Genomic DNA, 127,417 nt, shown 5'->3' with positions numbered 1-127,417 from the left:
TACTGTTTTTATTTTTAATACTTGAATAAATGTTCTTTTTGTTATTAGTACTATTCTCTAGTGACTTTTCATTTAAAAGTTCTCATGCTGTGGATGACCAAGGGGTCCTGTTACCATAGCGACTGACACTTTCCAATCCAAGCAAAGGAATGTTTGGCATCGGATCCTAAATGAAGGTCAAAGTGAAAGTGAAGAAATGCATAACAACAGCACAAGTAATGGCATTTAAGCAAAATCACTGAATTGTCTGGTGTTGTACAGCATACCAACATTGGGTCATAAGGTCAGGGGCCCACCGGATTAGCCCCCTAGAGGCTAGCTTTAAAACTTGCATTCGAAGCCAATTTTACTAGCTTAGTGGAAAATAGCACTGTCCCTTTAAAACTAAACAAACAAAAAAAAAACTTAATACACAACCATACAATAACTCCAGTGTTTTCCAAGCTCTATTGAGCCAAGGTAAATATTTACACTCACGTTCATGAGACATTCATTTGAATGAGAAAGTGTCCCAAAACTTTTGACCAGGTTTGTACATAAAAAAAAAAAAAAAAAGACAATTCACCCTCCCCCCCAAAAAACAACTTGCTGCCACAGTTAAATGAATTAAATTTTCCATGTGGTCTGACTGAAGTATTCAGATGTTTTTACAGCGTCTACTTTTCGTGCAATCATATTTCTGCATCAGAGCCTCATAGACAAAGGATGTGGTTGACCATGTGGCTTGTTACAACTTCGCCACTCGGCATTTTAGTTCCTCCATTCAATTTCCTGTGTTCTATGTTTGTATTTTCATACTTTGCCTCCAGTTTGTGAGCATAAGACTTTTGTTTTCTTACTTGTCCATTTTAAAGACATTGGAAATTTTACTCCAATTCTACTTCATTGCCACCTTGGAACCTAATCATAATGGGACAAACGAGATGGGCTGGTGTCACAGCTTAGAATGTTTGGAGAAGACTGAAAAGATGACAAAGTTTCAACTGCAGTTGACACATACAGTGTATCAAAAAAGTGAGTACACCCCTTGCAGTTCTGCAGATATTTAAGTACCGTATTGGTCCGAATATAAGACGGCCCTGATTATAAGACGACCCCCTCTTTTTCAAGACTCAAGTTTAAAAAAAGACGTTTTGAACACCAAATTAATTTTTATACAGAAAATAATTACAGTACATCTGAAACAAATGATTATAACAATATATTTGAGAGAAAAAGCATGTTATTTTGCCTCATTCAAATCTTAATATCTGAACATTTAAATATGTAAACTAAAGTGCAATCACATTCATAAATGAATGGCTTCTGATAAAACAACAAAATTGCAATAACTGCATTAACCATCAAAGTGAAGTCTAACTGTAACTGTAGTCTTGAAACAAATCTGAATAAGGAAAAACATTGCAAAAAAAAATAATGCAAACTGGTTAAACTTGAGAGTAGCTGAGATCTGTCATGACAGAACATCGCTAACATCGATATCTTGCGCCATCCAGCGTCGTGAATGGGTATAACGTCTAGCCCGCGAATATAAGACGACCCCCACTTTTTCAATCTTTTTTCAATGCAAAAAACACCGACTTGTATTTGGGCCAATACGGTATAGCTTTTCATGGGACAACAGTGACAAAATGGCACTTTGACACAATGAAAAGTTGTCTTTGTGCAGCTAATAAAATAGAGTTAATTTATTTTCCCCTCAAAATAACTCAAAATATAGCCATTAATATCCAAACCCCTGGCAACAAAAGTGAGTACACCCCATAGAAACTACGTACATCCCTAAATGTCCAAATTGAGTACTGCTTGTCATTTTCCCTCCAAAATGTCATGTGACTCGTTACAGGAGTGCTGTCAGCATTGCTGCAGAGATTGAAGAGGTGGGGAGTCAGCCTGTTAGTGCTCAGACCATACACCGCACTCAACATCAAATTGGTGTGCATGGCTGTCACCCCAGGAGGAAGCCTCTTCTGAAGACGGTACACAAGAAAGCCTGCCCGTCTCATCAAACCATAGGACATGGTTCCAGTAATCCATGTGCTTTGTTGACATGTCTTCAGCAAACTGTTTGCGGGCTTTTTTGTGTACCGTCTTCAGCAGAGGCTTCCTCCTGGGGTGACAGCCATGCACACCAATTTGATTCAGAGTGTGGCGTATGGTCTGAGCACTAACAGGCTGACCCCCCACCTCTTCAATCCCTGCAGCAATGCTGACAGCACTCTTGTAATGAGTCACATGACATTTTGGAGGGAAAATGACAAGCTGTACTCAATTTGGACATTTAGGGATGTACTGTACGTAGTTTCTAAGGGGTGTATTCACTTTTGTTGCCAGGAGTTTAGATATTAATGGCTATATTTTGAGTTATTTTGAGGGGAAAATAAATTAACTATTATATAAGCTTCACACAGACTACTTTTCATGGTGTCAAAGTGTCATTTTGTCAGTGCTGTCCCATGAAAAGATATACTTAAATATCTGCAGAAATGTGAGGGGTGTACTCACTTTTGTGATAGACTGTAGTTGTTGATGCTGCAACTACTCAAGTAACGACAGTCTTAAATTTGGCCATTTTCAACCAGAAACAAATCCATACACGTTTTGCTTTGGCAGATCAACAACAACAAAAATCATGTGGTGGGAAGTGTAAATATGCCAAGCACTGAATATGCTATTTCTATCCCCTTTGCAGTAGAGTAAAATTTCCTCCTTTGTGTCCCAGATTAGCCTGACATGATAAGATTGTAATCCATTGTGGTTGAGGATGTGCACCATCAGCTGTCTGCTGCCCACTGTCACTTCCTGTTCAACGATAACACCACGGCGCAGCAGTTAGGTACCTCACGTCAACAAATGACCTCAGTCGGGAGGAGTAAAAACACTCTTGTTCATAAGTCAGATTTGTGAAACATTGAAATTAACATGCTTAATTTCAATAATTTTCTACCATTAATGTGATGTATAACCTTTACAAATAAATTGAAAAATGGATTTTATGCAAGCAGTGGACATAAATACTTGCCCACTGTGCTCTTCTAACAAGCTCTTATTGTTACGCCCTATATGGTTTGGTTTGTATATAATGTAAATGTAATCCTTGTGTCAATAATGTAAACAAATGCCACACATGGTTCCCTTTAAGTATTTTGTTTCACCTAAAGGCAGAGTGCATGAGTGCTTGACTGTAGAGTGCGTCTGTGGCATTGAGTTAAGTTCTAGAAAAGCCCATGTTTGGTGAACTCTTTTTAAAATCATTAAAGGGAAAAAAAACACGTGTTTCCTCAACATTAAGTAGTATCAGAGGTGGGTAGTAACACGTTACATTTACTCCATTAGATCTACTTGAGTAACTTTTTGAGACAAATGTACTTCTAAGATTAATTTTACTAAGCCATCCTTTTTTACTTGAGTAAATTTGTGAAGAAGGATTGCCACTCTTACACCGCTTCTTTCGGCTACAGAAGTCGTTACATTTTTCCTCTTTATTCTACATATTAGGGTTGACTTTATTTTGGCAGAGACACCAACAGTGGCCATCAGTTCCACCAATGAGATGTCCCAACAATAATCACATGACTCCGTTATACAGTGCCTTGCAAAAGTATTCGGCCCCCTTGAATCTTGCAACCTTTCGCCACATTTCAGGCTTCAAACATAAAGATATGAAATGTAATTTTTTTGTCAAGAATCAACAACAAGTGGGACACAACCGTGAAGTGGAACAACATATATTGGATAATTTAAACTTTTTTAACAAATAAAAAACTGAAAAGTGGGGCGTGCAATATTATTCGGCCCCTTTACTTTCAGTGCAGCAAACTCACTCCAGAAGTTCAGTGAGGATCTCTGAATGATCCAATGTTGTCCTAAATGACCGATGATGATAAATAGAATCACCTGTGTGTAATCAAGTCTCCGTATAAATGCACCTGCTCTGTGATAGTCTCAGGGTTCTGTTTAAAGTGCAGAGAGCATTATGAAAACCAAGGAACACACCAGGCAGGTCCGAGATACTGTTGTGGAGAAGTTTAAAGCCGGGTTTGGATACAAAAACATTTCTCAAGCTTTAAACATCTCAAGGAGCACTGTGCAAGCCATCATATTGAAATGGAAGGAGCATCAGACCACTGCAAATCTACCAAGACCCGGCCGTCCTTCCAAACTTTCTTCTCAAACAAGGAGAAAACTGATCAGAGATGCAGCCAAGAGGCCCATGATCACTCTGGATGAACTGCAGTGATCTACAGCTGAGGTGGGAGAGTCTGTCCATAGGACAACAATCAGTCGTACACTGCACAAATCTGGCCTTTATGGAAGAGTGGCAAGAAGAAAGCCATTTCTCAAAGATATCCATAAAAAGTCTCGTTTAAAGTTTGCCACAAGCCACCTGGGAGACACACCAAACATGTGGAAGAAGGTGGTCTGGTCAGATGAAACCAAAATTGAACTTTTTGGCCACAATGCAAAACGATATGTTTGGCGTAAAAGCAACACAGCTCATCACCCTGAACACACCATCCCCACTGTCAAACATGGTGGTGGCAGCATCATGGTTTGGGCCTGCTTTTCTTCAGCAGGGACAGGGAAGATGGTTAAAATTGACGGGAAGATGGATGCAGCCAAACACAGGAACATTCTGGAAGAAAACCTGTTGGTATCTGCACAAGACCTGAGACTGGGACGGAGATTTATCTTCCAACAGGACAATGATCCAAAACATAAAGCCAAATCTACAATGGAATGGTTCAAAAATAAACGTATCCAGGTGTTAGAATGGCCAAGTCAAAGTCCAGACCTGAATCCAATCGAGAATCTGTGGAAAGAGCTGAAGACTGCTGTTCACAAACACTCTCCATCCAACCTCACTGAGCTCGAGCTGTTTTGCAAGGAAGAATGGGCAAGAATGTCAGTCTCTCCATGTGCAAAACTGATAGAAACATACCCCAAGCGACTTGCAGCTGTAATTGGAGCAAAAGGTGGCGCTACAAAGTATTAACGCAAGGGGGCCGAATAATATTGCACGCCCCACTTTTCAGTTTTTTATTTGTTAAAAAAGTTTAAGTGATCCAAAAAATTTTGTTCCACTTCACGATTGTGTCCCACTTGTTGTTGATTCTTGACAAAAAATTAAAATTTTATATCTTTGTTTGAAGCCTGAAATGTGGCGAAAGGTTGCAAGGTTCAAGGGGGCCGAATACTTTTGCAAGGCACTGTATCAATCTTGTTTGCAAACAAGCTTGCCGTTCTATGATCATGGCAGCCCGTTCAATCATCTGGCGTCTTTAAAGCACCGTAAAAAATTTTAAGTATTTGACCTCAACATGACTCGAAAGCGCGAATTTTAATCTTTTTTTATTTGGCATCGATTGACCACAGAAAACGGGAGATATGATCCTTTTAGTTTCATAGATGTTTTCTCCAATAGAGGGCACTCATGCTCCTTTCTCTTGCCGGAATTTAATGTTGTTTTGTATTTCTTTGGTTTAATGTGGTTATGTAATGTGTTATATTACAGTATAATAATAACAGTTCAAATAGATAACTTTGTGCTGAGAATTTAAAAAAAAATTTTTTTTTTAAATCAAACATCTTAAGCAGTTACTCACAGTGTTACTCATAACTTGAGTATTCTTTTCACCGAATATTTTTTTTTTTTTTACTTAAGTACATTTTTTTGGATGACTACTTTTACTTTTAATAGTGTCATGAACTATTGCTAATCTTACATGAGTAACATTTTTGGCTACTCTGCCCACCTCTGAGTAGTATACTGAAACATGCTCATTCACTTCCAACCCTCCCATTTCAAAAGGATCGGACATCTATTGCTGCCAATGGCTGAAAGCAGTAGATAAAGAAAAATTCTTAAATAGGGGGCATCAATTTCTTGGGGAAAAAAATTTGTATTCTGAGTTATTTTAATAATTAATTACACCAAGGAACAATTTAAAGACAAAAATCTGTTGAGTGATGCTTAAAATTAAAATTGGCATGCTGATTCCAAAATTGCAGTCTGTTTTTCTTGCACGTCTAGTATTTTCTCCATAGCTTAAGTACTTACTAGACGTGTGCCAGTATGATATTCTCACGATATGATAACCTTTAGCCAAAATATCACTTTTTATTTTATTTTTTTTATTTTTTATGGTATTGCAATTACAGCGCTAAAATGTGTTACTTTGAAATGTGTTTAAAAAAAAAAAATCAATTCAACAGGATTTATGCTTCAAAACATATTAGCAAATTAGGGTGGGACGGTGGCCGCTTCTCAATTCTGAGATAAACGGTTCAATCCTGAGCTCCAGCCTTCCTGTGTGGAGTTTGCATGTTCTCGCCATGCCTGCGTGGGTTTTCTCCGGGTAATCCGGTTCCCCCTCACATCCCAAAACATGCATGGCAGGCATTCAGCGAAGCCGACACAGGGGTTTCTGTATTTTCAACACTCAGTTTGAAGCGTTTCCATACCCCACTCCTACCACTTTCCGAATAGCACGGCATACAGTGTTCTTACTCAGATATTCAGCATCATCGATGGAATACATACAGTATATTGTCTGCTGGCGAAAGAGCGCAAGGACAGGCTCACATTCCGCTCGATTGTGAGGGCCTGACTTCGGCGGGTTAAGTTAGAGACATCCGCCTCGATCAGCTGGCACAGGTAACAAATTCCCTCAGCTGAAAATCTATATTTTTCATGGAGAACATCGTCCGGGTACGCCAGCGGATTCTGGCGGTCTCTAAAAACCCGTGCCCTCCGAAGAGAGCCCCTCATAATCCGCACGCTAATGTCGTACGGGTCGACCAGGTACGCTGTCATTGTCAAGAGGACATGTCTGCGGAGGACTGCTGTTTAAATAGAGCGTGGTTAATCTGAATCCTGGGGTTAAGCAATATCTAACTCTGAGACGACCAGGTTTGACGTGAGGCTTGTGTTGCCATGGCAACACTCCCCAGTTCCAACATATCCACCTTTTGTAGTCCTGGATAGCCGGTAAAATATGCTGTATGTGATGAAGTAACTCTCGAAGTTACCCTGTTAAGCCTGAAAAACGGCTTTGTAGTATAAGCCACAGGAGTTTCACCTCCTCCAGCCATCGTGTAGCACAGCTGACTCACTGACACTGAGCAACAACCGGTAGGGGAGGGTTGAGCCTTGCAGCTGTGAGCGGGGGATTTCTCTATGCATTTTTGGGACATGAAAAATAGCTAATACTTTAGGGACGGTATGACGGAATTTTTTTTTTTTTTTTTGCGATTTTGACACCTTGATGTTTTCATACCATGGTATACCTTGAAACTGGTAATCAACACGTCTAGTACTTACTATGTTGTTATCCTTTGTGAAAACATAATGGCCTTGAATAAACATTGTAGTCATGCCTGGCTTTTTCTGTATGTCAATATTTGAAAAACTGAGAAGGCTTTGTCTGACCAAGCAATGATAGCACTTTACAATCCAGTGAGTATGCAGTAATTTAGAATTAAAAGGGGGAAAAAAACGTATCGATACAGTATCGCCAACAGCCGATATCACACTGCGGAGTGTCGGTATCACGATCCAAAAAATGTATCGTTACTTCACGATTTATTAGTATGGCCGAGTCTCTGTCAAGGATATAGGGCCAATTTCCCTGCTTGGCAAACAGGACTTCCTAAGAAAGCAAACAGCCACTAAGCTAAATCACCTTTGCACCCTCCCTCTTTGAACACATTTCAAATCCGGAAAAGAACAGCAAGTCACCATCCCAGTTTATTCAAACCAGACTTCTGTGTGCATGTATTAAAAGAACATCTGGATGTTTATTTAGTTGCTCCTGCTGCTCTCAACCAATCAGAGCGTCGTATTCTCACTGACAACCTCCTCCACTTTTCACTCTTCACAACATACACGCGACTGAATCCCGATCACTCCCACATCTGCAGCCTCAGACAACACTTCATCCTCTAAGTAAGTCTACGCCTCCAAATATTCACTTATTACTCTCCACATAAACATTAAGATGCTTTCCCCCCTCCTCTGCGTGAAGCTTTCACTTGTTAAGACTTTTTCATTCGTTCTTTATTTCCGCACAAGTCATTGAGCAGAGTTAAAAATGTGCATGACAGGAAGCGAAAATCCAAAGAGCGACGTTACGTAACATGCAAAGGAGCAGTCCGTCTGTAATAGTGTAATATCACGCTGATTGGTACTGATTGGTCACCGGAAATCAAAGCAGTATAGATGATGTCACTGTTTAGTCGGTGTGCAATTTTGCGAGCTTGACTAATGTGCAGCGAGAAGGAAATCGTTTTCTATTCCTCAAAATGTTGTCATATTTTACTCAAAAAGTGCTAATTCAATGGCTGATTGAATGTCATGGCTGGAGAGTCGCGTTAACAAATGAAACGCACCTTTTCGGTCGCACCTACGAACTACATTTGCTTTAAAAATATGCCGTTTTTACATTGAGCCCGCATAACTTTGTCAAATTACCATTTATGACACTGAAACTCAGAAAATAGCTCAACAACACTTTTACTGTTAAAACGGCTGTACTTTAAAAAAAAAATTTTTTTTTTTTTAAATAAATTAACTGATTTATTGTCAGTCATGGCGATAGATGTCCCACTCATTTTGAATGAGAATGCCGGTAGCAATCACCAGCGATTTTACCTTAAAAGTGAGCATTTGAATTTCATTACTGGAGTGCCGGGTAAACAAATTAAGCGCACCTTTTGTTTCGTGTCTTTCGCTGCATTGGCGGACCGGAGTTGCTTGAAAAAAATGTACTTTTTTATATTGACCATGACCACACAGTAACTGTCAAATAACCATTTACAACACAAACTCCGTAGATAGATCAACAACCTTTTTACTGTTACAACGGCTTTAATGCTTTTTTCATATACAATATTAATTCATTGCAAGGGTGTAGGCTTGGTCTCAACATTGGTAGGGACGAAATTGCATAACCTGCATGAACACTTTTTGCTAGGGACGGGACATTCATAATGATCAATGAAAAATAAATCTGTATTGAATTATACTAACTTTTATGTGTATTGGTGTAGCCTACACCGCTCAATTCAAACCTTTCTTTTAAAAAAACTACTAAAGAAACATTTTTTACAATTCCATAAAAATGTCTGGATTTTATAAACAAATTTAAATTGCATTATTTGTACATAAATTATATTAACATGCACAATAAATACACGCTTGTTAATCATCTCTTAACTATTCAGGAATTCAAGAAAATAAACATTTGTCTTAAGACCACTCAACATTGTCTAAATAAAGAAATTAAATAGAACTGAACGAACTTCTTTGTCAGGGAATAACAAAAATAGATAAAAATTGAGCTGTACTTCAGGTGAAAAACTACTGCTTTTGTCTACATGCACAGCCAAACTCAACAAAAAAAAATGAACGCTTCTGTCGGCTACTTTAACACCACATAAATAAAACAAAAAGTAAAATTGGGGAGAAAGGGGTAAAACTCTGTTTGCTACATTTATCACAGTTTAATGAACCTAAACAGTAGAAAACACATAAGGAGGTCACTTCTCTCTAAGCAGCTACTAATTCAAGTTTTGCCGGTTATTGTTATTCTCTGATGCAGGTCGGACTTGAAGTTGCAAAATTAGTGGTGTGCTCCCCACTTCCACAACACTGACGTCTTTTTACATTTCTCACAGTGGCTGCTGCTGGCTGGAAAAAAAAGTCTAATATCCCTAATATATAATGTGTATGTGTGCGGGGGGGGGGGGGGGGGGGGGTAAGAAATCAGCCAATCAAATGTGTGTTTAGTAGGGTGAAAAATGGACCTGCACTTTCAGCAAATGAAAAGAACATGTAAGTCTGAGCATAATGAAAATAATTCACCTAATATATAATATATACACCTACAGTGGGGCAAATAAGTATTTAGTCAACCACTAATTGTGCAAGTTCTCCCACTTGAAAATATTTGAGAGGCCTGTAATTGTCAATATGGGTAAACCTCAACCATGAGAGACAGAATCTGAAAAAGAAAAAGAAAAAAAAAGAAAATCACATTGTTTGATTTTTAAAGAATTTATTTGCAAATCAAGGTGGAAAATAAGTATTTGGTCAATACCTAAAGTTCATCTCAATACTTTGTTATGTACCCTTATGTACCCCAAAACATCACTGCTTTAGAGGAGATCTGCATGGAGGAATGGTCCAAAATACCAGCAACAGTGTGTGAAAAGCTTGTGAAGAGCTACAGAAAACGTTGGGCCTCCGTTATTGCCAACAAAGGGCATAACACTGTATATAAGTGAAGTCATTGTATAACGCAAATACTGTAAGGATGCTTAAAGTTGGTGGGGACAATTTGAGCATCCTGAAAAGTTGGTGGTGGTTTGTCGCTACTGTCCCAATGCAAACATACGCCCTTGCAAGTAACCATTTATAACACAAACTCCGTAGTTAGAGCAACCTTTTTACTGTTACAACGGCTTTAATGCTTTTTCCTGTACAGTATTAATTCAGTGGTTGCCCTTAATGTCAATCGACGTCCAATCTATTTTGAATGGGAGGGGCTGATCGTTCGATTGCCCTCCCATTTATAATGGATTGAACGTCTATTGACGTCAATGGCACTGAAGCACCAAGAACACATTAATAATTGAGTTTTAATGCAGTTCTTTGTAAACCAAGATGAGTGCTTACATTGATGAAATCTCTTCCGAGCCTTTTCCGGCATCTGTAACCTGAGCTGTTCAATAAAAACAACACAGATGCATTAGCAGTGCTCAATAAAAATAATATTAAACTATTTGCAACTCTATGAGCGTGAGAGTTTTAGCTCGCACAAAAAGTGGACATGGAGAGTTTTAGGTGTCTATGTTGTTTAAAAAAAAAAAAACAGTTTTATGATAATCCAGCGGCCTTCAAAAATTTGTAATCTGTCTCGTGTAATCGGGGGAAGCAATAATCTGCCATAATCCTGCATCTTTGGCAGTGTGACAGATAACAGTGTTTTTACAGCATGTGTGTGGGGAAAATTGGACATGCCAAAATAAATGCTTGTTAAAATTGTGCGATCGCATGTCCAATTGAATTGAATATCATACACATCGATGTTTTTGTCTTAAATTTTCGTCAGGAATTCCTTGTAAAAAATTTTTTTTTTAAAAACGAGTCCATTAAACAAGAAGTCATAACTGAGAGCTGACGAGTTCCATGCTTTAAGACTAGTTTTTCAGGTTTCAAGCAAACAGTAGTCCTACAAACATGGGAAAAATCTGCAGTTGGCAACTTAACATGGGAATTTATTGGAATTCATGGGAATGAGTTAGGAATTTTGAATGATTTCATGCATTTAAGGCATGAATTTCTTTAAAAATCTGAGCAATTGCTTAGGAGGTTGTTTTATTTTTATAAAAAAACAAAATGGAGATACATTTAATCTATTGCAATATATTTGTACAATTCAGATATGTGAAACAATATTCATTCATACAATCAGGGTTTCTGCCAGAAAATTTGCTTGGATATAAAAAAGCCAATCATGGTTTTTTTGAAAACTAAAAAAATATATATATTGACAGGAATTTGAAAAAGATGACTATTGTGTTATTATAAGTCATTTATTTACAATACTTATACTCAGGCAAAAAGACACAATTTTAACAAAAAAACAATGCAATTGATCCCAATGGTAGAGAGCTGGGATAGGTTTGTTCACATATTGACCATAACATGTCGGGAATAGCGCTTTCAAACATAATGCTTTTATAGACAAGAAAATATGTATAAAATATATTCCAACGTTAATGTTTAACTTATACAATGTACAATATATTTCTTAAGTACAGTGTAGTTGTAGTCAACCATTGAAGAAAAATACATCTACAGTGTACAGTGGGGCAAATAAGTATTTAGTCAACCACCAATTGTGCAAGTTCTCCTACTTGAAATGATTAGAGAGGCCTGTAATTGTCAACATGGGTAAACCTCAACCATGAAAGACAGAATGTGGAAGAAAAACAGAAAATCACATTGATTGATTTTTAAAGAATGTATTTCCAAATTAGAATGGAAAATAAGTATTTGGTCACCTACAAACGAGCAAGATTTCTGGCTGTCAGAGGGGTCTAACTTCTTCTAACGAGGTTTAACGAGGCTCAACTCGTTGCCTGTATTATTGGCAACTGTTTTATCGGTATAAAAGCCACCTGTCCACAATCTCAGTCAGTCACACTCCAAACTCCACTATGGCCAAGACCAAAGAGCTGTCGAAGGACACCAGAGACAAAATTGTAGACCTGCACCAGAACGGTGAGCAAAAATCCCAGAACCACACGGGGGCGACCTAGTGAATGACCTACAGAGAGCTGGGACCACAGTAACGAAGGCTACTATCAGTAACACAATGCGCCGCCAGGGACTCAAATCCTGCACTGCCAAACGTGTCCCCCTGCTGAAGCCAGTACACGTCCAGGCCTGTCTGCGGTTCGCTAGAGAGCATTTGAATGATCCAGAAGAGGACTGGGAGAATGTGTTATGGTCAGATGAAACCAAAATAGAACTTTTTGGTAGAAACACAGGTTCTCGTGTTTGGAGGAAAAAGAATACTGAACTGTGCCATACCCACTGGGAAGCATGGGGGTGGAAACATCATGCTTTGGGGCTGTTTTTCTGCACAGGGACCAGGACGACTGATCTGTATAAAGGAAAGAATGAATGGGCCATGTGTCGAGAGATTTTGAGTGAAAATCTCCTTCTATCAGCAAGGGCATTGAAGAAGATGAGACGTGGCTGGGTCTTTCAGCATGACAATGATCCCAAACACACAGCCAGGGCAGCAAAAGAGTGGCTTCGTAAGAAGCATTTCAAGGTCCTGGAGTGGCCTAGCCAGTCTCCAGATCTCACCCCCATAGAAAATCTGTGGGGGGAGTTGAAAGTCCGTGTTGCCCAACGACAGTCCCAAAACATCACTGCTCTAGAGGAGATCTGCAAGGAAGAATGGGCCAAAATACCAGCAACAGTGTGTGAAAAGCTTGTGAAGAGTTACAGAAAACGCTTGGCCTCCGTTATTGCCAACAAAGCGTACATAACAAAGTATTGAGATGAACTTTTGGTATTGACCAAATATTTATTTTCCACCATGATTTGCAAATAAATGTTTTAAAAATCAAACGATGTGATTTTCTGGGTTTTTTCTCCTCATTCTGTCTCTCATGGTTGAGGTTTACCCATGTTAACAATTACAGGCCTCTATAATATTTTCAAGTGGGATAACTTTTTGTGGTTGACTAAATACTCATTTGCCCCACTGTATATTGATTTTTTACACAATCTTTTTCTAAAAGCTGGCAGTGAATTATCCTATTTGCATTACCGCTGATGTCGATAGATGACCAAATAGTACTAGGCGATATGGTCTAAAAGGAATATTTTGATATTTTTTTCCCTGTATGTATTTATCAAATTTAGTATCTCATTAAAATTAATACTCAAAGAATATAACCTTAGTCTTGTTTTTAAAAGTATTCACAGAGTAGATGTTATGGTAGTTTGTAAAAGAAGAAGAAAATATATTTTATAATTTTAAAACACACATCGACGGCAATAGACGTCCGATCCAATTGAAGGAGTTACTGAACAGTTAGGCTTACTAACTGTTGTGTATTCTGTCCATTGTTGGCTCCATTCATCCCTTTTTGCTTTAATTTGGTTAGCAAGTATGTTTCTGCAGCTCATGTTTGCAATGCAAAATCTATCCTGCTTTGTCTGCCTGCTGCGTTAGAGCCATCATGGTGTCCCATAAGGAGTTCGCAACTGCAGGAAAACAGCCGGGCCTGCAGGTGTGGCGCATCGAGAATTTGGACCTGAAGCCCGTTCCCAAGGCGCTGCATGGAAACTTCTACACCGGAGATGCCTATTTGCTGCTCTTTACCACCTCTGCGCCCTCGTATAACATACACATGTGGTTGGGTAAGACAAGGACGCAATGTAACACACAAAATGTTTAAACTTTGGTGTTGTGTTTGTTTGTTTTTAAGCTACAGAGGGCAAGCGCCTTCCCGGAAAATATTTGGTATTTTCTTAAAGTGCCTATGACATGATAAAAAAAAGTCTTAAATAGCATTATTATGTAAATTAGAATCATATTTTGAGACGATTTGACTATATACAACAATTTGGTTGCGCAGATGACGAGAAATTTGTCTTTTAATCTGCCGTTTAGCCCCTGCCTGTCATTATGGCGCTCTAGCGTCCCCAACAGGAGGATGACGGCGGCAGGGTCATGGTTTCATCTGATTTAGAATTCAGCCAATTGAGGGGGAATTATTCTGAACGAGGAAAATGTGACGAAGAGAGCCGCAAAATGTGATTGTTTCAATCTCTCCCTACCCAATATTTTTACAGGATATTCTTTTTATGGAAGTGTTTTTCCCCAATTGCTAAATAAATGCTATGTTCATGACAAATAAGTCTTGTGCTAAATGGAAAATGAAATATTAAAAATGCATTTATTCAGTACAACATATCAAAATGACTCCATAATGGTCAAAACTGTCCAATTCTTGCAACCTTAGGACATCGGAGTTTAGTCAGGCTTTTGTCATTTCCCTGCCCTGGCTTCGGAGAGCGTAAACATACCAGGAGGTTTGACAGCTAGCCGACATGCTAACCCGAACCGAGTAATGTTTCAAAGTCTTATTCTCGCCTTTCGAAGCGAAAAATCACACAAAACTACCTTGGATCATGTCACACGGCGGCGGGGTTGTTGATTTTCTTTGCCGAACGGCACCCGCCCGGCAGCAAGCAAGGTACAGCTCATCGTTCCCCTGCTGCGGGCAGGAGAGCTCGTTTGCCGGGAAAGCAGTTGGAGAATGACCGGCGGACAAACCGGCCGACGACAGAGGAGCGCATAGCTGCCACATGTTCAACAAGAATATGGCGTAAATTAAAGCTTAACTACACGGCGAAGACATAAACAGTGAGAGAGCGGCGTGCAGTTGTTGTGCAGCTAACATGGCAGGATGTGTCTGAGAAGAACTTTTGTACATGTCCGTACATGATCAAACGTAAGTAAATAGTCCTTTATTTAAAGAAAGTTTGTAGTGTTTACTTTGTAATTGTGGCCATTTTTAACACAAAGTTGCAATTTCAGATGGAGTGGAAAATTTGACAGAACACCGGGCACACAAAGAGGGCAATAAGCCGAGTGTAGTGCTTTCCCGGCGGGCACGCGAAGGACCGTGGGGGGGGGTGCGACAAGCCGCTGGTCGTCAGCCGAGAGTCACACATTTTCATGCCGCGGGATTCAAAAATTAAATAAATAAAACGATCGCTTCCACACACATCCAAGCGGAATTATGAAATTAACATGCATTTTGGTGTCATCGGCACTTTAAGGCATCTTTAGTATGTTCTGCCTGTATGCATCTAAACAAAACAAGTTGAAAGCGCACCGTAGTACTTTGGGTGTCAAATTCGCCTCTTGTAGATGTTTCGCCAGTGTAGCACAAATTTTGGCAGAACACCGGTTTTGTCCTACTCTACTCTCGTCTCGTCTCATCTCATCCAGTCTTTCATGTTCATTTTGCTTTTGCTGCTCCTTTTGTAAAATATCGCCAGTGCTGTCATGCTCATTAACGCTCTTCTCGGGTTCAAATTGAAAGGGCTGAACAGATGACATGTTTATGTCGCTAAAATCGTGCTCTCGAAGCCTGGCAGCATAGTCCAATGATGTCACCGCCCTGTGACATCGACAACAGTGGCGACCTACTACTTGAACTAATTTTTACAAATTGTAAAAAAACGAAAACATCAAGAGGGGTTTTAATATGAAATTATTTTAACTCATACTACAATTTATCTTTTAAGTCTTTCTATCCATGATTCCCGTTAACAGATTAAACACTTATTTAATACTATAAAATTAAAAGTGTACAATGTTTTCAATATACAATGTCAAGTTACAATAATTAAACTGGCACATTTCTTAATACACTAACCATTTTTTAATAAAATAAATACAAACTAACATTTTAATTTTACTATGTTAATTTACAATAAATGAACTCGTGCATTATTTAAAGGATTAACTCATTATTTAATAAAAATGAATTAAAAGTTATTTTATTTTACCAATTTCATTTACAGTACATTAACCAATTGTTTTCTTTTAAAAAAATAAAATAACATCTTGTTTAACTGATTTTCGTGAGAAAATAGCATGTTGCTTGTGCTGCTGCAATATACAGAAACCTCAGGTTTTCATCACGCAGCTGCTGCACTTTGAAAAAACTTTTTTTTTTTTTCAAAACAGGATGACTGTTAAGAAATTCTTGACAGCAACTTTTGCAAGTACAAAGGAGAGCTAATTTATTTATTTTTATTTCATTATTTATCTATTGCTTGTTTGCATGTAGTTTTTGCTTATCTGATATTCACAAATACTAAACTCAATTTTTCAGACAATACTGTAAATCGCGTTTTATGTTTCATAGTTTGGCAGGAGGTGGGATTTATCCTCCAAAACGACTTTTGTGTAATATTATTAAAAGGACGACCCAAGCAAAATGACATTGTGTTTCTTTATTGTGGTACTCATAAGGCAGTGAGGGAAGATTTATACTTTTCATTTTGTAAACAGAAGCGCAGGCTAACATATAGTAGTACATCTTAACCAACGAAAAATAGCTGGTCATTAACTCAAATGTCATGCACAATCACAAGGTCATAACAAAACTAAATTATTACATAACAAACAAAAAAGCATAACTAGAAAGTCATGAAACAAGTGGAAGAATAATCAAATAATTTGCACAGAACATTAAGCATTGAACGTTATTTACTTCCCACAATGCATGCAATACTGTTACACTAGCAAAGGTTAATGGGTAATTTTTGGAGCACCGTCACTGAGAGATGTGTATTTCGCAATGAAGTTCTTGAGTGCAGTCTTCATTCAAGTGAGCTGTTTTTGGACTCTTGTGATTTATGATACTCAAGACTATTGTGTGAATGTAAACAGTGTTGTTATTGTCAACGAACACGATGACGATATAACAAGCTAAAACATGTTCAGGGGGGCTTTAAACACAAGGAGACGGACGCCAGTTTTTGTCTGACGAGACAAGAATGAGACAAAAATGTGCAATCGTTTCTGTCAAATGTTCACAATTTACACATTTTCTGTGTAGTTAGCCTGCATCTTAGCAGTCACTGGTTATGTCACTCGTAACTCGTCTCTATGCAGGCTTGCACACACGGTAAGATTTGTTTTCCTGGCCAGAGAGAATATGCTATGTTACTTTAGTCTTTAAAGGTCTGTGCTGAGTGATCATCACACACTAAATGTAACTTGTAACGTTAGCATAGCGTTCACGTTACCATTAGGCTAATGCTAACTACGAGCATCCTCTTAAACTCGGAATTTTTTTTTCCACATACAGTTCTTTGCATCCAGGTTGGTATAATCAATTGAAAATAATGTACCGGTACTATTTTCCTGCAAAGTGTGTATAATTTTCTAATGTTCCTGATATCATATTTTAGGAAAAGAGAACAATTGTGGCTTATTAGAGCCTACAAGTCTTTAAGTCCGAGGTTCCCTTTAACACTCATATCGCAGCCTTTTCTGCAAATCACCAGTAGCAATTGACTTCTGCTGAGACTTGAGCGTTACATAACACAAGTGGCTCTGCGTGCAGACAGCATCAATGCCGAAACATTCCTCCAGCATTACAGCTGCGAAGATGGAAAAGTTGCAGGGCTTTGTGAAAATCCACACTTCCTTCTTTACGTTCTCGCTTTTGTTTCTCTGTACACGCAAACAAACCATGACATACGAGTGACATCTGGTCATGACAGGATTTTTTTCTAGTCACAGTGGGAATAGCCCTATAGGCCACAAGAGACAGGAACCAGCTTGGACATGTTTGCAAGTGCTGTTCCCACCAGTAGAATTGGGAACGTTCTGACTTAGGAATTTGGAATGCTGTGGGTTTATGGAAAAGTTTGATTTCGTGATTTATCCAGCAGCTGTGGTTGGACTGAGTCAGTGTCTCCATATGCGACTCAGAAATGTCGTGAGGACATATTATGTTGGCCAACTATTCAACTATTAAGTATTCAACTAATTTCGCTGCCACTGACAGTGTTGTCTTTTTGCAGCCATTTTAATTTTCATCTTAGTCTTTGTCTTTTAGACGATATTACTTATTAGTCATGCTTTAGTCATCTGAAAAGGTGTTCGTCTTCATCTAGTTTTTGTTGATGAAACTCAAGACTAATTTGGTCTTGTTTTAGTTGACGTTTACTAAAAATGTTTTTCGTCTGTAAAATAAAAAGCAATACTCCAAAAATAAATAAATGGAAAAAATAAAGGTTTCCAACTACTTTGAATGAAAAGTGACAGACAAGCACATATTGTAGCGTCTACAAGGACAATGCCAACTTGGTGATTATACACACTCAGCAGGAAAACAATACATTATTTTCATTTAATTATACTCAACTGGACGGCACGAACTGTATAGCCCAGACATGTCCAAAGTCCGGCCCGGAGGCCAAATGCGGCCCGTGGTCAAATTTTATCCGGCCCCCAGCCTCTGTCATAAAATCGATAACGTCTGGCCAGCACACAGACTTAATAAATTGGTCAGCAATACTGCTAGCAGCATATGAAGTAGCTTACACACTAAATGCTGCTCCTCATTTACCCACTAAAAGGCAGCAGCACTGTAAGCAACATTACCCCTTGTGACCCTCTACTTCCAATTTTCTAAAATGGCGACAATCAACAAAAAAAGTTGACTGCGACGGCCGGCGCTTCAAGGATAGATGGAAATTGGACTATTTCTTCACTAAAGAAGACACGCAACACCTGTGTCTGCCTCATTTGCAGAGACAGTCGCTGTTTTTAAAGACTTCAATGTGAGGCGATATTACCAAACAAGACATGCGGACATGTACAACAAGATACGCAGCGAGAAATTGAAGCTACCGGTAGTTTAATTTCACAGCAGCAGTATTTCGCAAGAGCCTGAGAGTCAAAAGAGAACGGCACAAAGGCTAGATGTGAGATTGTTGAAATTATTAATTAAAAAGAATATTAAAGCAAATGTGACACACAGAATGGTTTGCTAAAATTTGCTTAAATATATTGTTCTATGTAAAGGACGTCAGCAAAGGTCGGCCCCCCAGATTTTTACCACACCAAATCTGGCCCCTTTGCAAAAAGTTTGGACGCCCCTGGTATAGCCCCTTTCAAATACAGCAAAACACTGTTTATATCCCAGGATTTAAACAGGCTGGCCTTGTATGTGAAAGCAATTTCACAGGTCGACTGACATGGAGATTTACGCGGACATTTAATGGTTGGGATGAAGTTCAGCACCTCCAAATCCAAGACCATGGTCTTCAGTCGGAAAAGGGTGGAGTGCCCTCTCCGGGTCGGGGATGAGATCCTGCCCCAAGTGGAGGAGTTCAAGTATCTTGGGGTCTTGTTCACGAGTGAGGGTAGAAGGGAGCGGGAGATCAACAGGCAGATCGATGAAGTGTCTGCAGTAATGCGGACTCTGCACCGTAGTGGTGAAGAAGGAGCTGAGCTGAAAGGCGAAGCTCTCGATTTACCAGTTGATCTACGTTCCTACCCTCACCTATGGTCATGAGCTGTGGGTCGTGACCGAAAGAACAAGATCCTGGATACAAGCGGCCGAAATGAGTTTCCTCAGCAGAGTGTCCGGACTCTCCCTTAGAGATAGGGTGTGAAGCTCGGTTATTTGGGAGGGACTCTGCATCGAGCTGCTACTCCTCCGCGTTGAGAGGAGCCAGCTGAGGTGGCCCGGGCATCTGGTTCAGATGCCACCTGGACGCCTCCCTGGAGAGGTGTCCCACCGGCGGGAGGCCCCGGGGACGACCCAGGACACACTGGAGAGACCATGTCTCTCGGCTGGCCTGGGAACGCCTTGGGATCGCGGCGGAGGAGCTGGTTGAAGTGACTGGGGAGAGGGAAATCTGGGCTTCCCTGTTAAAGCTGCTTCCGCTGCGACCCAACCCGGGAGCAAGTGGAAGATGATCGATGGATGGATGGCATTTAACAGGTCGCATCTTAGTATAATGTCCGGGACTTTCTCGGGACGAGGCATATGTGAAAGCAAGCGTTAAATTCCTGGGTCACAGCACGATGGCATAAATATCATAGCCGATCGACTTCCTCTTTCTTTGCAGTAAGACAAAAAGCGGCAAACAAACATTGCAATTATCAACATAGCAAGCTGGAAATAGCTAAATTAAACTGAAAACATAAGGAAATTAAATTGCTACTGGATAGAAGAGCCAAGGAAGAGAGTCCATCGTCCCTTTTTGGAAATGTATGGTTTATTTTGTTGCCGATGTTAGGGTCCGCAACTGCGGAAACAAGGTTGTACCTCAAAGTAGAAAACAACACAGGGATGCGTTCAAGGGTTTATTGAATACAAACAAAAATACACGCGATCGCGGAAAAGGGGGAATAACACAATGGGTCCTTGAAAGTAGGTTGACGGGGATCAATAATACTAACATAAGCCGTAGGCAGAAAGACGATAAGATAACAAAACAAATACACTCAAATACCAGGGGATTTCAAAACAAGGGCTGCAGACGAACAAGTTAGCAAATGCGCGAAATTCCTGAGTACAAGGTATCGAATGGCACCCAGCAAGTTGAAATCTCGGCACCCTTCTCTTGGATCGCTGGGCTTAAATACAGTCTTGATGAGCTTGAATTGGGTCCGGTTACGATGTCAGGAACGCTCCCACAACTGCCTCTGTAACAAAACACGATTTGACCAACATTGTGACAGCCGATGCCAAATAAAAATGACATAATGGCCGGGTTATAAAATTGCGCCAGCAGCCCTCCCTGAATCGAGAGCGCCAGTGGGCAACACGGGACATGTCTGTGAAAGTGTCCAACCCACGTCATTCCCGGGATTTCTCTACATGTGTGAAAGCAATGATGCGAGTATGTAAATCCCGCATCACCTTACACGGGAATTTACTAGGATATGTTTATGAAAGGGGCTTTATAAAAAAGCCTAATGCTAACGCGAATGCTATGCTAATGCTACAAGTACCATTTACTGTGTGATGATCACTCAGCACAGACCTTTAATGGCAAAAACAACATTGCATATTCTCTCTGGTCAAGATAAGAAAAAAAATCTTATTTTGTGTGCAAGCCTTGAGAGCAGGGGTTAGTTTGTGCCGGATCCTGCCGGAACAAGATCCGGCACCTCTTGATTTTGGCCTCCTTGTGTTCCGGGACTCTCTTTTTATTTCATAAAAATTTAACGTTATTTGAAAGAGTCGGATATTTGTTTATGCACCGAAAAGCGGGACCAACAAATCACAACCCTGACATAAAAAAAAAAGGACATTAAAAAAAAAACTGGGAAATTTGCGGCATCTGGGGAGCAAGCAGCCAGAATCAAACGGGATTTCAACATACCAAAAAGACAGTGGCATTTACTGTCTTTTTTCAAAAAGAAGGAAGATGGTTCAAAACGAGTCAGAAAAGCAACAACCGGCGATGAGGGCAGCGATCATGCTAACTGGGTGCAGCAGCTACCCAGGTTCACAGACAGCCAGCTAAGCCGGGACAGGAGGCTGCTACAATGGCAGCAGCTGGTCAGGTTCAGCGCCACCCGGAGTGGGGGCTAGCTACAGCGCCAGAAGTCAGCCAGGTGGAGCACCAACAGCCGGAGCAACAAGCCAGTACCCTTATGAGAAATTCGGGTTTGGGCTGCACAATTTGTAAGGCGATGGGAACTATGGGGCCAGAGAAGATGGGGGAGGGATGAAACTCGCAAAAGAATGGATTTGTGTTTTTTATTGCAATCTCTGATTTTTTTTGTATGTTTTACAAGTTAGACCTGTTGACTAGAAACTAATTGCTCACTGTGTACTGTGTACTCTGCAGAGTATAGCCTGAATAATTGTAAATTGTTGTCATAACATTTATACCATGGATATTATCTGAAATTGAGGCTTGTAAGTCCCACAGCATGGCAAGTGGGTATTTGCGTGTTGTTTTCAGCACCATATTCTGCGTATGTTCCGGGACCTGTGCCCATCTTGTCCTCGTCATCCCTGCGCTGTGTTATGTACTTTACATTCCAGTACTTTATGATTTACAAATTAATCACTGCTTAAGAGTAAGAGGGCATTGGCGAGTTGGGGCTGGGGGGGTTTAGGGGCGCAGCACGTCACATGAGTGACACAACCAGACACTGCTATAATGCAGGTTAACTACACATAAAATGTCACACATTGTGAACATGTGACGGAAACTTATGCGCATTGTCATCTCATTCTCATCTCGTCAGACGAAATCTAGCATTAGACATGTTATGTTTTAGTCACGTTTTTAGCTCGCTATCGTCTCGTCATTGTCACGAAAAAAAAATTGTTCGTTGATGAAATGTTTTTGTTATAATCATCGTTGATGAAATCAACACTGGGTACAAGATGTCCAATCCATTTCAACTTGGAGGGGCGGACAAACGCTGGTTCATTAAAAAATAATCAATATATTCCATTGCGGCAGCCCACCATGTTCAAATAGTTTGAACGTCTATCACCGTCAGTGGGTGCCAATGAGTTAAGTCACAAAGGACGGCTGTGTTTTGCTCCCAGGTGATGAGTGCTCTCAGGATGAAAGCGGCGCGGCCGCCATCTTCGCCATGCAGTTGGATGACTTCTTGGGTGGAGGGCCGGTGCAGTTCCGAGAGCTGCAGAGGAGCGAATCCAACACCTTCCTAGGTTACTTCAAGTCGGGCGTCACGTACAAGGTGAGCTCCACAGTTATCTGCTGTTTTCCACTGAGTCGTATGTCTTCTGCCGGAATCTTTGTCTTTGAGTACCTCATCAGTTTCAGCGATGCAGAGGCGAACCATTAAAAAAATCATTTTTATTGCACAATTTCAATAGTTATAGATCTCTGAGAGTCTTGATCATTGATTTTTGAATACTCTTCGACAAGATTCAATCATTTAACAAGTGAACAACTTTAATTACAATTTGTGAGTGTGAAACTATCCGCAGTCGGGCATGGGCATTAAATTAGTTTAAAGCATTAAATGAGATTTGCAGATACCTTTAGAAAGGGTGTTGCATCTTCAACACTCAAATTTGCCTCTATGGTTTAATGATTGTCAGTTCCAAGCGCTGATGAGTCTGAAGTTCACACGCAAATTCCCCTCTTTCAATATTTCCATGCCAGGGTGTGTCTGCGTCCAAGCCGCGGTTGCTAACATTTTCTTGCTGCCCCATCTGTTTCTTGTTGCCTCAGCTTCCTCCTCTAGCATTTTGGCTATAATTATTCAGCGGGGTATTTGTTTTCTCTCTGCAGAAACGTTGGTCAAAACCGCAGTCAGCTATGATGTTATGTAATGACATTTATATATTGCTATTAACTCAGTCACTGCCATTGACAGCGACAGAATGCACGTCTGTCGCGTCAAAAACAGCATATGAGTTAAAATGTGAAATCTTGAGATGAAATGTCTAAAAAAAAAATCAATCTGCTTGGTTTTTGTGAAAAATCTTAAAAAGTTAGTACAGTAAGTTCTTATTGACATTTTATTAGTAGTAACTTGAAGATGCACTTTCTGGAGAAAATGCAAGGGGATGCTTTGCTCTCACTTCCTGCAGATATTTGGTCACTTCCTATTAATTTAGGGGTATTTTCGTGTCACTCCCTTTTTAACTTATTGGCTGCCATTGACGGTGCTAGATATACAAACCATTTATAATAGACTAAATTTAGATTTAAACCCAGTCAAAATGGATTGGATGTCTCTCGCCGTCAATGACAGCCAATGAGTGCCCTATAAAGACTAAAAATGTTCTAAAGTGTTTTATTTGTGTGATTTTTTTGTGGGTGGCGTTTCTTTTTTGACTGTTTTGCAATCCCCCCGGATCACAATTTTTTATGTTTTCCTCAGTTTTCCCTTTTTTGCGTTTACCATAATTTTGCTATTTATTTGCTGTTATAGATTTTCAAGATTTTTCTTGAGTTTTTTTGCATTGATAAATTTTATGGCATTTAATTTGTCACTTCCTGTAGATTCTGAGGCTTTTTCTATTTTGAAAAGGGGAAGGCCTTGATAAGCCTCAGCTTCTGCCCTCTGCTTTTGCACATACAGTGGTATGAAAAAGTATCCGAAACTTTTGGAATTTGTCAAAATCACACAGATGAAAATACAGTGTCCGCTTTAACTAAAACCACCCAAACATTTATTGGTTTTCATATTCATATTCATTTCATATTCATATTCATATTTCATATTTTAATGGGATAGCATGCAAACAATAACAGAAAGGGGAAAAATAAGTAGTAAGTCTGCCTAAGGAGACTTAAAGAGCAATTGAAACCAATTTTTACCAAAAATTTTTAGGTCAGTTGTGTGCCCCATCTCTCATGAGTGGTTTAAAGAGCATATGACACCAGAAAAAAAGTCTTAAATGGCATTATTATGTGAATTAGAATCATATTTTGAGACGATTCGACTATATACAACAATTTAGCAAAGCGCAGATGACGAGAAATTAGTCTTTTAATCTGCCGGTTAGCCACGCCTACCATTATAGGGCTTTAGCGTCCCCAACAGGTGGATGACGTCAGCGGTAGACTAGGCTCATCGGTTTTACTATTCAGCCCATTGAGGGGGAATTGTTCAGAACGAGGAAAACGCGACGAAGAGAGCCGCAAAATGTCATTGTTTCAGTCTCTCTACTCCCAATATTTTTACAGGATATTCTTTTTATCCAAGTATTTTTCCCCAATAGCTATATAAATGGCTTGAGAAGGACCAGTCAGCCCGTCGAGGGGGAACTATTCACAATGAGGAAAACGCGACGAAGAGAGCGGCAAAATGTCATTGTTTCTGTCTCTTTACTTCAATATTTTTACAGGATATTCTTTTTACCCAAGTACTTTCCCCAATTGCTAAATAAATGGCATGGTCATGACAAATAACAATCTTGTGCTAAATGGAATATAAAATAATAAAAATCCATTTATTCAAGACGAAATGGCAAAATTACTCCATAATGGTCAAAACAGTCGACTTCACCTTTACTGTCACACCTCCCGAACGATATTTTATGACACCTAAATCGGACATATGTAATTTCCCTTCCCCGGCTTCGGAGAATGTAAACAGACCAGAAGGAGTGACAGCTAGCCGACATGCTAACCCGAACCGAGGGATGTTTCAAAGTCTTCGAAGTGGAAAATCACACATAACTAGCCTGGATTATTTGACATGACGACCCGGTTGTCGAGTTGCTTTGCGGATCGGCAAACCGCCCGGCGGAGAGCAATTTACAGTTCGTTCCCTGGAGGAGGGTGGCTGGAGTTGTTGTGTAGCTAACGTGCTAACAGCTAACTGCTAATGAGCAAGAGGATAGCTTTTTACATGCCTATCAATGATCAAACGTAAGTAGTCCTTTATTTAAAGGAATTTTATAGTGTTTACTTTGTAATCACTGTATTCGTATTTGACATAATACAAAACAAGATGTTTACTCACTTCCTTGTAAGTCCAATGGTCCCACAGTAAATATCCATGGTGAATGGGAACCTTTTGAAACTCCAAAAAGGCGCATACGCCTCTCCCGCATACAGAATGATTTTTCTGCAGCCGTTTGGCTGGCGTGATGCAAAAAATAAAAGTATTAATCCGCAAAATCAGCTGAATCCTTCGTCCTCATACACAACAGTACACTGTATAGTGAAGAGAACGTCTTCTACCGTGCACGTCACAGCGCCCTCCTCCTCAATGCAAGACCGAAGCCGGAAGTCACTCATTTTCATGGCGCGGGATTCAAAAAACTAAATAAATATAGCGATCGCTTCCACACACATCCAAGCGGTCCATATCATTCAGGGGCATAAAATACCGCGTGTATTATGAAATAAACATGCTTTTTCGTGTCACAGGCACTTTAAAGCTGCGCTGTCCACTGTAAAACACACGCCTGGTAAAAGTTGTTTTGATGGGAAGCATTGTCTGATGTGCATAATGGCTCAGTCAAAAGAGCTGTCTGAAGACCTGCGATCAAGGATTTTTCATTTGTATAATGCTGGGAAAGGATACAAAACCATCTCTAAAAGTCTGGATGTTCATCAATCGACAGTCAGAGAAGTTGTCTACAAATGGAGAGAGTTTGGCACTGTTGCTTCTCTCCCAAGGAGTGGCCGTCCACCAAAGATGACGCCAAGAGTTCAATGCAGAGTACTCAGAGGGGTAAAAAAGAATCCAAGAGTGTCTGCTTAAGACCAACAGAAATGACTGGCACAATCCAAGATCTCTGTGCAAACATCAACTATGTGTAAAAATATGGCCAAGAATGGTGTTCATGGGAGGACTCCACGGAGGAAGCCACTGCTGTCTAAAAAAAACATTGTTGCTTGTTTGATGTCGCAAAAAGGCACATGGACACTCCACAGAAGTTTTGACAAAATATTTTGTGGACTGATGAAACCAAAGTTGAATTGTTTGAGAGTAACACACAACGTCATGTGTGAAGGAAAAATGGAACAGCTCACCAACATCAATACCTCATCCCCACCGTGAAGCATGGTGGAGGGAGCACCATGATTTGGGGCTGTTTTCTGCCTCAGGGCCTGGACAAATTGCAATCATTAATGGAAGAATTAATTCAAAAGTTTATCAGGATGTTTTGCAGGAAAACCTGAGGCTGTCTGTCAGAAAGATGAAGCTAAAAAGAGGATGGATGCTGCAACAAGACAATGATCCAAAACACAGACGTAAATCAACTTCAAATTGTTTCAGAAGAACAAAATACACGTTCTGGAGTGGCCAAGTCAAAGTCCAGACGTGAAACCCATTGAAATGCTGTGGCATGACCTAAAGACAGCGATTCATACCAAACCTCCCAGGAATCTGACTGAACAACAGCAGTTTTGTAGGCCAAGATTAGTCCTGATTGATGTGCCAGACTGATCTGCAGCTAAAGGAAGTGTCTGGTTGAAGTTATTGCTGCCAAAGGGGGGGGGGGGGGGGGGGCACACAATATTAAATGTGATGGTTCTCTTATTTATTTTTCTCCCTTCTGTCATTGTTTGCATACTAGCCGCATTAAAATATGAAAACCTATACATTTTTGGGGTTAAAGCAGACATCTGTTCATCTGTGTGATTTTGACAAAGATCAGATCACATTTGATGGTGATTTTATGCAGAAATGTGAGAAATTCCAAAAGGTTCAGATACTTTTCATACCACTGTATCTGTTCATAATATTGTGTGGAAATGCCTGTATACTTTTTCATGTCTAAAGATGTACAACTAAGCCTGTCGTAATTTGCAAGAAGTCAATTTATCGCACCGTAAATAAAAAGGAGGGCTGTAATTTTTCCGGTTGCGTGCATGCGTGCATACATTTATGCGTGCATATGTTTGAGTATGCTTCATGCACTCGGCAAACGTCCGTGTTGATTTCATATAAAACTTCAGTTCCTTTCACAGATGTTTATTGGTCATCAACACGCCGTAGAATTAAAGTTAAGACATAGAAAATAAGGAAACACATCTGTATTAAACTTTGTAAAACATTAGCAATGCTACATTTAGGCTATTGGAAGAAAGACAATGTGCTAACCACTTTAGAATAGAATAGAATAGAATAGAATAGAATAGAATAGAATAGAATAGAATAGAATAGAATAGCCCTTTCTTATCATTATACAATTATACAAATTGCAGTTAAAAGGTTACAATTCAAACATGAAAACTCGCTGGTTTACAGCATTTGCAAATGATGTGGAAAAAAATGAAAACTGAAAAAAATATCTATTTCTGACACCACATGCATGACGAAAAGAGAAGTGCACTTTAATTTTTTTTTTTTTTTTTTTTTTTTACCGAGTGTAAAGCTTACGGTTAGTGGCTTAGCGAACATACTTCCGGTGAACATTTAAAAATAAAAGCACGCCGTGTTCAACAAATAGATAAGTAATATGTAAATAACAATTTCTGGAGTTAATCTCACATACTTCAGATTATACACAAAGAATAGCTTTAAAATGACACCCATTATGAAAAAACTGATTGGCAATGAATAATTTGGCTTCAAATTTTTTAAAGATGACAGTCATTTTGGATCAAATAAACAATTGATGGGCTCTAATTGGGAGAGAAAAAAAATGGCATTGGGTTTCTCACTTATATTCTTTTCTGGACTTATAGCTAGCTTTCAAATGACTCATTATGCATTGTGTGTGTGTTATATATATGTATATTTTTTTGTAATATTATTTATAAATAGTTTGTGTTTTATTTAAGTAAAGCAATTTTTTGCATTTGAATGACTAATTTATTAGGATTTATTGTCACTACATGAGTTGAATTGGTTAAAAAAATTGACAACAATATCGTAAATCGGCAATCATTCATGAGACAATATTTCGCCAGTGGTGGAATGTAACGAAGTAAAAGTACTTCGTTACGGTACATAGGTAAATTTTTGTGTATCTGTATTTTACTTGAGTACAAATATGAAGTGGTACTTTTTTTCCTTTTACTTCACTACATTTTATCGCACGTACCTCTACTTTTTACTCCACTAAGATAAGCTTCTATTTACAGTGCAGTCAATTTTATGACTTTTTTTCCATTCTGCCCGGGTATACATTCATATTTAAAATATAAAATATATATACAGTGGGTCAAATAAGTATTTAGTCAACCACGAATTGTGCAATTTCTCCCACTTGAAAATATTAGCGAGGCCTGTAATTGTCAACATGGTAAACCTTAACCATGAGAGACAGAATGTGGAAAAAAAAAAACAACTGAAAATCACATTGTTTGATTTTTAAAGAATTTATTTGCAAATCATGGTGGAAAATAAGTATTTGGTCAATACCAAAAGTTAATCTCAATACTTTGTTATGTACCCTTTGTTGGCAATAACGGAGGCCAAACGTTTTCTGTAACTCTTCACAAGCTTTTCACACACTGTTGCTGGTATTTATACTCCATGCAGATCTCCTCTAGAGCAGTGATGTTATGGGGCTGTCGTTGGGCAACACGGACTTTCAACTCCCTCCACAGATTTTCTATGGGGTTGAGATCTGGAGACTGGCTAGGCCACTCCAGGACCTTGAAATGCTTCTTACGAAGCCACTCCTTTGTTGCCCTGGCTGTGTGTTTGGGATCATTGTCATGCTGAAAGACCCAGCCACGTCTCATCTTCAATGCCTCTGCTGATGGAAGGAGATTTTCACTCAAAATCTCTCGAAACATGGCCCCATTCATTGTTTCCTTTACACAGATCAGTCGTCATGGTCCCTTTGCAGAAAAACAGCCCCGAAGCATGATGTTTCCACCCCCATGCTTCACAGTGGGTATGGTGTTCTTCGGATGCAATTCAGTATTCTTCCTCCTCCAAACACGAGAACCTGTGTTTCTACCAAAAAGTTCTATTTCGGTCTCATCTGACTATAACATACTCTCCCAGTCCTCTTCTGGATCATCCAAATGCTCTCTAGCGAACCACAGACTCTAGCGAATCACAGACGGGCCTGGACATGTACTGGCTTCAGCTGGAGGACACGTCTGGCAGTGCAGGATTTGAGTCCCTGGCGGCGCATTGTGTTACCGATAGTAGCCTTTGTTACTGTGGTCCCAGCTCTCTGTAGGTCATTCACTAGGTCCCCCTGTGTGGTTCTGGGATTTTTGCTCACCGTTCTTGTCAGAGGTTGCGCTAGACTTTTTCGTTGTCTGTCATTTTGACTGACAGTGTCATAAAAATCCGGTCATAATCTATTTTTACCCGACACTTACGTTTTTAAAATGATAATAATGACATATTCAATAGTATTTAGTTTTCATTCATTTTTAATTAATATTCTGTCCGAACAAGCTTAACAAGAGGCAAACAGACAGCGGAGTGCACCAATCAGCGACGGGCAGGCGTGCCGTGAGCAAAGCGACGAGGGCAGGACGAGGGACTTGCGCGCGGAAGTAAACATACAAGGAGAACGGAGTTTATTCAACATGGCTAGCGCGAGACAGACTGTTGTCAATGTCTCATGTCGATGTGTTTTAGCTCATTTAAAACTGAATTTACCGCGGATTGGAGCATATTCTCGGCTCTCCCGTTCGCCATTCGTGTTGTAGAGACGACTTTCGGCGCGCAAGAGTGACGTTGCTCGTGAAGAACACGTCACGCAAATAAACAAATCTGATTTGTCGATTGATTTTGTACCTACTCGAGAGGCTGTGTCCCAGACTTTTCTCTCATTGTTTGAAAAATACAGGGAGAACAGTCTGGCCGTGCCAGGCAAACACTCAGTTGCCTTGACATTTTTCCGAGTAAGGCCAACGACGTCATGCATCAAGAGAGACAATAGCTAATTAATATGCTCACTCGCCACCCTGTGGTCTGGGGTGTGAATTGCAACCTGTCAAAATGACGGATGGACTTCAGTTTTTTCCATCACCGTTTTAAAAAACCGGTCAACGATGGAAAATATTCGGTTAACGCGCCCCCTGGTTCTTGTTATCATTTTGGCGCCACGGGGTGAAATCTTGCATGGAGCCCCAAATCGAGGGAGATTATCAGTGGTCTTGTATGTCTTCCATTTTCTAATAATTGCTCCCACATAGACATGTGCCGGTTACCGGTTTCACGGTTTACCGTGGTGTGAAAACGTCACGGTTTCAAAACCACTAAAATTTTCCGTCATACCTTAGTACGGTATTCGCTATTTTTCATGTGCCAAAATGCAGCCAAAGTGGCTTGGTGCGGCACCGCTCACCCCTTCCCGTTTGTTGCCGTGAGTGTCACTAAACAGCCAGCAAACCCAAAAACAAATCCTCCAAACACAAGGCGTACTTTTCTTCAATTTATTGAGCTCTCAAATCGTGGTGAAATATACAAATAAATACATTTAAAACGTTGTACAACTGTATTTTTCCACGTGTGATTAGGTTCAACAGGATAGCAGTAGCACCATTAAAAAGTTCGCCAAAAACAAAACACACATTTTCCTTTCAAATTCAATATACAAACTAACTAAAACTTACAAAGACGAATGTTAGCCTAGGCTAAACTGGGAGAGCAGCTTCTTTTATGTCTCACAGCCGCTGAGTGAGAGAAAAGCTTGAATGAAGCGGGGAAAGAAAAAGAATCGCGTCAAAGATCGCTAATTGAGAGAGGAGGTCTCACTCCTCACTTTTTTTTTTTTTTTTTTTAGATGAAACCTTGAAACCTCAACAATATTTACATTTTAACTAATTTGTAAAACTAACTTATACATTTTTAACGAACTTATTAACTTATGAATTCTTTGTTCTTTTTAACACAAAGGCATGGCATCATGTAGACTAGAGTTGACACAGTGGCTGAAAATGGCGAAACTTCACTTGAGCTTCCCCCCTCAAAAAAAGTCATACAGTATATATTTTTAATTTTATTTAGAAGTGTTTTTACTTTTTATAGCAATTATTTTGTTCTTACTCTAATATTGAGCAACTAGAGCTGTGGCTGTGGGTATAGTCTAGGTTCTATTTATTTTAATTTTATATAATATTTGTTATTTTTTGTTAATTTATTTATTTTCACATTATATTCATGTTCCAATTTGCAAATATGTTTTGAAAAAATCCTGTTCAATGGATTTTTTTTTTTTTTTTAAACCCATATATCTCAAAATTTTGGAGCTGTAATTGCAATACCGTGATACCGTGAAACCGCGGTATTTTTGCTCACGGTTATCGTACCGTGAAAATCTCATACCGGCACATGCCTACTCCCACAGTTGATTTCTTTACACACTATTGCAGATTCAGTCTTCCCAGCCTGGTGCAGGTCTACAATTTTGTCTCTGGTGTCCTTCGACAGCTCTTTGGTCTTGGGCATAGTGGAATTTGGAGTGTGACTGACTGATGTTGTGGACAGGTGTCTTTTATACCGATAATTAGTTAAAACAGGTGGCATTAATACAGGTAACGAGTGGAGCCTCGTTAGACCTCGTAGAAGAAGTTAGACCTCTTTGACAGCCAAAAATCTTGCTTATTTGTAGGTAACCAAATACTTATTTCCCACTCTAATTTGGAAATAAATTCTTTAAAAATCAAACAATGTGATTTTCTGTTTTTTTTTCCACATTCTGTCTCTCATGGTTGAGGTTTACCCATGTTGACAATTACATGCCTCTCTAATCTTTTCAAGTAGGAGAACTTGCACAGTTGGTGGTTGACTAAATACTTATTTGCCCCACTGTATATCGAATTTTTGCATTGGGAGAAAATACTTTTACTTTTTACTTGTAAATTTTAAAGCAAGTACTTTTGTACTTTTATTTGAGTAATTTTTTTCTTTGATACTTGTACTTCGGTATTTTTTTGCCCCACTTCATATATTGCATATATTGTATATCGCCTACTAAAATGTCTTGTTATCAAGGCAGGCTTATGTACAACATGCACGAATAAAAAAATTAGGAGTTGTAAGTAATTGAGTAGGTTTTGCTTCAATTTTCATACTGATGCTTGTTTTTAAAAATCTATCCAGATTTCCTGTTCTAATATATGGTGTATAATGGAACAGTATGTTCCTTTCACTTAAGTAATATACAATATGCCAATTTTCCGCTTCTTAAAAAGTTATGTCCAATTTTTTTCAAGCGTGATCTATTTTCATTGGTAGTACACTGTGTTCTTTCAATTTGGTGGTAGCAATCTTTCCAGCAGAACAAACACAGGCCACGTTGTTGCCATGGAAAGTCTGGTTGAATGTGGTTTCCATTTCGAAGCCACTCCTCCAGATTGCGGCGAGACCCTGTAGGCAAAGAAATGTTTGTCCTCTCGTGAACTGAAATGGCCGTTTAATTGTCTTTGCTCTACCCCTAATGAGCACGTTTGTGTTTCATTTGCATGCCTTGTAAATATTTTTTACGTTTTGCTTCACCGACTGCTCAAAGGACGGCACTTTACGAGACAGCTCAACCTCGAAGGTACAACACATGTCCTGCTTCCTGATCATTGACAATTATTCAAGGCACGCCTTTTTTGCCCTCGGACAGCTCATTGGTTCTTGATTCCCAGTGCGGTGCAAAGTTCGATTCCTTCTCAGTGTGCTTCAAGTCGCTGATTCTTTGTTTTGTGAAATCATCCGACTGAATGAACCTCCAACCCTGTCATGTGCAGTTAATCCCAAAATTATCCATTAAATTCATTTTTGTGACGACAAAGCACTATTTTTGGTCGAATTGAAGCTTCTCAACTCATTTCAGAGTAGTTAATTTTGGTCTTTATATCATGAAATGCCATGATATAGTCATAATTTAACACCTTGATGTATTAAGTTATATTTAACTCATTTACAGCCATTGATGGCGCGAGATGTCCAATCCGTTTTGACAGGGAGGACATGGGATTGGACATCAAGTGCCAATGGCAGGGAAACGATGATCACCCAATGCCAGCCATCACAGTTGAAATGGATTTGTGTATGAGTTGAACATTATTTTCTCCATTATCAGAGGTGTAAGAAATTTGTGACTTGCATACTTACATGCTTTAACCCCTTAATGCCTGAATTTACATTAGAAAAATATTAATAAAGTATTGGAGGAATAGAAAAGTACAAAAATGTAGTGATAATGAAAATATTAAAATGGAAAATTACACCTAAAATTAGACAATGCTAAAATAAAATTTAAAAAAATCATGAAAATGAATAATAATAACAAATATTAAGAAATAAATATAGAAAATTAATTAAAAACAAAATAATTATTTTAAAAATTTGTTTTAAAAAATAATTTAATAAATGACGGACTTTATTAAAGTAATCCTTTTTAATTCATATTTATACTTTATATTTTTTTAATTTTATCATTAATTAAATATAGCATTTATTCTAATGTCCTTTTATTAAAAATAATCTTTTGCAAATTTTTTAAACGTAGGATTTTTGTTGTATTTTTTTGTACTCAATATTTGTTATTGTTACTTTCATGTACTTATGCACCCCCGATGCTTTTTGATGTATATTTGTTCAATGGCATTAAGGGGTTACAGCAGGGGTCCCCAAACTTTTTCCTGTGAGGGCCACATAACTTTTCCCTTCTCTGATGAGGGGCCGGGTCAGTTTGTAACAGAAAAAGTGTGACGATTACAGGAGTGCCTAAATTTAAAAATGTATTGTTTTTCAGAAAGCCACAATCAAATAACCCTTTCTGGATTATTCATGGAACAAAACTAAATAAAATAATGATAATAATATAATATAATATAATGTAATATAATATAATTCAGGCTGTCAAATGATTAAAATTTTTAATCGAGTTAATTACAGCTTAAAAATTAATCGTAATTAATCGCAATTCAAACCATCTATAAAATATGCCTTATTTTTCTGTAAATTATTGTTGGAATGGAAAGATAAGACGGATATATACATTCAACATACGGTACATAAGTACTGTATTTGTTTATTATAACAATACATCAACAATATGGCATTAACATTATTAACATTCTGTTAAAGCGATCCATGGATAGAAAGACATGTTGTTCTTAAAAGATAAATGTTAGAACAAGTTACAGAAATTTTATACTAAAACCCCTCCTAATGTTATCGTTTTAATAAAATTTGTCAAATTTTCAATCAAAAAATTAACTAGTAGCTCGCCATTGTTGATGTCAATAATTACACAATGCTCATTCATGGTTCTGAAACCCATAAAATCAGTCGCACCCAAGCGCCAGCAGAGGGCGTAAAAACACCAAAAAACACAAGTAACAAGTGGACATTACACTGTGCTGTCATTTCAATCTGTTTGAGCGGGGCATGTGCGTTAAATGCGTCAAGTATTTTAACGTGATTAATTTAAAAAATTAATTACCGCCCGTTAACGCGATAATTTTGACAGCCCTAAATATAATATAATATAATATAATATAATATAATAACACTATTAATGAAATAGATAATAACCAAATAACCCTCTCTGGGTTCTTCACAGAAAAAAAGCCAGGAAATAAATAACACTATTGGAAAAAAACAAAAAAAAAATAAAGTTCTGGGAGCCGGGCCAAATGTGGAGGCGGGCCATATCCGGCTCACGGGCCGTAGTTTGGGGACCCCTGGGGTTACACCTTTTACGTGAAGGTCATTTTAATGTTCCCTTTCCTTCGTTTGTTGATTTAGAGACCTCTAGAGGCCGTTTCGTAGTACTACTGAGAGAATTGACCCTACTGAATCATGATCATTCATTGTTGCAGTGTTTGACCATGACACTTTTTGCGTGTTGTGACAGAAAGGGGGCGTGGCATCCGGTTTCCAGCATGTGGTGACCAACGAAGCCAACGTGAAACGGCTGCTTCACGTCAAAGGTCGCAGGGCCATCCGAGCCACTGAGGTGGAACTGTCCTGGGCCAGCTTCAACAAGGGGGACTGCTTCATTGTTGACCTGGGAAAGGTAATTTTTTACATTTCACCTATTGGCTGCCACTGATGGAGATAGACGTCCAATCCATTTGAAGTAGGAGGGTGGTTCGCTGCCACCCCCCCCCCCCCCCCCCCCCCCCCCACTTTAAATGGATTTGCACATCTACCAGGGATAAAGTAATTGCAAGAGTGAATGATTGCTGTCAGGCCTCCCAGTCAAAATCGCCTGGACGTCTATCGCTGCTGCTAATGTTCAAAGCGAACAAACAAAAACTTTATTACCAAAGCACTGGAAGAGTTGGATTTATTAAAAAAATATTGTATTATTATTTAAATGATACACTATTTGTGTAACTTATTAAGTTAATCAGAATTAATTAACCAATTAAATGATTTTAAAAGGGGCCCTTTTGGTGCCATGGAACTATGAAGATTTGAATGGAGGAGCTTCATTTAGTTAATTTTCTGCCATCTTGTGGCATATACCGTAATTTCCACGCAATAAGGTGCACCTGACTATAAGCCGCCACCCACCAAATGTGACACGGAAACAGCATTTGTTCATAGATAAGCCCCACCGGACAATAAGCCACAGATGTCCTCACTGTATTATGGGATGTTTACACCAGAAGATATGAACTGATAACACTTTATTTGACAGCGGCATCATACGACTGTCATAAAACCAAATGAACCATATGAAGTTTTGAACCAGTTGGCTTGAAGGCTTCATTGCTTCAAGAAGCTTCATTTGGCCATCACTGCTCCCTTGAGGGAGACAGTGTACCTCTTCTGCCACCTGCTGTCAACACTGTTGTTGTCCAACATGCCTCCTAGCATGCATTTTAGCGCTACAGATGTAAATAACAAAATTCATATTCTGTGCTAATGATTTATTCAGTTACTTTTCTAGTTTTTTCATTAATTGCTAGTTATGGTGCAGTGTACCACAAAAGTCAGTACACCCCTTATATTTCTGCAGATATTTAAGTATATCTTTTTATGGGACAACACTGACAAAATGACACTTTGACACAATGAAAATTAGTCTGTGTGCAGCTTATACAATAGAGTTAAATTATTTTCCCCTCAAGATAACTCAAAATATAGCCATTAATAGTTCATGTTTCCCTCAATGGAATGTAACTCTCCAACACCTGCAGCACTCATGCAACTCCAGACATTAACATTCCCACATGACACACTTATCTTTGTATTCCTCTCCTGGTCGCCACCACACCTGCTTGAGACCATCGGAACCAAACAAATTAATCTTCGTCTCATCAGACCATAGGACATGGTTCCAGTAAGCCATGTGCTTTGTTGACATGTCTTCACCAAACTATTTGCACGCTGTCTTGTGTACCGTCTTCAGTAGAGGCTTCCTCCTGGGGTGACAGCCATGCACACCAATTTGATGTAGAGTGCGGCGTATGGTCTGAGCACTAACAGGCTGACCCCCCCACCTCTTCAATCAGTTTCAGGGTGTTGGCAATCTTCTTGTAGCCTTGGCCATCTTCATGTAGCGCAACACTACGTCTTTTAAGATCCTCAGAGAGTTCTTTGCCATGTGCTGCCGTGTTGGAACTTTCAATGATCAGTATTGTAGAGTGTGAGAGCTGCACTACAAATCTGAACACACCTGCTCCCTATGTACACCTGGACCTAGTAACACTATCGAGTCATATGACATTTTGGAGGGAAAATGACAAGCAGTACTCAATTCAGACATTTAGGGGTGTACATTCTAAGTGTACTCACTTTTGTTGCCAGGGGTTGAGATATTAATGGCTATATTTTGAGTTATTTTGAGGGGAAAATAAATTAACTTTATTATATAAGCAGCACACAGACTACTTTTCATTGTGTCAAAGTGTCATTTTGTCAGTGTTGTCCCATGAAAAGATATACTTAAATATCTGCAGAAATGCGGGGGTGTACTCATTTTTGTGATACACTGTATGTGGTCGTACACTTAACATATTGTGGCTAATTGTATTGTGATGCCCCACTGGATACTTTAATAATGATGAATGTAACAACTTCAACATTTTCTAATAAACATTCTTTAAAAAATAAGGGAACAACTTCAACTGAAGGTATGGAAAAAGTGCCTATATTGCACCGCTATATTTTTCTTAAAATCAAAATAATGCAAACATTGTTGTTGTTTTTTTTTTTTTTGATCAAGTGCAAAGTGTGATTAAGGTACTGCCATATCACATATGGCTCATCCAGACATCTAATGGCCAATAAGCATAGCTGCTGCACAAGGCTGTGACCAGCATTTGAACAAAGGCAAAAGCTTCTACATTCACTTTGAAGGCAACATGCATATTGGCTCAAAACCAATGTTGATCCAATATCATTTTAAAATGATTTGATTTTGGATGATATTATCGGCTACGGACAACTTTATTAATTATGTTAGAAACATTTCTTTAACTGTCACGTGTACACAATTTTTAATGCCTCGAATATTTAGTTTAATGCTTTTTAAGGCCTGAATTTTTACAAAATCCATTTAATGTCTCTTAATGCTTTTTAACTACCCTCATAAACCCTGAAAACCAAAACTGTGCTTCAACACTTTTGGATACTTTTGACAACCCTAATTTGCAGCAGGACTCTTGCAAGTTGCTCTCACCGTCAAACAGTTGCCTTCGTTGCCCGTACCGTGACTGATCTTACATTTATTTTCTATTTTTTGTCTCTAGGACATCTACCAGTGGTGCGGCAGTGAGTGCAACCGCTTCGAGAGGCTGAAGGCCTCAAACGTGGCCATCCACATCCGAGACAATGAGAGGAACGGCCGCGCCAAGCTGCACATGGAGGAGGAGGGCCAGGAGACGGCAGAATTCATTGCGGTGACGGCGACACACTTCCTGTTTTCAGCCATGATGCGCTTGGCGTTGGAGTAACGATGCACGTCACGTCCAGTCGAGTCAAAGGGACAATACCGTCAATTGTAATGAGCTGCTTGGAGGCCAAATTGAGGCCAGCTTCTAAAGAGAGGATGGGAGAAGGATACATTGCTTTCTCCCCCATGATTATAATTACTGTATCATATAATTCACAGATGACAAAGTGCAAATATGTGTTGATAATTGCTACACCCTCTCGTTATGTTTTTTTGGTCTACTAAATGTATTTGTTCTTGTAGGCGTTGGGACCTAAAACTGCTATTGCACCAAGCACTCCTGATGATGAGAAAGTGGAGAGCGCCAACAGGAAGAAAGGTGCCCTTTACATGGTGAGAAAGAATTTTTTCAAGTCATGTTTTCAGAAAATTGTGATTAAAACTAGAGGTCGAACGATATGGGATTTTCACAGGACGATACCGCTTAAAAAAAGTTGTGAAAACGGAGCCTGAGCGTGTTATTTATTAATGCCTGTTGTATTTTTTGCTGCTATTGACTCATTTGAGTAGCGTTTTGTGTACGTCGCCCTCAAGTTGTTAGCCGCCATTACTGGGGTGTTTACACACATGTAGCAGCCCAATATAATCAGTACTTTAATCACTCTCTTTATGTGTATCACTCTGTCTCTTTACACATACACATACACGTACATACACGCACGGACGCACAAGAAAAATGGCCTCGCCTCGACTTTTGTGACAGCGCCTGCCAGCGTACCCGCTTCTAGTGTACTGGGTTTTATGTGAATAAGCATGTCAGTTATTCTTCCAAATTTTGCCGCATCAACCTGCAGGCTTTTCAGCTGAGTCTCTACACTTTAAAAACAGTTATTATAACTGTGACTCAATTATGTGTTCAAAAATATACTGGGCAATGCATGATGTCCACTTCATTGGACACATGGTTAATCATAAATTTCTACATATTATACACAAATATTTTATATTCCAAACAGATATTATCTATCCTTATATGTCACTGTATATCATTTTTTTTAAACCACTGTAGCTTTTCGAGCATAGAAGTATTGACAGGATATCAAGGGCGTAGGTTTGTGTAGGGACGGTGGGGACATCACACTATCAACTTTTCAGGATGCTCAAATTGTCCCCTCCAACTTTTAAGAAACCTTATTTGCATTGTATATATGAGTTCAGTTATATAGGTAATTTACATTGTCTTCCCATATGTTGTAAGGATAGAATAGACCTTAGCATTATTAAGTGAATTATTTTCATTATGTTCAAACTTACATTTATCCCTTTTCACTTGCTGAATGTGCCGGTCCATTTTTTTCCCCCTCAAAGACACGTTTGATTGGCTGATAAATTAACCCCCCCCCCCCCCACACACACACACACACACACACCACAACCACAACACAGACACACACTTACACAGCTCCGACAGATTCATGTTGACTCCGACACCTTCGAAGTGGAGGGATATTAGCAGTTGTTTCCAGCCAGCAGTGGCCAATGTAATTAATGTAAAAAGCTTTCAATGTTGTAGCGGTGGGAGAAACACCACTACTTTTGCTAAAGGGAGTCCGACCTTTATCAGAGTAAGAATAAAATTAAACTGTGCGAACCTGCCAAGCTGCAAAATTAAGCCGTCAGGCCAGCCTCCACAAGGAACAATGAAATCAAGCTAGTTGTCCCTCATTTGGTTCTTGTTTGCATTATGTGCATTACGGTAATGCAGCACGGTGGATTCTGATTGCAAGTCCATTTATTTAAAAAAAAAAAAACAAAAAACTGGGAGCTATCCGAGAATTGATCCGCTTCGGGGGAACGGTGACATGAACATAAACTGACATGAAAAAAAATCTGTGAAATGAAATAACACATCACAATTTCATGAGACTAATTTGGTTCGAGTCTTGGGGTATTGGATATCTCAGATTTGTTTTCATTATTTTTTTCCCAAATCACTTTTATATTACAATAGTTTGAGTCTAGGGGTGCTCCAGTGCCCCCCAGAAGTGGACCCATTCTTGAATAGTTCCCCGTTTTTTTGTTTTTTTGTTTTTTTTAATAAAGGGACTTGCACTTCAAAATGTTTCTTTAGTAGATTTGGAAAACAAAGGTTTAAATCGAACTTTGTATCACCTGAACCAATACACATGAAAGTGAGTACGTATACAGTGTATCATAAAAGTGAGTACACCGCTCACATTTCTGCAGATATTTAAGTATATCTTTTCATGGGACAACACTGACAAAATGACACTTTGACACAATGAAAAGTAGTCTGTGTGCAGCTTATATAATAGAGTTCATTTAATTTCCCCCCTCAAAATAACTCAAAATATAGCCATTAAAATCTAAACCCCTGGCAACAAAAGTGAGTACACCCCTTAGAAACTACGTACATCCCTAAAGGTCCAAATTGAGTACTGCTTGTCATTTTCCCTCCGAAATTTCATGTGACTAGTTACATGAGTGCTGTCAGCATTGCTGCAGAGATTGAAAAGGTGGGGGGGGGGGTGTCAGGCTGTTAGTGCTCAGACCATACGCCGCACTCAACATCAAATTGGTGTGCATGGCTGTCACCCCAGGAGGAAGCCTCTTCTGACGACGGACGAGGTTGGGACGGGCGCGGGGTTGGTGGTGCGTCCCATCTTCCCATCCCCGATGGGCGCGCTGGTGGATGATCACAAAGGGAGTATGTCAGACTCTCAATGTGAAACATTAAAACTGTTCAGACTATGCGGGCACTTAGACTTCCATTCTCCGTGTCAAACAGCTGAACAGGACAGGATAAAATTTTTTTTTTAAAAAGAGTATTGTCTTGTTATTGATATATAAAGTATTTGTCCTAAAATATTCATTGTAAATGTCCAATTAATAAAAATAGGTTAATTTACCTTAACTAAATTATGCACCTCGAATACACCCTCGGCAATATTATTCCCACGTTATATCTGTCATTTTCTTTTGCATTGCAGATCTCTGACGCCTCGGGCTCCATGAAGTTGTCTGTGGTGGCCCCCTCCAGCCCCTTCAAGCAGGCCATGTTGTCTCCTGAGGAGTGTTACATTCTGGATAACGGTGGAGACAAGAACATTTTTGTTTGGAAAGGTCCAAGAGCCAACATGTCCGAGCGGAAAGCCGCCATGTCCGCTGGCCAGAAGTTTATTAAAGAAAAGAATTACAGCAGCAAGTGTCGGGTAGGGCTACATTCCTCGCCGACACATCGCGGGACCGCAACTGTACGACGTGTGTCGTTTGTCCTCGCAGCTCCAAGTGCTCCCAGCCGGGGCCGAGACCATCCTGTTCAAGCAATTCTTCATTGACTGGAAGGATAAAGATGAGACCACCGGGCCTAGTCAGGCCCACGTTATTGGCCGCATTGCCAAAGTGGAGCAGGTGCCTTTCGACGCGTCCAGCCTGCACACTAATAAAGCTATGGCGGCTCAGCATGGCATGGTAGACGACGGCAAGGGCAAGTTTGAGGTAAAACAACCCAGACAATCTAAAAACGATGACTGAATGTCATCATGTGGCTCTGCAACAAAGTGAATCTGTAAAAGAACATGATTCCTGTAAATTTAAACCAATCGATCACTAGTTTATCACTAGCAGACGTACAATCCGTTCGGAGTGGATTGGACGTCTAGCGCCGTCAATGGCAGCCAATGAGTTCATTAATCTGTTTGTGGAAGAGGGAGACAACAGTAACCGATTTTGCACAATTTTTACATTAATTATGTTTCTAAACGATTCATTGACTATCAAAATAAATGTCTATGAATTTCACCATCACAGTCCTACAGTGATCTCCCTGTTTTTATTGTTTAATTGTTGATTTAATGTGATATTTATGTATAATTTTATTTGTTCTTGGATTTTAATGTTATATACAGTACAGTGGTACCTCTACCTACTAAATTAATTAGTGCTTTTAGATGTTTTGTGAACTGTAAATTCCATAAGTAGAGACATGTTTTCCATGTAAATGCCCTAATCCGTTCCAAGCCCCCCAAAATTCAGACATAAATCTATTATAAAGCATAAAAATGCATCAAAATATGTAACAAATATTCAGATTCAGAGATTTATTTGTCATTGACACCAGCTCTCACAAGATGACAACAGATGCAACGAAATTCAGTTCGATGAGTGAGCATCGGGCCACTGCAGACTTTGTTCTGCGCCGTCACTTCTCTCTCTTCTTCAGAAATTACAGAGCAGGTTACAAGTAGACACACATATATCACACAACATAGCATAGGTATGACACGACGCATAGGTCACATGCAGGGATTTTTTTGTACGAAAAAAAGGGAAAACTACCAGTCATGGCTGGAGGAAGGGGGGGGGGGGGTCAGTGATAGTGAGAAAAACGCAGTGGCGGAATGAAGGGGGGGAGGTTGTGTATGCGCTAGTGTATCAGTATTTGTACGAGTTTGTAGACAAAATAAGAGTCGCAGAGCCCTGCGACCGGCCTTGGGAAGAGATCAAGGGCAAAAGATAGGGCCATCTGGGTGGCTCTCCCCCGGAGAATGGAGGTGTGGGGGAAGATAAGGGTGTTCGGTAAGGAAAGGAAAATTATAATCAAATTAAGCTGAATAAGTAATTTAATATGTCCAAATACTGTTGGTTTTCAGTCAAATTCGCGCTCCTCAGGGCGTGGGCGAGATCTCAGGTCCCTTAAGTCTTTGCCAATAGTCGCGGTCTGCCTCGACAGTTCAGTCACCTGCCCTGACAGTTCCGTCACCTGGCGCAAGATAGCATCCACTTATCTCCATCCTTCCTCAGACCGAACCGTGAGTCCACGGAACCAGTTATCGATCTGAGCCTCCACGCTATCTTCCAACACCTTGAATCACACCGTTTGATCCGTGGTCAATTTGTTGATTTCCTTGAAAGCTGCTGTCTTGGAAACCTTCTGGTAGAGCAGGGCACCTCCTAAGCCAAGCAGAAGGAACCCCACAACCGTCACGCGAAACAGCCAAATATCCTCGATATCTTCCACGGACAGGAAAGTAAGACAAGCTGGTTTTCAGTGATCCCATGAATCTCGCGCAACCAGCGGCGAAGGTGCCGTCCGGATAAGATGGCTCTCCTGGTGCACCGTGTCTTGTTGAAAAAAAAAATCTTGTCAATTGTGCTGATAGACCAGCTAATCAGATCCATTTTTGTATTAGAGACCAGCGCGATTGATCCACAGAGGAAATACATGTCACTATTAGATTATTGCACAATAACAATAAAATAAGAGTTGTGCATGATGTGAAAACAAAGAATAAAGAATAAAAGTTAATACACTCACATAAAGCTGTCGGAAAAAAAGGGGGCAAACGAAGAGGACGCCCCGATGCACACATACAGTACATTCGAGGTCCCTCTTAGCCAATTGGACGCCGGAAGGTGCCAATAGCCATTTGCAGAGCAGCTACAGTGGTATGAAAAAGTATCTGACCCTTTTGGAATTTCTCACATTTCTGCATAAAATCACCATCAAATGTGATCTGATTTATGTCAAAACCACACAGATGTAAAAACTGTCTGCTTGAACTAAAACCACCCAAAAATTTATAGGTTTTCATATTTTAATGAGGATAGCATGCAAACAATGTCAGATAGGGGAAAAATAAGTAAGTGGAGACTAATGGAGACTTAAAGAACAAGTGAAACCAATTTTTACCAAACAATTTAAGTCAGGTGTGTGCCCAATCACTGATGAGTGGTTTAAAGCTGCCCTGCCCACTATAAAACACACACCTAGTAAGAATTGTCTTGATGAGAAGCACTGTCTGATGTGCATCATGGTTCGATCAAAAGAGCTGTCTGAAGACCTACGATCAAGGATTGTTGATTTGTATAAAGCTGCGAAAGGATACAAAACCATCTCTAAAAGTCTGGATGTTCATCAATCGACAGTCAGATAAGTTGTCTACTAATGGAGAGAGTTTGGCACTTTTGCTTCTCTCCCAAGGAATGGCCGTCCACCAAAGATGATGCCAAGAGTTCAGCGCAGAATACTCAGATAGGTAAAAAAAAAAAAAAAAGAACACTAGAGTATCTGGTAAAGACTTACAGAAATCACTGCCACAGTCCAATATCTCTGTGCAAACATCAACTATATGTAAAACTTTGGCCAAGAATGGTGTTCATGGGAGGACTCCACGGAGGAAGCCACTGCATTGTTGCTCATTTAATGTTCGCAAAAAGGCACTTGGACACTCCACAGAAGTTTTGGAAAATATTTTGTGGATTGATGAAACCAAAGTTGATTTTTTTGGGGAGTAACACATAATGTCTTGTGTGGAGGAAAAATGGAACTGCTTACCAACATCCTCACCTCATTCCCACCGTGAAGCATGGTAGAGGGATCATCATGACATGGTGCTGTTTTGATACCGCGGGTTCTGGACAACTTGCAATCATTAATGGAAGAACGAATTCAAAAGTTCATCAGGATGTTTTGCAGGAAAACCTGTGGCCGTCTGTCAGACAGTTAAAGCTTAAAGGCGGATGGATGCTGCAAGAAGACAATGATCCAAATCACAGAAGTTAATCAAGTACAGAATGGTACAGAAGAACAAAATACACATTCTGGAGTGGCCAAGTCAAAATCCAGACTTGAACCCCATTGACATGCTGTGGCATGACCTAAAGACAGCGATTCATGCCAGACATCCCAGGAATCTGACTGAACTACAGCAGTTTTGTACAGAAGAATGGACCAAGATTAGTCCTGATCGATGTGCCTGACTGAACTGCAGCTACAGGAAGCATCTGGTTGAAGTTATTGCTGCCAAGGGGTGGGGGGGGGGGGGGGGGGGGGGGACAAAATATTAAATGTGATGGTTCACTTACTTATTTTCCCACCTTGTGTCATTGTTTGCATACTATCCTCATTAAAATATGAAAACCTATAAATGTTTGGGTGGTTTTAGTTGAAGCAGACACTGTTTTTTTCATCTGTGGGATTTTGACAAAGATCAGATCACATTTGATGGTGATTTTATGCAGAAATGTGAGGAATTCCAAAAGGTTCAAATACTTTTTCATACCACTGTATATGTTACGTTCAGTAAACTCTGGGAGCTGCGAGTAGCAGCCCATACTGTATTTTTGTCTTTCGTATCCTGACATTTCTTTTTAACAACAGGCAATATTTTCCCTTTGAGGCGTGTCTTAACCTTAAAAATTCCTTATGTAGAGACGTTCGTAAGTAGAGGTACCACTGTACTTTGAATTACCTTGTGTTGAGTGGTGCTACAAAAATACATTTGCCTTGCCTACATCCATTTTAAAATCCTTCTCCTTACTTTCCTTTAGAATAAGATAGAAAGCCTTTATTGTCAATGTACGTAGTGCTATGACGTTTAAAGTTTCCCCATAATGTGCACAACATAGAAGAAAAGTACAATAGGGTTAATTTAAAAAAAAAACAACAACAAAAAAAAACACGCACACACACAAGCTACAGTGTACAGTTGCATTTTGCGCTTGAATGAATCTGGTGTGATTTAAAAAAAAATTTTTTTTTTTTTTTTTAGATTTGGCGTGTGGAGAATGGCGAACTGGTTCCTGTGGATTCTGCATCTTATGGTCACTTCTATGGAGGTGACTGTTACCTCATCCTCTACAAGTACAAGACAGGACAGATCATTTACACTTGGTATGTAGATAGTAGGGTAGTGACAATATATCGAAAAAATTATGTCGCAATACTTTGTCGCCCAAAAGGTTATCGATACGTTCCCCCCAAGAAACGATATATTGTTTTAAAAAAGGTGTCACTGTTTAAAAGGAACAAACAGGTTGCTACCAAAATCTTCCATTAAAATAATAGTGTCTATGTTATCTCACTGGCTGCCATTGACAGTGCGAGACAAGCAATGCATTTTGACGGATTTGGACATCTAGTGCCGCCAACGGCACTGAAATCAGAGCTCGGTTTTGTGGGCATTTACAGGCCACTTCCTGTTCCTTTTAGGGCATGTACAGGTTACTTCCTGTTGAATTTGGGTCACTTCCTATTCATTTGGGGACATTAAAAGAGTCACTTTTTGTTCAGTAACCCAAAACAACAGGAAGTGACCTGTAAATGCCTCAAAATCAACAGGAAGTGACCCGTAAATGCCTCAAAATTAACTCATTGACTGGCATTGGCTACTACTGACAGCCATAGATGTCCAATCCATTTGAAGTGGGAAGGATGGCAGCGAATTTGTTCATCCCTCGTAAATGCATTGGATGCCTACTTGTGATAAACTTATTCCAGTTCACAACAAAAGGATCAAAAGAGCTTGTTTTTCTGTTTATTAGTTGTGAATATCCAAGAATGATTCCCTGACCCATGTATAGGTAATTGTTTTATCACCATATCGTGATGTAATCGTTATCGTGACCTTTATATCGCAAATCGTAGCGTGATTTACCAAGAGGTTCCCACCTTTAGTTTGTTTTTTGTAGTTCCTGAATAGTCAGCTAGTAAAAGTGTTGTTTTTTTTTATTAGGCAGGGCCTGAAGGCTACACAGGACGAACTGGCAGCATCGGCGTTCCTCACCGTCAAACTGGATGACTCAATGGGAGGTTCACCCGTTCAGGTCAGAGCTTGTCCACATACACTCACGCTTCATCATCACTTTGAACTCACTCAGTGGCATCAGCCGCTATCGCACTGTCGGAACTATGCGCTGTTTCTAGAACCTTTTGGGGGACGATGACGACATTTTGCGTGGTCGCACATGTAGGAGCTAGGGACCAGGAACTTGAGTTCTGAGAACCATTTTAGTTCCTACTCTGAGGTAGGGACCTTCAGTGGGGGTGAAAGAACTCGAGTACGTAGAGTGGTATGAAAAAGTGTCTGAACCTTTTGGAATTTCTCACATTTCTGCATAAAATCACTATTAGATGTGATCACACAGATGACATCACATTTAATAATGGTAAAAATTGGTTTCAATTGCTCTTTAAGTCTCCTTAGGCAGAGAGTTCACTAACTTATTTCCCCCCTTCTGTCATTGTTTGCATGCTATCCTCATTAAAATATGAAAACATATAAATGTTTGGGTAGTTTTAGTTAAAGCAGACACTGTCTTTACATCTGTGTGATTTTGACAAAGATCAGATAACATTTGATGGTGATTTTATGCAGAAATGAAAGAAATTCCAAAAGGTTCAGATACTTTTTCATACCACTCTACGTGTCTGGTGTTTCACTGAAATCAGCAGCTACATCCCTTCCATACTCGCACATCTCGAGGAGCCGCCATATTTTATGAAACTACCCTGTACTAAATCTGTGTGCTCTTCCAGTCTTGTCATTTGACGCTGGATTTGCTCGCCGATGGCAACTAGTCCCTTCAAACATTCAAGAAATGCTGTTGTGTACTCGACGGTCTCTATTTCGTTCTTTTAAGTTCAGCTTAGTTTTTGCGGTTTTATTTTGGCAGAAGTGGGTGTGGCAAGCAAATTGTGTGTCACTGGTACAGACTACAACGTCACAGCAGTTCGTTTCAGACACAGCACACATGTGTGAACACGACTGCCTGGCAAAGGATAGTTCATATAACTACTGGAGAGGCCTGTAGTTCTAGAAACTACCGTAAGTAGGTATGTGCCGGTATGATATTTTGACGGTATGATAACCTTAAGCAAAAATACTGCGGTTTCACTGTATCAAGGTATTGCAATTATAGCTCTTAAAGGGCATGACAACACCTGGGGAAATGCTAATATTCCATCATTTATCCATCAACGCATGCCTTTTGAATTCATATCATGCCACTTCGTGTAATTTCACACATCGCAACACCAAGAAAATGATAGAAATTAGGTCGATTGTCAAGCTACAAGGACCCGCCCCCGAGATGCCGGAAATCTAGCATATTGTGTGCATGACGTCACTATAGGGAAACAACCGACTCAGTGCTTAGTACTGAATGGCGGCGATGATGGCGGACAATTTTGTTTCTATTTGCAGCGACGAATCCGACGTAACGAACATTCTTCTAATGGTGACGAGGAGAGTTATGAACCTTTCTTTGGTGTTTTGGGTTATCATTTTGAGCCCAAACGAAAGCCAATGCAGCCTAATGAAAGGATTATTGAGGGGAGCAATCACACTGATAAAACACCGGCGGCAACAGAATCACCGAATGGTTTGTTTTGCATTTCTTTTTGTGAAGCTGATACACCGTGACCGCAAAATAAAGTAATGTATAGAATAATTATCATTTAATATGCTATCATCGGTTTCGCTCTGCCAGCCGACACAAATATGAATGGGATTAGAGGATTTGTTCTATATATTTTACGAGCGATGATTTATACATGTGTCCAGTCCTATATCCAATGCGTGATGTTTTTTATTATAAAATAGTACTCACTCTGGCCATTTCCCTCCTTTGCTTTGCCTGGGGTGGTGAGGTGGTCTCATCAGAGCCAGTCATCGTCCTCTTTCACCGGGCACCGCATCTGCTTTCAGCAGCAATTTCTTAGCAAAACCTGATTTCATTTGCCCATAGTTCGTATAGCTTTCAGGTGTAAAATGCGTACCACACAAAACCGTGCCGGAGGCTGGGTCTGCAAAATTAGCCCTCTTAGCACTGACGAACTTTACTCATTGTCTGCGTAGTCCAGCTCTTTTTCTCGCGTTCGGGAACTCATGGGTACTACATTGCGACAAATGGGTATTTGTAAACCACATAGCATGACAGGTTTGAACCATTTTAGCGATTTTTTGATAAAACACGCACGCAACTCTCTCGTCGATAATCAACGATGGCACCTGCCTCAGTGCCTCGACCTTTTGTTTCCTTGTTATGACGTCTCCGCCCCATTCGGCTGTTTCCGGAACACTTTCGGAAATGTTCGTCATTTTCGATCTATTTTCGATAATTGCTCATTAATGAGATTGATTTTTTTGTTAACTTTATCAATATTTGTTATCTTGGCACATAACGGTTCTATTGATGTCTCACACCCCCTTTGCGTTTTCATACCCTTTTAATGTGTTATTTTGAGATGTATGGGTTAAAAAAAACATTTTTCCATTGAACGGGAATTTTTTTATTTTTCATAAAATATTTGCAAATTGGAACATCAACATAAATATATGTTAAAAAAATAAAATAAATCTAAATAACCTAATTTTTTTTTTTTTAATTGAAATAAATAGTCCTTATAGACTAAACCCAAAGCCACAGCTTAAGTTGCTCAACATTAAAACAAGAACCCTTGGTAATACTGAAAGGGACTAAAACATTCATTCATTCATTTTCCATGCCGCTTATTCCTCACGAGGGTCGCGGAGGTGCTGGAGCCTATCCCAGCTAACTTCGGGCAGTAGGCAGGGGACACCCTGAATTGGTTGCCAGCCAATCGCAGGGCACAAGGAGACACACAACCATTCACGCACACACTCACACCTATGGACAATTTAGAGTGTTCAATCAGCCTACCATGCATGTTTTTGGGATGTGGGAGGAAACCGGAGTTCCCGGAGGAAACCCACGCAGGCACGGGGAGAACATGCAAACTCCACACAGGAAGGCCGAAGCCCGGGATTGAACCCTTGATCTCAGAACTGTGAGGCAGACGTGCTAACCACTCAGCCACCGTGCCGCCTCGGGACTAAAACAATATATGATAATATATGATCAAATTTATTTTATGTAAAACACATACCACTACTACTAATAATACTAATTAATTGAATATAAATGGAGAGCAAGATACAGACCGCGTGTATATAACTCATCATTATTTACACATTATACACACGAGTGTTGTTTTTGGCAGCCATTTTAATTTTCATCTTAGTTTTCGTCTTTTGTATGATAGTACTTAATAAGTCTTAGTCATATTTTAGTCATTTCGAAATGTGTTTGTCTTCGTCTAGTTTTTGTTGACGAAAACTCGAGACTAGTTCTGTCTAGTTTTAATTGACGTTAACTCAACATTTTCGTCTGTAAAATTGGAAAGTTTCACTCCAAAAATAAGTAAGAAAATGTTTCCAATGAACATTGGCAGACGAGCAAATATTGTAGCATCTACAAATCTTTCACTTGATCACACACACTTAGCAGGAAAACACAGTAGGCTACATTATTTTTAATTAGTTATACCCGGTTGGACGCCACGAACTGTATGTAAAAAAAATTTGTCCGAGAGGTTAGGAGGACGCACACCGTTAACAATAACCTAATGGTAACGTGAACGTGAATGCTATTCTAACGCCACGAGTTACATTTAGCTCTCAGCACAGACCTTTAAAGGCTAAAACAAAATTGAATATTCTCTCTTGCAGAGATCAGAAGACAAATAATACCGTGTGTGTCTCAAAACAAGCAATCGGGAGACCGGAGAGGACACTAGACGAGTGGTAATCTGGGGGGGTTGCAGCACGTCACATGAGTGACACAACCAGGCAGGCTAACAACACATAAAACGTTGTTAACATGCGATGAAAGCTATGGCTCATTTTTGTCTTGTCCTCGTCTTGTCAGACGAAAACTGGCATTTGTGTTGTTAAGTTTTAGTCTCCCAAGATACGTTTTTAGCTTGTTATCGTCTCGTCATCGCCATGAAAAAATTGTCAACAAAATACTTTCGTTATAGTCATCGTTGACGAAAACAACACTGATACACACTTACCCTCCCTCTCTCAACACAGAAAGTCACCAGAGATGAGAAAAACACCACATTTATATTTCATATTATGAAAATGTTATTTTGAACAGATGTTTAAGATGGCGGAAGACTTTACAAAAGTAGCCTAATGGTAGAGAGGAAACGAGTTAGCCGTCTTGGCATGCTAACTAGCCACGTTAACAAACTTACGTTATAGTGTTTGTTTTACCATCGTTAGACACACTAAACACGCTGGAGTTAACTCTCGTAGGTGGTGGGAAACCTTCATGACAGTGTTTACTTACCTTAAATTTTGAGTAAAGTGACGGACAATGGTCACATAAATGTGAAATCATGTTGGAGATGTTGCCTTCCCATGGCAACCACCCTCCGCAAGCAAGTCTGCTGTCCTTCCTCCTCCTCTGTTTCTTTTCGGTAGTATTCCCATGCTAGCGACTTTGTCTTTTTTTAAGGGGAAAAAGCTCAGGTGGAGTGTCACTGACATGCACAGGACAGAGCAACAACTGGAGGGGGACAGGTGACCGCTGTTGCTCCAAGCCACGGGTTTCTCACTGCATTTTTGGGACATAAAAAAATAGCTAATACTGTACTACAGTTTGTTGGAAAATTTTAGTGGTTTTGAAACTGATGTTTTTATACCACGGTAAACCTGGAAACCGGTAACCGGCATATGCTTAACCGTAAGTATGGACTCAGATTCCTACAGTCCGAAAGCAGCTATTGACGGCGATAGACGTCCAATCCATTTGAACTTCAACGTGATCATTGGACGTCCATCACCATCACAGGCGCTGAAATATGGGCAATCTTGCTCAATTCCAAGATTCTCCCAAAATGAAAATATAACAATTATAAATGGCCAACAGAGGGCGATGTTATATCAATGATAACTGTGGCTCTGCTCATGAGTGAAGATACCTCACATGATCACTTATGAATTATTATGCTGCAAAATTAATCATTCAGTCAATCAATAAAAATAGGTAAAATATTTAGATTTCAATCATTTTATAGTAATTTTGTAGATGTCATTTTTTTCATGAAGTTATTTCTTTAGATTTTTTTTTGTAATTCCAGCTTTTAAAATGGAATCGAGTTAATAAAATGTATGTTTGATTTTTATTTATTTACATTAAAAAAAAAAAAAAAAAAAAAGATAATAATACATTATTCTACTAGAATTTCTACATTTTCACTCAAAAAATAACTTTTCTCTCTGTTGGTATAGAGAGGCACAATAGCAGCCACTCAGTTAAAGCCTTGTGCTCACTGCGTTCTAATGATTTCCAGGTGAGAGTGACTCAAGGCCAGGAGCCCCCCCACCTGATGAGCCTGTTCCAGGGCAGACCCATGATCATCCACCTCGGAGGAACATCCCGTAAAGGTGGCCAAACTCAAAGCGGCAACACTCGCCTTTTCCACATCCGCCAGAGCACCTCCCACATGACCCGAGCCGTGGAGGTCAGCGGCGCCTTTATCGAGCCGACCTTCCAAAAAGATTCCCGCCTCTCACTCCTGGTGTCCCCTCAGGTGGAGGTCTGCGCTTCCAAGCTCAATACCAACGACGCGTTTGTGCTGAAGTCACCGAGCGGTGTGTTCGTGTGGCGCGGCGTGGGCGCCAGCGATGACGAGATGGAGGCCGCCAAGCACGTGGTGGGCTTCCTGGGTGGAAGCGCCACCCATGTTGCAGAGGGAAAGGAGCCAGGTGGGTGGAGCGAATCCATGATTAAATTCTGTGACTGCTAGTTTGATAGTCGATGAATCGATTAGATGCAGGGGTATGAAAAAGTATCTGTACCTTTTGGAATTTCTCACATTTCTGCATAAAATCACAATCAAATGTAATGTGATCTTTGTCAAAATCACACAGATGAAAATACAGTGTCTGCTTTCCCTAAAACCACCCAAACATATGTTCATATATTAATGAGGATAGTATGCAGAAAATGACAGAAGTGAACTGTCACATTTAATATTTTGAGGCCCCCCCTTTGGCAGCAATAACTTCAACCAGACGCTTCCTGTAGCTGCAGATCAGTCTGGCACATCGATCAGGATTAATCTTGGCCCATTTTTCTCTACAAAACTGCTGTAGTTCAGTCAGATTCCTGGGATGTCTAACATGGATCACTGTCTTTATGTCACAGCATCTCAATGGGGTTCAAGTCTGGACATTGACTTGGCCCTCCAGAATGTGTATTTTGTTCTTCTGAAACCGTTCTGAAGTTGATTTACTTCTCTGTTTTGGATCATTGTCTTGTTGCAGCATCCATCCTCTTTTTAGCTTCAACTGTCTGACAGACGGTCTCAGGTTTTCCTGCAAAACATTCTGATAAACTTTTGAATTCATTCTTCAATTAATGATTGCGAGTTGTCCAGGCCCTGAGGCAGCAAAACCTCCCCAAATCGTGATGCTCCCTCCACCATGCTTCACGGTGAGGATGAGGTGTTGGTGAGCTGTTCCATTTTTCTTCCACACATGACATTGTGTGTTACTCCCAAACAATTCAACTTTCATTTCATCAGTCCACAAAATATTTTGCCAAAACGTCTGTGGACTGTCCAAGTGCCTTTTTGTGAACATTAAACGAGCAACAATGTTTTTTTTTGTTTTTTTTTTATAAAACAGTGGCTTCCTCTGTGTAGTCCTCCCATGAACACCATTCTTGGCCATAGTTTTACATATACAAGTAGTTGATGGGAGAGAAGCAACAGTGCCAAACTCTCTCCATTTGTAGACAACTTCTCTGACTGCCGATTGATGAACATCCAGACTTTTAGAGATTGTTTTGTATCCTTTCCCAGCACTATACAAATCAACAATCCTTGATCGCAGGTCTTCAGACAGCTCTTTTGACCGAGCCATGATGCACATCAGACTGTGCTTCTCATCAAGACAATTCTTACCAGGTGTATGTTTTATAGTGGGAAGGGCAGCTTATTTTTCCCCTTCTGTCATTGTTTGCATGCTATCCTCATTAAAATATGAATACCTATAAATGTTTGGGTGTTTTTAGTTAAAGCAGACACTATATTTTCATCTGTGTGATTTTGACAAAGATTAGATCACATTTGATGGTGATTTTATGCAGAAATGTGAGGAATTCCAAAAGGTTCAGATACTTTTTCATACCACTGTGCATTGACCTAAAAATTCTACAAATCCTATTTTTGAGCCTCCTTATAGTAATTTTATTTTTTCTACTTATTTTTACAATTTGATTTGATCAACAATTGTGGCTTATTAGAGCCTACAAGTCTTTGAGTCTGAGGTTCCCTTTAATCTATTAATCTATTTAATAATAATTTAATCTATTTCATCTATTTTTTTTAATTTACATATTCTTTTAAGAATTTTAAAAAAAAGGAGCCAAACGGTACATTATCTCTTCCGTATTACTTTTTTATTCTTATTTGTCCATATTTACACTTCTCAATAAAAGGAGATTGACTGACTCTTTCGGTTCCATTGACAATGATAGACGTCCCATCACAAGCTTTTAAAAACAAAATAAAAACTTTTTACGTGATTTCATCTCGAGATGTCCGACTGTTGAACAGTTCAAATGGATTGGACGTCTACCGCTGTTAGTGGCGGCCAATGAGTTAATTCCTCATCAAAATTTGCAAACATTGTCGAGCCAATTAGTTGACTTGTTGCAAATTTAATGCCTGATTAGTCAGTTACCAAAATCCCTGTTTGTGGAAGCCCGCGTCAGAATATTTTTTTTCCTTCTCAGCTGCTTTCTGGTCCAGCCTGAACGGCAAGAAGGCATACCAGGACTGCAAGACTCTGCAGAACGTGATCAGGGCACCGCGTCTGTTTGGCTGCTCCAACAAAAGTGGAAGACTTATTGTACGTCACATCAAAATGAACTACCCACAATAGAATTGTAACTTGTGCTCTTCTCCACCCTGCTCTCAGATTGAAGAAGTACCAGGTGATTTTACTCAGTCTGACCTGGCCACTGATGATGTCATGATTCTGGATACCTGGGGCCAAGTAAGATCTTATTCTTATATTTAGAGACTAGAAAAGTGTCTTGTCTTTTTAGGTTTGTCCAAAATAATTATTAAATGAGTTTACAACTTTTTTGATTGTCTATTTATCGTTTTGAGACATTGTTGACATACTGTAAATATGGTCCAAATATTTTTTCTTCTTATTATCTCATTCGCTGCCATTGACAGTAATAGACATCAAGTCCATTTCAATTGGGATGATTGGCGTTGAGTGATCATGTTTCACTGCTGCTGCTGGTGGCCATAGCGTCCAATCCAAATTGACTGATCACTCTATAGCTGCCAGGCCACCCAGTCAAAATGGAATGGGCATTTATCGCTGTCAGTGGCAGCCAATGAGTTAAGAAATAAGTTAGCTAGCCTTTACTGTCCCATAGGGAAATTAATTTTCACAGTCTGTCACCGCCAACATTACGACAAAGGCGCACGACTTCATAATTACCAACATTTAAGAGAGACATGTTACTATTTTTACGTGTTTTCATTACCAATCAAAATCTCGGCAAGCCGCCTAGGATCGGTTTAAAGACACTGCTGATGAGCTGGAATTGGATGCAGGTACGGCATTGGGAATTCATCCCACAGCTCTGTAACAAAACAATCTGACCAGCAGCAGAATGTGACAAAATCATACCAGTCGTCTTACTAGCTTCGCTTGCTAGCTAGCACAGCTATTCTCCCAGTCCAGCCCAACCGCGTCATCACCCCCAGTGTGCATTGTGCGCGTAAAACATGGTGCCCCCTATAGGTCAAAACATTTACTAAATACTACAGATTTTTAAATCAATGGCAATAATATATGTGTTTCTCATAACAATATTTTAGCAACAGAGAACAATTGTGGCTTATTAGAGCCTACAAGTGTTTAAGTCCAAGGTTATAAAAAAAAAGTTTCATTGTTACATGGTATACTTGACAAATTGCAAATATAATTGCTGCAACCGTAGTGTCTTTATGCTGTTAAATTTGATAAATTCTGACAAACTATTTCTCTGTCCCACATGCAGCTCTTCCTTTGGATTGGAAAGGAGGCCAATGCACAGGAAAGGACCGGAGCTCCCAAATTAGGTTGGTTGGACAAAAAGTGGAAAACCATCATGCATACAATAGCTATGAGTGAGGTTTTTGAGTTGATGGGCAGGCCAAGAATAATATCAAGCTGTCACATGAACTCTTTCAGTCTCATTGACAATGATAGATGTCCAATCATGTGGCTCTTTTCATCCTTCTGTTGTGAATTTAAATGAGTTTGTCACTAGTGGACGTCCAAACCATTTGAATTGGGAGGTGTGGTATAGAATGGACGGCTGGACCAAAAATTGGCAGTTTTGACTCTTAATTAACCATTGTGGACCAATAATTAATAGTTTATGACTAAAAATAAACAACTCTTGACCAAAACATAACCATTTTAGACCAAAAACTGGTAATTTTTTACCAAAACATAACCATTTTGGACCAAAAATGGCCAATTCTTGACCATAATTTCCCCATTGTGGACCAAAACCTAATCACTGTACAGCAAATTAACAGTTAATGACTAAAACATAACCATTTTGGACAAAAAATAATCAACTCTTGACCAAAACATAACCATTTTGGACCCAAAATAAACAACTCTTGACCAAAACAGAACCGTTTTGGACCAAAAATGGGCAATTCTTGACCAAAATATAATCATTTTGGAACAAAAATGGGCAATTATTGTCAAAACATAACCATTTTAGAACAAAAATGGGCAATTCTTCATCATAATTTTACCATTGTCAAATGAAAACCATTTTTGACCAAAAATGGGCAATTTTTCACTCTTGAACAAAACATAACCACTGTGGACCAAAAATAAACAACTTTTGACCAAAACACAATCAATCTGGAACACAAAATGGGCAATTCTTGACCAAAACATAACCATTTTGGAAGAAAAATGGGCAATTCTTCACCATAATTTCAGCCTTGAAAGGTGGAAAAGTGCTATACAAGTATAACACCATTTACCATTGTCAAAACAAAACCATTTTTGACCAGAAAATGGGCAATTCTTCACCATAATTTCTGCATTGTGGACCAAAACCTAATCACTGTACACGGAATTAACAATTCTCGACTAAAACATAACCACTGTGGACCAAAAATAAAAAAGTTTTGACCAAAACATAATCATTTTGGACCAAAAATGGGGAATTCTTAACCATAACAATCATTTTGGTCCAAAAATGGGCAATTCTTGACCATAACATCACCATTGTGGACCAAAACCACCATTGTGGACCAAAACCTAGTCACTGTACACCAATTAACAATTCATGACTAAAACATAACCATTTTGGACCAATAATTGGCAATTACTGAACATAAATTAAGCATTTTGGACCAAAAATGAACAATGTTTAACTAAAAGCTAACTATTTTTGACTAAATATTACTCATTTTTACCCCAAAAAATTTTACCAAACTTGGACCAAATATTACATTTAAAAAAATATATATATTTTAAAACCCAAAATCTAAACAATTTGGACACAATATTGACAATTTTTGACCTTTTAGATAAAAAATGTATCAATTTTGACCAAAAAAGAACAATTATTAACTAAAACCTACCAATTTTAGACCAGAAAATTGTCAATTCTTGACCACAAATTCACCATTTTGGAACAGAAACGAGATATTCTTGTTCAAAACCTAACCATTTTAGACCAGATATTAACCATTTTTGCCAAAAGATTTCCCAAAGATGGTGACTGACAGCTATGGTTCTGATCTATTTCAGTGGCATTGCTGTGAATTTAAATGAGGTTTTTTTTTTTTGTTTTTTTGAGTCTTTTCATAGGTTTTTAGTGTGTTAGTGAGAGAGCTTCTTGTGGGAGACTTTTTTTTTTTTTTTTTTAGGTAAGTGCTCTTCCCTCCCTTTACATGATAGCCTTTTTACTAACAACAATGTAGATGGCCTTTTTCGTTTTTCTGGAGGGCAACCATGTATATGAGTGCGCTTTTCCCGAGAGTCAGTAATGTGTCTCTGGATACCCTCCCAGTCAAAATGGACAGGACGTCTATCCCTGTTAAAGGAGCAATTGTATTCCTTACATTCCCTTTTTCTCCTCCAGCAAGGGAATATCTGGATTCAGACCCGACCGGTCGCAAGGGGCTGCCCATTACAACCATCAAACAGGGAGCCGAACCGCCAATTTTCACCGGCTGGTTCCACGCTTGGGACACCAAGATGTGGGAGACTGATCCGTACGACAGAATCCGCGCTCGCTTCTGAACATCCCCGAAGTGTCTTGCCATGTTTGCACCTTTTTTGCGCTAGTAGCCATTTTGGTTGTTTTACCCAATCCCCAAGTGCCAAAAGCAGATCTATGCACCTGCTAATAGTATCATCATGCTTTTTAACCTCTTATATAGACCATTTTAATCCGTTATTTCTATGTTGTGTCAGTGTTTTTAGTATAGGGTTCTTTGGCTTGCATGCATTTTTATCCCGCTGTGAAAAGTATATGCATGCAAACATACCGCAATTTAGCAGCGAGTCCATGAAATGCTCTCATGGATGGCTTTGAAATAAAACTCTGAGTTGAAACACATGTCGTCTACGTGAGATGGAAAATGAAAAAGTGCAATAATTCAGAAGAAGTTCAGCTCATTTATTTTCCATTTAAAGACTGCCCGGAGGGAGGGCTCAAGATCTCATTGGCTTTGTTCTTGGTGAGGATACTAGGAACTAAAATGGCTACTCCTCCGTTATTCATTGATGGATCAGCATGAAATAAATTTGGTAGCTATATTATAAGGGTGTAAACACATATATCCTTAGAACTAAATTTTAAATGTTTATTCATTTAATTAAACGGGTACTTTTTTTTGGCTGTAGGTTCCGAGTTTGCCAGTAGAGGGCATGTGCGCTCTTCAGGTGTGTTTATAATGTCGTTGGGCATTATATACAGTGAGGAGCAGAAGTATTTGCACCCCTTGTGATTTTGCAAGTTCACCCACTTAGAAAATAGGTAGAGGTCTGAAACTTCAATCAGTGATTAATTTCCACTGACTGAGACATAATCTAAAAAAAATCTGGAACTCAACGTTGTATGATTTTAAAAAATAATTTATTTGTAATTTACTGAGGTTCATAAGTATTTGTATCCCTGAGAATCAGCAATAATTATGACACTCAAAGAGTTGTCAGTTTACCTTAAAAAAGTGAACCTTTTAACCCATGAGTAACCACCCACCCACCACCCGTTTGAGCTCATAATTGTCACATTTGCACCCCACAGTCAGTCATAATCCAACTGCCTCCATGGGCAAGACCAGAGAGCTTTCAAATTTCGACATTGTTGAGCTCCAAAAAGCTGGAAAAGGCAATGGTACAATTGGAAAACAGCTTGGTGAGATTGAATCAACAGTTGCAGCAATTGTTAGAAAATGGAAAAGGCTAAACAAGACTGATAATCTACCTCTGACTGGGCCTTCGTGTAAAATGGTCATGCAATGCTTTAAAATCATGCATTGCACAGAAGGTTCCCCTGTTGAAGCCAGTACATGTGAAGGCCCGTCTGAAGTTTGCCAGGGACCATCTGAATGATGCAGAGCGGTCATGAGAGAAAGTCATGTGGTGAGATGAGACCAAAGTAAAACTTTTAGGTGCAAACTTTACTCGGAGGAAAAAGAAGGATGAGTACAATCCCAAGAACACCATCCCCACTGTGAAGTCTGGGGGTGGAAACCTCATGCTTTGGGGCTGCTTTTTGGCAAATGGGACAGGACGACTGTTCTGTAAAAAGTAGAGGATGAATGGTGAAATGTATCATCAGATTTTGAGCCACAACCTCCTTCCCTCAGTCAGATACGAAGATGAGTCATGGCTGGATCTTCCAACAAGACATTGATCTGAAGCACACAGCCAAGCTGACCAAGGAGTGCCTGCGTAAATAGCATATCAAGGTTGAGGAGTGGCCTAGTCAGTCTACAGACCTCAATCCGGTAGAAAATCTTTGGATGGAGCTTAACTTTGTGTTTCTCAACGACAGCCCCGAAACCTGACAGATCGAGGGAAGATTTGAGTGGAGGAATGGGCCAAGATCCCTTTTTCCATATGTGAAAACCTGGTGAAGAACTACAAAAAGCGTCTGACATTTGTAATTGCAAACAAAAGCTTCTGCACTAATTATTAGCACTGATTTTCTCAGGGGTACAAATACGTATGAACCCAAGTAAATTACAAATAAATTACTGAAAAATCATACAATGTGAGGTCTGGATTTTTTTAAAGATTATGTCTCTATAAGTGGAAATGCATCTGTGATTGAAATTTCAGACCTCTACCTATTTTCTAAGTGGGTGAACTTGCAAAATCACAAGGGGTGCAAATACTTCTGCTCATCATTGTACGTAGTCCCCAGGTTACGAATGAATTTGGTTCCTACGTTGGCGACGTAACCCGAATTTCCACGTAACACTGAATTAACATTTTAGGCCCCCCTATACCCCTTAAATGTCCAAATAATTATCCAAAAACATGTATTATACGGTACATAATATTAATAAAATAAAGTAAAAAATAAGATACTGTACTTACTAGGGATGTTCTGATCCGATCGCGCGATCGGAAATCTGGTTGATCGCGACATTTTTCAGAGGATCAGAATCTGGTGAAAAGAATCAGGATTTTATAAAATATAGTTGTTTTTCTGCTTTATGCTCGTACAGCATCCCATCTCCCTCCTGTTAGCTAAGCAGCAGCCAAACTTTTTTTTCTTGGTCACTAGCTGGTGTTTGTTGCTTAAAGTTAATGATGATTGACAGGTTTGTAGCTTTGATCTACCGAGAGAAGGCTCGGTAGCTCTACGATCAAAGGCGCAAATGTGTCAATCATTGTTTAGTTTGTTACATACCAGTCTGTGGCAACTCATTCAAGTGAGAGGCTTTTCTAGGCAGCGTGTCAAAGCGTGACTGAATTTGAGTAAACTCACTCAATGAAGCATTTAATAAAAACAAACATTTTTCTACGTTATTGTGGTTTAAAAATAATTTTTGTTATAAAGGTGGGACAGTGGTTAGCACGTCCGCCTCACAGTCCTGTGCGCCTACATTTTGTGTTGGTGTACCTGAAGAAAAAAGTGCAACGCAATGCAAAAAGTAACTGTGGAGCTCTGGCAATATACTAGTATGTGGCAATGTTAATTTTTTCCAATATCTTTCAGGCCTAATTTATATATGTATATTTTTTACTTTTTAAGGGCTAAAAAGTAACAAAATAATGCAGATATACAATGGCACTGCCAAAAGATACAAATATACTCGATACAAATATGCTATTATATATATATGTAATATATATATATATATATATATATATATATATATTTATATACATATACATACATACAGTACGTATCGTTTTTAAAAAAGGTGTCGCTGTTTGGGGGAGAAAAAAAAGGAACCAACAGGTTGCTACCAAAAATCTTCCACTAATAGTGGGTATGTTACCTAATTGGCTGACTTTGACGGTGCTAGACGTCTAATAAAAGTCAATAATAATAACAACGATAAATAAAAACAATCATTTTTCTAGCTTTTAACTTGCAATATATTTTTAGATAAATAAAAATAACAGTATTTTTAAATACAAATTTTCAAAACTCTTAAAGTGCCATTGAAGATGGTAGACGTCCAACAATGTGGCCCTTCGTCCCTCTGTGAATTTAAATTAGCACTATTATAGACGTCCAATCCATTTGAACTAGGAGGACAAAAAAATGGCAATTCTGACCATTAATTGGGGACCAAAAATTAACAGTTCATATCTTAAACAACCGTTATCCATTTTTTTCACCAAAATTTCTGCCTATAAATGCACCATTGTGAACCAAAAATCAATCACTTTGATTCCTCCCCAAAATTAACCATTGTGAGGCAGACAACCACTTTGGACCAAAAATTAACTATTCTTGACTATATTGACCATTTGAACCACAAACTGTCAATTCTTGACCATAAATTAACCATTTTGGTCCAAAAATTAAGAATTATCAATCACACCTAACCATGTTGGACCAGAGCATTGGTAATTCTTGAACATGAATTAATTATTTTGGAGTAAAAATGAACTATTCTTGTCCAGAATCTAACCATTTTGGACCAAAGATTAACTTTCTTTGACCAAAGATTTACCATTTTGGGCAAACCTTCACAGTTCAAATTGATATAGCCACCAAGGCAGCCAATGCGTTAAACAATTTATCAATGATCTTTGCCAGCTCTACCAGTCAAATTGGATTGGATATCTATCGCCGACAATGGCAACCAAACCAAATAGGTAATCAGAGTCGTATTCCTTGATGGTGACTGACAGAAACCTGCGCACACACAATGGGAGTACACCAAGTTTAAATTATTGATAATCATAATAATAATTAGATTGGGCTTTGCAAGGCAAAGGCCCATATCGTAGAATTCCTTTTTTTTTTTTTTTTTTTTTTTAAATGGCAGTTCTTCAGCGCGCCACACAGCCCAAACTGTTTGACTGACCGTCACAGTTCGAATGTCAAAATGGACGGAATTTTCACGCGACGCAGGAAATTTTTCGAACGACACCCCCCAAAATTTTCCGTTCACCCGTAAATGTTTATTTATTTATTTATTTGAAACTATTTTTCAAAACGCTACAATTTTTGACCAAATCGGATAATTTACACATCAAAAATTCCGAGACCGTAAGGGCTATAAGAGTTGGATACAGAATTTGGCAAAAATGTACGGTTTCCCCAAAATTTGCCAAAAACTGTCCCATTCATTTCTAATGGGATATAATTGACATCCATGTACGTCCAAAATTCCCATTCATTTTCAATGGTGGGAAAACATAGGTTCTTATGAGTTTTTTACCATTTACCATTACAGCCCATTGACGTTTTGTGACCTGATATCAAGTGGACGTGTCCCTGAAATGTCCCCAAATCAACAGGAAGTGACCTGATATCAACTGGACGTGTCCCCCAAATGGATGTCAACAGGACATGTCCCCTAAATGTCCCTAAATTAACAGGAAGTAATCTGATGTCAACAGGACCTGTCCCCGAAATATCCACAAATTAACAGGAAGTGACCTGATATCAACAGGACCTGTCCCGCCCAAATGGATATCAACAGGACATGTCCCTAAATTAACAGGTCGTACCCCAAATCAACAGGAACTTACCTGATATCAACAGGAAGTGACCCCAAAATGTCCCCAAATTAACAGGATGTGACCTGATATCAACAGGACATGTCCCCTAAATGTCCCTAAATTAACAGGAAGTAACCTGATATCAACGGAATGTCTCCCCCAAATATCCCAAAATCAACAGGAAATGACCCCTATATGTCCCCAAATTAACAGGAAATTTCCTGATATCAACAGGACGTGTCCCCCAAATTTGTGTCAACAGAGCGTGTCCCCCAAATCAACAGGAAATGACCCCTAAATGTCCCCAAATTAACAGGAAATTTCCTGATATCAACAGGACGTGTCCCCCAAATTTGTGTCAACAGAACGTGTCCCCCAAATCAACAAGAAATGACCCCTAAATGTCCCTAAATTAACAGGAAGTAACCTGATATCAACAGGACGTGTCTCCAAATCAACAGGAAGTTACCTGATATCAACAGGAAGTGACCCCGAAATGTCCCCAAATTCACAGGAAGTTAACTGAATTCAACAGGACGGGTCCCCCAGATTTGTATCAACAGAACGTGTCCCCCAAAATGACCCCAAATAAACAGCACATGTCCCCTAAATGTCTCTAAATTCGCAGGAAGTAACCTCATATCTACACAACGTCTCCCCCGAATGCCCCAAATCAACAGGAAGTGACCTGATATCAACAGGACGTGTCCCCCAAATTTGTATCAACAGGACATGTCCCCCAAATGTCCCTAATTTAAAAGGAAGTGACCTGATATCATGAGGATGTGTCCCTGAAATCTCCCCAAATCAACAGGGAGTGACCTGACATCAACGGGACGTGTCCCCAAATCAACAGGAACCTGATAGTTCTGTATCTGCCACAGCGAACCCCCATTGTAATTTCTCCAGGAATTGCAGTTTCTAGTAAATAGTTGCTATTGACAATGATAGACGTCCAGGCATGTTCATCCTTTGACTGTGAATTTAAATGAGTTCATCACTTGTAGACGTCCAATCCATTTGAAGTGGGAGGTTGACAGTGAATGAACAAATGTCCCAGTTCAAATGGATTGGACGTCTGTGGCCGTCAATGGGAGCTAGTGTTGCAATGTAGGTCATGAAGTCCAAAACAAAATGATCTGGGACTTGATACAAGGTTCTTTAAATAGGAACGACACAACAGAAACGCTATGATAGGCATCCATTGGCATGCTAACCTGCGGCGGAGCTCCACACTACCTCTCCCCGCCACTCTGGTGCTCATTGGGGGATAAAACCGAGCGTCGCACGGTCATGTGATCCCTTTTTTCCTCCTCCTTCTCTTTTTCTTCCGTCGAAGTTGAAAGGCAGGAGCGAAGCCACCACTTTGCTGCCTTTTCCTTCGCACACTGATCGTGGATGCAACGAGTTCGTATCTTTTGAGGAGCCACTCCGTCTATTTTTCCTCCCATCACAATGGCGGGAGCAATTATCGAGAACATGAGCACCAAAAAGTTGGTGATAGTAGGAGTTATACTGCTTTTGTTCCAGGCGTTCGCTTTCATGGTCGGTGGGTTAATTGGTAAGTTTTTTTTTACGGTCCTTACTTCGAGCGCGTTTCACACTTTTATCATTTTGGGTAAGCTAACATGTACCTTTTTGTTTGTTTGTTTTGTATTAACGCCACATGCTAACGCCCAAAGTGAAAAGTTAGGAGGTTGCTCACATGCCTTCGTAGTAGTAGTAGTAGTGTTAATAATGTTTTTGGACAAAGAAGAGTTTGTACGCATTGTATGTTCACCTTTTTCTTTAACTTCGCTAAATCACTGCTTGTGTATCACGGTGATAACTATCTTTCTTGTCAAGCCACTACTGATTTTACTGCATTTTTTGCTGACAAAAGTATTGAGTAAATCTGAGTACAAATACTTGGGTATAAAAAGACTCTAAACTTAGAAGAACTTTGCTGACCGCACAAATTATTAAAACTTTAATCCACAAATTATGATCCCCCCCCCCCCCCCCCCCATTCATATTGGACAGGGGTCTCAAACTTGCGACCCACAGGCCAATTATTGCCACGGGATAATATATTGCGGCCCCCATTTGACATCCATTTGTAGTATCGGGGTCCATTTACATGATGACGCTCCAAGAGTACGATAAATGTTTGCATTTACATGGTTCTGTCTTTATTCGAACAATTGCAATTCCGAGTGAAAACGATGTCGTTTTCATGCCAGGCCCTAGGGGGCAGTGCAGTTTTACAAGGCAACAGCCAATGATGCACTTTGACATAGGGCTGGGCGATATGGCCTTAAGTACGTATCACGGTAAATTGATCAGTTTTACCTCGATTACAATAAATGACGATAAATTCGCCTAAGCGGACTGTTAGATGATTTGAAAATCTGAGTCAATGCATAAAATGCAAATTAACCGTTTGATTTATTCACCAGCTTTTAATTTGACATATTTACTCGTGAGGAAAAGCGGCATGGAAAATGAATGAACAATTGTGCACGCAGTCTAAACATTAAGTATATAAACATTTTTTGTAAACAACAAGAATTCAAGTATGAACATTTATAACAGCTTGGATGACTTGAACAATGTACAACATTATAAAAAATCAAAACGACGACTGTGCAAACATGCCATTGTAACACAAATGACTTACAGCTTGAACAGTATACTTCAAACAGACAATTTATTGTTAATGGCTGCAAGTGTTTACTTCAAGGTTTTAGGTCTTTTTTTTTTTTTTTTTTTTCTCCCCAGAGCATTTTTAATACATGCATGCACACATGCACCACCCACACAGACACACAACTTAAAGCTATATTGCTCTTATGCCAATGAAACATTTAAGGTTTTATGATGGCAGTAATGACACAGAATAAAGCAAGCACATACAGAAAAATAGCTGTCGCATTAAACGGTCATATTATAGGCTTCACTGTTGGATTGTACTTTATGCTGAATGCTTTACCCTCATAAAAGCTATCAGAGAAATCACACACACACACAGAGAGATACAAAATAACGTGACATACTGATTGCTAGATGCAATCCGTGCCCAATCCACTCATTAAATTCAGCCGTTTCGACAAGGTTGCAGCCGCTATCTGACTCCATCACATTCATTTGTAGCGTTAACCGCTAGTGTTAGTCTGTGGCCTGGCTACCAGTAGAAGGCACTGAAAGCGCTCTGTCCTGAAATCGTGAGAACCAGGGAGGACAGCGGGTAAAAGCCCGTCTGGATGCCGCCAAGACTCTACTTCATGTTGGGTGAAAGTTTGGTGAAACTCCCTTAAGCCAAGCTACATCACGTTTGCTTGTAGCGTTAGCCGCTAGTGTTAGCCTACCGGGCTTCTGTTTCTCTGACTTTTTGATAACCACGTGACTTCATACGTAAGCACAGTGACTGCTTTCTTAAAGGGGAATGAACACAACAACACGGAGTCAAAGCGGGATGATAAGACTATTTTCTTGATTTATTGAATTACCGAATGACATGATCAAAATTACGTCGGTCATTGTGAAGAATTTCGGTAACTGTAAATTTTCAGTATACCGCCCGGCTCTACATTGACAACCTCCTCAGTCCAGAAGACAACATACCCGCTAGGTAAAATAAAATTTACATTGATAGAATGAATTCCACATTTTCTGAAAACAAACAAAGTGTCTTTAGAAATACGACCATAACTGATATATTTTGTTTTCACAGATTTCTGTACTATTTCGCATGTTTGTAGTATTACCGCTGTACTTAATCCTGGTTTGAAACGTTTTGCATCTGGAGTAAGTTATGCACACCACCAAACGCACAGCTTGGTTGGGAAATATATGTTAGCTAAGTTACTAATTAGCATAGACTTGGCGCTAACTAGTAACATCTCAAAAACAACAACAATAAAGGCTAAACAATACAAGAGGGTTCGTGTACTCACCTCTGATGGACGGACACGGGAGTCGGCTAAACAATAGGGAGTTTTTCCAATTAACACGACTTGAACCTACTGTGGGACAACTGAAAGACAAGGAGCAATGAACTATCTCTCTTCCCCTCTCGCTCTAAAAAATAACTTGCGCACAGAAGCGCCACCGCCGGGTCCCTACCTATCTCATACCCAAATGTATTTTTCAGTCTTTTGATAAGGAGTAAATCTCTCGCTCGGTAACCAGCGGCATCCATCATAACGTTGTGCGTGCGTCCGTTAAAGGTGTCCGGGCGACAGACGTGTCTTAAATTTCGTTCCGCTACTAACGGCTGTCATAAAGTTATTAGGGAAAATCATCGTTTCGAAACCTCTATGAATTGTAATCGAATTGTCACGTCTCGAATCGCAATGCATCTAATCATCAATTTTTTTGGAACTCTCTTAATACCCACACACTCGAAGTGATGGTGTCCACGTGGTTTTTTTCTGTTGCCTCAAAAGGCTCAAAAAATGTAAACATAAAATATACAGTGGTACCTCAACATACGATCGCTTCGACACCTGATCTTTTTGAAATGCGACGTAAAATTTGACTCTCCGTTTGTTTCTACATCCGACGATATGCTCGAAATACGACGACATGACAACACCGCAGATGATCGCACGGCAGATTTTCTTGTGAGAGAAATCGACACACGTTCCAAGAAGGTTAGTGCAGGTGGTGAAAAAAGGATAAAGGTGACGCTTCCTATTGAAATGAAGATGGAAATGATAGAAAAATATGAGCGTGGGGTGCGCATCCGTGAACTGGCTCAATAATATGGCCGTAGAATGTCTACGATATTGACGGTCCTCCTCCGACTTTATAAGTTCAGGTGACAATTATTATTGTGGTAACATCGCCAAAGAAATCGGCAGCTTCGTCAGGGTTTCATGATTTATTTCAGAACTTGTGCAACACAACACGCCTACTGTCTGCCGCAGTTGACGGTAACAACAAAACAAAAGAAACTAAAATCTACCATTGTACTTGAATTGAAAATATTATAAAAAAACAGAAAAGGCTTACGTTCCACCATGTTTGCTGTTTTGAATGTTCACTACCTGCGACTGCGCATGCACAAAGTGACGTGTGCGAGTGCTGACGTTATCGAACCGAGAGCGTTCCATTCATGTTTGCAGAGCAATCCCCGCGATCGAATCGTTTCACTTCGGAGGCCGGAAAAAAAAAATTGTGTCTTCGCCTTCCGTTTTCGCCATCACCATGTAAAGGTGAGGCCATTCCACAACACAATTGATGCATCTTGGTGTCGCAGCGTCACCATGCAAACTGCCCATTAGTGTTGCCCGCATGTATTTTGCGATGGGCAATTAAAAAATCATTATAAAATAATTGAACTAATTGAAGGATCCATTTATAAAAATGTTCAATAACTGTATTTTCTGGACTATAAGTTGCACATTTTTTCATAGGGTTGCTGAGCCTGTGACTCATACTCTGGTGCAACTTGTTGTATTATTATTATTTAAATTTTTTTTTTTTTTTTGCTCTAACCACCAACAGCCTGTTATGTTGTGTATTTTCAGGCTACAGTTAGGCGAAAAAGCTGTTGATATGTAATGTTAACAAATGCCTATTTAGCATTTTGTTCTCCATTTTACTATTATTACTTTACGGTATATTGTTTGTTCTTGGCTTCTGATTGATTAATAAAATTGCCCCCAAAAATGGTTAATTTCCAGTGCAACTTAATTGTTTTTGTGCATTCTTTGTCTGGTGTGACTTAGTCTGAAAAATGCGGTATTTAAATGGTAAAAAGTAGGGCTGCCGCTATCGATTAGTTTTCAAGTTGATTAGTCGATGAACTAGTTAGTTCGAATAATCGAGTAATCGGATAAGGAACATAAAAAAAAATTAAAATACCAGAGCTGAGCCTGAAATGGTTTTAAAAAAAAAAAAAAAAAGATCTAAATACAACAAAAGAACAATTGGCTGACTTGCATAGCAAAAGTCCGCTAGCTTAAATTCTATGAAATGCTAACTTTTTTTTTTTTTTTTTTTTTTTTTTTTGTACAATGCTCCTAACAAATGGTTCAACACATTTTCCCACAAAAAATGTTAAATATACCCTCAAATTATGAATGCATTAAAAACATTAGCTCAAATAAAAACTTGGGTAATGTTGGTCTTAACAGGGAGCAGCTGGATTCAACCATTTGAAATGAGTTATGTCATATTCATTGTTGCCACTAGAGGGCAGTGTATCCACCCAAATTAATAAAACTAAATGCAAACACTTTAAAACTAACTATTACAACGGCACTTTAAACGAATACCCGAAGAAGCAAAATTTAATTTGAATATTTTTTCTCATCGAATTACACAAGTTAATCGATTAATTGTGCAGCACTAGTAAAAAAGTGAAAATTTGTATTATTATTATTTTTTTTAATATTTCAAAGCTTTGAGTAATAAAAAAATATAAATGATTCGAAATGAAATAAATTAAATTATGGGAGAGCAAGGGGTGTGACAATAATTTGAAATGGTTATCTATGACAATACTTTTTATCCCAATAGGTTATTGCTGTTTCCACCAAGAGTCGAAATATCGTTTTAAAGTTGTCACTGTTTAAGACAGAGGAAGATAAAAAAAAAAAAAGAACCAACAGGTTGCTAGCAAAATTGTTCCATTAGAATAGTGTCTATGTTAACTCATTGGATACCATAGACTGTGCTAGATGCCCAGTTCATTTCGACATGGAATTCATTTCAAACTTCAGGTTTAAAACTTAAACTTAAAGGTCACTTTATATTCATACTGGGTAATTCCCAGATCACGTCCTGTTCAGTCACCCAAAATCACGGGAAGTGAACCAGAAATACCCCAAAATCATCAGGAAGTGAGCAAAAATCAACAGAAAATGACCTGATTTAAACATTTAAGCAAACAGACCTTTGCAATGCAAGTTAGCCAATTTTTCTTTTGATGTACTTAGAGCCTCAATTATTTATTTTTTTATACCGTTTGAGGCTAAGGTATTTTAATTTATTTTTAAATGAAAGTGCTATTCTGCATCGTTTGAAGAAATACATTGGCATTTCATCAATTTAATCAAGAACTCATAGCTGCCATTGTCAACACGGATTATTTGATCACCTTCATTTACTAAAGTACAGCCATGTTTCTTACTTGTCACTTTTTGAACTAAATTTTGCCAACGCTCCTCCCTCGTGTCACGTTTATCTGCCGCACGATCCCTAAGGCAGCATCTCTACCTTCCTTTAACTCCCCCTTATGTGGATCCCGCTCTCCCCAAATCCCAGTGGCCTCCCAGGCAGTGCATTTGTGTTTTTCACCCCCTACTTTTAGCTTCACCGAGGCACAGGGACACTCACGGAGCTGTCAAAGTTAAATCCTGTCTTCGGGGGGTTGCGTCGGGTTCACTGTCAAATTCCTTCAAATCCACCCACACGCATGTAAAACACACAAAAACGCACACAACCACAGAAGTAAAGACCCTGTGAAAGGCTTTCCTATTAATGTTGCAATGATACTAAAATTTTCCAACTCTGACTATTGATGTTCTAAAAAAATAAAACTTTTATGCTGTTTTCGATACTACATGAATAAAAAAACTGAAAATGAAATTATTGAACGTCTACCGCTGACAATAGAAGCCAATGAGTTAACAAGGAAAATGCTAAATTATCCTCCATTACTACCAAGAGTAGCGCAAAATTAAATTTACCCATGACAACAAATTACTCGGGTAAAAACAAATAACTGAATATCGACACTTTTGCAATCAAATATCTCTGAAAACAGTATTTCAGTAGAGATACTTCAATACTTTTGACGACCCTATTTCTCTATACAGTGATACCTCTACTTACGACATTAATTGGTTCGGGAAGTAGTCTCGTAACTCGAAAATTCCGTAAGTAGAGACACGTTTTTCATGTAAATGCCCTAATCGGTTCCAAGCCCTACTGAAATGCCACATTAATTTTTTATAATTTGGGTAAAACCGGAATATAGCAACAGCCAAATACATTTGAATCACTCCATATACTGATTTAACCTTTAATACCTGTAATGAAGTCGATTATAAAACATAATGCCAAGGGGAAAAAATGTATGCATATCTTGCCTTTCAAGTGAGGCCGATGGTGCCTATCGACTTGTACTCTTTTGGCGAAGATGTCGACACGCTGTAAAAACAACACCGTTGCGCCTGTGCACGTCATTATACTGCGACATCCATGTTGAAACATCAACAATAGGCCCATAGGAGAGCAGAATTGCATTACTTAAACATGATGGTAAAGATTATGACCAATAGGGCAGCAGGATCTTATGGCGCAGCATTTTAGAAGTAGGAAGTACATGCGTATCTTTTATAGTACTGTATAATCATTTTGTCTCTCGTAAGCTGATTTTTTTTCTTAACAAGAGGCGATATTTTCCCGTTGAGGCGTGTTGTAATCTGAAATTAACGTTTGTAGAGATGTTTGTAAGTAGATGTACCACAGTATAGGTTTAATCTGGCAATGCCTCTATCACTGACAAATTAGCCTGTTTGGTTCATGTCTGGCTAAGATGGTTTTAATGAAGCTGGATCCTTTTGTGTTTGTTTGGTGGCCCGGGGGCAGTGGGGACAATTATCTAGAAAAGCCACCCCCGTACCCTCGTTTTCAAACAAACGCCGAGAACACGGCATGGGGTCGGCGTGCTGCGGGGACGACCATTATTCTGGACATACTGTTGTGGATGCCGAAGCAGCAGCTAGGCGAAGGGTCACTAGGTAATTGAACTCCAATGGGATTCAAATAACTGGATTTGGTTCACTTTGGTGTCCTTGTTGTTAGGGTTACAATTAGGGTTACTTTTCTGTGCTGTTTGCATTCATTGAACTCCATCTGAAGCTTGCCGGTGATCATTTTTCTATTCTATTTCTCTGTAGTAATAAGTCGGCACGATAACTGCAAGCCTTTAGGAACGTATGCTTAGAGGTAGGCATGTGCCGGTATGAGATTCCGACGGTATGCAAACCTTATGCCAAAGTATCACGCTTTCACGGTATTGCAATTACAGCTCTAAAATGTGTTACTTTAAGATATCTGGGTTAAAATAAATTTTTAAAAAAACTTTCAATTGAACAGGATTTTTATCTTTCAAAACCAAATCAGCTAATTAGAACATAAGTACAGTAATTTTTTAACTATAAGCTGCTACTTTTTTCCTTCATTTTGAATCCTGCATATTATAGTCCAGTGCGGCTTATTTGTTGATTTATTTGGGTTAATAAGTAACACTTTATTTGACAGTGGCGTCATAAGACAGTCAAAACTATGACATGACACTATCATGGGCATTACTAACCCTAACCCTGTCATTAAGTGTCATCTGGCAAATTATGTCACTAACCCCATTTATGTCCAGCTTGGATCTTTTGCATCCATTCAAAAGTGGGATAATTTGCAGGATAACACTAAATGACATCTGTTAAAAGCGTTCATTAATGCATACATGAAAGTGTCATGTGCTAATTATGATTGTCTAATTTAAGCATGTGCCAGTTACTAGTTTCAAGGTTTACCGTGGTATGAAAACGTCACGGTTTCAAAACCACTAAAGTTTTCCGTCATACCGTAGTTCGGTATTCGCTATTATACACTTCCCAAAAATGCAGCCAGAAATGGCTTGGAGCGGCAGCGCTCACCCTTCCCTCTCCGGTTGTTGCTGTGTGTGTGTCAGTGACGCTATTCTGCTATGCAGCCAGCGAACCAAAAAAAGACACTCCAAACACAAACGTGTACTTTTCTTGAATTTGTGGATGTCTCAAATCATGGTAACTGAAATAAAACGAATACATTTAAAACGTTGTACAATAGTATTATTACACGTGTGAGTAGCTTCATTAGCACAAACACAGCAGAATGTGAAGAAGTCATATCCATGGACACCATGAAAAAGTTCGCCAAAAACAAAACACACATTTCCCTTTCAAATTCAAAATACAAACTGACTAAAAACTTACAAAGACGAACGTTAGCCTAGTCTTTGCTGCGAGAGCAACTTCGTCGAGGTTATAAATCTCACGGCCACTGAGAAACCAGCTTGACTGAAGGAAAAGGGATAACATCAAAGATTGCTAATTGAGACAGATGATCTTGCGCTAAGCACAAATGCACATTTGCTGGACAACGAGAGGTCTCACTCCCAATGTTTTTTTAGATGAAACCTTTACACCACAATATTTACATTTTAACTAATACATTTTCAACTTAATAACTTCTGAATTCTTTGTTCTTTTTAACACAAAAGCATGACATGTAGACTGGAGTTGACACAGTGGCTGAAAATGGTGAAACTTCACTTGAGCTTTTTGCCCCCTCAAAAAAAAAAGTCGTACAGTAGATATATTTTGATTTTATATAGAAGTGTTTTTACTTTTTTATAGAAATTATTTTTGTTCTTGCTCTAATCTTGAGCAACCTGAGTTGTGGCTGTGGGTAGTTTTAATGATTTTAATTTTATTTAAAATATTTGTAATTGTTTTTGTTTATTTATTTTAACGTTATATTCATATTCCAATTTGCAAATATGGTCTGAAAAATAAAAAAAAAAAATCTTGGAAAAAGTTGTTTTTTAACCCATACATCTCAAAAGAACACATTTTGGAGCTATAATTGCAATACCGTGAAACCTCGGTATATTTCCTCAAGGTTATGGTACCGTCAAAATCTCATACCGGCACATGCCTAGTCTAATTAGTCTTATGGTGCCTCTGTCAAATAAGTGTTACCAAATACCATAATTAGCAATGAATGAAAAAACTGGAACAGTAACTGAAGAAATAATTAGCACAGAACATGAATGTTGATTCTTATTTACATTTGTAGCGCTGCAGTGAATGTGAGGAGGCATGTTGGACTACAACAGTGTTGACAGCAGGTGACAGCAGAGGTTGAATGCCCCCCCCCCCCAAGGGAGCAGTGATGGCCAAACGACAATTTTTGAAGCAATGAAGCTTTGCAGCCAATTGGGTCAAAGCTTCATGGTGGTTCATTTGATGATGCCGCTGTCAGATAAAGTGTTACCGGTTAATATCTTTTGGTGTAAATATCCCATAATACAGTGAGGACAGCTGCGGCCTATAGTCCAGTGCGGCTTATTTGTGAACAAATGCCGTATCCATGCCAAATTTGGTTGGTGGTTGCTTAGTCGGGTGCGCCTTATAGTGCGAAAATTACGGCATGTTAAGTTAAAAAAAAAACAAAAAAAAAACTGAAATATTCTAAATAAAATTACAATAAATGCAGTCCTTTGGATGAGCCTAAACCCACAACCACAGCTCAACATTATTACCATCAGAACAAAAATAATTGAATTATTTTCCAGAAAAAGCATGTGTGTATGACTCTTATGATGTTTACAGTATACACACACGCTTTCTCAACACAGTTGCCAGAAAGAAAAAAAACACATTTTACCACCGCTAGACACACTAAACACGCTAGCGATAACTTGTACCTGGTGGGAAACGTTCATGACAGTGTTTACTAACCTTTAATTTTGTATAAATGCTAAATCACATTGGAGGTATTGCCTCCTCGGCAGCCATCTTCCGCAAACATGTTTTATATGTCAGTTGGCCCTTCTCTTCTAAGCAGCTGCTGTCTGTAACTTTTCTGTAGCCAAAGAATTCCGATACCACCGATTTCGTTTTCTTTGAAGGGAGGGAAAAATCTCAGGAGTTTCACCTTCTCCAGCCATCATGTAGCACAACTGACTCACTGACACTGAGCAACAACTGGTAGGGAGGGTTTGAGCCCTGCAGCTGCAAGCGAGGGATTTCTTCCTGCATTTTGGGACAAAAAATAGCTAATACCTTAGGGATGGTATGACGGAAATTTTTTGTGGTTTTGAAACCCTGACGTTTATACCATACCATACCACGGTATACCTTAAAACCAGTAATTGGAACATGTCTACTGAGAAGGTAATTAATTCCCTCACATGTTGTCATGGATAGACGGTGCCACAGGTGCACTTTAAATCTCTTAACAGCGTGAAAATAAACATGTTATTCGCGTATTTATAGATGTGTTCAAAGTGGTTAACACAAATACTGGCTAATGGTTAACCAGTTAGCAGCAAATCTGAATTTACAATAGCCGATTCAATCCTCTCATTCGCCGATTCCCATATCATTCACTCAGGGTCAGATGCCGCCTTTTAAAGCCAAACACACTCAAAGTCTTAGATAGTACAATGTAGAATGAGGACTACAACCTCACATAGACAATAAATGAATCAAAATGAATCTTTTCCAATTAATTGACAGACCCGATTATAAAACTGAGATGAAACTGAGGCTTTATTTCCCTTTCATGGCACAAAATAATCAAAACACTAAGTGGTGTGCATTCAGTCTCCAAAAACAGTTTCAAACTACCTTTAAAAAAAAAAAAAGATTTTATGTAAGCAGCATATAAACTTAGTTCCTGATTCTGATGATGACAACAAACCATGTGATATCACTCAGTATTAGCAAAGTGCAAAAAATGTATTTGGGGAGAATATTTGGTGCATGAACTATTGAATAAAACCGTGCAAAACAACATAACTTGAAGTAAAATTGAACTTTATCACAACCCAAGGAAAAATACTATAAACGTCTATGACCTTGTTGATATTGCCATTTTCCTTGTTGTTCCAGAAACACCTTCCACACGTCTACTCTTCTTTGACTAGTTGCTTGCTTGGAAGCCTGTTTGCCACTGATTAATAGAGGTGGTAGTCTTTGGGCACCTAACGATTTGATTACAATTACGATTCAGAGGCAACTATTCGATTATAAATCGATTATTGATGACACCCATGAACCCCCCAAGTTATTAGCTGCTTTCAATGTTTCGTACATTAGTTACTAAAATTGTACAAAAAGCCTCTCAGGCTTAAAGTGCATGTGACACGAAAAAGCACGTTTATTTCATAATACACGCGGTATTTTATGCTCCTGAATGATATGGACCGCTTGGATGTGTGTGGAAGCGATCGCTATATTTATTTAGGTTTTTTGAATCCCGCGCCATGAAAATGAGTGACTTCTGGCTTCGGTCTTGCATTGAGGAGGAGGGCGCTGTGACGTGTACGGTAGAAGACGTCCTCTTCACTATTCAACGTACTGTTGTGTATGAGGACGAAGGATTCAGCTGATTTTGCGGATTAATACGTTTATTTTCCGCATCACGCAGAAAAATTATTCTGTATGAGGGAGAGGCATATGCGCCTTTTTGGAGTTTCAAAAGGTTCCCATTCACAGTGGATATTTACTGTGGGACCATTGGACTTACGAGGAAGTGAGTAAACATCTTGTTTTGTATTATGTCAAATACGAATACAGCGATTACAAAGTAAACACTACAAACTTTCTTTAAATAAAGGACTACTTACGTTTGATCATTGATAGGCATGTAAAAAGCTCTCCTCCTGCACATTAGCAGCACGTTAGCTGCACAACAACTGCAGCCACCCTCCTCCGGGGAACGAACTGTAAATTGCTCTCCGCCGGGCGGTTTGCCGATCCGCGAAGACAATCGACAACCCAGTCGTCATGTCAAATAATTGAGGCTAGTTATGTGTGATTTTCCGCTTCGAAGACTTTGAAACATCACTCGGTTCGGGTTAGCATGTCGGCTAGCTGTCACGCCTTTTGGTTTGTTTACATTCTCCGAAGCCGGGGAAGGGAAATGGCATATGTCCGATTTAGGTGTCATAAAATATCGTTCGGGAGGTGTGACAGTAAAGGTGAAGTCGACAGTTTTGACCATTATGGAGGAATTTTTGCAGTGTCGTCCTGAATAAATGCATTTTTATTATTTCATATTCCATTTAGCACAAGACTGTTATTTGGCATGACCATGCCATTTTTTTAGCAATTGGGGAAAATACTTGGATAAAAAGAATATCCTGTAAAAATAGTGAAGTAAAGAGACAGAAATTATGACATTTTGCAGCTCTCTTCGTCGCGTTTTCCTTGTTGTGAATAGTTCCCCCTCGACGGGCTGACTGGTCCTTCTCAAGCCATTTATATAGCTATTGGGGAAAAATACTTGGATAAAAAGAATATCCTGTAAAAATATTGGAGTAGAGAGACTGAAACAATGACATTTTGCGGCTCTCTTCATCGCGTTTTCCTCGTTCTGAATAATTCCCCCTCAATGGGCTGAATAGTAAAACCGATGAGCCCAGTCTACCGCTGACGTCATCCACCTGTTGGGGACGCTAAAGCCGTATAATGGTAGGCGTGGCTAACCAGCAGATTTAAAGACTAATTTCTCGTCATCTGCGCTTTGCTAAATTGTTGTATATAGTCGAATCGTCTCAAAATATGATTCTAATTCACATAATGATGCCATTTAAGAGTTTTTTTCTCCTGTCGTATGCTCTTTAAATAAACGACTATTTCAGTATCAAGGTAACAGTTCTAAACGGTTAATAAAATATTCAAGTCCCCATTCTGTATCAGCAGCTTTAAACTACATTTAATTAATTTAATGTTGTGAATCAACCGTTATAGTTGTTAAAATTTATTTATAAAATTATTATTTATAAATTGTTTTGAAAAACGCTCTAGAAATAAAATGTATTATTATTATTATTAAAATTGCTCCCAATATTCCATAATTTCCGTTCTGTCTACTTTAGACATGTGAAAGTTTTAAAACTGTTTTGAAGATGGTGTCAAGTTAAGATTTTGCGGATTTAGTATTTTAGATAAAAAGTTAATTAAATTTGCTACAACAGAGCCTTCTAGAGAAGTCTCCTGCTTGAAGATGTCTGTCGTTTCGCATCTAGTTTTCAATACATGCACTGCTAACGTCATTGAGTCTGTCATTTTGTATCTAGTTCTGTATACATATGATATCCATTGCCTACCGTAACATGATATGGATGTAGTTTGTAGCGGTTGTCGGCAGCAGTCAGGTATTATTGTTTTTTTATCTAGCGGCATGAGTTGAGCCAGAGCCGTGAGTTGAGCATTGTCATTAGCCGGGTAATGACAAGTAGGAGTGGGAACCTCAGGGCACCTCACGATACGATACGATTCGCGATACAAGGCTCACGATAACGATTATATCACGATACAGCGATTATCGATGTATTGGTCAGAAATTGGATACATGAAATTCTACGATACAACTGTTGAAACGGAAAAAAAAAAAAAAAGATATTTGAAAATAGAAAAAAATACTGTTTAAGTCATTTATTAAACAGTGACACCTTTTCTGTGCAACATTGCTGTAAAATATAAATCTACTGCAAATTGTGCCCCTGCACATATAGAGGAAACCAACCACGACCACTGATATCGCATGGAGAGATAAAAAAATAAATAAAAAGTGCCGTAGGTGTCAGCAGTTGAGCTTGGAGTGGGGCAATGATAAAATTGGTGGGTCTTTTCTTCGTATATGAACTTTGTTGCTTGATTTGACCACTTCCGCTATCTGCTTCAGCAATTAAGATGTCAGACTTGCTCAGTCACAGTCTTCCTCACCTTAAAAACAACAAAATAAAACAAAAAATATTAGCTACTTCATAGCGTTTGAGTTGAAATCCTGATTTTTTTTTTTTTGTGTTGGAAGTATTGAATTAAAAAAAATATGAATTGAATGTATAGAAATTAAAAATTCAATAATTACCTATTTTTAATATGTAGGCTACATCAATAATTACCTATTTTTAATATGTAGGCTACATTAATTATCATGCACATCACTTTATATATCTTGGAACCTATTCAAACCATTTTTATAGCTTATTGTATCAAAATGACAGTAATAACAGTTTGTGTAGTAAACTAGATGGAAATTGGTTCTCAAATAATTCGGTAAATTCATGTGGGCTTGTTCGATATTCATTTTCATCCAGTTTAGGGTCCTGGTTTATTTTATATCATTCAACACCAAATGTCATCAAAATAATACATGTAAATTAAAAAGTCAATTACATTGCAAAACTTTCTTACCTCAAGTGATGAAAGCAAAGCTCACAAACTCCAGTGTCCACTACGTCACCAGCTCCCAGTGAAACTTATTTTTCTTAGACAATTCTTGCATACAGCAGAGTCCTTGTTCACCTTGCTTCCTTTCTTGTTGGTGTAAAATCTAAAGTGTGTCCCCATGTGTGATTTGTAGCAATATTTTTCTCATTTTTTCCCTCCACCGTTCTCACGGAGCTTTTTTATTTTTTCAACCCACTTGGAGCTTCTCTTCTTCTCTAGACAACTTGTGCGCACTTTACCCTCACCGCCACTCCCGAGCGCCCCTAGTGGACCGCCAAGGAATTGCTCAACAAACATTGAGCAGTTTACAGCATCCATACTCCATTGTATGGCCAATATGTTAAATAAAAGTATCGATTCTTGGCGGGAGCATATCGATAACCCATCGGGTTGCAAAATATCGCGATATATCGCTGTATCGAGATATTGTCACACTCTTAATGACAAGCATGATGTTTACTCTCGGGATGCAATGCGGTCCGTTCCTCATTGTGTCCCGAAGATCGCGCTGACTGTGTTTTAGTTCCACTTTACTTGACATATTTCAATAATCGGAATTTGGATGTTTGTGAATCGTTCTCGAATCTTGCACGGCCGAATCGCGAATAATCTAAGAATCGGAAATTTCGCACACCTCTACTGATTAGCACTTTAAGTCATCTTAAATGCACCACTAATTTTTCTCATGAGCTGTATCTAAAATCTCCACTCTTTGTGTTCACCTTCACAAGTCAGTGCTTTCCTGAATCACTCATTTTTGCAGAATAGGGAGTCCGTTTGTTAGGGAACAGTCAGTTGTATTTGTTTTCATGCAGAACTGCAATCATCTGGTGCCAGCACTTCTTAGTTAAAATTGATTGAATGTCCGTTGCTGTCAATGGCAGCCAATGAGTCAAGAGGCTCAAATAAAGTTTTTTTTTTTCTCAAAACAATTTCAATTAAAAAGAAGAATTAACAAGAGTAAATGCAAATTTATTGACCTTAAAAGTTAAATACAACTGAACTGTACTAATGCTTTCTTTATTGCGGATTCCACTAGAGGGAGCCTTCTTATCACACTCTTTGCTGTTGGTGAAATCGTGACACGCGACGAGGTCACTGTATCAGTGTACACCTGAACAACTAACATATCGAACAAATGTTGCTCTCCCGCATGCCAGTCATTATGGGACTTATACACTGCAGCGATGCAATGTTTTGCTTCTTGCCTCTAGGTGACAGCTCTGCTTTCACACCTCATTCTTTTTCAATGTTAGTGTCTCATAACCAAGAACGGACATTTCCCAAGTGCCACTAACACTCTTGGGAGGAGTTTCACAATGTGTTGTACTTTAATTGGTGCAACCTGGATTGTTTAGTGGCAAAAATCGAAGTTTTTATTTTTTATTTTTATTTTTATTTTTTTTTTGGACTGCCCATTGGCCCAAAAATGATCAAGATATTTTGTCTTCATTCCATACCACCGTATTATAATTCGTTTTACGCATTTTTTTAAACCTGATTTTTTTGGGTGTTTTTTAACTGGTAGTTTCAAAGAACCTGCAGTGACAGTAACATGCAGTGGTAGACGGAGTCCTAATCAAGCTTTGCTGCTGTATCTTGTTTTCGGCAGTGTACAGAGAGCATAAGCCTGCGAATGTTAATAATGGTCATTTTTAGAAGTGGGAATCTTGGGGCACCTAACGATTCGATTACCATTACGATTCAGAGGCTACGGTTCGATTATAAATCGATTATTGATGTGCCCCCCACCCCCCGCTTTTAATGTTACGTACATTAGTCGGGCTAAACCAAACTACTATTTCAGTATCAGGTTAACAGTTCAAAACGGTAAATAAAATACTCAAGTCCCCATTCTGTATCAGCAGCTTTAAACGACATTCAATTAATTTAATTTTGTGAATCCACTGTTAAAGTTATTAAAATTGCTCCGTTATTCCATAATTTCCATTCTGTGTACTTTCTACATGTGAAAGTTTTAAAATGGTTTCATCATTTAAAGATAGATTTAATTCAAGATTTTGAAGTATATTTGGAGTATGGAGCATATTTTTAGGAGTATATTAGGTTCGCTACAAAAGAGCCTTCCAGAGAAGTCTACTGCTTTAAGATGTCGGCTGTTTAGTAACGTCGCCTTCGTCTGTCATACGCATCTAGTTCTCTATACATATTCTAACTAGAGGTGTGCAAAATTTCCGATTCTTAGATTATTCGCGATTCGGCCGTGGAAGATTCGAGAACGATTCACAAACATCCAAATTCCGATTATTGAAATATGCCAAGTAAAGCGGAAGTACAACACACTCAGCGCGCCGCGCGGTCAATGAGGAACGGAGCGAGAGTAGCTAAACATCATGCTTCTCACTACCCGGCCCCTCGGGCAATGCCAATGCTCAACTCACGGCTCTAGCTCAACTCATGCCGCGAGATAAAAAAAGACAACAACATACCTGACTGCTGCCGAAAAGCTGCTACAAAGTACATCCACATAATGTTACGGTAGATATCATTTATATAGGACTAGATGCAATATATATTCGGTAGCGTTAGCAGCACACCTACAAAAAGCTAGATGCGGGCGTTAGTAAACGGCCGCCATCTTAAAGCAGTACACTTCCCTGCAAGGCTGTTGTAGCGAACCTTCCAAGTAGAGCAGGGCGGTAAACCGAAAATTTACCGTCACCGAAATTCTTAACGATGACCGACGTAATTTTGACCATGTCGGTAAATTCGGTAAATTAATAAAACAAGAAAATATAGTCTTTTCATCCCGCTTTGATTCTGTGTTGTTCGTCTATGTTCATTCCCCTTTAAGAAAGCAGTGAATGTGCTTACGTAGGGAGTCACGTGATCATCAGGAAGCCAATCAAACAAAAGCCCGGTAAGCTAACGCTAGCAGCTAACGCTACAAGCAAAACGTGATGGAGTGTGGCTTAAGGGAGGTTCACCAAACTTTCAACCGACATTTAGTAGACTCTTGGTGGCATCCAGACGGGCTTTCACCCGCTGTCCTCCTTTGTTCTCACGATTTCCGGAGATGGTGCTTTCAGTGCTTTCTACTGGTAGCGAGGCTAACGCTAGCTAGCGGCTAACGCTACATATGAACGTTATGGAGTCGGATAGCGGCTCTAACATTGTCGAAACGGCTGAACTTAATGAGTGGATTGGGCACGGACTGCATCTAGCAATTACTATGTGGCGTTATTTTGTATCTGTCTGTGTGTGATTCCTCTGATAGCTTTTGTGATGGTAAAGCATTCAGCATAAAGTAGAATCCAACGGCAAAACTTATAATGACCGAGAAATGGCCCCAGCTATTTTTATTGTGCGTGCATTTATTAAAAAATGCACTGGGGGGGGGTGGACCCTTAAACCATAAAGTAAACACTTGTATTTAATAATTATGTCACAGCAGCCATTAACAATAAGTTGTCTTTTTGAAGTGTACTGTTCAAGCTGCAAGTCATTTGTGTTACAATTACATGTTTGCACAGGCATATTGATTTTGACAATGTACATTGTTCAAGTCATACACGCTGTTATAAATGTTCATACTTGAATTCTTATTGCTTACAATACATTTTTATAAACTTAATGTTTAGACTGCATGTACAATTGTTAAATACAGTATATCAAATTGAATGCTGGTAAATAAATCAACAAGAAATAGTTAATCTGTATTTCATGCATTGATTCAGATTTTCAAATTATATAACAGTCCGCTTGGGCGAATTTATCGGCATTTATCGTTATCGAGATAAATCTGCTCAATTTATCGTGATACATGTTTAAGGCCATATCGCCCAGCCCTACTTCCAAGCAAACCTAATTAACTTTTTATCGAAAAATACTCCTATATCGGTAAAACATTGACTTCTTCTATCTTTAAAATAGTTTTAAAACTTTCACATGTTGAAAGTAGACAAAAGGGAAATTATGGAATAACGGGAGCAATTTTAACAACTTTAACGGTTGATTCACAACATTAAATTAATTGAATGTAGTTTAAAGCTGCTGATACAGAATGGGGACTGGAGTTTTTTATTTACTGTTATTTTTGTATATTTGTTTACTGCTATATGTTAACTTGATACTGAAATAGTAGTTTGGTTTAGCCTGAGAGTATTTTTGAACAATTTTGGAACAAATGTACAAAACATTAAAAAAAAAAAAAAAAAAAAGGAGGGGGGTGCATCAATAATCGTTTTATAATCGAATCGGAGCCTCTGAATCGTAATCGTAATCGAATCGTTAGGTGCCCAAAGATTCCCAGCTCTAATTCTAACGCCGCCGTCTTCTGTCATTTCGCATCTAGTTCTATATTAGAGCTGGGCGGTAAACCGAAAATTTACCGTCAACGAAATTCTTCACGATGACCGACGTAATTTTGACCATGTCGGTAAATTCGGTAAATTAATAAAATAAGAAAATAGTCTTTTCATCCCGCTTTGACTCTGTGTTGTTCGTCTATGCTCATTCCCCTTTAAGAAAGCAGTGAATGTACTTACGTAGGGAGTCACGTGATCATCAGGAAGCCAATCAAACAGAAGCCCGGTAAGCTAACGCTAGCAGCTAATGCTACAAGCAAAACGTGATGGAGTGTGGCTTAAGGGAGGTTCGCCAAACTTTCACCCGACATTTAATAGACTCTTGGTGGCATCCAGACGGGCTTTCACCAGCTGTCCTCCCTTGTTCTCACAATTTCCGGAGATGGTGCTTTCAGTGCTTTCTACCGGTAGCCAGGCCACAGGCTAACGCTAGCCGCTAACGCTAGCGGCCGCTAGCGGCTAACGCTACAAATGAACGTGATGGAGTCGGATAGCGGCTCTAACCTTGTCGAAACGGCTGAATTTAATGAGTGGATTGGGCATGGACTGCATCTAGCAATTACTATGTCGCGTTATTTTGTATCTGACTGTGTGTGATTTCTCTGATAGCTTTTGTGATGGTAAAGCATTCAGCATAAAGCACAAATGGCCCCAGCTATTTTTCTGTATGTGTTTAATTCTGTGTCATTATTGCTATCATAAAATCTTAAGTGTTTCATTTGCAGAAGATCAATATAGCTTTAATGTGTGTCTGTCTGTCTGTCTGTCTGTTTGGGGGTTCATGTATGTGTGCATTTATTAAAAAATGCACTGGGGGGGGGGGGGAGACCCTGAAACCATAAAGTAAACACTTGTATTGAATAATTATGTCACAGCAGCCATTAACAATAAATTGTATTTTTGAAGTGTACTGTTCGAGCTGCAAGTCATTTGTGTTACAATGACATGTTTGCACAGGCATATCGATTTTGACAATGTACATTGTTCAAGCCATACACTCTGTTATAAATGCTCATACTTGAATTCTTATTGTTTACAATTCATTTGTATAAACCTAATGTCTAGACTGCATGTACATTTGTTAAATATATCAAATTGAATGCTGGTAACTAAATCAACAAGAAACTGTTAATCTGTATTTCATGCATTGATTCAGATTTTCAAATTATATAACAGTCCGCTTGGACGACTTTATCGTCGTTTATCGTTATCGAGATAAATCTGCTCCATTTATCGTGATACATGTTTAAGGCCATATCGCCCACCCCTATTCTATATACTGTATATGTGATATCTACTGTAGCATTATGTGGCTGTATGTTTATAGCAACTAGCAACTGTTTTTTTTTTTTTTTTGTAGTGGCTGCCGCAGTCAGTTATTTTATTTATTTATTTTTTTTAATGTAGCTGCATGAGTTGAATATATTTACTTTTGGTCTGTTCCTCATTGTGTCTCGAAGGCCGCGCTGACTGTGTTTTAGTTCGCTTCACCTGGTATAATTAAATAATCGTAATTTGGATGTTTGTGAAATGTTCTCAAATCTTCCACGGCCGAATCACGAATAATCTAAGAATCGGAAATTTCGCATGCCTCTAGTTATTTTTGTTAGTGCGTGAATTGTTTCCTAATGTGAATTGGCATTAAGCTTGTGTTCAATTTTACAGTTTACCTCAACTGTAGTGTAATAAACGGCTAGAAAAACTCTTTTTGGCCAAATTGTAGCCAAGCTGCATTTTTACAATGTTTGATTAATTAAAGAGGTCGTGAATAATCGGCAAAATTGACTTTGTATTTTCATCAATATACGATTCTGATCATAAAATTACCCGGACCGACATTTTGTGTTCACACAATGTTTAATGTGTAGCAATTGTCTTTCATTGTAATCTTGAAATCCGCCTTCCTGTTTTTACCAGCTCCTAGCCCCACCACTGCAGTCCACTACCTGGCCACCAAATGTGTGGACACTGTCAAGCATCGCCAGGAAACCAAGTGGTTCATGCCTTGGGGTCCTAACCAATGTGACAAGATCCGGAACCTTGAAGAGGCCACGGCTAAGAGGATTGAGGCCAACAACATTGTGTTTGCTGTGCACATTCCTCTGCCTAACAAGGAGATGAGTCCCTGGTTCCAGTTCATGCTAGTCATCCTGCAGTTTGACATTGCATTCAAGATGTACAACCAGATAGGTGAGATCGTTTTTGCAGTTGATTATCCTTTTAAAAATATGACACTAAGTTTATTACCTGTACACCTTCATGTACTAGTATACTCATATAGTTGCCACGATTTCCCTTCAGCCTCACTGAGACTGTTTTGTAAACTCGACATCACGACTCTTGTTCAGGGTGATGGAGTTCAGGATGTGTCACTTTGGCAGCGCAGGCTTTAATAACTCACACTTTTATTTACAAAGCACTGATTTGTTTAAACCCATAAATTACTACACTGCTCTTGCGCTAAAACTTCATTAGGTTTGTGAAACACAGGCCAATCAAGGTTTTATATTTCACATTAAAAATGGAATAAATTAAATGTGATTCAGTCACGTGTGGTTAGAAGGTGCCTAAAACAAACACAAGCACCATTGAATCCTGTTTTGTCTGCTGTCTGTATTTGCTTTTTGGCACTTCTTTTTCTCCATGACATTCAACTTGAGTACACTTAGAAGGAATTTATTACCTAGAAAATACACAGTTGGATGAATATGGCTGGAAGTCAAGTGTTCAGACACAAGAGTATGTCCATAAGGATGTAAGAGGCCAATAGAATACTGTAATAAATTAAGTCTTGAGCTTTTGCTTTCAAATGTTTCGACCTGCCTTTTTTTTTTTCCTAATAGATTTGAGCAGTCAAACTGATGTTTTTTTTTTTTCATAAAACAACGTATTATATGTTGTTTAACAAAGCTTGTACCTTGAGTTTGCTAGTTTAAACATTAGCAAACACCCAAGTAGTAGTTCTAAACCTTTGTTAAAACAACATATATTTGAACTCAATCTATAGCTTTGTCTTTATATTTATATATAATATATAACTTGGGATGTCCCAATCCGATTACGTGATTGGACATCGGGCAGATAGTGCCAATTTTCAGGGGATCGTAATCAGGTGAAAAGGATAGAGTTTTAATTAGAAAATATATACCAGTATTTGTTTTCTGATTCATGCTTGTACAGCGCCACACCCTCCCTCCTGCTGAGCAGTGCGACCAAAATTTTTCTTGGCCACCAGTGCAGCTGGTGTTTGGTACTTGGTTAACCATGATTGACAGGTTTGTAGCTTTGATATTGCCAGAGCAACTTTGGTGTGCTGATTGAACACTCCAAGGGGCCGTTTACATGGTGACTCTCCGAGAATACGAAAAATTTCAAATTTTCATTTATATGGGCTCGTCTCCATTCGAGCAATGTCACAATTCCTCATGAAAACGATGTAGTATTCATGCCAGGCCCTAAGGTGTAGTGCAGATTTACAAGGCGACAGCGAATGATGCACTTTGACCCCACCAAGCTCCTCAGCCCGGAAAAAAATATGCCCGCCCACTTGAAGCAATGGCATTTTTCTTTTGTTCAAAAAGGCAAAAAAATCGAAACATTCAACATATTTAATTTAAAAATATTATTAATAAAGTAAATTAAAGCAGACATTCCACCAAATTTGCTGTTTTTAATGTTTAGTAGCAATGCTGCGCACGCTCAATGTGACAAGTACGAGTGCCGATGTTATCGGCGTGGGGTCTTTGATATGCATGCGGAGCAAGCCCCCCACAATCCCCCGCAATCGACTTCTTCCACTTTAGAGGCAGGATTCAGAATTTTTTGTCTTCGCCAACACCATATGCACGCAAGGCCATTCCACTACTCGGTTTGCCTGGCACAGCCAGACTATTCTCCCTGTATTTTTCAAAGACTGTGAGAAATAGTCTGGGACCCAGCCCATTAACAGCCTCTCGAGCAAGGTACAAAATCAACTGTCCAATTAGATTCGTTTATTTGCGTGACGTGTTCTTAACGACTAACTTCACTCTTGGGAGCCGAAAGTCGTCTCTACAACAACACAGATGGCAAACGGGAGAGCCGAGAATATGTTCCCATCCGCGGTAAAACCAGTTTTAAATGACCAAAAACACATTTGAAACAAGTCATTGACAACAGTCAACATGGCTCGCGCTAGCCATGTTGAATAAACCTCTCCATTCTCCCGTCACGCGAATAACTTGTCACTTTAACAACGTCACATCTGCCCATTGCTGATTGGTCCACTCCGCTGTCTGTTTGCTGGGCTTGCTCCGCCCTTGGAATTTGATCTGCCGGACGGTCGCCAGACTCAATTGCTGGAACAGCGGTGAGTTTGGTTTACCAGGCAACAACTAAGTCATTGCGTCTTTGTGTCGCAGAGTCGCCATGTAAACTGCCCCTAAATTGTCCAAAAGTGTCAGGCTACATCTGCACTAGGACAGATAATGGCCTTAGACATGTAATTAGTTGGACATGTCTGCTACACTAGATGGCATCTACTACACGCATGATGGCATCGTAAACAATGGAGTTGGACGATCACAACTAGCATTCCCGCTCACTTTTTCTTTTTCACACATTTTTCTTGTACCTTTCAATTACGTCCAATAATGTGCTTCAATTCAGTGCCCATTTGTGGTCCTTCCATCGCGGATGACGCGCAGATGAGCATTTTTTTACAGAGCTCGTCTCCCGCGTTGTCTCCGGTCAGGCAGCTGTGGGGCTGGCCCCTCCCAACTCAATGCCGACCGAACATGAATGTATTAAAATTAGGCCTGTCAACAATAACGCGGTAACGACCATAATTAATCTGGAAATATTAACGCATAAAAAAAATAATAACGCAATTTACCGCTCACTAAGTTTGGCCACAACTGCCTCCCGTAGTCCCACGCGCTGATGTTTACATTCTCCGCGCGGCAATGCAGGACCATGATGAATGAGGATGATGACCTAGGACTGCTTCATGGAAAATTCCGTTTTAAAGAGCTGCCTAATAGAAATCTGGATAAAACCAAAGTTGTGTGCACATACTGCTGTAATGAACTTTGATCGAAGCTCAACCAGCCTAAAGTACCACCTTCGGGCAAAGCATATCTTCGCTAGTGTTAGCAATGACGCTAATACTGCGGGAACAAGCCGTAGTCATCAAGCTGCACTGGCAGCGTGCGGACTCGGACTTGTCAACAAAAAGACAACAAGTAGGTGATTACTGCTATCGCTACTTGGGTAGCCGGAGACTGTAGAGTGTAGACCCATTATCATAGTTGACGACGAGGGCCTTGAAAATCAAATGACAACAAACAACAACCAATGACAAACCACTAAACAGGTACAAGGCAGTGCCTGCATCGACTTATGTCCACTACAGTGGTGATCTGCGCACAGTGGTGCCCACACTAAGCTGGCCCACCTTGCAAAAAAAGTGTCTGGTCACAACTGCCACAACCGTTCCTTGCGAGAGACTGTTTTCTTTGACAGGGCACATTGTTCAAAAGAAAAGGTTTGCTCTTTTATCTGAATGTCAACAAGCTAGTTTGCCAGAGCAGTTGGTTAAAAAAAATAGAGTATGACTGGTTAACTTAAGCAGTGTTTCTAAACACCTTGACACACAGTTTAGTGTAATATTTTTCCGTTAAGTGTGTGAAAATTTACAGTTTATTTTTTTTATATCTCACACAGCTTTCAGGCCATTTAGTGTAAAACTGCAAATGCTGCATTTATTTGTGTGAAATGTTCATTTTAACAGACCAGTTGTTTACACATTTTTTGAAACACTAGCTATTGTCACTGTATTGTGCTTGTCTGCTCTTTAAATTGTTAGTTAATTTTGGGTAATATGCCAAATGGTACTTGAGCCACATTGTTAGTCTGAGGCACTTTAATCTGGTAAAGCTCTTTGCTGTACAATACAGACAATTTATTTTATTTTTTATTTTATACGAGCTGAGTTGTTAAATAAAATTTTAAAACTCTATTTGGTCAAGTATTAATTCATTCACACATTATACATTTGATCTTAATACAAATTTTATGTCAATTATAGTATTTTCCTAAACATTTTTTCCTGAAGAGCAACTTTATTCATCCCGAGGGAAATGTGATTAGTCTTGATTAATCACACAGTTGACATATGATTAACTAGATTACATTTTTTAATCGTTTGACAGCACTAATTAAAATGCATAGAGGAAAATTAAACCCCGAAAAGTGACCTGCGTGGTGCCCCCAGTCAAAGAGGCACGTGATCAGTGTTTTTCATGACATTTCTGCCTGTCAAAACTGTTGCCACTTCCATGATCGCCACCGTTATGCACAAGCACTCCTGGTTGCGGCTTCCAGGAAATATACGCAGCGCCACATCATATGTTTCTATTTGTTACTTTCGAAGTGGTGAGAGCATAACTGAGCATCGATTGTAACATCCCAAGTAACGATGTCAGACTTTTGTTGTTTTCTAAAGGGTTATATCAAACACAACTCGGCGACTGCTCGTAAAAGCCGAGCGTCCTCTCCCTTCACTCTCGCTCCCGCGTGATGCGTTCAGTTGCGTCTACGAAAAAAAACTGATAACAAAATGGAGTTCCCGACCCCTGGTCTTAAAGGTATAGTAATTTTGAAATATCATGCCGGCGAGCAATGATTTTCAGGTTTAGAGATAAACAGCGCGGGCGATGACGTAACATAGGAGGGTGTTCCTTTCAACGCATGCGTAACTTTGCGCAAATGCTGGCATGCTTTGCAGAAGTGGGGGGCTTAAACGCACATTAAACGTAAGTGCGGACAGGTGTAAAAATAGTCTGCAAAATACCCTTGAGTCTGTCCTAGTGTAGACGTAGTCTAAGTGTGTGCGTGAATGGTTGTGTGTCGAAATGTGCCTTGCAAATGGCTGACAAACTGTTTAGGGTGTACACTGCCTTCTGCCTGGAGTTGGCTGTAATAGGCACCCCGTAACCCTTGTAAGGATAAGCGGTTCATAAGATGAATGAATGAATTATATGAATGTTATGGAGAGTGATTAAAAGTATAAATGTGGGTAAGGCTACATTTTGTGCTGGTGGAACTTAAGAAAAAAACGTTTGATGCACCAGTGCAATCAATGCAGAATGTAAGTGTGGAGCCTCAGCAATATATATCATTCAGGCCTAATTTATATATATTTTTTAGTTTTAAGGGCTAAAAAATGACAATCTAGGAATACAATGGCATTTCCAAAAGATACAGAAATACTAGTATATCTTTTATACTCTGCAACACTCCCAAAAAACTGCAAGTACTGTAAAAAGTACAGTACTGTAACATGTTTAGAACTGTTGTTCAACTTCAAAAACCGAAGTTTTTATTATCGGGACTCATATGGGCAGTTTCTCTAAATCAGGTGACTCGGACTCTGGTGCAAAAATATGCGATCCGGATATCCGTAATATATATTATACAATACTTCTAGTCAAGGTACATAAATTACTTGATTCTTCACATTTTTGCAAATTTCATATATGGTAGCCCCAGTATGAGGACAACCATGAGAGCAAATGGGTTTAAAAATAGCAGAAAACTTAAAAAGCTTTTGTTGTTCTGTAATTATTTATGAGCTATCCTCTCTGACCTTGCTTGTCTTGTCTAAATAGTCATGCCACAGTAACGTGCCAACATTCTCTGCCCTAGTTGAAGTGTATAAGTAAAGTGGGGATTGTTTACTGTCTGGCAGCCAGACAGATGAATCTTTGATTCAACCTGGACCACAGACGGATGTTTCTCTAATGGACTGAGGAACCTTTTTGATGAAAAGTGCAACAATATGAAGTTTATGGTATGAGGTCAACTTGTCAAGGAGTAAAAAAAAAAAATTGTTTTAAAAATGGATTAATCACTTCAAAACTGTTACACTGACACTGTTGTCAGTTCATCAAAACCTTATTTTAAACATTCTGTTCAGCATCTCTTCTTGACTTCACAGACAAATATTTGTAGCAGAGATCATTGTTACCCATATTAAGCGCTCCACCCACCTGCAGCACCTCTTGGCTTAGCGCCAGCAATAACACAGCTGTTGAGGAGGCTTAGTTTCCCTGGTGATGGCCACTGGGCTGGAGTGGAATGTTGCATGAAGTGAACTCGCAAACTGGCAGCCTAATGGCAGTGAAGGGCGATACAGAGACGTCTCATCTGACTCTCTCTCCCTTCCTGCATTTTCCCCTTTCCCATGGCACAGGTTAGCGGGTTTCTTTCTCTTCATTCCAGCTTGTTTCATAACACCACAAGAGGCTTTCCTGCAGGGGGAAGGAGAGAACACTTGGCTTTGTAATAGGATCTAAAGATGCTGTCTTAATAGCTGGGATTAGGAGTTGGGTGGTGGGTTCTTGGAGGTCATCTTAACGTAGTGTTGAATCAATTGGGAAGTAACCGATACGGGAAAAAAAAAAACACGGGGGAAAAAAAAAAGTTGGCATTACTTTTAAGTCAACCCATTTCACTTGAATTTTCACATTTGGGTTGAAAAACGGCAACAAAACATTATCAGTTAAAACTCAACATTTTTAGTGAACTGCAATTCCGTTGACTGAAAATTTTCAAGTTTCAAACAAAGGTTATCGTTCACGAAAACGGAAAAAAGAAAAGTTCATTAACTGAAATTTAAAAAAAAAAAAAAACAACAGCCCTATAGCTAACACACTGTTGTGTAAATAAAACATTGAAAATAAAAACAATAATCCAGTTATTTTTGGATTCCCAACATTTTCGCATCGGAGTGACAATATTCAAAATGACTGTACATTTTAAAAAAAAAGTGTTTTTTTTTTGTTTTTTTTATTTTTTAAATAAATTATGCACCCTACAAATAACTTGGATATACAGATTCTTCTTTACTAAGATCAGATGTTTTCCAAGATATTTTGCCTTTATTTTGAAACAATTAAAAATAATAAAAAATAACTTGAAATTATTAGCTTTAGTTTAGGTGAAAATTAAAACTACCATATTTTCCGCACTGTAAGGCACACCTAAAAGCCTTCAATTTTGTCAAAAGCAGACAGTGCGCCTAATGATCCGATGCGCCTTATACTAGTAATACTAGTATATGGATCAGTATTGGTAAATCATGGCATGACATTCCCTTTAGTGCACCTCCACCTAGTGGATGTATAACGCAACCCCAACAACTACTACTACTTCGCCTTATAATGCGGTGCGCCCAATACAGGTAGTCCCCGGGTCTCGACGTAGCCGACTTAGGTGATTTCGACTTTACGAAGCCAGAGTCTCGTCCACCATGTTGTTTCCAGTTGGTTTTGGTTGGGGAAAAAAAAAAAAAAAAAAAAAGATATACTGTACATATATATATATATATATATATATATACAGTGGGGAGAACAAGTATTTGATACAGTCAATGGGAAAACCCATTGGCAGTGTATCAAATACTTGTTCTCCCCACTATATATATATATATATATATATATATATATATATAATGTTGACTTTGTTTTGTGATGCATGCTTTTATTTTGGCGCAGGAAGCGCAGAGCAGGTAGTACTTCCGAATGTGATTAAGAGCGCATTTACACACAAAGAAGAATGCACGCGCACACACGAGGAAGAGCACATTTACGACCTACTAATCGTTTGTGTGGATTGTTATTGCAGTATCAGCAGCTAGTCATTAGGGGTGTGCCATCTTAGGCACCCCACGATTCGATTTGATTACGATTCAGGGTGCTACGATTTGATTATTGAACGATGATCACGGTGTTGACGATGATCACGGTTATCACGATTATCGATGCATCGTACATTACTAAATAATAAAGTAGCCCAAAAAAATTATGTCCATTATTTATTAAAACATTTCTAATGATTCAACAGGAACAAGAAAGTGCAAAATCATTACCATTTTAAATGCCGTACTTATTTCTCAACATGCCTATACAAAACAAGATGCTCTTTTTCTCAAGAAGGTGCAAAAACATTAGCTGTTTCAAACAGCAATACTTATTTCTCTCAACAATAGGGGTGTGGCAAAATATTGAAATGGTGATATATCGTGATACTTTGTATCCCAAAAGGTTATTGATATGCTCGTACCAAGAATCGAGATATCGTTTTAAAAAGGTGTCAGTGTTTTAAAAAAAAAAAAAAAAAAAAAAAAAAAAAAAAAAAGGGAACAACAAGTTGCTACCAAAATCTTCACCATAATAGCATCTTGGGTAACTCTAAGGATGCCATTGACGGTGCTCGACGCCCAATCCATTTAGACTGGGAATGTTCGTTCATTCGAAATAGGGCGGCAGCTATTGATTATTTAAGGAGCCGATTAATCGATGAACAATTTCTTTCCGAATAATCGAGTACTCGGATAAGGGACATAGAAAATTAAAAAAAGTAATAATAAAAAGTCCGCTAGCTTAAATGTTATAAAATGCTAACACTTTTTTACAATGCTCTTAACAAGTGGCTCAGACACATATTCCCACAAATAATGGCTAAATAGACCTTTAAACTAAATTACGAATGCATTCAAAAAAATCATTAGCTCAAACAAAAACTTAGCTTATGGTGGTCTTAACAGGGAGCAGATGGATTCAGCCATGTGAAATGAGGTAGACTCGAGGGCCGTGTATCAACCCAAATCAATGAAAATAAATGCAAAAACTTTCAAAACGAACCATTACAAGGCCACTTTAATCAAACGAATACTCGAAGCAGCAAAATTTAATTTGAATCTTTTTTTCTAATCGAATACTCGAGTTAATTGATTAATCGTTGCAGCACTAATTCGACACCAGAACATTCACAGTCCATCCGTCCGATTTTTCGGGGCATTTACAGGTCACTTGCTGTTTATTTTAGGGCATTTACAGGTCATTTTCTGTTGAGTTTGAGTCACTGCCTATTCTTTTGGGTGGTTCCCAGGTCACTTCCTGTTTATTTTGAGTTACAGAACAGGAAGTGACCCATAAAATACCCCCAAATCAACAGGAAGTAACTGAAAATTAACAAGCAAATGACCTTTTACTTAAATGGCCCAAAATTACCTCATTGTCTGGCATTGGCTGCCAATGACGGCCATGGACGTTCAATCCGTTTGAAGTGGGAGGGATGACAGCGAATGAAGATTCGTTCATTCGCTGCCATCCCTCCCAGTTCAAATGGATTGGACGTCTACAAGTGATAACTCATTCCAATTCACAGCAGAAGCTTGTTTTGGTGTTTATTAGTTGTTTGCAGAATATCCTAGAATAATTCCTGACCAATGTATCGATAATTGTTGCATTGCCATATCGTCAGATCATCGTTATTGTGAGCTTTGTATCGCAAATTGTATCGTGCGGTAACAAGAGGTTCCCACTCCTCAACAATACAATAAAATTTACACTGGTGGAATGAACTCCACATTTTCTGGAAACAAACAACCAATATACTTTGTTTTCACAGATTTCTGTACTATTTCGCATGTTTGTAGTGTTACCGCTGTCCTTAATCCTGGTTTTACACGTTCTGCATCTGGAATAACTTTTGTACACCACCCAACAATGAACAACTTGACATGGAAATAAAAGTCGCTTATTAGCATTGCGCTCGGCGCTAACTTGTAACATCTCAAAAACAACAACGATAAAGGCTAAACAGTACAAGTGGGCTCGTGTACTCACCTCTGATAGAGGGACTTGGCAAAACACTAGGGACTTTTTCCAATTAACACGATTTGAACCTACTGCTGAACATTGAAAGACATGGAGCAACGAACTATCTTTCTTCCCCTCTTGCTCTAAAAAATAACTTGCACACAAAAGCGCGACCGCCGGGTTCCTTTCTGTCACATATGTACACAAATTTATTTTCCAGTCTTTTGAAAAGGAGTAAGTCTGTCGCTCAGTAACCAGCAGCACCCATCATAACGTTTTGCTTGCGTCTTGTAAAGGTGTCCGGGCGGCAGACGTGTCTTGAATTTCGTTCCGCTACGAGCGGCTCTCATAAAGTTATTAGAGAAAATCATCGTTTTGAACATTTATGAATCGTAATTGAATTGTCACGTGTTGAATCGGCACGCATCTGATAATCGGATTTTTTGGTACTCCCTTATTAGTTATAAACGCAAATTTGAATTGCTGTTATTGCAGATGAAACGTGATTTAATTTAATTTTTATTTTAGTTTCATTCTGCACGTGTTGATGTCATGAGCAGCTGAATAAAGTCAGTAAACCACACAGACACAGGACATGTTTTTGGATAGTTATTTTGAGATTAAGGGGTACCTAAAGTGTTAATTCCGATTTATGTGAAAATTTGTGTTTCATTGCCAGGGTAGTAACGGAACTCGTTTATAACCCAGGGACTACCTGTATATGAAAAGTTTTAAAATAGGCAATTGAAGGTGCGCCTTGTACTCTGATGCGTCTTATAGTGCGGAAAATACAGTAATTTAACCTACCTGAATTACAGGGGGAAAAAAATCAAAACTGGAGAATTGAAGAATTTGAGGTATGTCAACATAAGATCTTGAGTTAACATGACTAATAGAAGGATTTGTATTACAGTGCGGGTGTATTGATGTATTATGCATATATTAGTCCTGTTCACTAATTGGCAGCCATTGACGTCCAATATTAAACTAGGAGGGCTGACACTAAACAACTTCTTCCCTCAAAAAAAAAAAGACCACAGTCGTTTGCCATGATGACCTCATCATCACTCAACTTTTTTCCAAATGACCTTCTTGGGTTCAAACTGGCTGTTATTTTTGCTTCCAGAGGATGGTGCGATGGTTACCGTTGATGTGAGCCTGGCCTATCGAGATGATACAGTCAGTGAGTGGACGCAGATGGCTCACTCACTTGAACAACGGAAGCTCAACTGCAATTTTACAATTTCCAAGGTGAGTGAAAAAAGTCCACTTGTAAATGCGGTCGATATTGGAGTTCGTACAAATAAATGTGCATATTCCTCAATGCAAATTGTGTGAAATGTTACAACTGCTTAATCTATATCGATTTGTTAAGCACAATTAGATTGAAATGGATCAAAACAACGATTACCATCGTCATCATTTCGATATGCCGTTGTATTGATTTTTTTTTTTCATTGAAAACGTCTGAAATCTTTCAAACACTGAAAAATTTCAAACACATCAAAATTGCTTTATATTTTTTATTGCTTCAGACATAAATTGGCTATCAGTTGATGAGACATGTCTGTAGGGGGTCCCAGGCAGAGTGTCGTGGCAGTTTTCACTGCGATAAACCTATACACGCTGCGTTCTAATGCCGGAATTAGGTGGAAACAGGACAAAAATTTTATTGCATACAAGCAGGAGTGTTTCAAGAGTGATTTGGTCAAGGATTTAAGGTAATAAATATTTATAATAGCACCATGCATGCACTCTGAAACGTGAAAAAAATTAGCGTATCTTTAGCTTGAAATATTTACGTAAAATGAATGATAACTGCCCTTTTTTTGCTCTTAACCAAGAATCTATACAGTTTTACGTTCATATCTATAGAAATTTCGGGATTTACGCCCCCCCCCCAAGAATTTTCAATTTAAAAAGCTCTTTGTTTTGTGACGGCCTCGAAGTCAGATTTTGTATCCACCTGTATACACAATAGCGTAACTTTACATTCAAATGATCAGGTAATTTTTGGGGCAAAAAACTAGTAATTTAGACATTTCTGAGTCTACCAAAAAAAAAAAAAAAAAATCTGCTTTTATTGGTTTTATTTTATGTAACGTTTCAATCTAAAAACGACAAGGGCCAGATGGCCGGAAAGATGTGCTGAGGCAATAGTGACATCGGAATTCAACCTAAATAAGTAGTAATTGTATGTAGAAAAATGCAAAATTTGCTTTGCTTGAGTAAAATTAAGATGATTCTTCATGCTTTCCTACAGTATTAAGTTTCTGATGTAAAAATTAGTAATTTATTAGCTGTTGAAAACTTTGCACCAAATTAGAAAACATGAAGTCGCTATTTCGGGCAAAAATTTATATGTTAAATTTTTTTTGTTTATTTATTGTTTATTGTAATCATCATCAGTATCATTGACAGTTACAAGATTGCATTGTGATATAATTTACCCGAAGAAAAAACAAAGAAAAGACAAGGGAGAAGCCTGAGCTCAGTTTTGCTATTGATCCTGAAAATATAGGTGATTTTCTCTGCATTTGGTGATTTTTTTTTTTTTTTATGCATTTAGTGTAAAATCTGAGAATTTTTATTGCAATTTTAAGTTTTGTTATACAAAAAAATAATTAATCGTGATTTTATTAGGGAACAACTTTAATTTTTTTGATGCCGCTGCTCATGGACACTCATATACTGTATGCCTAAGGGAGGAGCCTGTTTTAGTTTTAGGTCGCTAGTGGCTTTGGTTTTGAAAATATTTGATTTTCAAGTTTTTGAAAATAGGCCCCGCGCCCGTTTCCCGTCGACTGATAGTGAAGTGTATGCTTCAGGTAAAGTGGAACGGATAATTTTGTAATGAATCAATTAAAGGGGAAATGTGAACTAAGGTTGGCAAACCATGTTTTTGAATAATATCAATGGCTAAACAATTATAAGCATATTTTCATTATATTTTTTTTTAACGCAACCCTTCCAGATTCTTTGTTTAACCCATAGCAACGCCCTTGACAACGAAAATGCTTTTCTTCGGCAATCTTCGGAAATTACGTCACACCGGGAAGTGCGAGGGAAGTCCGCCATAGCACAGTATTGTTTGTTGCAGTGCTTCTTGGTAAGATGCCACGGCGGTGTGTGGCGATGTTTTGTTCTCACTCAAACGAAAAGTTGTATGAGTGGCAAGAGGATAGCAGGGCACGTAAATGGACATCTTTCGTTCGCATGAAGCGAATGAATTTCATGCCATCATCGAGTCGTGTTCTCTGCTGCAAACACTTCGAAGATGCCTGCTTCCTTAACCGGTCTGCTTATGATCAAGGATTTGCCAAAAAGTAAGTGTGATTTTTGGATAGATGACTGATGACTTTGTCAAAGCAGAGCTGCCAACTGTTGTGGAATGAACAGTATAAGCTAGCGACGTTAGCCGAGGCTATCCCCGATCATAGTTGTTGTTGCGTTTGCTAGGTTAAGCGTGTTTAAATTGTGCGTCATCTACGATCTTGTCCGAAAGGGTTAATCCACTGTCAATCGGGAAAGGGGTGTGGATGTGCACATTAGCGGGTCAGCGTCGCGGTAATTCACGGTCACGTTGCAGTAAGAGACACACACCGCCGGTGAGTTTGTGCACATTTATTTGTATTTGTATTGTGTATTTCCACCTTCATGCTTCAAGCATTGCATTGCATTTGTACGGTTCTCCGTTTCTTTCACGGTGATCGCTTGATAGTCTTCTAGTTTGTGTTTCGCCGCTTCGCGAGAGCCGCTGACAGGTGACAAGTGTTGCTTTTAATGTCTGGCAGCGAATCAGCGAGCGCGCAGGCCACGCAGTGAATCATGGGAAATGTAGTCTCGGGACAACATCGAAGTGGTGCTTCATAATCCGTTCGCTTGTGTGAAAAAACTACATTTCCTCACGCCATTAGACGCCACTTTGTTTTCTTATTGTTGCTACAATTAAGTGGAGAAAGCCATCGGCGACTGTGATATAATAGATATTATTTAGTTGTAATACGGGAGTTCACCAGTAGAGTGTACGCTTGTCATTTAGATGTGTTATTGATTGTGCCTAACTCCTTCACTAAAAGAGAAAAGTTGTTGTTCAGAGTCACTTGGCAAGACGTTGAGTAAAGTTGTAAAAGCCAATAAAGGTGTCATGTGAGTCACTCGGTCAAGATATAACAACGACTCATCTCCTTCTTTCCCGCCAACATTTTTATATTATTATTTTATATATGCACAAGCTGCCGGATCTGCCATAATGAACATGAAGTCTGATCTGATCTGAATCTGAAGTCTTTTTTTTTTTTTTAACAATGTCATCAGATAGACAAAAACATAAAATTATGTGCAAATGCCTGCATCTTCAAATCATGAAAATAATAACAGCCTATATCTTACCAATGTTGTAATCTCGATGGGTCTTGTATCCATTCCATGTCAGGTAGTATAGGCACATTGTTTGCATCCTGATTAGCGTCTGGCTAATAACATAAAATTCCAATATCCTCTTCTTCCTCCAACTCTTCAAAAACTTGGATCTCCTCCCTTGCGCTTGATCTATTGCTTATATCGCTGTTTGAATCATTGTTTGAAGGGCTTTGTATGGCGGCCGTGTGTATGGAGGTGCCATCGTGTTCCCGGTTTGACGTATCACTTCCGGGTTCGTCCCCTTTCAGGCTCGAACTTCGGAAACGCGATTATTTTGTCAAATATACAACACATAAATAATTTTTTCATGCTTTATTTGTTGGACAATGTTTAATTACTTTACTTGTGACCCTATTTGGCATGTGAAGAAATTACTTCACATTACTGCTTTACAGACCCTTGAATTGAATCATGGCAGATTAATAGTGGCAAATATCGTATCATTGTCGTGAAATTAGGGATTTACAAACGTAAAACATGGACCGTTTCCAGCTATCTCGATGGAACGGTAGTCTGTATTTTGAACGTATTTACATGGCCTTGAATATCCAGGTTACTGCCAAAAAAACAATTTTGAGTTTTTGGCTGCATTTACCCTAAAAGTGGCAGTTATTCAGCATTAAAAAGGGATCTCTTGATGACAGAACTTTGCTCTCAACTGAATGTTTTTATCAAGATGTTGTTTTCACTCTCCAGACATTTGAAAATGAGGGCCGTTACTATGAGTGTGACCTGCTGCCCTTCATGGAAGTCGGCAGTGTGGCACATAAGTATTATCTCCTCAACATCCGTCTGCCCGTCACTGAGCACAAGAGGATCAACGTGGGCATTGGAGAAATAAAGGATATTCGACTAGTTGTAAGTTGACTTAAATTGCTGGAACCGGCCTTGAGACCCACAAGGCCACATACTGTCTGTTATGCCAGAAGGTGCTGTTCATGAGCTTATAAAAAATCTTATGATTTCTCTGCTTCAAGGGAATCCACCAAAATGGAGGTTTCACTCAGGTTTGGTTTGCCATGAAGACATTCCTCACACCCAGCATTTTAATCATCATGATCTGGTACTGGAGGCGGATCACGCTTATGACTCGACCTCCTGTGCTGTTGGAGAAGTAAGGCCACACTCTTTTAAAAAACTTTTGTTTAAAGGGATTGTTTACAGTTTGAATAATCATGGTTAAAAAAAAAGGTTAGGTGTGGCATATGTAAAGTTTTGTCTGATGATATGCTGATATATTATCTTAAAGGGAACCTCGGACTTAAAGGCTTGTAGACTCTAATAAGCCACAGTTGTTCTCTTTTACTAAAATATGTTTTTTATAAACACATAAAATATTACCATTGATTTAAAAGTTATAATATATAGTACATGTTTTGACCTACGGAGGGCGCCATGTTTTATGGACGCTCGGGATGATGACGAAGATTGTCACTGTCACTCGACGAATAAGACCGGGTTACTGCAATTCCTTCTCCACGGTGACACGTCCAACACGTGCTCATTGGTTTAAAGTGGCGAGTACTTACTATTTGTGTTTTATTGAGTCTTTTTTTTACGTTGTCATTGCCTCAAAATACTTTTTGCATGGGTTTCCCTCTCATACTTTTAAGCATTCTGTTTTCTTGTGGTAGCTTAAAAGCAGATTGTTGATCTGTTGACAACATTAGTCACATAGCATATTTAAACCACCCTTATTTATTTGATAATTCTACATTTAAGTATTTTCTTAAGGCATCCTTAGATGTTCAGTCTGTATGCATCTAAACAGAAAAGCAGAAACCACTTTGTGTACTTTGGGTGTCAAATTCGCCTCTTGTCGGACGTTTCGCCGTTGTAGCACATTTTGGCAGAACCCCCCCCCCCCCCCCCCCCCATCTCATCCCGTCTGTCCTGTTCATTTTTGCTTTTGCTTCTCGTTTTGTGAAATATCGACAGTGCTGTCATGCTCATTAATGTTCCTCTTGGGTTCATATTGAAAGGGTTGAACAGATGACATGTTTATGTCACTGGAGTCATACTGTGGAACCCGGCAGCTTAATCATAACACGTCACCGCCCTGCGACGTCAACAACAATGGTGACCTACTAGTCAAACTAATTTTACAAATTGTATAAAATCGAAAACATCAGGAGGGGTTTCAATATCAAATTATCTGAACTCATAATGAGTTATCTTTTAGGAAGAAAAAGTCTTTCTATCCGTGAATCCCTTTAAAAATTATGGTAAATTTTTTTATCGTCTGTTTTCATTTAAGCTGACTGTACTGTAACTCGGTAATTGTGAGGAACGGCCAATAGATGTCTTTGGGGGAAAAAAAAAAAACAGTATCATAAGGCACCACACCACTCAAATTCATGGTACATAAATGTAACAAACAAAACAAATGAAAAATAAATTGTAAAGTGTATAAACACACAATGACTACCAGTTCATCGGGAAGAAATTAATTAACATTTTCAAAAGGCCACCACTGGGCATTCTGGGAATTTTAGCATCATTTTCTGCGCAACGTCTTACCCTTATGTCATGCTCTGTCCCAAGCCGAGCAGTGAGTGATGCATTAAAATAAATTGAGATGGCAATTAGGGGTGGGCGATATGGCCTTAAACACGTATCACGATAAATTGAGCAGCTTCACCTCGATAACGATAAATGACGATAAAGTTGCCCAAGCGGACTGTTATATAATTTGAAATTCTGAATCAATGCATGAAATACAGATTAACAGTTTCTTGTTGATTTAGTTACCAGCATTCAATTTGAAATATTTAACAATTGTACATGCAGTCTAAACATTAAGTTTATAAAAATGTATTGTAAACAATAAGAATTCAAGTATGAGCATTTATAACAGCGTGTATGCCTTGAACAATGTACATTGTCAAAATCAATATGCCTGTGCAAACATGTCATTGTAACACATAACTTGCAGCTTGAACAGTACACTTCAAAAAGACAATTTATTGTTAATGGCTGCTGTGACATAATTATTCAATACAAGTGTTTACTTTATGGTTTCAGGGCCCCCCCCCCCCAGTGCATTTTTTAAATAAATGCACGCATACATGAACCCCCAAACAGACAGACAGACACACATTAAAAATTTTTTGATCTTCTGCAAATGAAACACTTAAGATTCTATGATAGCGATAATGACACAGAATTAAGCACATACAGAAAAATAGCTGGGGCCATTTGTCGGTCATATTATAAGTTTCACAGTTGGATTGTGCTTTATGCTGAATGCTTTACCATCACAAAAGCTATCAGAGAAATCACACACAGTCAGATACAACATCACGCGACATAGTAATTGCTAGATGCAGTCCGTGCCCAATCCACTCATTAAGTTCAGCCGTTTCAACAAGGTTAGAGCCGCTATCCAACTCCATCACGTTCATTTGTAGCGTTAGCCGCTAGCGGCCGCTAGTGTTAGCGTTAGCCTGTGGCCTGGTTACCAGTAGAAAGCACTGAAAGCATCATCTCCGGAAATCGTGAGAACAAGGGAGGACAGCCGGTGAAAGCCCGTCTGGATGCCACCAAGAGTCTACTAAATGTCGGGTGAAAGTTTGGCGAACCTCCCTTAAGCCACACTCCATCACGTTTTGCTTGTAGCGTTAGCTGCTAGCGTTAGCTTACCGGGCCTCTGTTTGATTGGCTTCCTGATGATCACGTGACTCCCTACGTAAGTACATTGACTGCGTTCTTAAAGGGGAATGAACATAGACGAACAACACAGAGTCAAAGCGGGATGAAAAGACTATTTTCTTGTTTTATTAATTTACCGAATTTACCGACATGGTCAAAATTACGTCGGTCATCGTGAAGAATTTCGGTGACGGTAAATTTTCGGTTTACCGCCCCGCTCTAATGGCAATGTTCAACAAAACAGCAAGATACGTATGTAACGCACGCGGACAACCAAATTTATTTGATTATTATTAATGCAGTATTATTATACTAGATTAATGGTCTTAGAAGTCACCAGCAGGACTCGATAATTACCTCTTTCATTTAAGATGTACACTTATGTTGCAGTGCTTGATGCAGTTCACATTCGTGACAAGTCATGACAAGTTGTTGTGTAAGGTACTGCACTGCAGCTAGTGCATACGAATGAATGGTGTCATCACAAGCCACCGAGGCACTGCATTAGGGTGTCTACGTCAAGGTCCATATTAACTATGAATGAAATTTGCAAGTGGGTCAAGCAAACTCTGTGCACTTAAGGTCAGTAAGATAACTGCTTCTAAGGCACCTTGCCGCATTGCATAACATCACTAAGGTGTTGAGCAAACAAAAAAAGGGTATCTCATGCGTGACCAAGCATAATGGTTGACCTTTTCAAAGAGAGATAATATTTTAACTACTTGCTCTTATTCAGCGTGATGTTACAAGTGTGATATGTAACACTTCTATTGATGAATTTAATGGTATTCTTCACCCAAACATAAGTTTAAAAAGTCAAGTAATCTGTTGAGATCCACATGACAAGCAGAAAACCCAGGGCTAAGTGTTCGTATAACCTCTACCGCACAGGGAAGACGTAAGAAGTGGTGTACTTGCCGCAGGAAGAGCCGAGTGAAGCGTGAAACATGATACAAAATGTTTTGCTGAATGCTGGCACTGAAATCACACACATACACAGTCAGTCAATATCTTTTTTTTGTGTGTGTGTGTGTGTGTGTGTGTGTGTGCTCTTTGTGACTCATGCCTCTTATTCCCAGATGAGAAGCAGACTCTCAGAAAATAGGACATATACTTAGCTCATCAGCTGTCATTGACGTCCATCGCCGTCAATGATATTCAAAGATGATCATTTACTGCCAACTGTTATGTGCCCTTCTTCTGCCTCAAGATAATAAAGGTCTTCACTTTGTTGGTTTTGCGCAGGGCAGATTCCTTGCATACCACCCAAGTGAGGTTTCACTAAAAAGTCTGAAGGGGAATAATTTACAACTTTTTTTTATTCTGTCAAAAATGTTTTGACTATGGAACTGAAGGTTTTGAGTGTTTCCTAGCGTTCTAAATGTTTCTCACAACGGGTTCATTATTGGATGGATGCATTCATACTGAACATCTGCTGTGATTACACTTGTTTTTCCTGCCACTTTATGAGTTTCTTTCATCTGCTCATGGCAAGCAGTGACCTGCTCGAAAGACAAGATCTGTTTGGTTTTCTTGTCCAACAAATACGCTTTTAGAATTTCCTGACCTGCTAAACTCGATTGTTTATATATATATTTTTTTCCAAACAACAGCATGCAACTTTAATATTCCAATCGATCTGGTGTTACTGTAAAACATGGAACATTACATGTGAAACAAGAAAGTTTTTTTTTAACTGCACATGTAATAGTTCTCTAAAAATAACTGAAAATACTACTAAATCATAATTTCCTTTACCAATAGCAATTTTTAGTAGTTAACAATGACAGTTTTTTGCGTTATAAAAAGAAAATGAAAAGGTTTAAGGAAACTCAACTAAATTATCTTAGGTCTCAGTCTCTTTTTTTCTTTCCCGCATCTTAATACCTTTTAGTGCTGGAACAGTTTGGACCACCAGGTTCACGAATAGTTTTGTCCCCATGGACTGTTAAAATCCCTCACAAAACATTTCTTCCACATTGAATCAGCGCCGCAACGATTAATCGATTAATTTGAGGAGTAAAAAGCTTTGAATTCGATTTTGCTGCTTCGATGTGTCGTTTAATTGTTATGGTTTGTTTTGCAAGTGTTGAATTTAGTTTTATTGGTTTGGGAGGATACACTGCCCTCTCGTGTTAATAGTGAATATGACATAACTTCTATATGCTGAATCCAGCTGCTCCCTGTTCAGGCCAACATAAGTTTTTGTTCGAGCTAATATGTTAGTTAATGCTTTGTAATTTAGTTTAGAGGCATATTTAGACTTTTTGTGAGAATGTGTTCAAAAGATTTAAGAGAATTGTAAAAAAAAAAAAAAAAGTTTGCATTTTGTAGCATTTATGCTAGCAGACTGTTGCTATGCAAAATTACAACGATCTACTATAATTGCATATCAATTGGACTAATTAGACATTTAAACTTCAATTTTTTTGTTCTTTTGTTTTACTTACTGTAGATCCTTTTTTTAAATTTTTTTTTATAGCTCTTCTGTATAGTTTGAGGAAACACTCAGGGATTTTTATTTTGTATTCTTATTTAATGCTCTTTTGCAAGTGCAGTCTTGGCGCCAATAGATTTGCAGGTCAACATAAATGTTAATGCAAGCATAAACACTTTTTTTTGTTTTACATCTCCTAAAATTATTCTGCAATGCATTAAATATTTGTAATCCAATTACTCGATTAATCAAACTAAATCATCCAAAGATTAATCTATTACTGAAACAATCGATAGCTGCAGCCCTACATTGCACACCTTTTTCTCTGCACTTCTGTACAGCATTCAGACATTTACATTATTTACCTATCACTGCATACTAAAATATTGTTGTTGTTGTGAACCTCCTCCAGTCTCATTTTGCACATTCATTTTACACCATTGTACAGTGCTCTAATTCCCAGATTTTTTTAATTCACATTTTATTACTTTACTAGCACTATATCCTGTTATACATGTGTTAAATCGATACATTAAGGAACCTCAAAATCAGGGCTTACCCATGTTTTTTTTTTTTTTTTTCTTTTTGCGTTGCTCAGGTGAAAAAGTGAAAATGGGCATTTTTTATGGTAATTTTTGCCGTTTCTAAATTTTCCACAATAAATGGAGGCCTACAGAGATCAAACCCATCAAAGAACACTCCCAGACACATTAAGACAACTTTGTAAAATTTCTTCAAAATCCGCCAAGCTGTTTAGGAGTACTTATAGAATGAACACACACACCCACACACCCCGCCCACACACAATGTTCCCTTTACAGTGGTATGGAAAAAGTATCCGAACCTTTTGGAATTTCTCACATTTCTGCATAAAATCACCATCAAATGTGATCTGATCTGATCTTTGTCAAAATCACATAGATGAATAAACAGTGTGGTTTAACTAAAACCACCCAAACATTTATAGGTTTTCATTTTTTTTTATGAGGACAGTATGTAAACAATGACAGAAGGGGGAAAATAAGTAAGTGGACCATCATATTAATATTTTGTGCTCCCTCCCCCCTTTGGCAGCATTAACTTCAAACAGACGCTTCCTGTAGCTGCAAATCAGTCTGGCACATCGATCAGGACTAATCTTGGCCCATTCTTCTCTACAAAACTGCTGTAGTTCAGTTAGATTCCTGGGATGTCTGGCATGAATCGCTGTCTTTAGGTCATGCCACAGCATCTCAATGGAAAGTCTCAAAGTCATCTCAAAGTCCGGACTTTGACTTGGCCACTCCAGAACGTGTATTTTGTTCTTCTGAAACCATTCTGAAGTTGATTTACTTCAGTGTTTTGGATCATTGTCTTGTTGCATCATCCATTTTCTGTTTAATTTCAACTGTCTGACAAATGGCCTCAGGTTTTCCTGCAAAAAATCTTGATAAACTTTTGAATTCATTCTTCCATTAGTGATTGCAAGTTGTCCAGGGCCATAGGTAGCAAAACAGCCCCAAGTCATGATGCTCCATCTACCATGCTTCACGGTGGGGATGAGGTGTTGATGTTGGTGAGCTGTTCCATTTTTTTCCTCCACACATGACGTGTGTTACTCCCAAACAATTCAACTTTGGTTTCATCAGTCCACTAAATATTTTGCCAAAATATTTGTGGAGTGTCCAAGTGCCTTTTTGCGAACATTGAATGAGCAACAATGTTCTTTTAAACGGCAGTGGCTTCGTTCGAGGAGTCCTTCCATGAACACCTTTCTTGGCCATAATTCTACATATACAGTGGGGAGAACAAGTATTTGATACACTGCCAATGGGAAAACCCATTGTCTTTAGCAGACACTCTAAGGTTCTATTTTACCTCTCTGAGTATTCTGCGCTGAACTCTTGGCCTCATTTTTGGTGGCCGGCCACTCCTTGGGAGAGAAGCAACAGTGCCAAACTCTTCATTTGTTGACAACTTCTCTGACTGTCGATAGATGAACATCCAGACTTTTAGAGATGGTTTTGTATCCTTTCCTATCTTTATACAAATCAACAATCCTTGATCGCAGGTCTTCAGACAGCTCTTTTGACCGAGGCATGATACACATCAGACAATGCTTCTCATCAAGACAATTCTTTCCAGGTGTGCGTTTTATAGTGGGCAGGGCAGCTTTAAACCACTCATCAGTGATTGGGCTCACACTTGACTTAAATTGTTTGGTAAAAAATGGTTTCAGTTGCCCTTTAAGACTCCCTAGGCTGAGGGTTCACTTACTTATTTTCCCCCTTCTGTCATTGTTTGCATGCTATCCTCATTAAAATATGAAAACGTATAAATGTTTGGGTTGGTTTTAGTTAAAGCAGTTTTTTCATCTGTGTGGTTTTGACAAAGACCAGATCACATTTGATGGTGATTTTATGCAGAAATGTAAGAGATTCCAAAAGGTTTAGATACTTTCATATTTTTATTTTATTTTATTTTGTTCTCAAAACTGCGGGTCAAATGCAACAAAATTTTTCTGTATTCACTTGTACATACCAGAATGACAAAGTTTATCTCTATCTGGAACAGTTTGAATGTGAGCTTCATTAAACTGGTATTATCATAAATTCACTGACAAAAGAAGGACAAAGTAATGAGGCCATCTAGTGTCCACAAAACGATCACCACACAGTGAGTATAATGAAAGCTAATACCAATTTCACTCATTCCCATGTTAAAGTAGCAAAGAATGATTGTGGACATTATGTAGTTGTCCCATCAGTAAGAAAATGCCCAACAAGCGCACCTACAGTATATCCGTAAGACCACACATATTAGCAGGCTAATGTGGCTAGCCTCCTTTAGACGCAATCGGTGGACCAGATGGGTTATATTTTTACTGATCGACTTATCACCGATTCCCCAAAATGTATTAAATCGGCCCCGAAGAAAGCGCTGAGTGAAACCTTAAACCTGCAATAAATGTGTGTTGTACATTGTGTATTTAAATTTCTTGGGTGGCGGACTGACTACTTAAACCAGGAAATGCAATTTGATGTTAATTTCTTTGCCTAACTGAGATTGACATTTTAAATGCTGGCTAATGTCCTTATAGGCTGTGAATAATAACTGTTGGACCTCGTAGGTAAAATGAATTGGACGTCTGTCGCCATAATTGGCAGCAGAATTAAATTGTGCAACCAAGTTGAGCCACCTTCCCTGAATTTGTCTGTTTTTTTTGTTTGTTTGTTTGTTTTATATCAGAGTTATCTTTGCTCTGGGCATCTCCATGACATTCATCAACATCCCAGTGGAGTGGTTCTCCATTGGCTTTAACTGGACCTGGATGTTGCTTTTTGGAGACATCCGGCAAGGCATTTTCTACTCCATGTTGCTGTCCTTCTGGATCATATTCTGCGGGGAGCACCTCATGGTAATGTGCTCAGCACATAGCGTCATTTCATTTTTATTTCAAGCTCATTTTTTTCTGTTATCTCAGGACCAAACGGAGAGGAATCGCTTCTCAGTGTATTGGAAACAAGTCGGGCCCATCGTGTTTGGGTCTTTCTGTCTTTTTATTTTTGATATGTGTGAGAGGTAAGATGCATTTTTTGGGTCCCTGTTAAAGATGTTAAATACTTGTACACCAATTGATTGTGTCACCAGAGGTGTCCAGTTGACAAACCCCTTCTATAGCATCTGGGCGTCTGATGTTGGAACTGAACTGGCTGTATCCTTTTTCAATCAATATGTGCCAGCCACAGGCAAATGGCACCTTATTCATAATAGACCCAACCTTTTGAAGGTGCACTAAATTTTTCATGGTTTGTTTTTCTCAGATATTCCCTTGACTAATAGGAGGAGGAATTATTCAGTAATGCCATCTGTTTTTGCAAGCTTGGGATGGATGTTTGTTGTTGCTTTTTTATTTTAATAGTGGTTTATGTTCTAGCTTGCAAATCACAGGTGACAAACTCGAGGCCCGGGGGCCAGGTCCGACTTGCCACATCATTTTGTGTTAAGTAAATGTGCATTGATCTTGTTTTTCTCGTTAAAATATATTTTAAATATCCATCCTTCTATTATGTGCCGCCTCATCCGGGGTTGGGTCGCGGGGGCAGCAGCAGGGAAGCCCAGACTTCCTCTCCCCAGCCACTTCAACCATGCATCTCTTCCGAAAAAATAATTTTTCGTATTCCACAATTAAAGTTACAGGGCTACAAAAATCTGTGAATAATTATTGTTTTTTTTCCTTTTAAAAATGTATGTGTAAAATATATATTTACTTTATTCCTTTTTTTTGTTTTTAATTAAACAAACTACTGAAATTTTCGGACCATAAGACGCCACTTTTTTCCTTATTTATGATCCTGCGGCTTTTTTGTTGAGTTATTTCGGGTAATGGGTAACACTTTATTTGACAGCGGCGTCATAAGACTCATAAGACCGTCATAATTATGACATGACACTGTCATGTACTGAATGCTTATGACAGATGTCATTGTCATCCGGCAAATTATGTCACCAACTTTATGTCCAGCTTGGATCTTTTGCATCCATTCAAAAGTGAGATAATTTGCCGGCTAACGCTAAATAACATCTGTTATAAGCATTCATTAATGCTCATGACAGTGTCATGTCATAATTATGATTGTCTAATGGCAGTCTTTTTGCACCACTGTCAAATAAGGTGTTACCAAATACCATAACTAGCAATTAATGAAACAACTGGAGCAGTAACTGAAGAAATAATTAGCACTAAACATGAATTTTGATTGTTATTTTCATCTGTAGCGCTGCAGTGCATGCTAGGAGGAATGTTGTGCAACAACAGTGTTGACAGCAGGTGGCGGCAGAGGTTGACTGTCTCCCCCAAGGGAGCAGTGATAGCCAGCTTCTTGAAGCAATGAAGCTTTGCACCCACTTGGTTTCATGTTTGTTCATTTGGTCTTATGACGGTCGTATGATGCCACTGTCAAATAAAGTGTTACTGGTTGATATCTTTTGGTGTATATATCCTATAATACAGTGAGGACAGCTGTGACTTATAGTCCAGTGCGGCTTTCCTATGAACAAATGCCGTTTCAGTGCCAAATTTGAAGGGCGCGTCTTCTAGTCAGGTGCGCCTTATAGTGCGAAAATTACAGTGGTTTCCTTTAGACAGCTATTATTTCTGCCACTTTTGATCGACTAATTGGTAAGTATTTTGATCGTCAATGAATCGTTTCGCAGTGTTGCGAATCATGACGTTTGAGTGAAACATTTCTAACTGCGTTATTTTTTTTCTAAGTAGTGAGTAAATAATTTATTACCTTCCCTATCTTTGCTACACGGTTACAGTTACTGAGGACATGAAGGGGCACATTACTACAGTTTGGCTGAATGAAGCGCGAGTTGTCACGCATCAGCTGCCTGGGAGGGAGCAGAACGTGAGGGTGGAGGAGGGAAGGGGTTTGTGACACAGTTGCAAACGAGATGATGATTGGCTAGGTGGGTGGTTAATGCCCAGCTTCACTTCACAACAGTGTTGTTTTTGCAGCCCTTTTAATATTTAGTCTTTTGGATGAAAATACTTATTAGCCTTAGTCATATTTTAGGCATTTCAAAATATGTTTATCTTCTTCTACTTTTAGTCGACGAAATCTCATACAAATTTCATCTAGTTTTAGGCGACACTTACTAAAAATATTTTCGTCTGTAAAATTCAAATTCAAAGTTTTAGTGCAAAAATAAATAAAGGTTTCCAACAATTTCGAATGACAGATGAACACATATTGTAACGTCTACAAGGACAACACCAACTTTGTGATGATAATAAACACTCAGCAGTAAAAGCAGTACATTATTTTCAATTAAACCTACCTAGAAACCACAAACTGTATGAAAAAAACAAAAACAAAAAAAGTTGTCCGAGCATTTAACGTCCTCTAGACCTAATGACCAGAAAAGCCAAGTGGCTTCGCTTTAAATTGACCATTGTTTTGAGACGACGCTCACCATTCTGAAGCGGATGCTAACACGAATTCTACACTAACGTTAGGATTACATTTAACGTCTGATGATCACTCAGCACAAACCTATAAAGGCTAAAGCAACACTGCATATTCTCTCTTGCCAAGATAAGAGAACAAATCTTACAGTGCGCGGGGTTATGAACTGAAATACTTTTTAGGACAAGTAATTTGTAACTTATTACTTTTTAAATGTAAGGTTAACTACTGTCGTTTAGAGACTTAAAAATTGTCCAAATCCTCTTTTTTAAGCCTCTCAAAAGTCAATAAGCTCTTATTTCTTGGAATTTCCCCCTTTTTAATTTGTTTTAATTAGAAAAATGAATCAACAGGACATATACCGTACTTGTTTCATTTAATTTTTTTTTTTTTTTTTTTTATTAAAAAACCAAAAAAACCAAAAACTTAATTTATGATGTGGCAAATGACAAAGATGATTAACTCATTGGCTTCTATTGACAGGGCTAGACATCCAATTGGGGGGGGGGGGTGGTAGCTATCGATCACTGCCAGCATTCCCCGTCAAAATGGATTGGACGCATATCACTGTCAATGGCAATGAAAGGGGTAAAAACTAATGTTTTGCATCCTTAATGGCTGCCCGCTCAGATGGCGTTCATAATAGTAGCAGGGATTTGCGCCTGCCTCTACTTCCTCTTCCTCTGCTTCATGGTTTTCCAAGTCTTCCGAAACATCAGTGGGAAGAGGACTTCACTGCCTGCTATGTCCAAAGCCAGACGCTTGCACTATGAGGTATTTACTATAGCCATTATATGTCATCAGACCTGAGTAATAACCCTCTCATGTCTCTTACAGGGTTTAATTTTTAGGTTCAAATTTCTCATGTTGGTCACTTTGGCCTGTGCTGCCATGACCGTTATCTTCTTCATCATCAGTCAGGTGCGTCTCACTAACAAAGACTTGTGAATAATACTTGTGTATTTAAAAACTTTGAAACTTTATATTAGTTATGCTTACTTATGATTTTAAGTAGACAGCTATTTACTGAAACTGAAGTCCAGTTAATTTAACATGTTGTGTGAAAACTAGAGGTCGACCGATATGGGATTTTCAAATGCTGATGCTGAAACGCATATATATAAAAAAAAAAAATCAATCAATTGCCGATATCCAAAGCCAATTTTGTAAGCTAATATTTGAGGCCGATGTACTTTTTTAGTTTTTTTTTTTTTTTTTTTTTTAGCACGTAGATAATAAAGGCTTTTTTTTTTTTTTTTTTTTAATTGCTTCAACAACTTCAAATTTACAATGATGACCTGAGACTTAGTGTTAATACGGCCTAGTGCTACCAAACCAACTAACGCAGCACTTCTACACACTCAGCAAGAACAGTACGTTATTTTCAAATAATTATACCCACCAGGATGTTACGAGGAGATGTCAACAAGTAGTAGTCTAATAGGATGCCCGCCATGCTAAAACTAATGGTAACATGAATGTTACACTTTACACTAACACTACAAATTACAATTGGGGGTGAAAGGAACACTCAGTGGTATCCTTAATAGGCTAAAGCAACATTCTGTCATGCAAGATTAAAAAAATCTTACAACATTTACAAAACGGACAAGCCTGTAGCAGCCTGCCTTCAAGCTGCAGCGGGGTCCTTCCGGAGTGCTACCGTCGGTCAGCGGCGGCCACAGTTGCCCACAGAGATGCCTGATCAAAATCCTTTTTTTATCGGCTTAGTTATTTCGTTGTTAATCGGACAATTTTTTTGTTGTTGTTGTTGTTAATCAGCCGATGGCAGATGTTTGTAAAAGTCCTTATACCGGCCGACCTCTTGTGAAAATTACTCCGGTTAACTTAAAATGTTGAGTTTTAACCAATAAGATTTATATTCGTTTGTAATTTCTGTTCACACTTAAAAATCACCAAGTGAAATTGGTTGACTGGAATTTCAGGTTCTGCCAACTTTTTATTTTATTTTGTTTTTTTTACAGTGTAGTCTAGCGACAAATGTGACTTGACAAGCAGCGTGTTAACATGACAGCTTTGGTGTAGGAACCATGACATCTTTGTTGTCGCTAATTGTGGATATCTTTATTTTAAATAAAACTATCAAACCACCCAAGGTTAGCATTAAAATTGTTCTTCTGTAGGGGCATCAGGGGTCCTCTCATGACAACAAATCAGCATGTACTTGTAAATAACTCGCCTTCTCACAGTTGTATCAACTAAGCTGCACCCGTAAACACAGAATGTTTTTGGATAATGGAACACTCACGCTAGCAGATAGACATTGACTGCACTCAGTGGCAATGTCACTATGACTATGATGCTCCTGACTGCTAAGCATAACAAATGAAACATTTGCCTTTCAACGAGAAAGCATGATGCTAGATAGGCTATACAATTCAATAAATTAGCCACACTGCTTAAATTAGAGGCTTAAAGTCTGGAAAAATAGGGTAGTCCATTTTGGAACAGATAATAGAACAATACATATTTTACTACCCTGTCTCTTTTCAGGTGAATGAGGGTCACTGGCACTGGGGCGAACACACCGTGCAGGTGAACAGCGCCTTCTTCACAGGCATCTACGGAATGTGGAACCTGTACGTATTTGCCATCATGTTCTTGTACGCCCCCTCTCACAAACGTTACGGAGACGACCAATCAAGTGGACAGTGCATCACGGGTAACAACATAACATTCTTGAAAAGGGCACAACCTTTCCCTACACTTTATACTTTCGGTCACCCTCTGAACTCATTGACTGCCGCTGACAGCAATAGACATACAATCTATTAAGGCCGGGAGGGTGGTCAAATAGATTGGATGTCTGTGACAGAGCGAGATGTGATTCATTTGACAATAAATCTATTCAAGGCAGAAAACTCAGTTTACTTAGTTTTGGATTTTTGAAATGCAGTAAATGTTAGCAAAATTAATTATTTGGTTGGGAATTCCCTGAGTCCTTTTTTGGCCAGGGAGTAGAATTTGAGTGGCTTCTTTCCAGTTTTTATGCAAGGAAACCGTCTTGGGAAGTAATGAAAAGCATTCATCTTTGGAAATTTGGTGTCAGGACAAGTGGGACTGTTGACATTTTTGGAGACTTTCCCAAAAATGCATCATCCAGACTCACAAGGTGTGCGGTTCAAACCACTTTGTTGATTCACGTCAAATAGCTTTTAATCCGAACTGCTCGCTTCTGTAATGTAACTAATGGATGTAATGCACTTTGGTAAGTGTTCCCCCCATTTAAGAAAATTATCTAGATATTGTCACTGCAAACAGATTTGTGGTTTCTGCGGAAAATTGGATATTTTAATTTCCCTAGCAAAAAAACTTAATTACATTATAATTACATTTGTCCTTTTCGGGTTCTTGCTGCTAAGGATTCAATTTTGCTTTGTTCATTATTTTTATCACATTTAGGGATGTCCCCAATCACGTGATCGGTAATCAGGCCGATTGCACCCTTTCATCAGAGGATCAGAATCGGGCAAAAAGGATCGTGTTTCAATTTAGAAAAGAAAATATTGTATGCCAGAACATCTTCATCGCAATGAGCAATACTCGCATCGCAAGGACGTGCGATATATATACAGTATACTATATACAGTATATATACGTATGTACAGTATATATACACTCACCGGCCACTTTATTAGGTACACCATGCTAGTAATGGGTTGGACCCCCTTTTGCCTTCAGAACTGCCTCAATTCTTCGTGGCATAGATTCAAGAAGGTGCTGGAAGCATTCCTCAGAGAGTTTGGTCCATATTGACATGATGGCATCACACAGTTGGTGCAGATTTGTCGGCTGCACATCCATGATGCAAATCTCCTGTTCCACCACATCCCAAAGATGCTCAATTGGATTGAGATCTGGTGACTGTGGAGGCCATTTGAGTATAGTGAACTCATTGTCATTTTCAAGAAACCAGTCCTAGATGATTCTAGCTTTATGGCATTGCGCATTATCCTGCTGAAAGTAGCCATCAGAAGTTGGGTACATTGTGGTCATAAAGGGATGGACATGGTCAGCAACAATACTCAGGTAGGCTGTGGCGTTCCAACGATGCTCAATTGGTACCAAGGGGCCCAAAGAGTGCCAAGAAAATATTCCCCACACCATTACACCACCACCACCAGCCTGAACCGTTGATACAAGGCAGGATGGATCCATGCTTTCATGTTGTTGACCCCAAATTCTGACCCTACCATCCGAATGTCGCAGCAGAAATCGAGACTTATCAGACCAGGCAACGTTTTTCCAATCTTCTATTGTCCAATTTCGATGAGCTTGTGCAAATTGTAGCCTCAGTTTCCTGTTCTTAGCTGAAAGGAGTGGCACCCAGCATGGTCTTCTGCTGCTGTAGCCCATCTGCCTCAAAGTTCGATGTACTGTGCGTTCAGAGATGCTCTTCTGCCTACCTTGGTTGTAACGGGTGGTTATTTGAGTCATTGTTGCCTTTCTATCAGCTCGAACCAGTCTGGCCATTCTCCTCTGGCCTCAACAAGGCATTTCCGCTCACAGAACTGCCGCTCACTGGATATTTTTTCTTTTTCGGACCATAGAGATGGTTGTGCGTCAAAATCCTAGTAGATCAGCAGTTTCTGAAATACTCAGACCAGCCCTTCTGGATCCCAACAACCACGCCACGTTCAAAGTCACTTAAATCACCTTTCTTCCCCATACTGATGCTCGGTTTGAACTGCAGGAGATTGTCTTAAACCATGTCTACATACCTAAATGCACTGAGTTGTCGCCATGTGATTGGCTGATTAGAAATTAAGTGTTAACGAGCAGTTGGACAGGTGTACCTAATAAAGTGGCCGGTGAGTGTATATATACTGTATATATAAAATATAACATGAATACTTGTTTTTCTGCTTCATGCAATGTTAGTGGGGGCGTTCCTGACGTCGCACCTGAATCCAATGCAGGCTCATCAACACAGCATTTAAGCACGGGTGATCTCAGAGAAGGCTGCCGAGATATTTGCTTTGCTGATCGCCATTTGACATCTCGCACTATAGTCTCGCTACATTTGCTTGTTACGCCCCTGCATTGGGTTTTTTTGTGTTAGTGTGCTGCACTCGTTTGTAACCTCTACCCTGTGCAGGTATTTGAGTGTTTTTATTTTGGCTTTTTGGCTCGCTGCCTATCATCTTCGTTAACCTTCGAGTTTGTAGTATTGAGCTCCGTCAACCTGCTGTCACGGACTCCTTTTATCTCTACTATCCCGCGATCGCGTGTTATTTTTTGTTTGCAATCATTAAACCCTTGTACGTATCCCCCGCTTGTTGTCCGCTTCGAGGTCCAACCTTGTTTCCGCATTTGCGGACGCTAACAATTATAAGTAATAATAATTGACCACAGCATCCTGTCTCTCTATTAGCTTCCTTTTTTCGGGAGGGGGGGGTCCCTTATTTCTATTTCTGAAAGGTGGCAACCCAACTTTGGAAACAGTTCCCAAATTACTGCAGAATTTCTCTAAGTAAAAGACAAAGTAAAGTTGACGTAGTGAACTGACCAGAGATTGTTGCACCGGTCCAGCGCCCTTCCTCTGGATAGCAGTCCTGCTCTTGCAGGCTCAAACTCGTTGTGTTCGTTCACGTTTCGTCTTCAAATGTTTCATCAGGTTCGAGGTATTGAAACTGGCTGATTTAACTCCACATCTGGAAAACTTTCAGGCCGCAAATCTTGCATGCAGCCATTGATTTTAATCGACGGGATTTCTATTTTGAAATATTTCCCGACCGCCGCCATTTCTATGGAGATAGAATAGTGCCAAAAGAAGTGAGGTTGTAAAATTTAAATTATCCCTGTAAAATGACTAATTTTAACTAAAAACACTTGTATTTCCAACATGAAAAAAAAACTCGAAGGAATAAATTGTTCTACAGGTTGTTTTTTGCTGTTTGCAAGTATTTTTTTGTTGTTCTCCAGCTGTTTTTTCTTCACTACGGGTTAAAAATGACCAATTACAAGTGCACAAGTTTTGTCACATTCTTGTCGAGTTTTATGAGCCAAAAAGATACTCGTAACCTAGTTTTAAAATAAAAAAAATACCTGTAAAATGACTAATTTTAACTTGTAAAACAAAATAAAAAAAATTCTAGTGTGTTTTTTTTCCGTTTACAAGTGATTTTTTTGTTCTACGGGTGTTTTTTCTTTGCTACAGGTTAAAAACCACCAATTACAACCTCACGAGTTTTGTCTCCCCCTTGTCGCATTTTCAGAGACAAAAGTCACTTGTAACCACAGACGAAAAAAAACTACTTGTACATCGAAATAATCTGTTGTAAAACACAAACACAAAAATATCATTCCAAGTCGTGGTCCAAAAAAGACGTTAAGAACACAATCTGGTGAATAATTATTTGGGTTTTTTGTCTATAATGATCTACAAGTGTTTTCTGAGCATGTACAAATAGATTTCGGGGTAAACATGTGAGCCTAAATTCTAACCAATCAGAACGGCGATTGTTCAGGAGGAGGGCGGGACACACCATTGCCGACCAGCTGGCTGCTTCCTCCTCTTCCATATGACGGTAGATGATAGAAATGGCGAAACGCCATAGGTAAGGAGTTTACTTTGTTTTCTCTTGGGTGTCATGTACTAAAAGAATTTTTCAAGCTAATGTAATTCCAATTTCAATATCAGTTGATTTTGCATTTAAAGAAGGGCACGAAAATCGATGTCGAGCCAGTTAGCCACGGTTAGCTATGTTACCTTTGCATGGCCATGGACAGCAACTTGGTAAAGTCCTGGCCCTGGGTGACACGTACGCGAAGGATGGGAAGAAGTTGGAAAAACATTTGATAGAAAGTAGCTAACGACGACGCGTACCGTAACTAGCTAAGCTTTTTCACACACAGGTGTTCTACTGTTCTTCTGCATTCATTAAACATTGCCTGGCAAGTGTATTATTTTGCTACTCAATAATGCAACTAAAGCAAAACAAATCATTGACAAAGAATGATTTCCCTGGTAAATATTAAACTTTTGTTTATAAACTGTAAGACTGTCATGATTATGCACTGAATTTTGTCATGGCTGTCTTTGGCACTTTGCTTGCAACTTAACCATGTCACAATGCTCATATACAGTATTACCTCTTGTGTTATTGCTCAAATTGGTGCATTATATTTTAACAGGATCTACAGATTCCGGATTGACTGGGAAAACAAGTGAGCCAAACTCTGGAATTTTCATACCACATATTGAATGCAAATTCACGACTGCAGAACATGCTTGATTGGCTGCTGCTTTGGACCCACTAACATCAAGTAATCTTGGTGCAGACATTTTTTATGACACTGTAATGCATGTACATTGAATATGTATAATTTCATTAAACGCCCTTGAAATTCGGGGAAACATGATGTACCTTTTGAACATTTTATTTCACCAACATTTTTCATTAGTAATTCTTGGAACATTTGTACTATGGAGGACCACAGCTGCAAAAATAAAAAATGAAGGAAAAATAAAAGTGCATATTAAAACGAGAATGATTGAAACATAAGATGAAATATGTAGAAATACATCAACGTGACATTTTTAATTTTGGTGGCTTTGGACTTTCATATTTAACAGGGAACATGTAACAAATTTACTGTTTTACCATTGTCAAATATTTGAAGAAGATCAGCACCCTAGCAAAAGCAGTCTGGTACAGGGGTGCCAAAGTCCAGTCCTCGAGAGCCCCTATCCAGCTTGTTTTCCATGTCTCCTTCCAACACGCCTGACTCAAATAATCAGGACCGTTATCAGGCTCCTGCAGAGGTTGCTGATGAGCTGATCATTTGATTTTGGTGTGTTAAAGGAGGGAGACATGGGAAAACAAGCTGGATAGGGGCTCTCGAGGACTGGATTTGGGCACCCCTGGTCTAGTACGACAGGTCAAATTTAAAAAAGAAAAAATAGGACCACGAGATTATCCTCTTAATGTTGCAATACATGACTTTATTCTTCTAATGTTATGACTTTTTTTCTTGTACTAAAACTACGCCTTAAATCTCGTAGTCGCATTTTTTCCCTCTTGTTTAGCTTTAATACTCAGTTATACAAAAGCAATACGCTATAATTCCAAAATAGATAATCTACTGATGCACTACAATACTTCCAACTCTGTTTAAAGTCCTCAAGTTGAGTAGTGTAGTGACTGGGCAATCGTAGGAAAGGGAGGAGAGTTGAAGATGTGGGACGCTCTGCTTCAACTATCTCCACTTGCATATCTTCCAATGGAATCTCCCAGCCAACTGAGAATTTCACCAATTGTTCCAATGTGTCTTGAGGACCTGCGAAGGTAATGAACAAATTATATAAATTGAAACTATTTTAAGGTAACTTTTCAACTGCAAGATTACAACTAGAGATGTCTCAATCGCATATTTTTGCACCCAAGTCCGAGTTCACCTGATTTTGAATCCCGATCGCATACCTAGGCAATATCATAGACTTCACTATGAGATGGTGAAGTCTATGGCAATATATGGAAAAAAAAAAAAAAATCTTTAAATGAAACTATCCCAACATGATATATACAATGGTTGTTTTGGTTAAGGTATTGTAATTCAGAATATTTTAATTTGCAATAGCTGATCGCCAAATGTAAAGTAAAACAAAATGGTTGCATATGTAACATAAGCATTACATTTGTAAGATCAAAGTACTAACAGGATTTTCTTGGACGTTTATATTTTTGAATACTTATATACATATTACAATCTATACCATGTAAAAATCGACCATGCCCTGCGTGTCTTGCTTGCTATACTTTCTCAGCACAACGCCATCTATATGAAATATTATTGCGCAATGATCTATTATATTACCATTTTAAGCCAAAAAAATAAAACCAAATTAGCCAATTCCGACTTGCCGTATATAAAGTAATGACGCCCCGTTCCAATAGCGTTAATGCCCTGTATTGTTCACTCATGCACAATATATATATATATATATATATATATATATATATGTACAGTGCCTTGTAAAAGTAAAAGTATTCAGCCCCCTTGAACCTTGCAACCTTTCACCACATTTCAGGCTTCAAACATAAAGATATAAAATTTTAATTTTTTGTCAAGAATCAACAACAAGTGGGACACAATCGTGAAGTGGAACAACATTTATTGGATAATTTAAACTTTTTTAACAAATAAAAAACTGAAAAGTGGGGCGTGCAATATTATTCGGCCCCCTTGCGTTAATACTTTGTAGCGCCACCTTTTGCTCCAATTACAGCTGCAAGTCGCTTGGGGTATGTTTCTATCAGTTTTGCACATGGAGAGACTGACATTCTTGCCCATTCTTCCTTGCAAAACAGCTCGAGCTCAGTGAGGTTGGATGGAGAGTGTTTGTGAACAGCAGTCTTCAGCTCTTTCCACAGATTCTCGATTGGATTCAGGTCTGGACTTTGACTTGGCCATTCTAACACCTGGATACGTTTATTTGTGAACCATTCCATTGTAGATTTGGCTTTATGTTTTGGATCATTGTCCTGTTGGAAGATAAATCTCCGTCCCAGTCTCAGGTCTTGTGCAGATACCAACAGGTTTTCTTCCAGAATGTTCCTGTATTTGGCTGCATCCATCTTCCCTGTCCCTGCTGAAGAAAAGCAGGCCCAAACCATGATGCTGCCACCACCATGTTTGACAGTGGGGATGGTGTGTTCAGGGTGATGAGCTGTGTTGCTTTTACGCCAAACATATCGTTTTGCATTGTGGCCAAAAAGTTCAATTTTGGTTTCATCTGACCAGAGCACCTTCTTCCACATGTTTGGTGTGTCTCCCAGGTGGCTTGTGGCAAACTTTAAACGAGACTTTTTATGGATATCTTTGAGAAATGGCTTTCTTCTTGCCACTCTTCCATAAAGGCCAGATTTGTGCAGTGTACGACTGATTGTTGTCCTATGGACAGACTCTCCCACCTCAGCTGTAGATCTCTGCAGTTCATCCAGAGTGATCATGGGCCTCTTGGCTGCATCTCTGATCAGTTTTCTCCTTGTTTGAGAAGAAAGTTTGGAAGGACGGCCGGGTCTTGGTAGATTTGCAGTGGTCTGATGCTCCCTCCATTTCAATATGATGGCTTGCACAGTGCTCCTTGAGATGTTTAAAGCTTGGGAAATCTTTTTGTATCCAAATCCGGCTTTAAACTTCTCCACAACAGTATCTCGGACCTGCCTGGTGTGTTCCTTGGTTTTCATAATGCTCTCTGCACTTTAAACAGAACCCTGAGACTATCACAGAGCAGGTGTATTTATACGGAGACTTGATTACACACAGGTGGATTCTATTTATCATCACCGGTCATTTAGGACAACATTGGATCATTCAGAGATCCTCACTGAACTTCTGGAGTGAGTTTGCTGCACTGAAAGTAAAGGGGCCGAATAATATTGCACGCCCCACTTTTCAGTTTTTTATTTGTTAAAAAAGTTTAAATTATCCAATAAATGTTGTTCCACTTCACAATTGTGTCCCACTTGTTGTTGATTCTTGACAAAAAAATTAAATTTCATATCTTTCTTTGAAGCCTGAAATGTGGCGAAAGGTTGCAAGATTCAAGGGGGCCGAATACTTTTGCAAGGCACTGTATATATATATATATATATATATATATATATATATATATATATATATATTATTAGGGCTGTCAAAATATCGCGTTCACGCGCGGTAATTAATTTTTAAATTAATCATTATTAATTAAATTATTAATTAATCATTAATTATTAATTAAAATATTTGACGCAATTAACGCACATGTCCCGCTCAGAAAGTATTCTGCCTTTTGGTAAGTTTTACAGCAAGACTTTTTGCGCTGTCCAACAGCAAACTCTTGTGGTCGCTTTGCGACATGGTTTATTATTTTCTTCTTTTCTTTCTTCATTATGGCTGCACGACGTCTCGGGCTGATAATGTGCTTATATGATCCTTGGACAAGATTTGTCCGTAAGTATGGTTGTTGTAAAGAATGTACATATTATGTTAGTAAGCGAAATGTTATATTTTTTGTATGAGACGCTTTTTGTTTGTTTAGTGAACCGGTATAGCGTGCTAAGCTAACGTTGTTGCTAATGCAATGCTTGTGTACTTTTATTTTGTAGTTTTACGACGGTCTAAAGAGGACAATGGTTTGAGGCCATTTTATTAATAAATCAGATGAAAAAGGAAGAAGTCTAATTATTAAGGCGTCGTTCACTAGCTGTCTAGCTTTGGAAAAAGTAGACGCTTCGGAGTGAGGACTGCATAGACAGATTTAAATGACAGTAGAGTGAAATGCCCACTACAGTCCTTATGTACCGTATGTTGAATGTATATATCCATCTTGTGTCTTATCTTTCCATTCCAACAATTTATTTTACAGAATATATATATAATTTACAGAAAAATATGGCATATTTCATAGATGGTTTGAATTGCGATTAATTACGATTAATTAATTTTTAAGCTGTAATTAACTCGATTAAAAATTTTAATCGTTTGACAGCCCTAATATATATATATACACACACTATCAAATTAAAACGATAATATCTCTAGTTTTCCGGAATCTATCACACGGGCGACGGTACACGCCGTCGTTAATTGCTGTTTTTCCTGTCATTTCTTTCGAACTCTTCCTATGCTTGTAACACCGTATCCACTCAACACTCAAAGTCAACATTTCTAACCGTATGTAATTGGCCCGCCATCGATGTTCGTGCCCTATTTTAAATGCAAAATCAACTGATATTTAAATAGGGATTACATTAGCTTGAAAAATCCTTCTAGTACATGACACCCAAGAGAAAACAAAGTAAACTCCTTACCTAAGGCGTTTCGCCATTTCTATCGTCTGCCGTCACATGGAAGAGGAAGCAGCAGCAGCCAGCAGGTCGGTAATGGTGTGTCCCGCCCTCCTCCTAAACAATCGCCGTTCTGATTGGTTGGAATTTAGGCTCACATGTTTACCCCGAAATCTATTTGTACATGCTCAAAAAACACTTGTAGATCATTAAAGAAAAAACACCCGAAGAACTATTCACTAGATTGTGTTCTTAACGTCTTTTTTTGACCACGACTTGAAATGATATTTTTGTGTTTTACAACAAATTATTTCGATGTACAAGTAGTTTTTTTTTCATCTGTAGTTACAAGTGACTTTTGTCTCTGAAAACGCGACAAGGGGGAGACAAAACTCGTGAGGTTGTAATTGGTGGTTTTTAACCTGTAGCAAAGAAAAAACACCCGTAGAACGAAAAAAATAACTTGTAAATGGAAAAAAAAACACTTGTAGAATTTTTTTTTTTTACAAGTTAAAATTAGTCATTTTACAGGTATTTTTTTTTTTTTTTTTTTAATGTTAAAAATAGGTTACGAGTATCTTTTTTGGCTCATAAAACTCGACAAGAATGTGACAAAACTTGTGCACTTGTAATTGGTAATTTTTAACCCGTAGTGAAGAAAAAAAAACTAGAACAAAAAAATCACTTGTAAACGGAAAAAAAAAAAAACACTTGGAGAATTTTTTTTTTTTTTTTTTTACATTGTTTTTTGTTCATGTTAATTTCACAACGCAAAATTTGGAAATACAAGTTAATTTTTTTGTTTTACAAGTTAAAATTAGTCATTTTACAGGTATTTTTTAAATTTTAAAACTAGGTTACGAGTATCTTTTTTGACTCATAAAACTCGACAAGAATATGACAAAACTTGTGCACTTGTAATTGGTCATTTTTAACTCGTAGTGAAGAAAAAAAACACCTGTAGAACAACAACAAAAAATACTTGCAAACAGCAAAAAACAACCTGTAGAACAATTTATTCCTTCGATTTTTTTTCATTTTGGAAATACAAGTGTTTTTTAGTCAAAATTGGTCATTTTACAGGGATAATTTTCATTTTACAACCTCACTTCTTTTGGTACTATTCTATTTCCATAATTTCTCCTGGTTTATTTTTCCTTCATATGAAAAAGCGGCCTTGTGATTGGTCAGGAGTGGCTACTGGCCCGTTCTCATTGGTCTGGAGCAGGCCAATAGCGATAGCTGCTGGGTGTTCACGTGTCATCACACAACGCAGAGACAGCGTGTAGTGAGCGCCAGGAGAAAAAAAAGGCTGCGGTCAACTGTCATAATAATGGACCGGTAAATGGTATCGGTGCCGTCTTTGTTGGTACTTGCCGATATCGATACCACCATTTCGGGCCGGATGGGTGCCCCCTGCCGATACTAGTATTGGTATCTGTGCATCTTTGAATAAAACCCCTCTTAATGTTTTCGTTTTAATAAGATTTGTAAAATTTTAAATAAAAAAATAAACTAGTAGCTCGCCATTGCTGTTGATGTCGCACGGCGGTAACGTCACAGGGCCATGCTGCCTTACATTACAGTGTAACTCTTTAAAAAAAAACGTATCACTCTTTAATAATGTAAGGTAGTGATTTAAATACACCATAAGGTGTCATTGGCGAGTTTTAAATTAATAAGAGCTCAAAACAATGATTGCGTTTTGTCCCTCGACTGACGTCGTAGTAGCGTCATTCACAACAAACAGCACTTCTGATAATGGCTCCCAGCATCATAGTCTGTAGCCTATATTGTGACTAAATATTGCCATCCAGTGTATTTGTTGAGCTAAACCAGTTGCTAAAATGTTTAAATAGAAGTTGACCGAACTCTAAGTTTTATGTGTATTATGCATATATTTTGATTGATAATTTGTGAATGCCAGTTCTCTTTGCATTGTTGTTTAACTGTGTGAGAATAGGGCCTCCTTAATATAGATTGAAGCAGTTTTCTTTTTGTGAACATTATTTTTTTTAGAGATATGAATATTTTTTTTTTGTTGCATTTTCACTATATGATGCTTATGTTTGTTGTGAAGGAGTTGCTAAAGCTTATGCCAATAAACGGGACGGTCCAAACTACGAATCTGAATGCGTGTCCACTCTCTTTCTGCCTTATACCCCATTGTGCATTAAAAGAAAACTTCTGCGTCAGTCAAGGGACAAAACGCAGTCAATGGCTTGATACCTAATTAATTTAAAACTCGCCATTGACACCCTGTGGCGTATTTAAATCACTACCTTACATAATTGACACCTTTTCTTTTTTTTTTTTTTTTTTTTTTTGAGTGACACTGAAGTACGGCTGCGTGGCCCTTTGACGTCACCGCTGAGTGACGTCAACAATGATGGCGACCTACCAGTTAAAATGATTTTACAAATAATATTGAAACGAAAATATTAAGAGGGGTTTTAATATCAAATTATGATAACTTGTATTAACATTAGTCTTTTAAGAACTACATGTCTTTCTATCCAAGGTACCCTTTAAGAAGATGCATTATATAAATATATGAACGAGTTAAGGGTTAAAATTTGGGCCTAATGAAAATACAACCTTTTATCACATGGATTTTGGGGAAAGTTTGGAGTGGTTGGAATGGTATGAATTGGGTGTCGAAAGTGGGGGGAGGGTTGAATTTACTAGACATTGTGGTGCAATTGGTTTGTGCACTTTGGCCACTTGGAGGCAGTATAACACAGACTTTGCTGTATTGTAGATGTTGATGTCTCAGTACACATAATTGTCCGGCTTTGTGCAGGAGAAGCTTCAGCAAACAGCGGAGAGGACATCCAACTGACTACCACCATCACTCACGTCGACGGTCCCACCGAGATCTACAAGATGACTGGAAAAGAGGCCCAAGAGTAAACCCACTCACTGTTACTCACACCTTCCCTATATTATCAACTCTTCCAGTTTCCTCTTACCTACTGTGTACATAAGTTACATTTTTTTTCCAGCAACAACAGTCCACTTTGCATGAACTTTAAAAGTTAGGGATACTACTTTTTGTGAGTAGCTGACATCCCAAGATCAAGTCATTTTCATTTCATGTTGGGTGCATTTCATACTTGCTGCCTACTATTTTGTTTTTAAATGTTACACAACTTTTGACACCAAGCAGAGTACTTGAAAGCTACTTTATATTGATTCACAATGTTACATTTAGTGTGTTTTGCACTGCAGTTGAATTCTGAGGGTTATAGAGGAACCAGATCTACCACACAGCAAATTTGGCATAATAGCATTTACACTCAAACTAAGAAAATGGATCAACAACCTTCAAACTGTTAAAACTGGGTTAATGTTGTTTAATAAATTAACATTGGCTGCCAATGACAGCGATAGATGTTGAAACCATTTTGACTGGGGAGAGCTGGCAGCAATCATTCATTTGGAACATGATCATTCACTGCCACTTTCTTAAAAAAAAAAAAAAAAAGTACATGATGTGACGCAGCATTTGATGAGTGGTGTTTCGTTTCTATTAAATATTATAGGGGGGAAATGTACAGACCACATAGCCTATTTTTATAGTTTCTTTTTCCAACTTCAATATTCTGTATCAAGCTCTGTTATGAGTTTAGAAGTTGCCAGTAGTATGTTAAATGTCATATTTTCTGTTCTTTGATTTTTATTGTAATTTAAATAAATGTACTTTTACGTACTTTTTTTTTTTTTTTTTGCTTCCATCTAATTTCTAAAGCGCAACTGAATTGTTGATTGAGATTCTGTGAACTGCCGTGTAAACGTTTATTGGTTTGCAGAGAGCGCCATCGCCAGGTCTTTTGCAGAACTTTATTGTCTTCTGCCAAGGCAGCAAGAGCAACAGAAATAGAATAGTAAAAGACTTAAATTAATGCAAATAGATAAATTATCAATAACAAAAGAGAACGTTTCCCAGATAGCAGACCGACATTGAATAAATGTTGATTTTCCATCAAAATCATCAGT

General features: G+C 38.8%; 2 protein-coding genes across 3 annotated transcripts; both read left to right on the top strand.

The window, feature by feature from the left end:
- The first annotated feature begins 7,931 nt into the window (after positions 1–7,931).
- Positions 7,932–58,879, top strand: scinlb (scinderin like b). 2 transcript variants are annotated; one of them, XM_057858455.1, is made up of 16 exons: positions 7,932–7,948; positions 13,761–13,948; positions 22,651–22,805; positions 35,317–35,478; positions 38,165–38,314; positions 38,611–38,700; positions 41,319–41,540; positions 41,611–41,826; positions 45,882–46,003; positions 46,845–46,935; positions 52,277–52,447; positions 52,517–52,691; positions 54,727–54,842; positions 54,912–54,989; positions 56,017–56,077; positions 58,117–58,879. In XM_057858455.1, the coding sequence occupies exons 2-16, from the start codon at positions 13,768–13,770 to the stop codon at positions 58,275–58,277; spliced, it is 2,151 nt and encodes a 716-aa protein (XP_057714438.1). In that variant the 5' UTR covers positions 7,932–7,948; positions 13,761–13,767; the 3' UTR covers positions 58,278–58,879. The 2 variants fall into 2 exon arrangements, with proteins under 2 accessions (XP_057714438.1, XP_057714439.1); XM_057858456.1 differs by lacking the exons at positions 7,932–7,948; positions 13,761–13,948; positions 22,651–22,805 and adding an exon at positions 32,876–33,006.
- Positions 58,880–64,470: 5,591 nt separating this feature from the next.
- On the top strand, positions 64,471–127,152 carry wls (Wnt ligand secretion mediator). Its single transcript, XM_057858454.1, has 12 exons — positions 64,471–64,740; positions 85,429–85,701; positions 96,283–96,407; positions 100,275–100,436; positions 100,556–100,692; positions 108,895–109,063; positions 109,130–109,227; positions 109,297–109,360; positions 112,251–112,394; positions 112,458–112,541; positions 114,135–114,303; positions 126,222–127,152. Exons 1-12 carry the CDS (start codon positions 64,635–64,637, stop codon positions 126,329–126,331), a joined length of 1,641 nt encoding a protein of 546 aa, XP_057714437.1. The 5' UTR covers positions 64,471–64,634; the 3' UTR covers positions 126,332–127,152.
- Positions 127,153–127,417: the final 265 nt, after the last annotated feature.

This window comes from Corythoichthys intestinalis, chromosome 14 (assembly GCF_030265065.1).
Source record: "Corythoichthys intestinalis isolate RoL2023-P3 chromosome 14, ASM3026506v1, whole genome shotgun sequence".
Taxonomy (NCBI): domain Eukaryota; kingdom Metazoa; phylum Chordata; class Actinopteri; order Syngnathiformes; family Syngnathidae; genus Corythoichthys; species Corythoichthys intestinalis.
Note: the sequence above shows the minus strand (reverse complement) of the source record. Positions and strands in the feature narration are given on the sequence as shown.

Bases quoted from the DNA above. Each gene is read 5' to 3' on its own strand.
- scinlb (XM_057858455.1), top strand. From the start codon at position 13,768: ATGGTGTCCCATAAGGAGTTCGCAACTGCAGGAAAACAGCCGGGCCTG. The intron at 54,843-54,911 runs GTACGTCACATC...CCCTGCTCTCAG, and splicing joins ACAAAAGTGGAAGACTTATT to ATTGAAGAAGTACCAGGTGA. The intron at 56,078-58,116 runs GTTGGTTGGACA...TTTCTCCTCCAG, and splicing joins GACCGGAGCTCCCAAATTAG to CAAGGGAATATCTGGATTCA.
- wls (XM_057858454.1), top strand. From the start codon at position 64,635: ATGGCGGGAGCAATTATCGAGAACATGAGCACCAAAAAGTTGGTGATA. The intron at 96,408-100,274 runs GTGAGTGAAAAA...TTCACTCTCCAG, and splicing joins GCAATTTTACAATTTCCAAG to ACATTTGAAAATGAGGGCCG. The intron at 109,064-109,129 runs GTAATGTGCTCA...CTGTTATCTCAG, and splicing joins TCTGCGGGGAGCACCTCATG to GACCAAACGGAGAGGAATCG.